This window comes from Gossypium raimondii, chromosome 2 (genome assembly GCF_025698545.1).
Source record: "Gossypium raimondii isolate GPD5lz chromosome 2, ASM2569854v1, whole genome shotgun sequence".
In the NCBI taxonomy this organism is placed as follows: domain Eukaryota; kingdom Viridiplantae; phylum Streptophyta; class Magnoliopsida; order Malvales; family Malvaceae; genus Gossypium; species Gossypium raimondii.
Genome location: NC_068566.1, coordinates 45,695,600 through 45,839,778, shown reverse-complemented (window position 1 = coordinate 45,839,778; position 144,179 = coordinate 45,695,600). Strand labels below are relative to the sequence as shown.

General features: G+C 29.6%; 10 protein-coding genes and 1 long non-coding RNA gene across 23 annotated transcripts in view; 7 read left to right on the top strand and 4 right to left on the bottom strand.

The window, feature by feature from the left end:
- LOC105789157 (uncharacterized) overlaps nt 1-2,074 on the top strand; it is a 3,308-nt gene extending 1,234 nt beyond the window's left edge. For 4 of the 7 annotated variants that reach the window (XM_052627645.1, XM_052627647.1, XM_012616415.2 and 1 more), the window contains exons 2-4: nt 1-147; nt 298-341; nt 1,751-2,074. The exon at nt 1-147 is cut by the window's left edge. In XM_052627645.1, the coding sequence (XP_052483605.1) occupies nt 1-147; nt 298-305 (155 nt within the window). In that variant the 3' untranslated portion in view covers nt 306-341; nt 1,751-2,074. Of the gene's footprint in view, nt 148-232; nt 342-1,750 lie in introns of all 7 variants that reach the window. The other 3 variants (XM_052627643.1, XM_052627648.1, XM_052627644.1) reach the window with 2 other exon arrangements.
- Nucleotides 2,075-7,017: 4,943 nt separating this feature from the next.
- Nucleotides 7,018-7,876, bottom strand: LOC105789156 (dehydration-responsive element-binding protein 1D). Its single transcript, XM_012616414.2, has one exon. The coding sequence runs from the start codon at nt 7,692-7,694 to the stop codon at nt 7,092-7,094; it is 603 nt and encodes a 200-aa protein (XP_012471868.1). The 5' UTR covers nt 7,695-7,876; the 3' UTR covers nt 7,018-7,091.
- Nucleotides 7,877-24,320: 16,444 nt separating this feature from the next.
- Nucleotides 24,321-25,411, bottom strand: LOC105789909 (ethylene-responsive transcription factor ERF027). Its single transcript, XM_012617215.2, has one exon. The coding sequence runs from the start codon at nt 25,247-25,249 to the stop codon at nt 24,719-24,721; it is 531 nt and encodes a 176-aa protein (XP_012472669.1). The 5' UTR covers nt 25,250-25,411; the 3' UTR covers nt 24,321-24,718.
- Nucleotides 25,412-39,512: 14,101 nt separating this feature from the next.
- Nucleotides 39,513-41,414, top strand: LOC105789155 (protein DETOXIFICATION 49). Its single transcript, XM_012616413.2, has one exon. It carries the CDS (start codon nt 39,661-39,663, stop codon nt 41,221-41,223), a length of 1,563 nt encoding a protein of 520 aa, XP_012471867.1. The 5' UTR covers nt 39,513-39,660; the 3' UTR covers nt 41,224-41,414.
- Nucleotides 41,415-50,220: 8,806 nt separating this feature from the next.
- On the bottom strand, nt 50,221-53,419 carry LOC105789154 (scarecrow-like protein 28). The gene is made up of 2 exons (XM_012616412.2): nt 53,279-53,419; nt 50,221-53,031 (listed from the first exon to the last, which is right to left on the bottom strand). The coding sequence occupies exon 2, from the start codon at nt 52,464-52,466 to the stop codon at nt 50,538-50,540; it is 1,929 nt and encodes a 642-aa protein (XP_012471866.1). The 5' UTR covers nt 52,467-53,031; nt 53,279-53,419; the 3' UTR covers nt 50,221-50,537.
- An 8,039-nt stretch (nt 53,420-61,458) lies between these two features.
- Nucleotides 61,459-64,435, top strand: LOC128031938 (putative disease resistance protein RGA3). The gene is made up of 2 exons (XM_052627641.1): nt 61,459-64,057; nt 64,298-64,435. Exon 1 carries the CDS (start codon nt 61,492-61,494, stop codon nt 64,051-64,053), a length of 2,562 nt encoding a protein of 853 aa, XP_052483601.1. The 5' UTR covers nt 61,459-61,491; the 3' UTR covers nt 64,054-64,057; nt 64,298-64,435.
- A 9,456-nt stretch (nt 64,436-73,891) lies between these two features.
- LOC105789153 (putative disease resistance protein RGA3) lies at nt 73,892-86,678 on the top strand. 2 transcript variants are annotated; one of them, XR_008193771.1, is made up of 3 exons: nt 73,892-74,040; nt 83,780-86,244; nt 86,641-86,678. XR_008193771.1 is itself a non-coding variant. In XM_052627642.1 (2 exons), exons 1-2 carry the CDS (start codon nt 73,939-73,941, stop codon nt 86,015-86,017), a joined length of 2,337 nt encoding a protein of 778 aa, XP_052483602.1. In that variant the 5' UTR covers nt 73,892-73,938; the 3' UTR covers nt 86,018-86,295. The 2 variants fall into 2 exon arrangements, 1 of the variants encoding a protein (XP_052483602.1); XM_052627642.1 differs by lacking the exon at nt 86,641-86,678 and having other exon boundaries at nt 73,892-75,538; nt 85,281-86,295.
- Nucleotides 86,679-103,577: 16,899 nt separating this feature from the next.
- LOC105789152 (uncharacterized) lies at nt 103,578-108,598 on the bottom strand. Of its 2 annotated transcripts, none has more exons than XR_008193770.1 (5): nt 107,907-108,598; nt 106,712-106,868; nt 105,609-106,410; nt 104,638-105,171; nt 103,578-103,841 (listed from the first exon to the last, which is right to left on the bottom strand). It is a non-coding gene; the product is annotated as an uncharacterized LOC105789152 (long non-coding RNA). The 2 variants fall into 2 exon arrangements; XR_008193769.1 differs by having other exon boundaries at nt 104,638-104,777.
- Nucleotides 103,762-108,818, top strand: LOC105789151 (cytochrome P450 87A3). Of its 2 annotated transcripts, none has more exons than XM_052627640.1 (9): nt 103,762-104,133; nt 104,243-104,564; nt 104,657-104,806; nt 104,898-105,149; nt 105,231-105,320; nt 105,409-105,487; nt 105,602-105,708; nt 105,802-105,929; nt 108,544-108,818. In XM_052627640.1, exons 1-9 carry the CDS (start codon nt 103,937-103,939, stop codon nt 108,632-108,634), a joined length of 1,416 nt encoding a protein of 471 aa, XP_052483600.1. In that variant the 5' UTR covers nt 103,762-103,936; the 3' UTR covers nt 108,635-108,818. The 2 variants fall into 2 exon arrangements, with proteins under 2 accessions (XP_052483600.1, XP_012471859.1); XM_012616405.2 differs by lacking the exon at nt 108,544-108,818 and adding an exon at nt 106,038-106,633 and having other exon boundaries at nt 103,766-104,133.
- A 4,619-nt stretch (nt 108,819-113,437) lies between these two features.
- Nucleotides 113,438-116,557, top strand: LOC105789149 (cytochrome P450 87A3). The gene is made up of 10 exons (XM_012616402.2): nt 113,438-113,763; nt 113,850-114,171; nt 114,270-114,419; nt 114,530-114,781; nt 114,864-114,953; nt 115,041-115,119; nt 115,226-115,332; nt 115,425-115,552; nt 115,649-115,835; nt 115,968-116,557. The coding sequence occupies exons 1-9, from the start codon at nt 113,567-113,569 to the stop codon at nt 115,746-115,748; spliced, it is 1,425 nt and encodes a 474-aa protein (XP_012471856.1). The 5' UTR covers nt 113,438-113,566; the 3' UTR covers nt 115,749-115,835; nt 115,968-116,557.
- A 4,621-nt stretch (nt 116,558-121,178) lies between these two features.
- LOC105789147 (serine/threonine-protein kinase EDR1) lies at nt 121,179-128,066 on the top strand. 4 transcript variants are annotated; one of them, XM_052627637.1, is made up of 15 exons: nt 121,179-121,556; nt 123,155-123,542; nt 123,633-123,779; nt 123,880-123,984; nt 124,335-124,884; nt 125,895-125,935; nt 126,030-126,098; nt 126,183-126,283; nt 126,538-126,616; nt 126,703-126,801; nt 126,886-126,954; nt 127,121-127,170; nt 127,267-127,348; nt 127,444-127,538; nt 127,634-128,066. In XM_052627637.1, exons 1-15 carry the CDS (start codon nt 121,261-121,263, stop codon nt 127,734-127,736), a joined length of 2,274 nt encoding a protein of 757 aa, XP_052483597.1. In that variant the 5' UTR covers nt 121,179-121,260; the 3' UTR covers nt 127,737-128,066. The 4 variants fall into 4 exon arrangements, with proteins under 4 accessions (XP_052483597.1, XP_012471852.1, XP_052483599.1 ...); XM_012616398.2 differs by having other exon boundaries at nt 121,180-121,556; nt 123,663-123,779; XM_052627639.1 differs by having other exon boundaries at nt 121,408-121,556; nt 123,125-123,542.
- Nucleotides 128,067-144,179: the final 16,113 nt, after the last annotated feature.

Here is a 144,179-nt window from a genome sequence, read left to right as displayed (position 1 = left end):
GCCGAGTTTGGTCTAGGAACATTGAGAAACAAAGGCCAGCTGAGGAATGGGAGATTGATTTGGCTAAGTTGGATTTAAGGAATGTTATAGCTCATGGCACCTATGGGACTGTTTATCGTGCCACTTATGATAATGAAGATGTTGCAGGTAAATTTTCAGATTCCATATAAATATATATACTTGTATTATCTATGTTAGTTCTTAAGCTTTGTAACTTGTTTGCTTGATGCAGCTTTAAAAATTATGCTTTGAGTTACAGTTAAAAATTATGACTCTCTTCTATGGCTTGGCTGCTAGGAACCTGAGCCAGATGAGGAAGTAGAAAATGAAGCAGATGAAAGGTTTAGCTTCTTTTACCTTTTTTGTATTGTATTTACATCTCCATTTCATTGCCCTTATTTTTATATTTAATCGCCCTTATCTTGAATATTGTCTTTTTATATATATATTTGATGGTTTGAAATTATTTATATCAAATGGTGTTAAGAAGTTTTTAATTACTTGGAAATTTGATGGGCATGATCTGCTTGAATAATTTTTCTTGAAGTACCCATGTCCAGCACTTGTGTCCGACATGTAGATATGGATTTATTACCTCTAAAGATCCTCCGAATACATGGGAAACCTTAGAAAGGCTTAACCATATCGGATACATACCTGTATCCAACACTCACACCCAAGTCCGAGTAACATAGGTATGAAACATGACAGTTGGATTAAGCGGATATATATTCATGTATGTGCTACATCAGCACCATACTGACTTTATAGCTCAATTCACATGTTTTCTGTTGCCTTAGACCTTGTCATGCTGCTTCTAGCAACAAAGTGCAACTTTATTATCTATGTTTAGATAATTATACATAGAATGTATAAGTTTAGATTATTATACATAGAATGTCCTAATAAAGATATCAAGAATTTCACACTACACTTTATGCACAAATATGAGTGTTGGTTATCTAATTGAGCATTGAAATGCATAGCTATTTATGGTCACTTGCACTTGTTTTCCCCTCCATTTGAGGTTTGCATTTTCTTTGAGACCATAATGTAGTTAGAAGCAATAAAAAAACAATCACTGTCTTTTACTGCAACTTCTGTAATCCTTTGGTTGAAACTCATGAACTATTCAGAGATGTGAAACTGTCAAGTTGTATACGGTTAGAATTTGATGCATGTCTGTGTGTGTATGTATTGTTTGATTGTATAATTTGGAAAGAGTGAAAATGTAGCTATGCCATGTTCTATATTCTTCTTATTTCAGGGGCTATAGATTTAAGCAATTAATTGAACTTAATTTTAAAGCACAAGTTGCAAACATAACTGGTAGGCATGTCGTGCAATCCTGGTAGCCAAAGCCTGGTGGGTTGTGTCTCAATTGATTTGTCTTTATTGAGAAAACAAATGAAAATTTATTTCATGAGAATATTAATATATGATTTGAGAGATGTACTGCTAGGTTTGATATATTAATCTGAAACTACAAATTTCGGGATAAGAAAATCCATAAATTTGAATGTGTTCTGTTTTGATGTTGTCAATATTTCTATCAGAAGCAAATGTTCTGTCATCCAGCTTTAATTCTAGTTTATTCTTGTGCTTTTCCTTTGCTACATGGAACTTAAGTAGGTTACAATAATTTTTAATAGGTACATTGTGAAGTAATAGCCACAAATTTAACTTGCTGGGACCTTTCCTATTTGATTTCTTATGAGCTACTAACTCATTCAACTTCTTTCTACATTAGGCTGTTGTTGAGTTCATGGCTGATCTCGTTGCCAAGAGGGATACCAAGGCAACACCACCAAAGAAGGAGAAAGGTTTTTGGTTCAGGATTTGCTCGATTTGTTGGCCGTTCCGGACCGCAAATACGGACGACAAGATGTGTGTGTGTGTGTTTTTTTATGCCAGTTCCATTACTTTGTAAATTATTTGTGAGATTGGTGAGCTTTTCTGCAAAGTTCAAAATCCTGCTTGCAAGTGTTTTCAGATTCAAGAGAAGTGAAAAACCTACAATTGTAAATCTTTTGGCATCTATTCTATAGCTTCCAAATTCTACTTTTAGTATAAATTTTACTTCTAAATGCATCTGTTCTATGTATTGCTGTTGTACAAAAGAACTGACCGAGGCATGAAAAAACATGTGAATAGTTGGAATAGAATTTAGCCACCAAGAACAGATATACATAAAAAAAAGGGGAATAAATTCTTTTTAAAGAATTTATATTTAATAATAATTATTTTAAATTATATAAGTTAAATTATTTATATGTTAATTTATCTTATATATCATTTACTATTATTTTATTTATAATATTTTAATTGTATACTATAAATTATTAGCATTTTAATCGTATACTATAAATTCTTCATTCCTATATTTATCTTTATGCTATTAATTAGTCACGAAATATTAATTATACACGAGAGTTCGTTAATTTTTGCTTGGTAAATACCCATTCAAACTTTAGATTAAATTATATATTTTATTAAATTATATTTAATAATAATTTTTCAAATTATATTTTATAGTATTATATATTATGATTTGAGTAAATTCATATAAGAATATTGATTATTAAGAATTTTATTAAATTATATATTTTAATTATAATATATTTAATAATAATTATGTTTAAATATGATTAAATTATTTATTATTGATATTAATAATCTTATTAAAATTTAAATAACAATAACAATAATCATTTACCAAAACAAATTTATGCTAAGGGTATTCTAGTCATTTTAGTTTTTTCCATTATGCTATTACACCTCTATTCCATTCAACCAAACACAAGAATACTATTACGCTTTTATTCCATTACATTCAACCAAACAATTGATTTACTATTACACCTCTATTTCATTACACCTCTATTCCATTACGTCTCTATTCCAATACAGCGAACCAAACGTGCTGTAAATGTTAGTATAATATGAAATTTAGTATATTTAAAATACGTAGATCAAATTTTAAATACATATATACTAATCGTATTAGACAATTAATTGTTAATTTTAAAATATAATCCAATGTGTGTGATTTAATTTGGGTTATAAGGTTGATTTAGTGAAAGTTAATTGTTAATATTATTAGCTAATTATGTATTTTATCAAATCAACTCTAAAACCGAATTAAACACAAAAAATTAACATTGTTACCTTTAAGTAGCAAAATATATATATAACTTTTGTCAACTATAAGTTCCAAATTGAACTAAAAATAACATAAGTATCACACTACGAAAAATTTTGTAAAACAAATTTGAAACGTGGAGTGTAATTAGTCTATTAATTAAGTCGGTTCAAGAGATTTAATAACATTAATTTTTTCTGTAACCATAATAACATTAAATTTAATGTCATCTTCACTTCCAATTTACTCCCTTCTTGCATTGTAAATTAGTAAGTTTGAATTATTCCATTATCATCAACATACCTTTTCACCATCATCACCATGAATAAAATTCCATAAACTCCATTTCCGTGCTTATTTTATTACTGTACGGGAACACCATGTGTGAATCAAAATGCAAGAAACCCGAAGAGCCACCATTGCATGAAATTACGTAACCAATTACATGTCCCATGAAGAAACGACTCGATGCTTTCGTTACGACCTAACCGACAATTACCTAGGAACCAGGTTGTTAAAACCTCGTCAAGAAACCAGGTTTTGTTTCAGGTGCAGTTTAACCCCCGACACTGGGTTTTTTACCTAATTAGGATAGAAAAAAAAAATTTACTGAAATAGTATGTCAGAAAAAAATTTATCAAAATAGGTTACTTTTTCATTGGAGCCTATTTGGTAGGCGCCAATGAATAAAATAATAATATTTTTTTTTTGATTAAAATATAATTTATATTTTTCTGGGTTAGTATATAACCCGTATAATACATAGTATTGGCGCCTATCTGGAAGGCGCCAATGGTGGTGCCTATTTGGGAGGCGCCAATGGTGGTGCCTATTTGGGAGGCGCCAATGGTGAACAAAATATTGTGAATTTTTCCCAAATTACTAACAAATTAATTATAAAATAATTACAATATTCATACAAAAAATTACAATATTACAATATATCCCCACATTATAATATTCATACAAAATTACAATATTACAATATTCATACAAAAAAATTGCAATATTCATACAAAATTATAATATTACAATATTCATACAACATTACAATATTCATAAAAAAATTATAATATTCATACAAAATTACAATATTACAATATTCATACAAAAAATTACAATATTCATACAAAATTATAATATTACAATATTCATTCAAAATAAAATATAATATTCATACAAAATTACAAAATTACAATATTCATACAAAAAATTGCAATATTCATACAAAAAATTGCAATATTCATACAAAACTATAATATTACAATATTCATACAAAAATTTATAATATTCATACAAAATTACAATATTCATACAAAAATTACTAATCCAAAACTATAAATACAAATTTAATTATAAAATAATTACAATATTCATACAACATTACAATATTCATAAAAAATTATAATATTCCTACAAAAATTTAAAATATTCATACAAAATTCTAATCTAAACTATAAACACTAAATATAGATAATTTATAATTAATAATTAATAAAAAAAATTCACAATATTTTCTAAAATATATCCTAAAAAATTCACAAACTATAAACCTTTTAAATTATAAACAAAATTATTTATTAAAAAAATACATTACCATTGGCGCCTCTCCATCAGGCTCCTTCATTGGCGCCTACTTGAGAGGCGCCACCCGACCCGACCCGTATTTTTTCAAAAAAATATTAAAAAAATATAAAATTATATTTTATTAAAATTTTTATTATTATTATTTTATTCATTGGCGCCTACCAAATAGGCTCCAATGAAAAAGTAACCTATTTTGGTAAATTTTTTTTTTGACATCCCATTTCAGTATTGTTTTTTTCTATCCTATTTAGGTAAAAAACCCCCCGACACTATATACTACTGTAGCACGACCAATGGTTCATTTGTTGCCTACAAAAACAGCTATGATTGTTTACAAAACAAGGTTAATCTTTGTGAATGGAGGATTTATGAATCGTATGCCGAGGTTTATTCATTGAATCAACAGAGATGGATTTGGTTCGATTATGAACAAGTTAAGGATTCAGGATGTTATAAGAATGTGTGTTTAAGGTTTCCGCGTGAATATTCTTAACATAAAGCTTCATGTGATAATGAAAGTTCTCAACCTAGTGCGTTTCATTAGTTTAATGTTGTCTTTGTATGATCTTTAATTTGTTCGAATTTTGAAATAATGGGTTGATTTTATAAGTATTCAATGTCTATATTTTTTTTTATAAATTTATATTTTGGTTATTCAACTTTAAAAAGTTATAAAATAGTCATCGAATACTATTCGGAAGTTTCCATTTAAGTCACTGGCTTGTTAAAATTGATGTTGTATGGCCTTCTTTGTTTACACCTCTTGCACCAATTGAAAGTTTTTCTTCTCTTCTACAATTCAATTTTTTTCTAAAACAACTTTTAGCATCATGAATTTACGAACCAAAACTCAAACAAATTTCTTCTTTGATCTCCAATATTGATCGCCAGATCGACTTGAATCTAAGGTTTGTTCTTTTACTCATTGATGGGTACTAGTCGTCAAATGTCACTTGGAGCTTGTTAACCAAACTTTAAAAAAAAAACAAAAACAAACTTAACAGCCTAAACTTTTGAATAATTCAATGACTTAAATGAAAAACTTTGAATAGTTTATTGACCAATTTTTATCTTTTTGAAATTGAGTGACCAAAACAAATGTGTAAAATTAGTTCTTCTAATTTATAAATGAGCAATTTAATCCTTATTCATTTAATTTTAAAACAAATATGTAAAATTATAAATAAGGCTCAATGCACACTTTAGTCCCTAAAGTATATCATTTTTCTCACTTTAGCCCTTAAAGATTTTTGGCCCACTCTAATCCCTAATGTTATCAAATGTTCGCGCTGTTTAACATCAAAGCTTACCACTATTTAAAGTTTTATTCCTTTCAATTTTTTTCCCCTTAAATTGGAAGAAAAATACACTTAAGCGTACTCGAACTCATGCCCTTCTTGTTGTTGCCATAGCAATAGTACCAACTAAGTTGAAGTTCAATCGACCCCTTTAATTCAAAATTAAATTTATAGGAATTTGTATAAAAAAAATTGTACATGACTTAAATTGCATACTTCTACAATAAAGAGACTAATTCACGCTTCAAATTATTGTACCCATCCGACAATTTAGCCATTAATAATTGAATACCAACAAAAGAATGTGTGGTTGTCATTGAAAAACAGAGAGCCTAAAACTTCTCGAAGTACATGCCCTTAACTAGTTGACTTAAATTTCAACATCCTATTACTAGTTGACAATACCCATAAAAATATAAGAATACACCATAAAAAGAAATGAAAAGAATTTTAGGGGTGCTAAGGGTCTGCGAGGCATGCCACTTTAATCTTTTAAAAAATTACTAGTTAAAGCCAGCACTCAGGTGAAAATTTTAATACAATGTCCATAAATTAATCCTTTTCTGTATCCCCTATAAAAATGAGATAAGAAAAGAAAAGAATCAAAGAGATAGAGAGATAAAACAAGGAATCAAAGGAACCATGGATGCTTTCTATCATCATTCAATGCTTTACCAAACTTACCACCTTCCTTTCTTCTTCAAATTTCCTCCTCTAGCTTCTACCACCCCTTTGCTATTATCCTCTTCCCTTAAGGTATTCAGTTTTTGTAAAGATATTGGCTTGTGGTGGGTTGTTTTTAGATTCTGAGTTTTATTTTTTTACGTGCTTGTTTTAGGAAATGGAATGCGTTGATGTAGCTTTGAAGACCAGTTTTAGGAAGGAGATATGCCTTTGAAATCAGATTACAATGACTTTAACCAGAAGAACCCAGCTGAGAGCTGGTTTTAACCAGTAATATTTTTTTAAATTAATAATTGTTAGAAACGATTTATGTTCGTAAATAATTTTTTAATTATTTTTTAATATTAATTTTGTAAAAGATTACATTACTGAATAAAAAATCAGTAACTCCACAAGGAAACATCGATATCACTATCATCATCATCATCCCGATTAGTACTCCTAGGTGGAGAAAGTAAAAGCCCTTCAGCCATGCTAGCAAGCAAGTTCGGCATGTCGAACATTGCTTCTTCATCCACAAAGTTAACCTCGACGCCACTCGAACAAGCCTCCACACTTCCCTGCCTTGTGCCACCGCCCCCCAAAGGTTCCTCCGATTCTTTAGGCCTAAACGCTTCGGCCGCCTCCACAGCTGCTCGTCTAATGTCGATAGCATCCATTGAAGCCGGCAAAGGCAACTTCCAAGCTGAATCAGCAAAATTAAGGCAAGCACTTTTACCTCTAAACGCTAATGCAGCAACATCATGTGCTCGTGCAGCCATTTCAGGTGTAGGATAAGTACCGAGCCAAATGCGAGTTTTTTTATTAGGCTCACGTAACTCACATACCCATTTGTTCACTTTCCTTTGTCGTACACCTCTGAAAATAGGATGACGAGTCTCTTTGAATATTCTCCTCCCTGCACGTTTCTTTGGCTGACTCGTTGCTAATGAATAAACTTCTTCGGATGACGATGACGGTGTCTCCGCCGTTTCTGCCGCCATAAAGTAAAAGACTTTTGTGTTGGGCTTTTTAAGCTGCAAAAAAAAACCTATGAGAGTTGGATTTGGAACTTAAAGAGGGAAGGATAGTGAAACTTTATTGTGTGGGTTTTTAAGGAATGGCTGACGCCTGGCGGCCTTGCGATTTTCACACGGACGCCCATACGAAGAAAGAGGGACAATTAATGTATGGTCCACGGTTTCCACATAGGGAGGATTAAGCCAAGAAATAGGTTGACAAAGAAAACTAGGAAAGTCCAAGCGCAACCCAAATCACTTTCAAATTACCTAAGTCCAGGTTCTAGACGTTGGGTTCTTTAACGAGTTTTTGACTTTCAGCATATTTTTCAAAGGGTAAACTATTAAAGTAGTCATTTTTATTTGTCTTATGTTACATCTTAGTCACTTATGTTTGAAATATTACATTTTAGCCACTTATATTATTATATTGTAACATTTTAGTCATTTAGCCGTTAATTTTAGTTAACAATGTAATGGCAAGGTGATGTGACACAATAAAATCATCATTTTAAATAAAAATTTTAGGTTAAATTCTACAATTGGCCCCTATACTTTTTCGTTTTAAACAATTTATTTTTTCTTTTCCTTTATTTTCATTTTCTTTTGCTTCTCTCTCTATTTTCTCTCTTCTCTATTTCTTTTAACATAGTTTTTCTATGTTTTCCATTTGTTAAAACTAATCCCTATACTTTTATTTTGGTATTGGGTATTTTCTATACGCTCGCTTAATCTTCCTTTTGATTAGTTTTAATATTTTTCAGCTTAGAGTAACAATTTTGTATTGATCTTCAATGAAAACCGAATAAATATTCTTTTATTTAAGTTTTTTGCTTCTTATAGACAATTGTGAAATAGGGTTTATGATATATTATAGTTATAGCTGAAACTATACAAAGGGTCCAAAATAGATTATTGTGGTGATTTTATAGAATTTCTTGGACATGATATTTCAATGAAGATAATTCTCATGAATTTGGTTAACCCTTCTAATCTCATTATGGTTAGCTTGGTTTCTAGTTCTTGGCATTAATTTGGTAAGCAGATTAATATTTTTGGTAGAATATTTTAGCTTGGTGTTCTACGATATACCAAAGAAGAACCGATATTGATTAATTCAATAGGATCAATTTTATTAACGGTCTCGGGTTTACACATAGAGTATGTAACCAAATATATTTGGTTTTAACAAATAAAGAAATAAAAAGAAAAAAATAAATTGTTCAAAAAAAGTATAGGGACTAGTTTTAACAAATGGAAAACATAGAAAACTACATTAAAATAAATGGAGAATGGAGGAAAAGCAGAGGAGAAGTAGAAAAGAATGGAAAAAAGTTAAAAGAATATAAAAAATAAGAATTAAATTGCTCAAAAAATATAGGGATCAATTGTATAATTTAACCTAAAATTTTCTTTTGAAATGATGATTTAACGTGTCACGTCAGCTTACCGTTACATTGTTAATGACAATTAATGGCTCAGTAACTAAAATATTATAACATGATAACATAAGTGACTAAAATGTAATATTTTAAACATAAATAAATAAAATATAATTTCAGTCGAACAAAAATAATTATTTTAATAGATTACCCATTTTTTTTAATTTTTGATCTCAGTGATGACTAAAGGTGTTTACAACAACGCGCTTGATTGGCGAAGGAAATTATGTGGACTAAGGAAACCACCTGTAAATGGTACGTACCATGCAAATTCTAGAATGGATTGGTTTGGTTTTATTTTAAAATTTTATTTATTTATTTTGAATTTAGGTTTAGGGATATTTGGAGTAAAATTATTGAAGGGATTTTGTATTATGAGTTAAATTATTTTTGTTTTTTATTGAAAAATGGGATAAATTAGTTCTTATATGTTAGATTAAGGAATAAATTTATCTCTTTTGTTAAAATATTCATTCTTTTATACGAGTAAAAATTAGCATGGTGGATAAAATAATCAGATAGTTATAGGTGACATATCACGTATACCTCAATTTTAAGGTATATGGACTAGATTTTAACAACAAAATGGACAAAAAATTTAAGTAATTGATTAGTTTGCTTTTTTATCTAACATATATGAATTAATTTGTCCATTTTTTAAGTAGAGGAGACAAGATGTAATCTGACCCCTAATACATCGACCTTCATAGTGCTTTTACCAGTTTAAGTCATTTTCAATTTAGATTATTTTTGGGTTTAGATTCAAGTCATTTGGGTTTGTCTATCCAGTTTTGCGAATTAGTTCTTCTTGAATTATTTGATTGAATCATTTTAAGTTCCGATCAATTTAAATTTAGGTCATTTTGGGTTTAATGTGCATATATCTAACTGATACTAAGGGTGAGTTTGGATGGGGGATTGGGTGTGGTGCGTTTAATTTGTTTTTTGTCTCACGCTACACTATCGGTACAGTATCTAATCTCACCGCCACTGCTATTTCTACACTAAACACATCGCCAATCCAAACCCACTCTAAATCACACTTTGAATCTTAATCATAATTATGGACTTTTATGTTTTCTTCTTAATCCTCGTGTATCAGGTGAGGTCTGATGATAGGCTTCAACTTACATAATCATGCATGCAATGTATTTAGCTTCTCTTTGTCTTTTCAAGACAAATTCTAAAACTGTACAGAAATCGACTTAAAAACACATGAGATTCCATATATATTTCATATTTTGATTATATATCCATAGAGAAATATATAGTTTGATTGGTATCAATATTATGATCAATGTAAGAGGATTTGGGTTTGAGTTAGATGGGCACTTTGGCCTGACGGCCCCTCAATTTAATAAAAATATATTTTTATATTTATTTTTTAATTTTAAAATACTTTAAAAATATTTTTAGTTTTTTATTTATTTTTAAAATAATTTTTAAATGTTTATTAAAAAACGGGTTAGGTCGGGCCGGGCTCGGGCTTATAATTTTTTTCCGGGCCGGGCCGGGCCCGAGAGTCGGGCCAAAATTTTTTCCGGGCCCAGCCCGACCCAGCCCATGGACAGGTCTAGTTTGAGTATACTGAAATACATTATCTTTCTATTTAAAGATTGACGAGAGGCTATGAATAATTTTAAATATAGTATAAAAAAATCAAATATGTTAAAAATTTATAATGAAATTTTATATTTTGATTTATTATTCGTCCACCACGTTTTCCTAATTTTTTTTGAAAAAAATTAATTTTCTATTTTGAATGAGGAAAATGAAAGTTCACAATAATTTGTTATTGACTTGATAAGGAAAAATTCGATGTTATTTCCATTTATATGATTACAGGCTGGAGTTTATCTTATAGGGTCAAATATTTTGACTTTACAAACCTCTTGAATCTCAAGCTGGGAATATCATTTTGTGTAAATATATGCAGAAGAGATTCAATTGCATAATGTAAAAATCAAAATAGTTTTCTATACTTATTTAATTAATATTTTAATGATTTAATTGTTGAATTTATCAATATAATTGTACTTGTCTTGCATGTAAAATTTTGAATCGATCCAATATCTCTATTATATCGATTTAAAATACTCTATTTATTAATATATATTCAACGGTTAATTTTTTTACATAAAACAAATAGTTAGAAGTTTTAAATTTACATCAAATTTGATGTGCATGATCTATATAAATAGACCATAAAATATAATGACCGATCGTTAAAATATTAATCATATAAATGATTATGGAAGCATGTAAAACTACTTTAATTTTTACACTGTGTAATTGGATCTATATATATATATATATATATATATATAAAAGCTTTCAGTTTATATTTTCTTTTTGTTTAAGTTTAATTATATGCGAGTTTTTTTCTTAAAAATGGTCTAAATCAAGTGATAGGGATGTCAAAATTTAAACCATTCGATAGATTTCAAACTGATATGTTTCAAATGGAGTGAATTTTTTCTTTTGAAAAGTGGATTTGGGGTAGGGTCAAGTGGATTTTTTTTTTAAACCATGGGTATAGAGGGATTATGATAATTGCTTGCCTCGTCCCACCTCGTTTTATCATATGATATTATCATTTTATCCTTATATATACATATATATTGAAAGGGTAATAATGTAATAATGTAATAATGTAATAATGTGTTATAGAAAAATTCGTATGTTTTAATGTTTAAGTATATTTATTAAAGAAATAAGTTTAAATATTTACTTGTATTTAAAAAATTCAAAATTTTAAAAATAAAGGCAGAATTGTAAAAGTTACCCTCAACATTTCGAGGTTTTTTCACATCAACCCTTAACGTTGTTTTTATGCAATGCCACCCACAACATTGCAAAAAATTTCAAATAATGCCAAAATTGATGGAAACCATTAGGGGTGAGCAAAATTCGATTCGACTCGAAAAAATCGAAAAAAATTCAAATTTCGAGTTAAACGAATCGAGTTATTCGAGTTAATCGAGTTATTCGAATCAACTCGAATTTTTTTTTTCGAATTTCGAGTTCGAATCGAGTTGAGTTTTCGAATTCGAATAACTCGAATAATTCGAATAATTCGAATATCAAACTATAATATTTTACAGTTTTACCCTAAACTCCCAAACTTTTTTACTTTTCCCTCAAAACTTTTACTCCTTCTCACTTTTTCCCCAAAACTTTTACTCCCCTCCCCTCCCAACCCCCCAATCTACCCAAAATCCATTTCCCACCAAAATTTTACTCTTCCATTCATTTTTTTTTTCAAAATTTTACTCTCAAAAACCCTCAAAACTTTTTATTTTCCCCCAAAATTTTTACTCCCTCCCACTTTTCCCCTAAAACTTTTATTCTCTTCCCATCCCACCTCCCATCTACCCCAAACCCTCCCCCCTCCAATTTTTTTTAATATTTTCCCTCCAAAATTTTACTCCCCCTATTTACTTTCCCTCAAACTTTTATTCCCCAAAACTTTTTATTTTCCCCCTAAACTTTTACTTCTCACCCTTTACTCTCAAATAAAAAATCAAAATTATCCAAAAAAAATCACTAAACATAAATAGTAATAATTTTATTTATATATACTATTTATATTATTAAATTAAATTTCACATTTTATATTATTTATATTATTGACTTGTTTAGTCATATTGAATATTTATATTAAAATTGAATTCTTAATTATGCCATAAAATATTCGTGTTAAAATTTTATATTGGTATCAATTTCAAATTTTATTTTTAAAATAAATTTTATTAAAAATCATATTTTTATACTTAATATATTTTAATTCCAAAATACATAGTGACAAGAATCCGAAGATAATTGAAACAACTAAGCAAACAAATAAGCTAACCAAGATATAAAAATTAATAAATAAATTATGAGGTGATGAAAGTTAATAAAAATTTGATTAAGGTGGACAAATTTTATTACGATGGGTGACAATGGTTACAAGGACCCAAATTTTTTTTTTAAAATTTAACTCGAACAAATATATTCGATTCGATTCGATTCGAATTCCATCTCACTCGACTCGATTCGAGAAAACTTCAAATAAAGTTAGGATGATAAAATGAGATTCGAAAACTCGATTAACTCGAAAATTTTCGATTCGATTCGATTCGATCGAATGCTCACCCCTAGAAACCATTAGTCAATTGACGATCAACATTTTCTCTGACGTGGCATGACACCTCAATTGTTGATTCATCCTGACATGGCATGACACCGTAAAAAAAAGCACTAGGAGATAAAAAAAAAATTAAAATGGTGTGAAATATTAAATGGTCCAATTAGTCGAATCTTAAAATAAAAGTACAAGAACTAAATTCTAAAATTACGAAAAGTACAGAGAAGTATAATATATTTTAACCATTATATTATAGTAAATAGTGATTGAGTTGAAATTTTCGACTTTCATGATTTATTTCATTCATGCTTAAAGAATATTTCTAAAGAAATTAGTATTACAAGTCAATTAAACATCAATTAGATCAAAGAAATTACTTAAAACATTTTTTATAAAATAATGAATATTAATTCATTTATTTATTTTAATTAGAGTGACTAAATTAATAAAAAAATTAGAGTAATCAAAATAAGACAAACTCTATTTTAAAGTGATTATGGGTGTAGTTTACCCTCTTTTAAATTCATCATTTTGAAAGAATTAAATGTAATTTCTTTCATTTTTGAGGATCAAAATATAATTTAACCATTTAATAGAGGGTCATATAATAATTTTGCTTTTGAGGGAGGGCAAAGTCCCAGTCTGCCCCTCTCAAGTTGGGCTTATTAAAGTCCAAAATGATTGCAATTGGGCTTATTAAAGTCCAAACTTTATACCCCATTTCAAGTTGGGAAATAAAACACAATAATATGTATATCACAATAATAATTATTTACTTCATCATATACCTAAAACATAATTATCTTATATATTATATGAATCATAATTGACTTATGTACATCATTGTAAAACTAAACTAATTTTATATATTTTCATAATCTTTTGTAAATAAATAGTTTAATAATTAAATTTTGAATTTATTAATATTAATTTAAATATTATTTATATTAATATATTTAGAATTAGTATTTGGTATCTTGATAGTGTATTTTTTATTTCACGAGCAGTTTTAAAAATTATCATGTCTCTTTTTTAAAATATTTATTTTTTAATATTATACTATACTTATATAGGACACTTGTCAATCTCTTGATCATGCTTGTGACGTCTAAAAACTCCATTGACAATATACTAGATATTTTCTCATATATTTAATGGTTAGAATTTTTTTTTACATAAGACATAGTTATAAATTTTTATTTTACTGCAAATGTGACATGCATGATATGTGTAAATGAAAATGGAATATTATGATTGAATTGTTAAAATATTAATTGTACAAAAGAAATTATGAAAGTGTGAAAAATCACTTTAGTTTTATGGCTAAATTCTATTATTAGTCCTTATACTTTGTGAAACATGTGGATTTAGTCCTACTTTTCAAATTTTAAAATTTCAGCCCTCACCAAAGGGTAACTGTTAAAATCATTCATGTAAGTTTTTCTATTCCTAGAATCTAAAGCGGCAAATGTGTTATTAATACATGTAATGCTATGTCAGCTTATCATTTCTACATATTACTCACTAAAAATTCAGTTAATGGATTAACGACGGTCATTTATGTCAAGACTAATATTATAAAATTCAAAAAGTATTGGGACTTAGAACGATCCAATTGGAGAACATGGACTAAATCTACAATTGTATGCATAGTACAAGAAATTGAATTTAGCTAAAGGAGTTTAACTACTATTATTTGGGTCAAGACTAAAATTTCAAAATTTTTAAAAAGTATAGGAATAAAATTGACTAATTTGAAAAATGCAAAGTCTAAAATTGATGAAGTTTAAGCATAGGGATTAAATCTATAACTTTTGCAAATTACAAGGACTAATAGCAGAATTTAACCATTATAAACTATGCTTAGATCTTGACGCTAGATACTAAAATTGTTCATGGGCCGGGCTCATACTTGAACATTCAAGGCGCGAGCTCGGCCTAACCTATTGTTAAGTTTATAATACTTTATATTATGTTATTTTTATATATTACGTAATTTAGAACACATTAAAAAAATAAACTTATACTAAATATATAATTACTCTAATATAAACATTAAAATAATGTTAAGATAACTATATAAAAAAATTAATAAAAAATATAAAATTATTAAATATTAAAATAAGATAAATATTTTTTAAAAAAAATTTAAAAGATAATACTAGCGGGTTTAGAATGGGCTTAAGTTAGTCTTTGACAAATATAAACAAAATAATAGACTCATATTTTAGGTCAAATTTCAAACAAAAATAAAACATGTTAATATCATGATTAGACTAACTCGATGCATAAACACTTATACTTAATAGTGTTCACTCACCATTGAAACTGGACAACCCTGCTACAAAATTTGAAGCTGCTTTCATTTTCCTTTAAAAATCATTTTAAAAGCAGTTGTCAACTAAAGTAAGATTTCAGACATGCATTCATGATGCATATATTTTAGTTCATGCAGTTCTTTTTATTGCAATGTTTGATATAGATATACATTCATATTTTAATATCCTTGTCCCACACAAACACACTTTAATTTATTTTCTTAATCAATCAGTTAATGTTAACAATCAATTAAAACAAAAGAGAGTAGAGAGGGGAATTTTTTTTTTTTTTTTTACTTTTGGGAAAACAACAATCAAATTTACTAAATAATTAGTAAGTCTATATTTTAATTGGTTAACTTCAAAAAGTTACAAAACGATCATTGAATTATTCAATTAGTTTTATTTAAGTTACTGGGCTGTTAAAATTATTATTGTATGGCTTTCTTTGTTCATACTGCCTACTCCAGTCAGAAGCTCTCATCCCCATTTTCTTCTATAGTTCATTTTTTTTATGAAACAACTTTGAACCTCACGAATCTACGAATTAAAATTCAAACAGTTTTTTCTCCGATCTCCGACATTGACCATCAAATCAACTTAGATTTAAGGTATGTTCTTCTACTTGTCAATGGGTATTAATTCACCACACCAATCGTCGAATCGTCCCTTGAAGCTCGCTAGCCAATTTTTTTTTTTTGAAAAAAACAACATAACAATTTAGTGACTAAAATAACTACTTTTGAATAGTTCAGTGATGTTTTATAACTTTTTGAAGTTAAGTGACCAAAATGTAAACTTACTAATAGTTTAGTGACTTTGGATATAATTTTACCCTTTATTTTTTTCATGAATATATAAAAGGAAATAATAAAATTAAAGAGGATTAAGAAAGTTTGTGAACGTACAGCCACATTGGATGGTTGTTCGTCTTCATAGGTCCATCTTTTGTGTATGTCGAACGTATATTTATTTTAAAATTGATTGTTGATTATTTTAAGTGAATTTAATTACATTGTTACTAATCTCTTTCTGGCATTAGAATTATATTGTCGATGAACTTTACATAAAGGTAATAATTTTATAAAATTGAAAATTAAGATCCATTCTGATCTTATTCTAATTGCTTAGTACTGAGAAGTGGGGTCACCATCTTGAAATTAACTTGCTTAAAATGGAATATATATATATATATATATATGTTATGATTACGAAGTTCAATTTTATTTAAATGTCAGGGTAATGAAAAGAAGTGAAGGACCACAACTTTCTAAACCTTAAAAATTATGCTAATTAAAAGTTCCAATGAAGTAATTTCCCAGAAATTAGTAACCCTTCTTAACTTGTAAAGTTGTACAAGTTAATTCACCAAACATGCTTCCCTCTGTCATGGTACTATTTAGTAAGAGCTTAGGGAATATTTAAACCAATCACCTTTTATAGGTAAATTGTTTCGATGGAATGATTATCACTTATTACTTATATATGTTATAACCTAGTAATGTTACGTCACTCATTTGATAAGGACTTTTGAAAAGACTGTTGGACAAAACACGTTAGCGAATAAAATATTTAATATTAATAAATAGTTATTTATATATATATAATAAAATATAAATAGAATAAATTTATATTTAATTTGTCAAATACGTAAACTCAATAAAAACCGTAACACAAGGTTGAAATCGAAAAGAAGAGAAGAGGCTCACTAAACGTTGAGGCCTGTTTAACACAGTTTCCTTAAGACAGATTCGACCGCTCTTACGGTACTTGGAGAAACGTTGGTCGAATGTCTCCTATGATACAACAACAACAACAACAATGATCAAAGAAGTAGCACCTCTGCAGCAATCAACGAACGAATGTTGCCTTTTTCTATCACCGGAACATTGGAAAATATGGAGAGGAAAAAAAGAGTTTTCAGAGCAAAATAAATTCAGTGTGAGAGAGTATGAGAGTCATACAAATTCTACATAATTCATAACATTTTATAGGAATTTAAAATGGTGGAGCCAACAAATCAATTTAATTAAAAAATTAAATCAAATTGATTGGAATCAAATAGATAAGATAAATGTCCTTATAAAAACAGATTATGTTTGCTAAAGAAAATAATTTCGTGCTAGGCTAAAATATTCATAGGCTCATTTTGGACTTGACTGGCCTAGACATTTCACATCGCCCACGTTGTGCGGGTGTGCCCCAACTTCGTCGGGTTTGGACCTGCACCCCTCTGCACATGAGGTAAAATTCCAAGCTTAATCATTCAATCATCTTTCAAGAGGGTTCTCATAAATATACACATTTCACACTTAGTATTTAACCAATGTGAGATCTAAGCCTTTACTTTTCCTCAACAAATATTTTCAAGTAGCTTACTTTGAGCATCAATTTCTCATTCATCACTCAACCATTTTGAGCATATGAAACCATAAATTTATGATTCAACTTTCCACCTTTACCTATTGAGAATATGACTCAAAATTCCCATAAAATGCAAATTTTCCAACAATGACTAGTTGGCTAATTAGAGATAGTCATGTGTCTCATTAGTTGGCTAAACTTTCTTTCACCCTTGAGAGAGGGGACAAATTCTCTATTAACTAACTCAAACAACTGTATCCTCTATCTTTTCCTTCAACCATCTTCCTCACTTACTTGCTTATCCCAACCTTAGTTTCACCATCACCATTGTACGACTCTCCACCCCTTTAGGGTGAATTGACTATGATCTCCACCATAGTCACCTCCACATCATCTCTTTGTATCAGCAATTGGTACGGTGAGCATAAACAACATGACTCATTCAACCATTGGCATTCTTGTCAATGCAGAAGAAGGAACTCAAAATCAACAATAAACCCAAACCCTACCACCTTAAACTCAACCTCAGAACAACACCAGATAGTATACCTGACAACAATATTAGTCAGATCGCCCCTAAGATCCTTATGCTATTTATGATTCTCATCATCTTTACTATGGAGGCTATCCTTAGTGCTACTAGTGCCTTCACCCATATACTATCCCCTATATTATCAAGGTAATACTAATGCTCCCAAAGGTGAGAAAACTTTTCAAAATCCTTATTCAAATTCCAACAATTCAAGGAGATGGAAGAAAAAATGAGAATGTTAGACAAATAGCTTTCTGCATAACAAATGTTATACTAAGAGTAGCAATAGCGCTAACAAGAGCTCAATCAGAGAAATGAAAGGAATGAAAAAATATTAGTAAGGAGTTTAGATCCTCAGTAATAAAACCCTATGCTAGTTGCCTATAAAGAGGAGACAACTCAACCTTTTCTCAATTGGAGATGAAAAATCCCGCGAACCTTTTGGATCAACCACAAGAGTAAAACCCAAAAGTGCAGGGAGATTTGTTTGAAGAAAAAATGCAAACACTAGGGAAAAAGGATGATTCAAACAAGCCTCTAACTCCGGAAGTGGTAGTGCATTACATGTCTTTGACATTTAAGCTTTCTAAAGAAATGGACAATGGTCATAGAGATCTACAATACCATCTAACTCCGGGCTGATTAATTGAAATATCTTTCTAACTAAAACCCCTATTATTGCATTAATTCACTTTATGGGCCCCCTATTAGATTTGACTCTAACTCGGTAGATTTATGTCGTCCTATTTCTAGAATTGCATGCAACTCCATTCAATTATGCAAGATTTAATCACAAGAAAGGTATATTCAACCTCAAACTTATGCACATCAAAACATTGATTAGTACTCTAGAATTATCAACCCAAGAACAATTAAGCATTCATAAAAGTAAACAAAGAAACTAAGATTTTATTGCATAAAACTAGAAATCAAACAATAAAATCCATCACAGGGTTCATCTCCCCTAGATTTTTAGAAAATTAGTTCATATTTGCAAGAACTAACACCAAAAATACAATATAACTACTAAAATAAAAGAAATCCATGATAACTCCCTTGGAAATCAACTTGGACTCTTGAATCTTGATGGAAAATCGCTTGGAAATCTGCTTCAATGGTGTTCTTTGAGTAATTTTCATGCCATTCTATGATGGCTCCCTTCTCCTCTCTTTATTTTATCATTTATACCTTCTTAAAGTTTCAAAAAATCTAAAAAATGAAACTTTTAGCTGTCAACACACATGGTTCCTGAAATCCACACACCCGTGTGGTCTGGCCGTGTGAAACTTTATTGCTCGTGTTTAGCTTTCAGACTACTCTATTGTTTTAATTTCAACCCGTTTTTCACTCTTATTGCTCCCCAAGTGCTCTATTAAGCATCAAAACATGGATATAAAGGATTGGGAGTATAACAAGCATAATTTTTTTTAAAAGAAACCCAATTTATTGTTTCGTCTAGGGCCTCAAAAATGTCAAGAATGGGTCTGATTTCATACACAATATATTAATCCAATGTGTAAATAGATGTATGTATATGTTTCTTTAAATGTATAAAATTGAATCAAAATTAAAGTTGTATGTATACATATAAACCACAATTCAAATTTCATGTATACAATAACATCAAATCAAAATTTACGTATAAAATCACACATTAAACTAAAATTAATGTATTTATCCCTAATTTTTAAATTATTGAAACCTAAGGAAATATAGATAAATGAGAATATAGATTGGAGGTCGGCAAATCTTCATGTTGCAATTGCATTCATGCGATGCTCATTAATTGAAACACCGAATACATTTTTTTTTTGTTCTTGTTAGGCTTTTTGTGTTTTATTTCAGACGTTAGTTTCACTATTGGGTGATTCTAATAAAAATTTTCTAAGAAAAAATTAATACATATATATATATATCTATTTATGCAAACTAAAAACCAAAATTCATGTTGAACACAGAGATACGAAATATATAGAGAGAGAAAGACATATTACCAACCAGGGGGGGGGGGGGAGAAAGTGATTGTGAAGGGTTAACAAAAAAGCAGACAAAGATGGCTATGTCGGCCAACTTTGGTCAAAAAAACTATTTTTTTCCTTCAATAAAAAGAATTTCGGCTACTACATTTTTTGGCCGTAGAGAATATATACACCCACAATCGTATCTATTGTTTTCATTAGATTATTATTATATTTAAAGGTACCAATAAAAACTAAGGACTTTTATTCTTTTTTGTTCAATATTGAGGGCAGCTCTATAAAGGGGTGTGGATTTTCTCGGCCGACTTCAAAATTTAACCACGTTTTTGGGCGTTTGCTCTTGCAAAATTATATCATATTGAAGACCCAGAAAAGACAATAAGAAATCATACTTGATAAGAGCAATGAATTCAAGATAGATTAGTTGATTAGACTGATTAAATTAAGAATTAGTTGATACATTAGTTTAGAGAATAAAATTCAATCAATTGATTAAGTAAACTAATAAGAACCCAATTAAGAAATTGATTGAACTAAATTTTTTAATAAAATTTTAATAATTTATTTAATTAAATTAATTATTTGATCGATCGATACAACCACTGATTCAATTAAAAACTTATTTTATTTTCATACAATGAGTTGAGTAATGATAATTCTCATGAATGGGGAAGTGGTAATTGGTAAGCACTAAAATGCATTTAAAAAGAAAAGATTGCTTAGTAATGAATTCTTTGAGTGCTAGCTTGAACATACCATTAAGGACCCACTAGATATTTCATGAGATGTTTGTCTCCTTAAAGTGGAGAAAAAGTCATGTAGCCCCTAATAGTTATATGTGGTTAGAGGTTAATGATCCATCATCATTATATCTTCTTTTCTTTCCATTTTTTCCCTTAATTTAACCTCTTTTTTTTTTTACATATACATGTATACTATCGTATATCAAATTTATTTTGCTACTATTCCAATAATAATTTTGTTATACACCAATGACCATCAACCCAAAATCCAAATGAGATTTGAGTTGCCTACTCATGACTTGGATAGACTCCACCAGGTGGACATGCGCGAGGGGTACAGTAAGAGGACATCAAAGGTAGCTCGCAGTATCAACTTGTACGAGCCAATGAGAGTTTGCGATCTCAGTTCGCCTTACCTAAGGAGCTCGTCTATAGGGAAAATCAAAGTCTGGCAGACGACCCAGAATAATACACATATCTGGCATGCTTGAAGTATGCTCAAAATGTCAGTCCTAAAATAGTGAGGTCGAATCCATGAACAGTAAAGTCAAATTATAAACAATAATGATATGTATAAATCTCGAATATTCCCTTAACGCGACACGAGATAAAAATTACTTAACAAATTTCCTATAATTGCATTGCTATTAATAGAAAAAACTTTCCTACATGATAATATATTTTATATTAAGATACCTAAATGCTCTGAACCGACCATCCCAATTGCGGTGGAGAGAAATTGCCATACTTGTACACATTAATTATGTTATGATAATGTGAGCTATCCTAGCTTCTATATATGTAATTATTTTTTAGGTATTAATTAAAAATATGTTACTTCATATATATATATATATAAAGTAACTAATACCATACACAACTAACACTACATCAATTCTTAATAATAATGTAATGCTAATTACCCTAAAATTTTGTATTAATTAATTAAATGAAATTAAACTATAATAATAGTAAGCAATATTTAAAATTTAGTGTTTAGGGTTAGCATTTAAATATTAGAGTTTTAAGATTTATTTGAGTTGAGGTTAGGATTTAGAGTTTACAACTTTATGACTTAAAATTGGGTAAGATTTAGTGTGTTTGAACCCCATAATGTAATTGTAAGAAATTATAATTTCTATGGCTGTAATTAGATCAACTTGTAACTATAGGAAATTTTGATTCTATAGACATATTTGCTTACATCTTAAAAATGAATAAAAAATTAAAATTAAAATTAAAAATTGAAAGTCATTTTAGCTAATTACCCGTACAATTCACTCAATTCTCAACCTCTCTAAGAATTTGATATTTTTATTAGATTACTTTAATTAAACTCAATTCGGTATTACTCATAAATTACATTTGTTATCTAAACATGTTGCTCACGTATAAATATACTTAATTACACTTAAATTCAATTATTAGAAGACTTTCTAAATAAGTATTTCAGGTTTAAAGATAGAGAAATGATTGTATGAAACTATGATTCAATGTCATTCTTATCCCTTTCCAATAAAAGAATGACAAATAAGATTTTTCCTCCTAAATTTTAGCATTTTTAGTTTAAAGGATTGTACGAAATAGGGGCGCCATGTCATCCTGTATCGCTTTCCAATTATTTAATTACATTTCAGTAATTTTTTTCATGTCATTGGTACGTAATTTTGAAAACTTTTTAACCTAAACCTTGAATCCTGAACCTCGAACCTCAAATTCAGAAGCTAAAACCCTAAACTCGAACATCGAACCTTGAACCTTGAACATTAAAGTTGGCCTTTTGGTTTGGAGTTTAAGGTTCAGGATTCGAGTTCAGGTTCAAGTTTAGGTTTAGGGTTCGGGATTTTGGGTTCGAAGTTCGGGGTTCAGGTTAAAAAAATCATCAATGACATGGAAAAATTTAACGAAATGTCAATCAAATGAGAAAAGATTATATGAAACTGTGATTTCACGTCATCCTTATCCCTTCCAACAGGAGAATGACAAATTAGATTTTTCTTCCTGATTTTTAGCTTTTTTCTCCAAAAAAAATTCAAATCCAACTAAGAAAGCTAAAAATTAAGAGGAAAAAATATGATTTGTCATTCTCCCATTAAAAAGGGATAAGGATGATGTGGAATTAAAGTTCCATACAATCCTTTCTCATCATCAAATAATTGAAAAAGGAATACAGGATGACATGACACTCTATTAAACTATTCATCAACATCTGAAACATATGAAATGACATATTATTATTATTATTGAATGGTTAAAGAAATTGACATAAAGTACTGGAATAAGTTGAAGTGATTAAAGTGACTCAAAGTTGTTACAAAAGCTTCTCATCAAAATCATAGGTAGGGGAAATAAATAAACTAATTGTAAAATTTGTAATTGGAATGTAACTTTGCAGTCAAATCCCATTTACCAGAAGGGTTAGAAGAACGAGTCAAACAACTCGGCAGACACAATCCATTGCTATGTTCAATCCTAATAATGGGTTATATATTTGGTTATGATGAAAAACAACATAAAATTCAAAATACAAGTATAGTTGAGACACCTGTAGACATTATTTATAATAAAGGGTCCCCCCGACAATTTAACAGTGCCACTGTTTAATCAAAAAGTCATCTATCTCATAACCTGTATTTTCATTTTTAAACTTTCAATCTTTCGTCAAATGGATATATATTGACATTATGTTCGCTGTGCACAATAGGTCCCCCCCTTCTTTCTCTATCTTAACGTTTTGACTCTTAATTTCTCTCGAATTCCAAAAAGTTTTAACAAAATTTATGCATCATTACTTGGTGACTAACATGATTAAAGAGGTACCCTTTTGTCTGTTGGCTCGAATTCGAAACATGACTTTTATATTAGGATTTAATTTGTATGAATTTCGAATTTAATCTGGACCCATGCAATTATACAATCAGGACAAAAATATGATTAAGTAAGCATCATCTGATTCTTGTCAATGTTGCTTAAAATGAGAGGAAAATGTTTAAAATACACATTAAAAGGGACAATATGAAGAGTTCGAAACTTTGATTTCATCTTCAACAAATCAAAATGGAAGAGAACTCGAAACAGTCACATGAAAGAGGGAAGAAGAAGACTAAAAAGAAGAAGATTAAATCATTTCATACATACATACATACATACATGTGTATAGATACCTACCTACAACAGCACTCTTAAGCAAAATATCGAAACCCTAACCAAAGGCACCTTAAATCCAAAAATAAATTTACGTGCTGCAAAACACTAGTGTGTGTTTTTTTTTTTGCTTGTTTTTTGTTTACCAAATTTGTCTTCATTATATATATTATTTCATAAGGAGACAAGTTAATAATGCTCAAAGCTGCAACTTAATACCACCAATGGGCGCTTTTTTTCTTTCTTCCTTTTTTCCAAAATCCTAACATGTCCTTGTTTCCGGCCCACATTTGATGAAAATGAAAAGACCAAAATTATGTAGCAGCTTACAGCAGCATTATTAGAAAAATGGATCAAATCAATAGCTCCATAAGCTTCCTCCATTACAATTATCCGGCGAGTCATCGTCGTCATCGGAAGGTATCAAGCTAATTCTCGGCGGTGAAACCAGCAATCCGTTCGCCATATCCACCAACAAATTAGGCATGTTCAAAAATACATCCTCATCCACATACTCTCCTGTAGTGAACCCTTCATCTTTGACCACATGATTTTGAACTGTCGCTACTAGGTTACTGCTCTCACTACTTTTGTTTTCACCTCTTTTCATCGCCGCCGCCGCCGCCGCCGCTTTTCGTATATCGGCTGATGACGTAGAACCCGGGATAGGATACGAACCAACGGAATCCGGGAAGTTCACAACAGCTTCACTACCTTTTAGGGCTAGTGCAGCTACATCATATGCAGCAGCAGCCATTTCCGGTGTCGGATACGTACCGAGCCATATACGTGTAGCTTTACGCGGTTCACGGATTTCAGACACCCATTTGCCGCTCCGGCATCGGATTCCACGATACATTGGGTGTTTGCCGGAGGAACTAGAGGCCATAACTAGTGAAAAAATAGCTCACACACGTGCTAGAAGTACTTGTTGTAAAGGGATCTATGTGGGACTTGGATGTTTGGCTTGGTCAGCCATACATACATATATATTGAACTGGTTTATAGTATAATAGAAAACCTGAGTTTACTCTAAAGAAGGAAAGGGGAAAACGTGGGGATTTCGTGGGACAAATCGTGGTATTTTTTTTCAATTAGGGTTTTTTCTTTAAAGTAGAAAATGATGGCCGAGAGTTGATACTGTTTTTTTCTATTTTGATAAAAAATAATTTGTGGTTTATGATTTCAGCAAGGACGCGTCTTATTGGATAGCTAAAGTACTTTCAAGGATATAATACTTAGCTGTTTTCTATTATACATTTTTATGCATATATTTGCTATTAGATGCATGCTTGCACACGCATAACACACGAGCATAAATGGCTTTGTAGATTTATAATTTACAAATTAGAGATTGAGAACAATCGTGGGTTGGCATTAGGTTCAAGCTCCAAATGTTGGGTTAGTTTGTAGAGTTTTGGAATCGGAGGATTGGTGTATATTTATTGGGTACATGCATTTGGTGCAAACCTAGCTAGCACTAAAAGTATATATATAGCCATATGTGGGAACTGGGAAAGCAAAAATTGTAAGAAAAGAAGAATAAATCGAATTTTCTTTTATTGTGATTTTAGTATGAAGGATGAACAATGGGGAGAAAGAAAGAAACTTCAAATAAAATTGTTAATTTAAATTAAAGTGGTGAATTGGGTTAATTATGGGTTCATTTTTTTTCAAATTTGGATTGTTTTAAGTTTGGATCTTTTTGCGTTTTGATTATTTAAATTCTGATAACTTTAGGTTTGGTTCATTTTGTGTTACTTCTTTAGATATTTTGAGTTGAAGTCATTTTGAATTCAGGATGTGTTTTGGTTCTTGAAATTTGTAAATAAAGTCAAATTTAAAATCAAATTACTAAAATCGAGTTTTTAAATTGGAGTTAGAATTGACAAATTGAATGTAAACATGAAAATTGTTTTCCCTCGCTTCTCTCTATACAATCAATCTCAATTACCCACAAATTTCTCAAGCCCAGATATCACGAGCTTAATCACACTTAAATCCATATTTTCTAAATTATTTTAGCAGCCACTTATTTCTCTTTCACCAAATAGCAAAGAACAAGAAAAATACAATAAAAGTTTGTGTACATTCTAATCAATTTTGGACCCAAAGAAAATTCCCATCCTTTGTCAACAAAAAACAATCATTGTGTGTTGCATATATTAATGTGGAGTAAGAAAATTATTTTGAAAATTTAATAGCTCTCACACATGTCCAATTAAGAGCATGCTTTTGATGAACAAATATTTGACCAATCACAACACCTGATCCAAATTTTACTTATCTTTATAGGACTATAGGGTCCTATGTTGAAATAATTCCCTAAAATATTGCTTCAAACCTGTTGTCAAAGACTTAATAGTTGGAAAAGATTTTGACAAAAGTTCTTGACTTATAGTCTTGTAGTTGCTTTTATTTTAAGGACAATGATTTAATTGATTTAGTACGGTGGATTTTTTTTTAAATTTTATATATGTATTGGAAAATTATTATACGTTTTAATTGTATTTAAAAATTAAAATAAAATAAAATATTTGGCTCATATAATAATTATTTTTGAAATATATAGTCCTTTATTTGACAAGATTGACAAAGTAGATTTTCTTGTTTCTATTTGATTGATCACTTTACCTAAGAGCGCCTATATGATGAAATTCCATTTCCATCTTAGAAAGTAGGTAGTTTTATATGAATATCAGAAAAGGGTTAATTTTACATTTCCAAAAAGAAAAATCTCCTATTCAACTTACAATCATTGTCTATTACTCCTAATTATACCAAAAATATATTTTCTTAAAAATAAATTAGTTTTTAATTTCAACCCTCTAGTAAAAGAAAACAAAATTACTTTCACTCCAATTAATGCATCAAGATTTTGCCACATTTTTGTGAATAAGGTGAAATGAATGCTCTCACTATGAGGTCCCATTTTCATCATGTTTCAATCTTGACCCAAAAAATATTTTTAATTAAAATTAAATTAATTTATATATACCAAATGGATCACTTATATCAATGTAAAATTAGAGATATCAGATTTATTAAAATAATTTACATACAAGTATAAATATCTTAATAAATTTAACGATTAAATTATTAAAACATTAATGATATAAATTTATTTTAATTTTATATCGTGAATTCCATTGGGTGATAAAATGTATATATTCCTTGGATGAAATAATGCCAACAAGGATTGGTGAAAGTGCCATGCATGCTTGTTTACATATACGAGAGAGAGTCTACAATGTGTCCTTGTCTTTATTTGTCTACCTACACATGGTTTTGCTGTTTAAATTCATAATTTGGGCATTGTTTTCATTGGTCCCTTCATTAGATCTTTATATCTATCTATCTATCTTTGTAAGTATCGAAAAATCCTATAAGAACTATCACTTTTCTTTCTTTTTCTTTGAAAGAAAAAAAATTGATTTGAAATATTTATGAGTTATTCAGATGAACCTATTTAAAGCCCCCCCTTTTTTTTGTTGATTGGTATCTCTGAAAATATGGTTCCTTTTTCAATATGAAATATGTTTGAGAGATTACAAATAAAGTATGTAGGTTTAATGATTTTTTAGTCCCTTTATTCTTTAGGTTTTTTGGAATTTTGTCCTTTTGCTTTGTAATCTAGGAATTTTGTCCTTTTACAGGTGCAATTAAGGATGATAATGAAGCGGGGGAAGAGCAGATGTTGCTAAATACATTATTGCTCTATAGTTGGCACACTCTGCTCCACAATCCATCTTGCCCCATTGTAGTTGTATAATCTTGAAAATTATTATCACCTTCAAAACTGTTAGATGCATCCATTTTTGCCCCACCTTACTCTATAATATTTAAACATAAAATATATGGATTTTTTTCTATAATATGTTGTTACATTTTTACTATTTTAATAATTAAATAGATACAAGGATAAAATGTTAATCCCACAAAATAAAGAAAGATTGAGGGAGACTATCAATTATCATAACCACTCCATACCAACTGTTAAAAACAAAAAGCCAACCTACTTTGTCCTCCATCCATTTTTCAAAAAGAAATCCACTCCATCTTGAGTGGAGCAGTCCGGTATCCATCAAACCGTTTATTAATAAACTTCGGGTAAATTTGAATATATAGTATTTAATATTCAAATACTTGATTTTAAAATTAAAACACATTCAAATTTTAACAGAAATCAATTAATTTTGTTTTTAAATCCGATAATTAAAAAAATAAATTATTAAAATTAAAATCCAATATACATATACATGTCTTCTATTTTATGATTAAAGTCAATTCAAAAGTAGGAAGAAAAAGTCTATCGCCAGCTTGCCACTACTTCTAAACGATTGTTGGTTATTTAAAAATATTTTAACAAAAAGTATATATACTGTATTTTCCCTTTGGAAATGCAGTAATTTCCCTGTAAAAAAGAACTCAAAAGTCAAACCTCAACTGACACAAACGTTGACAATACAGTAGATAGGATTAGAAGAGTCGCCCACAACTGTACAAAATTTAAAGCCCATCTCGTTTCCAATTAATTCACACGCTGTATGATTGTGTGAACCCTGAAGGCGAAGTATATGTACGTGTGAGGTGTAAATGTGCGAAGCCTTGTAGGCAAAGTATAGATGTGTGAGGTGTTTCTGAAAGGGCTATTTTCCCATGCTTGAAAAAGCTCGATTTTTATAAATTTTTTATACAAATGTGTTTGTAATAACTTAGGATGGATCGAAAACCATAAAATAGCTAGAGAATTTTGTTTAAGATAACATTTCGATGTTTGATGCCATAAAATGACTAAATCTTTGGGAATGCAAGGTATGCCTAAAAAGACTAGCTTGTTGCTTCCAAAGGCTAAAGGTATGCTTGGGGAGGTTTTGCACTTGAAATGACTTTGTTTTTAGAAAAACCAGATGTATGAAGAGGCGAGCTGTAGTTGAGACTGTATAAACTCAAAATTTAGTGAATTGTACTTAAAAAGGTATAAGTTCAAAATTTTACAAGTTATTATTGCAGTTGTGATTGTATTAGGATTAGGGATCAAAATATATATATTAAAATGAGGGCTATAAGTAAAAGTTGATTTGAATATATTCGCCTTAAACCGAATATTTGATAATTAAGAGACAGTACAAACGATATTATTCCATTAAAAGAAAACCCAAACCTCATTGATTGTATCTCTTAAAAAATAATAGGGTTTTTCTTTTTCTTTTTTTTGATGTTACACCCATTTCCATATAACTTTCCATTTCTGTTTCTGATGAGTGATCTCCTTAATTTGCAGTAAACACTGACTGGTGCAGCCGTGCTCCTGATTCAAGGAAAAATAATTTTCCTGGAAAATTTATGTCCAATGTACTTTTCACCCTCATTGTTGCCATTGTCGGTGATTGTATCTTCGGTTATAATGATTTGGGCATTTTGGGGGTAAAATGATTTTCTAATATTAAGTTGTTGGCTTAATTTGCAGGTAAAGTTACATGCATGAATCCTTGACGGTGGAATGGCGATGTTTTTTTGCGTCGTCGCTGTGACCGATTTATTTGAAATTTCAGAGAATTTAAATAAGTTTAGATTTAACTCGATTATAAATAAATATAAATAAATATTTAATATTCCCTAATGTTTGTGTTAAATTATCATAATAGTTTTTTTTCAGTTTTTTTTTGAATATTTGATATCTATTATTTTAAATAGTTTATTAAAAAAAATATTTTAAAACATTTTAATCAATAATGAATTTTTTGGGACTAAGAGAGTATTTCATTTTTATAAGGTTTCTCCGCCACAAGGTTTAAATTCTGGACCTAATGCTAATAGACGAGAAAACCATATAAAATCTTGTCATTCAATCAATAACTTATTGGTGGGAGTATTTTATTCTATACATAATAATTATAAATGTTATACCTTCCATCTAATAAGAACACATACTAAGTCAGAATAACATTCAAACAATAAATCAGCTAATAACAAAATCGAGATGTCATCCACAAACTCTCTTTTTCGAAGACAACCATTTAGACAGGTTCAAACCATCCATCACTTGGATTTCCAAATATCATTGAGAACATAAAATTGCTGGTCACCAAAAATCACTCAATGGTCATGTACCATAAAGTCAAAATAATGACAAAATCTATCTCATCACATACATCTTAGTCTTATCGAAGATATCCGCCTCACGTATTCCGTAATGATGATTATATGATAAGTCTAACACGCTGATGACATCATCTAACAAATGACCCTTTAAACTTAAATTTTAACTTTTTAAATACAGGAACTAAATGTTAAATTACGTTAAGGACTAACAACATATTTTAACTTTTATATTAAGGTGATATTGATAGTGATATCTAAACCTAAATCTTTTATTATATTACAATAATTATAAATAGTGTAAGTTTGATTGTTAACACCATTAAATGTTTTTTTGTTACATGACGCAAAATGAATATTTTTAATTTCAAAATGCTATATCGTAATTTAACAAAATTTTTTTTAAAAATATGTTAAGAATTAGACCTAAAATTTAAAATCTAAAAATTAAATAGACTAAATTGCTATAGTAAAAGCAAAGAAACTTAATTCTTAAATTAGAAAAAATATATATATATATACATATCTTTTAAATATAGTTTGGACATTTAATGAGCAAATTGGGGATTGTAGTGTGGGTTGGTTTTGTGTTCATAGTGCATTCTAAAACCCATTTATATTTGGGTTTCTACCTTTGAGGATTCCATGGATTTATGGTTCTAAATATGGGCTCAGCTTTTTGTGTAGGGATAGCATAAGGTTTCACATGTGCAATTTCTTTAAAATTTGAATCTGCAAATTTTCTTTAGATTTTTAATTTTTTATTATTCGTATTAATGCCAATTATTATTCAAATCCAAATTAATAACATTTGCTTGATATCCAAATCCGTTAAAAATTCGTATATGACAAGTTTGAAAAATAAATAAAAACTAAAGGAGATAATAGATATTTGAATTTGAATCTTGCAAAAGTAAAAATTAAAATTGTGGGGTGTGTCTTGTATTTTCAGCCGAACAGGTGATAATATCACGACGAGAAGTTTTCCGAAGTTGCGACGACGGACGACATCGTGACGATGTGAATGGAGACGTTGCGATGTGGCAATGTGTTTCCCACATAAATTGGGTTTATTCTCCCAGTTAAACTCTGCTATCATTTCTCGTTAAACTCTGATTATTTCAAGGATATTTTATTATGATTAGACCTCTAATCTTAACTTATTTTAAGGGACCTTATATCCCTGTTTTGAGAGACTACATGACTTTTCTTTTGGGGGTGACAAGATGTAGTCGCAAATGAGTTTTGGTGAGAGTTTTTGTGGCAACTATGAAGAAAATTTTGTTTTCAAGTCAGGGCTTTGTTTTCGGGCTTTGGGTATTGTACTCTCATTTGTTTGCTTATTTAGTGAAAAGCTGAAGCCTCCTTTACTCATGGTTTTTTTCATTTTATCTTCTCTACCTTTTCTATTTTGTTGTTTATATAGGTCAATCCCCAACAAAAACTCACATATGACAACAACACAAATTAAGTATCGGAATAATTTAAACTAAGATTGACTACAACCAAATTAAAAACATACACATGATAGAACTTGAAGATTGACACATAATTATACATAACAAATCTCGAACCTAAATACTTATGACCCAGACGTTACATATACATCAACTGTACCAAAACTTCAAATATTCACATGTGTAACAAGAAAATTTAAATTATTCAAACCCCATATTCAAATTTAAAAAAAAAACAAACATTAACAAAGATCTAAATCCACACAATTCGTTAATCTATGTGAACACCTATATACCTAAACTGGTCAACTTTCTTATCATATCAAGCTAATTAAGCCATAATTGACAAAATCAAAACTTAAAATCAATTGTAGCCAATAGATTTAATTCAATGAACTTTTGCCTCACTAAAAACAAACATAATCAAATTTGCCGGTCGTTGCACGTAAAATTGTAATGACTTAAATTCCCTCTATCATCGCAGCAAAAATTTGAAGTAATTTTCCACTCCTTGGCTATTTAATCTAACTTATTATCCTCTAATTTTGAATGAAACTAATCATGTTTGAATTATATGTCAAATCTTTGACATGTTCTTCATTGTACTCGTCAAGGAAATTGAAAACCTTTGTTTCTAAAATTACATTTTGCCTCTTGTCAACCCATGGGTCTTGCCTTTCACATATGATCATATGATAGGGTTATTAATAAATGGTTATTCGTTGACATTATAAATTTAATTTTGGTTTAATTATGCTTTTACTCATCCTATTTTTTGCATGTTTGAAAGTTAATTTATCTCTCTATTCTTTTAATTTAATAATTAAAGTCTAATTATAACACCATCAAATGAATTCAATTAAATTAGATCATGTGGATTTTTAAAATAAAAAATTTACTCACACAACCAATATTTCAGGAGTGAAGTGTATAAGCAAATAAAAATGTTAAAGCTGGGGTTGTAAGGTTTTTAATTTCGTATCCGGGTTGTAAGGAACACTATTTCAGAGATAAAGAGTGAAACTTTATATATGAGAAAATTCACTTATATCGGTGCAAAACTTATTTGATTTTATATCCTTCGTAATTTTTATACAATTAATATTGTAACAATCCAACCATTGAATTTATCAATATATTTGTACTTGTCGTGCATATAAATTTTTGAATTGATATGATATTTCTATCATATTGATATAAAATATTGTCTATATTAATATATTTTTAACAGTTGAATTTTTTAGATAAAATAAATAGTTAAAAATTTTAATTTATACCAAACTTGATATGCATGATCTATATGAATAAAACATGAAATATAATAGTTAAATTATTGAAATATTAATTATGTAAAAATAACATAATGATGTAAAATCACTTAAATTTTAAGTTAATATAAAACTACATAGCCTATTTTAATGGTGTTATTAATATACTTTAATTATTAAATAAAAGTACATAAATTTTTTTTTGGAAATAAAATGCAAATAGCTTTAATTTGTGAAGAATAAAACATAATTGATTCATCTTAACATGCTTATAGGTTTGTGAATGAGACATCTGTTCTTTGACAAATTAATATTTGAAAAATTATTTGATACATTTAGTGGAGTCTTTTACGTTCTACAAACAGGTTGAGAGCTTGATAAGTATATTTTAAGGTGTGGGGAAAAATAAAAATTAATTATATAAATAAATATGACACTTGTCACATCCTCAATCCGCTTGTATAGTCTAAAATTTTACTAAAATTATAGAACTAAATATGTCAACTAAATTAAAAAGTACTCATTTGGTAGCGATATAATAAAAAGTTGAATTTGTAATAAACTTGAGTTTAATCAAATTCTAACTATGTTAACAATTGGACTAGCTAAAGTTAATTAACTCAAGTTTATTACAACATTATTATTATTATTATTATTTTGTTACATGACTATCAAGTGAGTACTTTTGGTATTTAGTTGACATATTTTAACCAAAATTGTTCGGATTTTTCTCGGTGAACGATAAGGATTTTTAGCAGCCTATTCTTAAAAATATTCTTGCAAGAATCAAGTCGATTGAACAATACTTTCAATATACTTGATGTCCCATGTTTGATAATGAGATCTCTCAAGTTATATTCTTTATTAAAGACTCGAATGCTACTTTTGGGGACCTTGATTGTATTTCTACAAGCCTTGTGTACTTTCTATATAGTGATCTAGGTTACGAAGACAAGTGAATACTTTATTTGTTCAATTAGCAATGTTATTTGAATGCAAAGTTGTAAGTAAATTGATTTGTTTTCATCAATTTATATCTAATCTTTCATGGAGAAAGTATTTGCTGGTAAGTAGTGTAGTTCAGATTGCAACTTAGTTAAAATAGTTAATCTTTATATTTTAATTTCTACCATAATTTAGTCTCTATAGTTTTATAATATTATTAATTAGTTAAAATAGTTAATATCATTAACTTTTCAATTAAAATATTACGTGGTTATATATGATTTGGAAATAGGTTTTTAAATTTATAAAGTAGATAGATTGAATTCTTGAAGATAAAAGCATGAGCACTAAATTTCAAATGTACAAAATGTAGAGACTTAGAGTCATAGTTGTTTGGACTGGATTGAACTAATTGGCCGGAGTATCAGTCTGAATAGATGCGTCAAACCGATTGATCCATGAACCGGTACAGGTTAGTTGGACCAGGCTAAAAAATTTATCAAATTGGTTTTTATTTTTTAAAAAACATTTTTATGATTTTTTAATAATTTATTTAATCGAATTGTATGAACTTGTGACTTAGGGCTAGTTTAGCAGATTTAAATTTTTGGTGTTGCTATCGAAAATTGCTTTTAATAAATAAAATGCTCTTTTTAGATATGGTACAATAAACTAAAAAAAGCATTTAAATACTATTTAAATTTATTATATTATTTTAGTAAAATATAAAAATAATTTATTGTAACTCGTTATTAATATTTTGATATATGAAATACAAATTTTGAATATTTTAAATAATTAATATTAATTATTTGTAAATTTTAATTTGAAATAAATAAATTATCTTTTAAAGATTAAAATATAACCACTATAAATTTAAATATATAATTTAAATATCTGAAATAAATTTCAACAAAAAATAATTTTATATCCGATATATTAAATTATAAATAAGGATTAACTATATCATTTGACTTAAAAAGCACTCTTCTCAAATGCAAAACACACAAAAGCTAGAAAAAAAGTGCATTTATGTTTAGGTTCACAAGCGCTTTTAACTTCAAAAACTGTTTGTTTAGCGTTACTTATAACTTCAAAAAGGCACTTTTAAAGTCAAAATTTTCAAAAATTTAAAAGAACAAACATAATTTCTCAAAATTTTAGGAGGTCGGCCCTAATTAGAATTACAATTAAAGATTTAATTAAAACATTTTAAAATTTAGTTTGACTACATCTAATTCAATTAACACTTCAATTAAATGTATATATTTTCAATAGTTTAGCATTCTTATTTAAAATGCCAAATTGTTTAACCTGTCAGAGCTATTGAACTAATGAATCAATCTCCTTACCAATTTGACCTCCAATTTTGTTATGGTGTGATTAAACTAACCAATGTCTTTTTATTATATTAAAGTTCACAAATTGCATGCTAAGATAAGAATAAAAATTAGAATTAAGAAATTGAACCCTTAATTGACAAAGAAGTTCATCATCATCATGTGACACATAATTTAAACAACAAAGCTCATGTTGATCTTGGGGCCAATACAAAAGAAAAGACTAACATCAGAACAGGGAAAATTAGTTTAATTCGACACTTTTTAGGCCTCGATTTCAGGATTTGGAACTTCAAAGTGGGGGGGACCTTCAAAAGCATTAAACTTGTAAATATCTCGAGCCATGAGCTCACTTCCCTTTCTCACATACAACAAATAAATTTGATGTTGATGAGTTTGGTCTGCATTTATTTTACATAAAATTCTACCTCAACATTTCTACTTTGGTGGCAATTAAACTAATCATAATATGCTTATTTCAATACTGGTATAATAATTTTCTTAAAAAATTTCATTTTAATTCTTCATTTAATTTTTTTGTTTCCTTTTGTCAGTAGCAAAGTTAACAAAGGTCAACTTTTCCATTTATTTTGGGGTGATTTGACAAAAAAATACAAGTTTAAAGGCTAAAAGAGACAAATGATTGAGTAGAGAGTTAAAGTGACTTTTTCTGTAAAGTTGGAAGATCAAAAAAATCATTATGCCTTAAACATAAACTTGTTTTCGTTTTTGTATGAGAGTGAGAGTGAGAGTGAGAGTTTATTTTGTTCAAGTGAGGAACTTTTTTAAGTACAAATTCAAGGTAAGTAAACGACTTTATTGATCAATTTACAATTAAGTTTTTAGGAAGAAAGATTTAATGGGGTGGGTCTTCAATTTGACTTATATCACGTATTATGTTTGTTGATTTATAATAAATTATTGTTAAAGTCCTACTAATATAAGAAATTTTCGAATTGCGTAATCAAACTTCTTTATTCATCTCTCTTATAACAATTAATTTATCCAATTGTATATCAACAACAATTTAAAAAGTAAATTCAATAAATTCACAAATCACCCAACAATTTATATGATTAAAAGTAGGAAGAATTCACAAATAATTCACCAACTTATATGCTTAGAAATAATAAAATTAATAATTCAATAATTTAAATAATTTATATGCAAAAGGATAAAATTCATCAAAATCTTTTTGTTTTTACCATGTTTATAGGAATGGTGAAAGAATAAGACTTTATTACAGAATCAAAAGTAGAGTCAAGGGATTGACAGAATTTCAACCTCCGTAAATTGAAAAGTTTTAATTATTTATAATTTATAAAATTTTTAATTAATAATAAAACTACGTTTTAACTTCTGAAAATAATAAAATTTAATTTAATTTTTAAAATTATAAATATATAAATTAATAAAATGATAAAAATATATAACTTAATTTTAACGCTTTAAAAAAAAAATAGCTTCAACGCTACTTATAATAGTGGAACTGGATGCTAGCCAAAGAAGAGACGTGCAGGAGGGTTGGTAACGGCATGTAAGCGACCGCGTGCCACCGTCCATAGTCCGTAGGTGGTCAGTCACATAGACCTTTTTGTATTTAAACTCAAGTGCCCTTTGGACGCTGCCATCGTCGACATCCGGCCGACCCTTGCTTCAAGACAAAAATCTTACGGATAATGTGGCAAACCACCCCAGCCTCATATTTTTTATTAAATCCATTTATATTTTGTGTCTGAATTCATCCTTTTTTATATATTTTCTTTGAAGTCTTTATCATATAGAGATTGAATTAAATTGGTCCATTTATTATTGTATGGATCAATTTAATATCTATATTATTAAAAAAATTTAAATAAGTCTAAATTGTGACAAAGTTGGCATATAAAAAAAATATTTATGAAATCATAAAAATTTTCAAAATATTCATATAGTAAATGTTAACTCTATTCTAAATTGACCTTATAATAAAGAGGCCTCTTAGGTACATTCACCAATATCCAACCAACACAATGTATAATATATAAAGAATAAAAAAATAAAAGATAAAATCCACACAAGACATACGCACAAAATAGGAAGGAAGCTTGAACTCAACCAATTAAAGTTTGAAATCTTAACTTTTACCAATCGTGTCAAGACTTCATTGGTAATATCAAAACTGTTATTATGAAAATGCAATGTGTATTTTAGAGAAAATATATTTATGTCAAGGTTGTTAATTAAAGTTAATGCTCACACACTTATGATAAGAATTACCCAACTTATCACTTACCTTTTCAAGGATTCAAACTCTAATAAAACTTAAAAATGAATACTCTTAACTTTCGAACTAATCAAAAATCAACACAAGTATATAAAAGAAATAGGTGAAAACCCATCATAAAAAATCATTAAAGTAAAAATGATGTGACACCATTTTTAAAGGCATAGCCCATGCCATACATATAAGAATATTTATGTCCTTTTATTATCCAACATAAACCAAAATGGATTTAAACACTTCTATTAAAACAAAAGCAACCAAACCAATCCCATTAGTGGTGGAATAAAGTTAGAGAATTAATTAAGGTTGAACAACAAATAAGTCAAGCTCCATGTGTGTTGCAATTTGGGTCCACTTATAACCGTCCAAAACTTTTTATTTTTGTTCCCTCGAACCTTAGAAACATAAAAACAATACAGCATTAATGTGTTTTTGTTTTTGGTGAATTATAATAGGAGGGTAAAGCGCTGACAATAATATGACTAGCACGACTTAAATTCAGGCTACACTTAAGATAATAAACACCCTGACCAGCAGGCCAACACACAGATTCAAATTATAATGTGTTTTTAATTAATGGTTAAAAGAATAAAAATAAATAAATGGAATTCATGGTGGATTTAAATTCCACAATTTAAAAAACTTCATTGCCAATATGTCAAATATAGAACTATTCATAGGTAGGTGGGTTGCGGCTTGATTTTTCAAAAAGTTTTCCAGATCAAGCTTGTTTCGGGCTGGACTGACACAATCATAAACTCGTTTTACTATTAAAAAATTAATATTAATATTAATATATTTTATAATTTAATGTAATTTTTATTATTTAAATTAAATTATGGATCCTTATATTAATTACAAATTTTAATATATTCATGTATTCATATTATATATGTATTAATTAATATATCATGATATTTTTATATTAGGGTATTTTGACAAGTCAAGAAGAAGTTTATCAAGTGTCATTTGTTGAAGTCCAACAAACTTCCTCAACATGTCTGGTATTGAACCCGAGTAGATCTATTCATGTGTCGGTCAAGCCAAGCCATTACCCTATTCCAAAAACTTTTCAAGCTTAAGCTTGCCCAAAAAACCCACTTCACTATTCAATTTGTTTTTATATATTTTTTATAATTAAATTTAAATTTAAAAATATTTTTATTATTTGAAGGAGACAAATTAATATTCTCTAAGCTCGAGTCAAGCCTACCAAGTTTGGCAGGCTGTCTGGCCCAAAGTGTCTATGTTCGATTTTATTCCCAAAGTTGCCTCTCGCCTCCACCAAGAGCCTTAAAGGGTTCAGAAAGAGGATCGTCTTCACTCACCAAAGAAATCTCAACATTTCAGTGGGCAACTTAAGTACATTTTACGCTAACTATGACATTATCAAAGTAAATGATTAAATTATACTAAATTAAGATATAAATACTAAATCTTAAAGATAAGAATAGTAGAAGAGGCAAAAGTAGAAATTGACCATGTTTAGAACTTTATTAAACAAAGTGAAATAGTTTAAAAACAGGTCCTCGCATAAATACATGACACTTGTAAAGCATATTTGAGATTTGATGTAGAAATGTTTAGAGATAAATAGTTTCACACATTTGCAGGCCCCAAACCCAACAGTAAACATCTCACGGTCGGTCAGAAAAGGAAGGCTTGAATTGTGTTTCCCTTAAACCAATTTTCAATTAGAATTTGAAACCCCTAATTTGTTATAATCTCTTTTTCCATCCCCCTCTTTATTTTTCTTTTGTTTATAAAACTGCCGTCCTTGATTGTGGACTGTTTCCCCCTCTGTCTCTAAAAACACCATAAAAACCCACCAAAGCTCAGCAGCCAATCCCATCATCACTTACCCTTCTCTCTTTCTCTCTCTCTCATTCGTTCGTTAACCCCCAAAAAATCCTCTCTCAATCATGTGCTGCAAACAGGGTTTGGACCATGGAAAGGTTACTTCCATTGAAGTACAAGAAACAGACATGTTAGCAACACTTTTGAACCCCAAGAACCCAACACCACAAAAGACATGTCTTTCTCTTGTTATTGAAGAAGCAAAGTGTATATCCAATATAGCTTTGCCTATGGTATTAACAGGTCTTTTGCTTTACTCTCGTTCCATGATTTCCATGTTGTTCCTTGGTCGTTTAGGGGAACTAGCTTTAGCCGGCGGTTCGCTCGCTATCGGATTCGCCAACATCACCGGTTACTCGGTTCTTTCCGGTTTAGCCATGGGAATGGAACCCATTTGTGGCCAAGCTTTTGGTGCTAAAAGATACAAACTACTTGGCCTCACCATGCAAAGAATGATACTTGTGCTTTTGTTGACTTCAATTTTGATAGCTTCTTTATGGTCCAACATGAAAAAGATTCTGCTCTTTTGCGGACAAGATGAAAACATTGCCAATGAAGCTCATTCTTACATTCTTTATTGCTTGCCGGATCTTTTAGCACAATCTTTTTTACATCCTCTGCGAACATATTTGAGGGCTCAATCTATAACTCTGCCTCTCACATATTGTTCTACTTTGGCTATCCTCCTTCACATTCCGATCAACTACTTGCTCGTTTCGGTCTTGAATCTCGGGATCAAAGGCGTCGCTTTAGGATCGATTTGGACAAATTTCAACCTCGTGTTGTCGTTGATGGTTTACGTTAAAATCTCTGGTGTGTACAAGAAAACGTGGGGCGGGATCTCGTGTGAGTGCTTGAAAGGATGGAAAGATTTGTTGAATTTATCGATCCCGAGTTGCATTTCGGTTTGTCTCGAATGGTGGTGGTACGAGATCATGATTTTGCTTTGTGGTTTGTTGTTGAACCCGCAAGCAACCGTGGCTTCGATGGGGATTTTGATTCAAACCACTTCGTTGATATACATTTTCCCATCGTCGTTAAGCTTCGGTGTATCGACTAGAGTCGGGAACGAGCTCGGAGCTAACAATCCAAACAAGGCTAAACTGGCTGCGATCGTTGGTCTTTCCTCGAGCTCAATGATAGGACTTTCGGCATTGCTGTTCGCTATACTGGTTAGGAAAAAATGGGCTACAATGTTCACCCAAGACCCGGAGATCATTGCTTTGACATCAACGGTGTTGCCGATTCTCGGCCTTTGCGAGCTCGGAAACTGCCCGCAAACAACCGGGTGTGGTGTTTTAAGAGGCACCGCGAGACCAAAACTAGGAGCAAACATCAACCTAGGATGCTTTTACCTCATCGGGATGCCGATCGCGGTGTGGTTAAGTTTCTTCGTCGGGTTCGATTTCAAAGGTCTTTGGCTTGGGCTTTTAGCCGCACAAGCGTCGTGTATGGTGACCATGTTGCTGGTTGTGAGTCGAACCAACTGGGACATTCAAGCCAAGAGAGCTCAAGAACTGACCAGGGCCGTCCCTGTGGATGATAATGACAACAACAAAGCTGATTCGGATTCCAAAGATTCTTCACCCTTATTACACGACATAAACCACGACAATGAACTTGTCTGATTTGGATCAGACGTGAATGATTTTTCTAACCATTTTTTTCCTTTTTCTTGTGAATTTTGTCGAAACATTATTACCTAGAATGTTATTTAGCTCCGATTCATGTATAGAATTGAAATTCAGAGGATAAAACAAAATTTGGCACATGGTACTTTATTTTCTTAGTTTAAAATAGTACTTCACATGAGTCTAAATCTTTTTGAGATTCATAGCTACCCCTCCCTTATAGTCAATGAAAACAAAATATTTTCGGAGTTTAGAGTTATCCCTCTCTTACAGATCATGAAAATTAAAATATCTCGAGGTTCAAGATTATTCATAAAAAAAGTAATATTTTTTATAGTTTATGATTGCTTACATAAATTTTATTTGAGGAGGTCAAGTTAAAATTATAAAATTTTGAACAACCAAAATTAAATATTGTGCTAAAATGCTTAAATTACATCCAAAATATAAAATTTCCATTTATTCAAAAGCGAATTATTTATATTATAAGAGAGGGTAAAGGACTGTTTTCCCATTTGACCATGGGACCAAGGTCAGTTTTACTACCTTCTCTTATGATCCAGGAAAATTAATTCCCTCATTTATAATTTATAAAAATTAAATCAATTTCATCTTCTAAGTTTGAAATCCAAATTCTAGATTTAATGGCTGAAAATGCAACATAGACAGTGGTGGGGAAAAGTAGAAACTTCCTTTTTGGGGGCAAAAAATGATTAGTCAGAAAATCAACATCGTAGTTGGCGAGTTTATAGTGGAAAAGGGCACGTGTAGAGTTGGGATTTACTGTTTATTTTCTAATATGTTTCTAAAAGAACATTGATGTCGGTTACTTGGATTTGGAAACGTGCCACTTCGTCTGCCCCAAAGAGGTCACCATTTGCGACTGCCGACTCCGTGGATGACTATCTTTTTCCCTTCCATGGGTTATTTGAACCAGGTCACTTCATTTCCATCGATCCACTGAACAAAAGTAAATTTGAACTTTGATGACAACTCCAACCCCCCACCTATTCACAGTTTTATTCAAAATTTTAATTTTCTTAATCTATTAATTAAATTTTTAGTTAAAATATAACATTATGCATTTAATAATATATTTCCCAAATTAAGGTCATACAATACCTAAATATAATTGTCTGCTATCACATACAAAATTTCTTACATCTAAGAACATTCTTTCACACTGTCAACAAAAACACATGTGAAATAACAGGGTTTAATAATGTGAACGTAGTAGTCTTTCATCATAATTATGACGTAAGAAAATTGTTGGTTTTATTTTTAATGAGTCGACCAAATCCGCTGTTGTCTTTATCCGCTTTTTAAAGAGAAAATTCTTGAAGAAGTGTATAAGCAACTGAATTATGGGATGCTGCAACTGTTGTTGTACCGGCATTTGGCAGTTCTTTCATTTTCTAAAACTAAGTGTGCGTAATGCCATTATGCCTTGCCTCATCCTTTTAGATAAAATTTAAATGTTTTATTCTTATGTAAATTAATTTTATTATTTTTTTAGGGGTATAAATTATAATTTTAAATTTAATTATCAAATTATTAACATTTTAAAGAAACTAAAAATATAATTGTGTGGTCGAAATTAGAACCTGATTTTATCTTTGAATGCATTCAAATCTTATGAGATGAATAACGTTACGATTAGAAGAAATACCCCATTTCAATCAAACTTGAGTTGGGAATATTTTTAACTATTTCAATAAAAATCTAGGTTCTAGAGTTTGAGAAATTTATTAGAAAATTGATATATCAAAATCAATCATTATATTATTGTTGAAAGGGACAATTATGAATCGTAAAACAAACATGAACTTTGAATATGCAAAAAAAAAAAAAAATCTTTCCTTACATTCATAAAGCATCAAATAACCAAGGATTTTCAGAACTGGATCAATGGTTAAACTGGTTACGTCGATAGTTTGTCGATCTGACCGTTTCGTATAATTTAATTAAATAAATCATTAAAAACTTCATAAAAATAATTTTTTTAAATGTTCAACTAGCTTGTATTGGTTCGCAAGTCAACGGTCTTATGTCTCTCTCTGAATTGATATCTTGATCGATTTCTGATTCAACCGATTTGACTGACCGATGCAATTCAAACATTCATTTAAATAACTGAATAACTCACTAGAACAAATCATTTACTATTTAGAAAATGTCATTTATTGTCTAGTAGAATTAATATTTTTAAAATTTTTATGATTCTATAAATAAAATCTTTTGTTTTGGAATTAAACTGTAATTAAAAAATAATAAATTTCAAGACATATTTTATACAGTAAATATTAATTCTATTACAATTTGAATTTATTTAATTATTTTTAATAAGGTAAGGACCAAATTAATCTATTTAATTAAGGGATTAATTTAATCTAGTCCCTGTAATACAAGGACGTTAAAGATAGTTTTACCCATCGATTTTGTCATCCACCGCATGTCTTTAAAATGAATATCACACAGCTTTATTTATAAGCTTATATATATATATATATGTTTTTGTTGTAAGGAATCCAATTGACAACCACCCAAAATCCCTTAATTAAATTAATTATGTTTAAATTAATGAAAGTCAATTAAAGCTTTGATTCCTCTCCCAAAATAAAATGATAATTTTAATTAATGAGTCACCTTTTGACATTTGTAGAAACACCCATTAATTAATTAGGTTGACCCTATCTAGTTTTAAAATATTGAGCCAAATTTTAGGATTATTTATTTATTTAATTTATTCCAAGGTTGACAATTGATTGCATTTTCAACAACTATTTTTTTTATTACTATAACTAGCCGTCTAATAATGCTAAATTAAGCACTCACATAATCCTGTCGGCGCAATTTGCACAAAATTTATTTCTAAAACATTTTTTTTTAGTCCATTGTATTACAACATTTTGCAGCAGAAATGTGAAAACCTTACCAGCCAGCAGCCGTCGAAGCCTCTGATTAATAACATGTAATAAACAAGAGGGTGACGCCGGCTCAACAAACCTTCGATCTTTCTATTTTGTCCCAAATCCTGGTTAATTAAAGATTAATGGCTGTTTTAATTTAATATTACTCATTCATTATAAGCAAAGCTTCTATTAATGTCAATGTTAACGGTGATTTGGATGTTTGCTAAGGTTTCAACAGAAGCAAACAAAGTGGCTGATTTTAGGGCAAAGATTGAGTCTGTTCAAGATGGAGCTGTTGATTGTTTTCAGGAATTTTGTCTTTTTATTTTTCAGATTTTAAATTAGGTCAAATTGCTAGTATATATTGTTACATTTTTCTGTTAAATTTGTTGATGTGATATATTGAAATAAAAAAAATAGTGTTGTAATTAACCTAAATTTAGCAAACTAATTTTAACAGTGTAATTAACAGTTAGACTTAAATATTGAAATCTAAAAATAAAGGGACTAAATTCCTAAAAATAAAAGTACAGTGATTAAATTCTAAATTTGTGAAGAGTATAGGGACTTATGGTATATGTTAACTTTTTTTTTGTATTCTCCATGTTCATATTAAGGTTTATGTTCATTGTTTGTGATTGCTCCTTCCAACAATGTCATAAGTTACAATATTATTATTATTTTGCTTCTTATTCTAAATTTAGAGCTTAATGGTATTTAATATGGTTAAAATATGTTGTTAGTCCTTCTACTTTCATGAAATTTGAGATTTAATCCTTGTACTTAAAAAGTTCAAAAATAAGTTCTACTTTTTATTTGGAAATTCTAATCCAATTATTAAAATTGTTGGTATTTTCCATCAAAATTTGTCAACTTCATATGTTCATTAGGCTACCCTTATATGACGTGGCATATAATTGATAAAAATAAACATGTTAAGTTGACAATTTTGACAAAAACTATTATTGATGATAATAGTTGGACTAGGATTTTAAACTAAAAAAGTGCAGGATTATTTTTAACTTTTAAAGTATAGGGACTAAATCTCAAATTCTGTAAAATTTGGAGTAACAAAATATTTAGCCATTTAATATTTATTAACTTCATCTTTACCTATTACTTTTGGATGATATAACTATCGAGTCGTTAAAATATCAATCATATAAATAGTTACAAAATATGTAAAATTACTTTAATTTTATATTGTATAAGCATATCTCCCTCTATATGCATGTGTATATATATAAGCCCTGCAAACTACTATATACCATGTTTAAACAAGCCCTTATGCTTATTTTTATTGTTAAATAAACCCCTAATCTATATATGTTTACCCATTACAACCCTTAATTTTAACTAAAACATTTTGTTATTATTATCTTTAAATTTTTACAATAATTTTATCAGTTACAAACATTTAATCTAAATATCTTATTAAACACATCTGAAGCTTTTAAGCTGTATAATCGGGGTTGAGATTGAGATTTTGACATATGCCCTATTTATTTATTTTAAAATTTTTAAATACAACTTAAGAACACATGACAAAATTTCAAATCCACTTGTGAAATTAAAATTTCCACCGCTAGTGTACTAAATATATTATAATAATTTAGGAGCTTATAATTTATCTATAAAATAAATATAATGACTTGATTAAATATATTATAATAGTTCAAGGGCTTTTTTTCCTCTTAAAAACTTTTGAGAATAGATTCCAATCAAAATTTATTGCCATGAAGAATAAAATACATAATGATGTTTCACAAAAGATAATGCTAAACAAATTAATTAGGAATACTTAATTTCTTCACCACGTTTTAAAGCATCAAATAACAACTTCTGAAATTGTGTATAGAATTAGGTACCCAAAATAGATTTATATTTTTATTATAATTTTATTTAAATCTCATTAATATGAAATATTATTGGTATTTTACTAAATTTTATTTATTTTAATCACATCATATTTACATAAAAATAACACTTTAAATTAAAATAATGTTGAGCATATTAAAACGAGAAAGAAGAAAAAATTCAATACACACATATATTATATGCATGTAACGCACCTTTCTTAACACCAAATTAAATATCCAGTCGGCGGTGGATTAAGCATAATCATGCCACTAATTCTTACATTAACTTGACATGCTTGTCTTTTACAGAAATAATATAATAATTAATGCTTAAATCAATTACTACATTTGTATAATTAGGATCAGGGGTAATCAAGTCTGGTCATGTTCGAATGGTATCAAGTTTTAATTTAAAATTTGACTTGAAATCGATCAAATTTTTTTAATTCGAGTTTGCCTCAAGATATAATCGAGTTATTTGTCTTAAGATATATTAAGGGTGATAATGTAATTTAATAATATAAAAATGTGAAAAGTTCGATAAGGCTCATGAGTTGAATTCGAATTTTTTTTGAGTTAAACTCGAGTAGCTTGTGAGCACTAGTATCTCATTTACACTCCTAACTAGACCTAACCCACATATGGTAAGACTTAAATCAAAATAAAATTTAGATTGAAACTCCCACACGTGATAATTTATGCATGATGAAACTCGAATCTAAACATGCATATAAGCTCAACCTTTACCAATACAACGGGGTCGGAAATTAAATATAAATAAACATTGAAGATAAGAAGAAGCAAATTTTGTGATTGTTACATGCATGCATGGATTATGATGTCCACATATGAATCATGATCCATGTATTTGGCCGCCCCATGCACATTTTTTATACAAAGTATAATACTATAAACTATTATCTCCCCCAAAGTCAAACTAATTAATTAATAATCTAAATCGTATTAATTAATTAATTAACTATATTATCTTCTTTGTCCTCGACATATTTAAGTATTTTAATTTGAGAGAAAAAACAAAAATTAGAAAAATATGAAGAAAACAACAGAGAGCCAGATATGCTTGATTTCAGAAACATAAATAACTCCGATTTTCACCAATTAAATCATTTTCAAAATGAGCTCAAATATAATTAAATAGAAAGTCAAATGAGCCCTATAAATATTTTTATAGATATTTTACCCTCTTAGTTTTATTGAAGTCACAACAAATAATAAGAGTTTAGTTTTTAAGCACAAATAAAATTAAATCATGTTATTAATTTTAAAGCGATAGAAATATGAATATACACGCATCCATAAGTAATCTCTTCTCTAACTCATTGTAACGAGAAATTATTTTATGGTTCATTCCCATCACATTATCCATGATCTATTTTCAATTATAAAATATTATTTTAATAATTTTTTTCATATTATTCATCCATAAATTTGATAATTTTTTTTTACTTTGAAATTGGAACCCTGAATCTCAAACCTCGAACCTCAAACCCCAATCAAGTTTGGGTTCGGATAGTTTAGGGTTTAGAGTTTGGTTTTAGGGTTCAAGGCACAAAAAAATACCAAAATTATATATCAGTGACATAGGAAAATTGCTGAAATATCATTAAATACATAGAAATGGATCATAGATGATGTGGTGGGAAGGATGTATAAAATAATTTCTCCAATTTAACTTTAATTAAATTATTTAAAAAATAAATAATATTATATAATACAATAATTTTCTCATGTTAGATTTTGCTTTAAGCTTAAATTAGTGAATAAAGTGAAGACTATTTTTTCTTTTTATTATATGTAGTTGCTTCAGCTTCAAAATATCTGCTACGAACTTTGTTGAAGTTTCATGAAGAAAGGAATATTGGAACACGAAAAACGGAAGTTGCAAATTTTTACAAGAATTGATTGGTTCAACACCCTTCAACTGCATAAGGAGTACAATTATGAATGCATTAACAGCGTAAGTCATAAAAACATGAATTCGTTGCTTCAATGGTATTTTGTGGATCAAAATGCCAAAACAGTAACTATTATTTTCAAGAATTCAAAGAACCATGAGAGGGTTGCATGAGGAAAGGAATCATCTCTATTTTGGAATTGAATTCTTAGGGTGGGTTTGGATGAGTGGTGTGTTTACTTGTGATTAGTGTAAAAACAGTAGTGACAGTGAGATTAGATACTGTAGTGTGAGATAAAAAGAAAGCTAAACGCACCGCACCCCACCGCCCATCCAAACCCACCATTAATTAAGTTTGATTTTTTTTATTTTTTAAATAATTTAATCTTCTTGCACATTAAAGAAAAAGAGAAATCAATATAATATTTACCTAATTGTACAGAAAATTCCAAAGCGTAGCATTTAAAAAGAAAAAAGAAAGCAACATCAAATCTTTTAACGAAACCAACGACAAATGTTGAAAATACAAATTTCGATAAATAAAGGGATTAGAAAAAGTTGAAATTAAGCAGAGAGACTAAATCTAAAAAATGCATAGTACAAGGACCTCTTATAAAATTTTCCTTTTGATTTATAATTAGTTAATTTTTGTTCTAATAATGTCAATTTGACTTAAAATCAATGTAATTAAAATTGTGATCGTACAATTTAAGGATTAAAGTTAGAGAATCTAGTATGACTCTAATTAAAATAGACAAATATGTGATTTACACTAACTCTTTTTTTGTTGTATAATAATAAAAGTTGTACGAAATATAATTATATGGGGCCAAATTAATTATATTTAAGTGTAGATTTAGTGCAAATAAAATTAATTACACCATAAACAAGAATAAATTCGACTTTCACCAACAATTTAAAAAATTGGAATCTAATGCCCTACAATTTTCTACCTTACAATATCAAATTCCTTAAATTGAATCTAATCACCTCATGGATTAAACTACAAAAGGGTGCCATGGAAATTTGGTTAATTAATATTATGTTTCCTTAATGGATGATTATTTAGATTGTCATGTACTGGACATGATCTTTCAAGGGTTATGGATTCAATAACATTTAAACCTTTTCTCATAAATTAAATAGATATATAAGAGATTGAAGTTAATGATATTAGATGAGTGAAACCAGAAAAAATTGTAGGGCTGGAATTAAATTGTAATTTTACAATAGTAAAATGTAATTTTACCATTTTAATAGTCCATATCTTTATAGTTTTTAAAGGATTAAATCAAAAATTTTTTTATCATTTTAAGAGGCTAAAGTGCAATTTTACCTTTATTAATTTACAATTTTATAAAGCTTAAATGAAAAATTTTCTATTTTAGAGGTATCGGGCCCTGCCAGCCCCATTAGTTATGCCCATAATATTAGAATATGTTCTTGCTTAGCTTCGGAAAATCGAATATTATTATTTTTTATAAAAATAATATCATATTTTTATTAATGTGTGATAGTTTAATTTCTGAATAAATTAACTAAAGCTAAAATTAACATGAATATGGCATATAGATATAGAATGTTGATATATGAATATTCATGCTTTGAAGTTTAGAAATCATCAAAATTAAACCAATGTGTATGTGGTAATGGGATATACGGGCTGGGCCTATTTGAGCCCTATAGCAAAATGAAGAGTATGAAATGAGAGTAAAAACTTCTAATCATGGTTTTAGTTCATATTTACTATTTAACCTCTCTCTTTTTCTTTTAGAATGTTGGTGACGGATAATCATATTGAGTTTCGATTTAAATTCCGAATAAAACTATGCCAGACCTCTAAATGATAGGTTAAGCTCTAATCACAATATTCAAACTTAAAAACCTTAGTTAATGGACATCAAGCTTCTTACTATTCGATCCAATGAGTGCTAGTAATCTCTCTATTGTAATTTGATATAATTTGATCTTTTAACTTTATAATATTATTAATTGCTGCCCTTAAAACTATTGTTAGTTGCTGTCGTTAAAGTGATAACATGAATCTTCCTTTTATTCAGTCACATAGTTAAGGTTACATGGAAATCTAATTAATCATATTCAACCAAAAGATATATTACTATCCGGGTTATCAATTTAGACTTCCTAATAATATTCGGAGGCATAACTAAAGGAGGCAAGCAGCAGCCTTGCCCCCTAATAAAATTTGACCCTCTGATAATACTAAAAAAAAAAAATTAAATTATGTCAAACTAGACCAAAATAAGAATTAAATATCATATAAGCTCTGCCAAGATAGAATGAAGGGTGAACACAAAACAATGAAATCCTTTTTTATTCATAATTTGATGATGAAATTTCCAACTACATTGTTCACAATTCTGATAAAATCTTTCAACAAAATGAAAATGAACATATCTGTATAATGAAATTTCCATGGTTACATAAAAGAATCAAAGAATAATTAAAAAGCATCAAACTAATTGACTGACTCAGTATGAAAAAATAAACTAGACTGTATGACCCAATTCTCTTATCTGCAACAAAAGAATGAAAGAATAATGACAAACATTTCTCTACCAGCTGCAAAGAATTTCTATGTATGAAAATGTAAGAAAAAAAATATTAACTTGGCTGAGAAAATGAGGATGAACTGCCTGCAACATCAATGGGGGTCCATGCTGAGACTGTGTAAAGTGGTTCATCTAGCCAACTTAGAGTAAGTGCCCCATCATCACCATCTGGTCCTTGTTTCTTCACACTGTAGTTCTCACTAGTGTACATCTTTAACAGCATTTGGCTTTGGACCAGTTCCCTGTCAGTAATCCCCATGCATTTGAACCCTCCTTGCTCCATCAACTTCCTCCATTTCTCAAAACTCGTGTGCCTTTCAAACCGGTCGCTTCCTTCACAAGCAATTAAGTTCCTGATTTCCCTTGCAAACATCTCTTCTATTTTGATCCTAACTGGACTCTCTAAGGGAAGGGTGGAATCAATTGAGTCAAATATGGCTGAGTAGTATCTTAATGAATTGGCAACTCTTGCTTCTAAGTTGAGGATGTTGTTCTCTGTTTCTTGCTCTGCGATGATGACTGCTATGGGGTTTATGCTACGAATGAGTCCTAAAAAGTCCCGAAGTACTCCTCCGTTTCCATCGTAAAGTGTCTTGTGAAGTTGAAACACACAATTCACGGCTATGCTTTCGTTTTCCTTTGCATGAAGCATCCACAACCTTACGTCTTCTAACCTGTCTACGACTGGATGGAACTCGAACGGTAAATTCAATGCCTCCGCAAATCCTGCTAGCCTGTCTCCTGTTTCGTTCAGTTCTTGCTTTGATTCACCGATTCCGGTAACTCTAACGTGGCTCGGTGGATTAGTCCTAGAAGCTAAACTTTGGAACAAACTAGGCCATTGAAGCCCTTGCTTGATGTCAAAGTCTACAATGTGAACCCTGTCCTTCCCCTCAAAGGCCCTCAACAATATCTCATTCGATGTGAAATGAACAAATTTCAGAATCGGGGTTACCTGATTCAATAGTCTCAATGCAGTACCATTGTCATCATCCAACCGGTCGAGCTCTCGAGGAGTTGTGATATGAAAAATATGAGGCCAAACCCTTGTGACTCTAAGAGCCAAAGCTTCGGTATAGTAAGCAGTTAGACGGCTTATAACAGTTCCTTTTGGAGAAGCAAGTTCCCCCAACTTTGATATGAAATGATTGATGGCAGCAATGTTCTTTGAGCCAATGGCTTCAACACAAGCTGCAAGTAGGCGGATGAGCTCGAATCCCTCGTGCTCCCTATGGTTGATCTCTTCCTCATTAGCCCCCAAACGAGCACCTTCATGCGGGTAGGGATTTCCAGAACCATTACCCCTCTCATGTTCCTGGGCTTGCACATTCAGTGGAGGTCCCAAACTATGACTCTCCTCCGAAGTACTCGTTGATCCCGAACCTGAAGCTTCCTTTCCCGGCCTGTGGATCGTCTCAACATCCTTTTCTCCAACACCAGTGAGTTCAGTTATTACTGAATCGATCCAAGGATTGTTAGACAATGGCAAAGGGGGTGTCCCCCTTTCTTCATCCCCTGATAAACTTGGTTGAAACCAAAAATTCCCAGCACCTAGTTGGCCTAAACTCAAACCTCCATGATCATCACCTGGTTTCTCATCATCACTGCTACCCTTTTTCCTCTTTGCCCTATTAATGACCGTCTCATCATCAACTAGACCCTGTTCAGCAAACCTCTTCAAACTTTTACCTTTGATCTCTATCCTCCCTTCGAATGGATTTTGCGCGCTAGTCGTCGTCAATGGTGGCAGCCTGATGTTCTGCTTGATAGAACAACTGCTGGTCTTGGCCTTGGATTCAACTGCTGGTCTGATGGTCTGTGATTTCGATGTTTCCTTGCGAGAAAAATTACATGGCAAGTCCAATCTTTGTGTGCTCATTGAAGTCTGGAAATGACAAGCTTGGAACTGTACTGCTGATGTTTCACTCCTCAATCTATGCCTTGGTGACAACAATGTAGAACTAGAACACCCTGCCAACATGTCTTTACACCCTTCCTATATATGTTCTTTCTTTTGTCTTTCACTAATTCAATTTCAATTCACTAATTCACCCACCCCCAAGCCCTTTCTCTGCCTATTTTCTTTCGCTATCTCTTTGTAAACTATGCAATGTATGAAATTTCTATAAATTCTCTATGTGTTCATGTGAAACTTTGCATGTAAATCTATAAGTTTCTAAGTGAGTGTGTGAATTTTCAAGAAACCAAAAGAAACAAAACGAAAAGGAATCCGATGAAAAATTACAAAAAGAAACTGAAAGAATATTGTTCCTAATATGAACAAATGTGTGTGTATGCAATGAAAGAAATAATAAAAATAAAATAGAATCCCACCCCCAGAAAGAATCAAAGAATTTCTAAGAAAACTAAAATCAAACACCTAACAGACAACAATCATCGGATTCCCAAACATTCACAAACAACTCATTTCAAATATCAAACAAAAACATTGGAGACAAAAAAAGAAGAAGCATACTTTGACAGCCCTCAATAGGCAATAACTCCATGGAAGCAGAAACTGAACCCCAAACACATCGAAATCCAACCTAAACAAACAGAAAAATGATCAACCAACAAAAGAAAAACATGTTTCTCTAAAGCTCATTACCCCCCAAAAAACCATAAACCAGAAAAAGTTTGTGTTTTTATATACTCCAAAAAACTAAAAGCTTAAAGCTTTTTTTACACTAATACACTATTTTTTTTTTCTATGGTTTTCATGTTACTCTTTTTAACTCTGTTTTGTACAATTGCAAGTACTGGAAGTATAACATACACATTACACACTCTCACCTGAATACTACCCACTTTCGCCTTCACGTCTCTATCATTGCTTTTTTCTTTTAATTTTTTTTTTCATTTAATTTTGGTACTTGGAATTTATTCAAAGGGAAAAAAAAGAGCATACGATGGGAAGAGGTGAGATATTAGCCGTTGGATATTGAGATCTGACGATGGAGAATAATAGTCTTACTGACCGTTGGAGTCTTGTCGGGAAAATATGGCCGTTATAGAAGGGAAAGAGAGTTGCTGTACTGAACACTGAATTTTCGCGACAAATTTTTTTTTAAATTTATATATTTTTATTTTTAAAATGCAAAAAAAAAAAAATTAATGGGGGAGAGAGTGTTGAAGTTCACGTGGAGAGCACGTGGTTGTCTCCTTATGTCCGTTTACTTTACCGTTGGGTCACAGCCCAATTTATTTTTTTTCTCCACCCCTTTTTACCATCCTATTAGTATTTATTTATTAAATATTCTTTTTTATTTAAAAATGATAATATACATTTTTACTCATTCATATTTATATTATTTTATTAATGATTTCATTTATTATAATTATTTTATCTACTTTCAATATTGATTTTCTTAAAAAATATTTATATAAACAATGCAATCGCAATTTATTAGTGTTTCAATTTGATGGGTTCTAAAAATTGAATTTTAAAAATCTTTAAAATTTTAAAATTGCACTCTTATATTTAATATATTTATTTTATTAAATTAAAAATCATTTTTTTTGTTATGAAACGAATAATTGACGTTTGTTTGGTAAAGACCCACAAATACCTGAAGGATCTGGAAAAGTAGAGACAGATAAACATGTTAGAAGAACACTAAAGAAAAAACTGGAAAAGTAAAAAAAAAATTAAATTAAATTTTGATTAAATTCAAAATCCAACATAAAAATAAAATTCAAATTTAAAACCTTTTCTTAATTAGCTTTAAACTCGTATCTATTCAATTCAAGGTATGATGAAAATCATGCTATATTTCAACAATTTCTAATATAATTATATGTTAAACATAATATATTGTTGAATTACTATATGTAAGTTTATTTTAAGTATAAGTATAAAGAATATATCCAAATATTTATAACAAGAATTAATCATTATAAAGTATAATAAGATCTATAATTAGAATATTTTCGGACTTAAAACCATAATAAAATGGTAAATTATTAAAATAGTCATTTTGTTTACCTCATGTTATATTTTAGTCATTTATATTTAAATTATTACGTTTTAGTTACTTATGTTAATGTGTTGTAACATTTTAGTTACTGGGTCATTAATTGTCATTAACGGTGTAACGGTAAACTGACGTGACACGTTAAATCATAATTTCAAACAAAAAATTTAGGTTAAATTATACAACTGGTCTCCCATATTTTTTCGTTTTGAGCAATTTAATATTTTTTTTATGTTCTTTTAACTTTTTTCCCCTTTTTTTCCCTTTCTCTTTTGCTTCTCCCTCTATTTTTCTCCATTCTCCGTCTCTTTTAATGTAGTTTTTCTATGTTTTCCATTTGTTAAAATTTTTTTATATTTATGAAAAAAGAAAAGACGAAAGTTAAAACTAAAATAAAACTTGCTTCGTATATTCTCACCCCACAATTATAAACTCTCATTGTCCATCATCGCTTTAATGAATCAATTTGGATCTTTCAATGACCTAGTCCACAAGCACGCCTCACTCGAAGACCTCGTCAGTTGTGATTTATGGTAGTCCACCCTCAACAAAGTTTCTTGAGCCCGTTCCCTTAACCTCCTAACCAACCCTCACGACCACTTTATCTATCTTACCTACAACATTCTCGCCCTCTCGAAACTACGTTATTTCATGAATTTTTCAAATGAGCTCTACACTCTAAATGACTAAAACGACCACTATACAAAACTTACCCTCAACTTTACCCAAACCAGTTTGGTTCCATGCTCCCTTTCTCTCTTTAGTTCATCCATGCTCGGTTTTCAATCAAGCTTGCTTGGGAATATTCAAGAAGGTTTAGATCAATTTTATCATTTGTTTAATTTTATTCATCAGAAAATAAAAGAAAAGGAAATGAATAATCTACATGATTTTGTAAAAGTTTGGAAACAGAAAAAAAAATGTTTTAAATATAAAGTATTCAATTTATGTTTAGATTTGATTAAGGATATATCTAATTTTTGTAACAGCCTGATTTTCAGTGGTGTTCGAAATAGTGGTTCGAGGCCACCAAATCCGACGAGTAAGCTCATAAATTTTATTATTTAATAATTACGAGTCAAATGTGGTTTTAAAAAGATTTTTGAATTAATAATTTATGTCTTATAATGAATTATTAGATTCCAGTGATAAAACTCTAGTTCAAGTGGTTTTAAAAAATGAGGTATCGAGACCTCGTTTTTATAAATTGAGCTGTAAATATTTTTATAAGTATTTACGGAGTGTCATTAAGGTAATATTAAAGTTTCGTTGAAATATTTTAATGTTTCGATAGTTAATTAATTAAAAAACTAAATTGAAAAAGCTGCAAAATTTACTAATTATAATAATTAAGTGACTAAATGGTTTAATTAATAAATGAGGAGGGCTTAATAAAGAATTATACCCAAATTAAATGGATGAGGCGGCATATGAAGGAAAATAATAAAATAAAAGGATTCAATGGCATAATTGTAAATTTGTTGAAATTAAAATAAGATAAAGAAAAGGTGAAAAGACATCTTCTCTGGATATTTCTATATTTTTATTGACGAAAACCAGGGAGTTTAACTTGGAGGTTCTGCCATTTTATATTCTTGCGTGTAAGTTTAAGTTAGTCTATTTTTCTTGTAATTTTTATGTTTTGAGATTATTACAATTAAGTTCAACTAAACCTTACCTTTATTTTTGATTTTATTAAAGATTTTGGATGTTGCCATTGATGAATATATATGATTCTTGATGTTAAATGATGAATTTGAGATGTTGGTTGATATTTAAAAGTATTTTATTAAGTAATTTTGATGAATTTTTCGATTACAGACTAATTTGTTGAAATAGTAAAAAAGTACAAGGGTTGTTGTGAAATTATTGTAAAATTGGGCTGTATTGAATGCCATGAATATTCTTCTAGCATGAGTTTGCATTAAAAATGGTTAGTTTGCATGATTTGGGCTCCGGGACTAAATTGAATAAAAGTAAAATTTTAGGAGAAATTTTATAAAATTTCAAAAATGACCAAATTACAGGAAATGAATTATTTTATTTTCTAAATTAATAAATTTAATAAAATATTAATTTAGATCAAGATTGGGTGGAAAATCGAGGGAAATAGAAAATTATGAAAATGTCCCTATATCTTGGTATTTCTGCAATTTAGCTTGGTAAGTTCGTATAAACTATATTTTGTATAATTTTGATTAAAGTGAATGTTATTCGGTGATGGATATTATATATGTGTTCTATTGTTGGAATTGAATTATTAGTGGAAATATATTATCGAATTTAATACTTAGTTTGGATTGAACGTGGGATTGAGTACAATCATTCTGTGGAAAAGGTTGAATTGACGGATAAGACCATAACTGGGTTATGGAACTATGAACGTAGGACCATGGTTGGACCACGACAGTGTTTATATGTAATACCATAGTTGGGCTATGACATTCTGATGATAAGACTATAACTGAGTTATATCACTATGAACGTAAGACCATGGTTGGACCATGGTCTTACGTTCATATGTAAGACCTTAGCTGAGCTATGGCATTCTGATGATAAGACCATAACTGGGTTATGACACTACAAATGTAAAATCATAGCAGGGCCATGGCAATGCATGTGTAAGACCATAGTTGGACTATGGCACAAAAATAACGATGTACTTATATCCTTAAGCCGTTCTTCGATTCAGTAATAAATGGTAAGAGACTTATGTGATTGAATTGAAAGATTTATAGATTATTATTGATATTGATATGAAGGAAGTGTGTTTATTGATTATATTGTATTTGACAAAAAAATTATGCATGTTGAGACGAGTAATAAATTCAAGTGTGAAATGTCGAGAAAATAAGTTTATCAATGTTGAATTTATATGTAATATGTGCAAGTACGCTAACCAGTGTTGTTGCTCGATGCTTAGGCAAGTGCCAAGCTATTGGTTGAATGATAATATGATTATTCATATGAAGCATTGAATTGGTAAGTATTTAAGTGAAAATATGCTAGTGCTCATGAAAAAGTGGTAAGGTTTAAATTATACAATTTCTTATGAAATGACTTATCATGTGATCAATTCGAAAAAGGCTTTAGTTAAATGCACTAGCTTGTGACTATAGTTGAATGATATGTCTGTGACTTGTGTGTCATGCATATGGAATAAGTGTGGAAAGTAAAGAAATGAAAATGAAAATAAAGAAATTTGGAAGAGTTAAAGTTATATAAAATCCTACTAAGCTTGGGATAATATGTATAAGTGATGCTGTGGATTTATTCACCTTGTGAGTTGATGAATATAGCTTCATGAGTATAGTGGTATCAATATTGGATTATTCTTGATATGTATAGATTTAATATTTGAAATGAACTAATATGATTAAAGTTTATACGAGCTTACTAAGCATTCATTGCTTACGTAGTTCTTTTCCTTTACTTTCCAGATTATCGGAAGCTCGATCGGGTTGGAAGCTTGTCGGAAATTTATCACACTATCCATTGGTTCTATTGGTAATTTTGGATGATTTGGTTCTAGTTATAATGACATGTATAAGTTAATTTGGCCAATGTTGGCTCATTAATGTTTTGATTTTGATTGGTTTCAAATATGAATGCTAGATGAAATAAAATATCTAATAAATAATTTATAAACTCCGGTAATACTCCGTAACCATGTTCCGACGATGGATTCGAGTTAAGGGCGTTACAATTTTATTTTCAAAATCAGGTTATATTCAAATCGAGATTTGATTAAGAATGATTGATATTTGATTTTGAGTGAAATTCAATTTAGGAATCATGTGAAAGAAACCAAGACTTGGCTTATTTGGTGGGCAAAGATTTTGTTTCTGTAATAAAGAATATGAGAAGAGAGAAAAATAAAGGGAAGAAGAAAAAGGAAATAAAGAAATAGAAAGAAAAAATTTAAATTGTCCAAAAAAGAGTATAGTGACTAGTTTTAACAAATGAAAAAAGAAAGAAAGAAAAACTACGTTAAAAGAAATGATGAATGGAGAAAAATAAAGGGAGAAGGAGAAGATAATGAAAAATAAAGAAAAAAGAGAAGAAAGTTCAAAACTCAAAACGAAGAAAATTTGAAGACAAATTATATAATTTAACCTAAATTTTTTGTTTGAAATGATGAATTCATGTGCCACGTCAGCCTACCGTTAACGACAATTAATGTTCAGTGACTAAAATGTTACAATATGATAACGTAAATAACTAAAATGTAACATGAGACCAATAAAAATGACCATTTTGATAGTTTACCTTAATAAAAATATGTAAGACCTGTGCATGATGGCACATAAATAAGAATAAATACGACTAAAAAAATCCACACATGATTTAAATAATGAGATTCTAACACGACATTTTAAAATTCCTAAGGTATTAATGTTATTTTTATAACTTTAAGATGAATTCATTTTTTACTTCTTCTTTTATTTCTTTTTACATTTATATTTTAATTAATTTATTTTTCATTAAAACCTTTTGAATAATGATAACAAACTAATTTTACACAAATATAATCTAACAAAATTATCTAAATATTAGTATATAACTAAATTAAATATAAATTTAAAATACTTCATTATAATCGAAGTCTAAATATATATATATATATATATATATATATATATATATAAAAGAAGTCAAATATATATTAAATGTAAAATTAAAGTATTAAAGATTATGGTGAAGTTCAAATCTAATCATATGCATTTATTTTAGATATTTCATAAAATATAAAAGGTTTAATGTAGACTTTTAGGCGTTGAAGTATATCGTTTTTTTCACTTTAGTCCTTAAAGTTCTTTTTAGCCCACTTCAGTCCTTAATGTTATCAAACGCTCCCAATTCGATCCCTAATGTTATCAAACATTCCCAGTTCAGTCTTTTGAACGTTGGATGTCTATCAAATTATAAATTGCCACATGGCACACATTGACATCATGATAACGTCATCATCTCGAAAAACACCTAAAAATCATTAGATATAAATATGTTAGAATTTTTTTAAAATTGTAAAAAATTTATTTAGAAACTATCAAAATTTAGAATCATTACTAGAAATTGTAAAATGAAAAAGAAAGAAGAAAATTTATTAGAAAACATAAAAGATTGTAAAACTTTTTAATTAAAAATAGTAAAAAGTACACATTCACTAATCGTATTTAAAATATTAAAATTTGATATAAAATTATATATAGTAATGCAATCAAATTTTATAAAATTTTATTTCAAAATATTTTAATAAAAATTGAATACATTTTATATCAATTTTAATATTTTAAAATACATTAATTTTAGTACTTTACTAGGGTCATCATCTACAATAAGTTTATTTGACTCGACTCCTATTTAATGTTTATAGTAAGATTTTTCATCCATCATCGTGCACATGCTTTTTTTTGTACCAAAATTCTTTAGAATGGTCAAACACTAGACAATTGTTCTTAAGTTATTGGTCTAAAGATAAATAATTTGTCTTGAAATAATAAAAAGTATTTGGAATAATCTAAAATATTATTTAATTGAAAGAAAATTATTTTCATTAGCTAAAAATTTTAAAAACTTATCCAAATTTATTACGTAAAATAACTACTAATTATAAATTCCTATTGATTTACTTATAAAACAAGCATATTAAGCGGTATCCTTCCAAGATATAATTATTAATGTTCAAACTCTAGTAGATGGTGATTTAGAAATTTTTAAAATGTTAAAATTTCTAATATTTTAAAAATTTTAGTAAAATTTAGTTATTTTTATATTGTTTTTGTAATTATATATATTTTAGTTTTGATGATTTTAATAAATTTGTAATTTTAAGGATTTTAAGGTTTTTTGAATAATGATGTCATTGTGACATCATTGTATGACACTTAAGAACATATGATTGGCGGATATCTCACCTATTAGTTTTAACATCCGAAGGACTAAATTAGTAGCATTTGATAACATTAGATATTGAAGTGAATAAAAAACTTTAAGGATCAAAGTGGGAAAAACAATATACTTTAGAGACTAAAATGTGTATTAAGCCAATATAAAATTATAAAAAAACCTTTATAGCAATGATTGTTAGTTTATAAAAAAATTGAATTTTCGGTGATTTCTTAATCGAGTTGAGACCCAATTGATAGATAACAACAGACTTAGCCAATTCTTTAAAATTTAAATAATAGTATAGATAATTTTATGGTTATTCAATATGTAACTAAATTTTTCTTATTTTGCAATTTAAAATAGAGAAATGAATAAAAAATTGATAAAAAATCCTATATCCTAAACCCTATATAATTCTAATGTTTATAAGATTTCTTCAAAATTGATGAGGGTAAGTAGATATTGCTCAAACTTAAGTGTACGTGTACTAAATTTGACAGGACAAGTGTTTTTTTACCTTATATAATTCTTGATGTAATATTATGTGGCAATCACGTATTTGTCATATCAATAAAGTTAACACACATTAATTTTCCATTTATTTTAGGATAATTTACACAAAAATATAAATTTAAAGATTAAAAGAGATGAAAATTTAAAATAAGAGATTAATTGATTTTATTTTAAAATTGGAGGATCAAATAAATAATTATGCCAAAATTTCAATTCGAGGAATTTTAGGTAAGAATTTCTCGAATAAATTTTTATATTTATAGTTACATTTACTCAATTAAAATCTTAAAGTGTGTTCAAGCAGGAAAGGTTGATGAATAAAATCTTATAATTTAATGAATTCAGGGTTTTGTAATTTTAGGATGCCCCATCCTCACCAATGAATAAATCCCTTACCCAACCATCACTTCAAACCTTATTTTGCACCAAAAGGAAACATCAAGAACATATACTTCACTTCACAAACTTGCAATCTATGCTGCAACACACGCAACCCAAATCATTCCTTTTTATCTTCCTATATATACCTTCAACAATGGCCCCATGTCCGCTTTTATTACCTTTTAATCCCAAATTTCATACAAAAAACAATAATCCCCAACATTAAGAACATATACCAAAAACAAAATGGCTGAATCCTTTGCATTCGGGATTGCCGGACTAGTATTGGTGAAACTAGGCAATGTTGCCTACGAAGGAATTTGCTCCGCATGGGGTGTTCGAAAGGAGTTCGAAAAGCTTAAAGACACGCTAGCTGCTATCAGAGCTGTGGTCCTGGATGCTGAACAACAACAGGCTCGTACCCAGGAGCTTAGTCTTTGGCTACAAAGGTTCAAAGATGCTTGCTACGACGTGGAAGATTTGATAGACGAGTTCGAGATCCAAGCATTGAGGAGGCAAGTCCTGAAACTGGAAAGCACTGGAAGGAAGGTACGCCATTTCTTTTCTGGCTCAAACCCTTTGGCATTTCGCTTTAGGATGGGCTATAAGATCAAAAAGGCAAACGAGATGTTGAATGAGATTGCAGCTAACAGGGCCAAGTTTCATCTCACTGAAAAACATGAGACTAATGTCATACATCGTGAGAGGGAAACCTACTCCTTTGTTAAGACATCTAGTGTCATCGGTCGAGATGAAGCTAAACAACACCTACAAAACTTCTTAATGAATCCAACTGATGGGGAAGATATCCCTGTCCTTCCCATAGTTGGGATCGGAGGTATCGGGAAAACTACCCTTGCCCAGTTGGTGTTTAATGAGGAGAGTGTGAAGTCGCATTTTGAATTGACAACTTGGGTGTGTGTTACAGAGGATTTTGACATCAAACAACTAATGATAAAAATCATTAAATCTGCCAATGGTATGAAATGCAAGGACAAGAATATGGAGGAATTACATAAAGTGTTACAAGATTGTTTGAATGGTAAAAGATTTTTTATGGTACTAGATGATGTCTGGAACGAGGACCAGAAGAAATGGACTGAGCTGAAAGATTTGTTGTGTGGGGGAGCCCAAGGGAGTAGAATCATTGTCACAACTCGTAGCCGCAAAGTGGCTACAATCACAGGCACAATCTCTCAGTATGATTTAGAGCATCTTTCTGATGAGAATTGTCTATCATTGTTTCTTAAACTTGCCTTTAAAGAAGGTGAAGAGAAACAACATGACAATCTTGTAAGAATCGGGAAAGGAATTGTTCAAAAATGCAAAGGGGTTGCTTTGGCCGTGAAGACTTTAGGCAGTCTACTCTGTTCAACTAGGGTACAACATGATTGGGAACTTGTGAGAGAGAGTGAGCTATGGAAGTTGGAACAGAAGGAAAATGACATCTTGCCTGCTCTAAAACTAAGTTATGATCATTTGCCCTGGTATTTAAAGCAATGTTTTGCTTTTTGTTCAGTTTTTCCGAAAGATTTTGAATTCAATGCTCTCTTTTTGATCCCGTTGTGGATGGCAAATGGCTTTTTGCAATCACCATACGAAAATGAAGAGCCAGAAGATATTGGGAATCGGTATATACAAGAGTTACTATCAAGATCTTTCTTCCAACAAGTTGACGAAGAGCATATTATTTTTCCCACCTTGAAAATGCATGATTTAGTACATGATCTTGCATTATCAGTGGCGCAAAATGAGGTGAATTCATGTAACCGTTATTCGACTGGGAATGTTCGACATTTATGGTTTGATCTATCGAAGCAGGATGCTTCCCAGTTGCCCAAAAACTTGGGTTGTCTGCAATCACTTTTCTTATTAGATGAAGAAGGCAAGGGTGATAGCGCATCTCTTATTGCAGAAGTCATCTCAAGGTCTAAACATTTGAGGGTGTTACATTTGCCTGAGTGTAGTTTTGAGCAATTGCCAAACAAAATAAGTTATTTAAAGCAGTTGAGATATTTGAACCTAGCCTACAATGGAAATATTAAAAGACTTCCAAATTCCATTTGCAATTTGCAGAGTTTGCAAACACTTGACTTTGATGAATGCAGGGGAATTGAAGAGTTACCAAAAGACATAAGGTACCTGATTAGCCTTAGAGAATTAAGGGTAACAACAAAACAGACGCGTTTGCAAGAGAATGGAATATCGTGCCTCACTTATCTTCGAAGGTTGATCTTTTCTGAATGTGAAAATTTAGAAAAATTGTTTGAAGACATTCAAAACCTAACAGCTCTCCGAGAATTGTACATAGGTGGATGCCACAACTTGGTTTCATTGCCACAAGGTTTAAAATACCTACGTACATTAGAAAGTTTGGAAATTTCTGGTTGTGGAAAGCTTGATCTCACTATGGAGGAGTTGGAACTTGAGAGGGAAGAAGGTGGTAGCCTTAGATACTTGTGGATCGGAGGAGTGCCAAAGCTGGAGTCACTACCCCAATGGATTTTTCTAGGATCCATCAAAACTTTGCAGGAGTTGTACATCCACAACTTGAAGAATCTCTCGACGTTACCAACATGGTTCCAACAGCTCACATCGCTTCAAATTCTTGGAATTTCAAATTGCCCAAGGTTGTCGTCTCTACCAGAAGGGATGCAACACCTCACTGCACTCAAAAGATTAGAGATTAGAGGGTGTCCAAAATTAAACAAAAGATGCATTAAAGAAGCCGGTGAAGACTGGCCTAAGATTGCTCATGTCCCTTTCATTGTGATGACTTGGAGACAACAACAAATGACGAATAGATAATAAGGTGGGTCACCAAACACTGCTCTATTTGGTAGCTTTTAAATTTTAATATTTCTAAATCAAATTAGGCACTAAATATGACTCAATTTCTCACTAACATAATTGAATTTTATCTACTCTGAAGCAAATAAAACTTCACTTGAAAAACAACTAGTGGAATAAAAATACTTCAAAAGCGAATCTAATAGGATGCTAAATGTCTTTTTAATGCAGAGATTTTTAACACAACTTATTTATTGATTAGAGTGGCAGGTCAAATTTAAAGAGGTTGAAATTATCTGTGGTGCTTTCCATATATATATATATGGTTTCAATGTATGTATGTTTATAATTTGATTTGTATCAAAGACAATAATGTAATAATTTGATTTCTTTGGTTTGTAAATGTAATCATCACTGCTTTGCTTCTTATTTTCTTTATTATAATTAAATAAATAAAATAAACCTTTTCTACTAACAAGTGGTTATATGTTTGAGGAACAACACTATTTTTCTTTTATTTTTGGTATTTGTATCTTTTAACTTTTGCAAAATAAAAGAAGAGGATTATAAATATTCGAAACGAAAATTATGCATGTAGAACACAAATTTTGAGTCATAAATTTAAGGTTTTGTCAATTTAATTGATATGGGTTCAAATTTTATTTTATGCATATTTTATTATTATTTTTCTCAAATAATATCAATTATTTTAAATACAAAGAGACATTAAAGTAATTTCCTTAATTGTGTTGGGATCCACAACAACTCAATAATGAGTTTTATAAATCAAATGGTAAATTTAAGGCTTTTTTTTTTTGTTTTCAATATAATTTGATATGGGTTTAAATCAATGTAGCCGGTTCCGCATCAATTCCGTTGCACAGTCGATGACACTATTCCAATAATAAACTGAAATGATCACTTATTTTTTTTGCACAAGTGTAAATTTCGATTTATATCAGTTATATTACCTCATTTCGACCAATTTCAGTTGTACCTGTTAGAACATTGCACACCAACCGATACAAGAATAATGTTAAAAATAGATAAAATTATTATTTTTACCAACTTTAATTTTTAATAACCAAATTTAAATTTTAAACTTTAGTAAATGAACAACTTTCAAAATTATAGTAGAAAATTAATAATAAAAAGTACAAAAATTATACTGAAAGGGAAAAAAAAGAAGACAAATTCTAAAAGTTTCACCAGCACAACATTATGCGCATGTTTTATTAAACTTTTATTTTATGTATTTAGCATGAGATTTTTAAAATAATGTTGTGGATAATTTTGTTCGTTAATGTGTCAAATGATTTTCTTCTTGTTTACTTTAAATTTGTTAAATAATAAAATTTTATTTGTGAAGTTTATTGATGAGTGTTTTATATAATCAATTAATATTTTATATTTGAAATTATTTAATTTAATTCATTTGATATATTTAAATATTTTATGCATTAAATATTTTCAAAAACATTGATAAATCGAAATGATACATCAAAATAGATGAATATCAGCACTTACTAGATTCAATAGAAAATGATACGTCCACCGGTGTGATACTAACTACTACCTTGGTTCAAATTCCATCATATGCAAATTTTTTAAAATTTAAAATATTAAAGTGTCATTGAATAATATAACTTATTTTAAATAAGAAAGGACATTTTCATCATTTTCCTAATCAAGTTGGTACTCGACTCACTCGTGACACCAAATCGCTTAGGGATTTTATTAATAATACGTATAGGTATACATTTTAAAGAGGTAAGAAAATATGCATAATAAAATTAAAATGTATAAATAAATTAAAATAAATTTTTGGTTAAAGTGATAAAATTAAAAAAATTCAATGTAATTTGGTATGAGTTCAAATCCCACAATATGCATTTTTCTATTTTAAAAAAATAAAAAGACTAAAGTACCCTTAAATAATATATGTTATTTTAAATTTAAAGGATATTTTATTATTTTCTCCTAACGAGTTGGTGCCCGATTGACTTGTGACATTAACTTAATTAGGGATTTTATTAATAGTATAGATACACAAATTTGGTTGGAGAAAATAATTTATATCAAGTTATTCTTTCTAAAGTTTACTTAGGAATCATTATTGGTGCCGTAATAATTTCCTTGACATGTTAATTCTAATTCTTTTATTTTAAAACTATATAAAAGTATGAAAAGACAAAAAAAGGACCATTAAAATAGTAATAATAGACATTTAATAAAAAGTATATTAATCATTTCCTAATCGAGTCAGTATTTGATTAACCAATAAACCGATTCAATCAGAAATTTTATTAATAATATAGATTATTCTAAATATATAAAAAAAAGTTTCTATGTGGCCCAAAGCATATCATATAAAAATGTAATACAATGGCCCAACACTTTATTTTTCTTGGGATCATGTTATCAATTATGAACATTATTGATGTCAACTGTTTGGTAATGGTTAGGCTGATATGGAACAAAAAAAAAAAACACACACACACACACAAAGTCTACTAATTTACCCAACAAATTTTAAAAATATTTTATATTGCAATTTTTCAAGCTTGGTGCTAATCTATTAAATTAAAATGATCAAAACTGTGATGGAATGATACATCTATTTATCTACTTCTTCAACCACACCCATAATTATTTAACATGGAAAATAATTAAAAAAATCAACATAAAATATGAATTGTTATTATATATATATAGATACATAACTTGTCAAAGTACACTAAAACTCAATAGGTATGTTGTTTATAAATGGCAATTGGGTAAGTTTTTTAATACCCAAAAGAGAAGAAGGGTCAAATAGAATGTGTTGAGAATATGTTGAGGGTGTATTTGGATTGTGATGAAGATATTATATTGTGTTTCAATAATAATTAAGATTCTCATATCCACAAAATATCAAACATGTCATAATCTATGCACACAAGTTGATTTAACAACATTAATTCATTGTTAATATCAAACATGTCATAATCTATGCACACAAGTTGATTTAACAAAGTTTATTGAGCCCGTTCCCTTAACCTCATAACTAACCCTCACGACCACTTTATCTATCTTACCTACAACATTCTCGCCCTCTCGAAACTACGTTATTTCAAGAATTTTTCAAACTAGCTCTACACTCTAAATGACTAAAATGACCACCATACGAAACTTACCCTCAACTTTACCCAAACCAGTTTGGTTCCATGCTCCCTTTCTCTCTTTAGTTCATCCATGCTCGACTTTCAATCAAGCTTGCTTGGGAATATTCAAGAAGGTTTAGATCAATTTTATCATTTGTTTAATTTTATTCGTCAGAAAATAAAAGAAAAGGAAATGAATAATCTACATGATTTTGTAAAAGTTTGGAAATAGAAAAAAATTGTTTTAAATATAAAGTATTCAATTTATGTTTAGATTTGATTAAGGATAAATCCAATTTTTTCACCAGCCTGATTTTCAGTGGGGTTGGAAATAGTGGTTCGAGGCCATTAAATCCGGCGAGTAAGCTCATAAATTTTATTATTTAATATTTACGAGTCAAATATAGTTTTAAAAAGATTTTTGAATTAATAATTTATATCTTATAATGAATTATTAGATTCTAGTGATAAAATTCTAGTTCAAGTGGTTTTAGAAAATGAGGTATCGGGATTTCGTTTGATAAATCGAGCCATAAATATTTTTATAAATATTTACGAGTGTCATTAAGGTAGTATTAAATTTAGTTGAAAAATTTTAATGTTTAGATAGTTAATTAATTAAAAGAACTAAATTGAAAAAGCTACAAAACTTGCTAATTATAATAATTAAGTGGCTAAATGGTTTAATTAATAAATGAGGGAGGACTTAAGGAACAATTATACCCAAATTAAATGGATGAGGCGGCATATGAAGGAAAAATAATAAAATAAAAGGATTCAATGGCATAATTGTAAATTTGTTGAAATTAAAATAAGATAAGAAAAGGTGAAAAAGACATCTTCTTTGGATATTTCTATTTTTTTCATTGACGAAAGCCAGGGGAGTTTAACTTGGAGGTTTTGCCATTTTATATCCTTGTGTGTGTGTAAGTTCAAGTTAGTACCTTTTTCTTATAATTTTTATATTTTTGAGATTGTTACAATTAAGTTCAACTAAACCTTATCTTTGTTTTTGATTTTGTTAAAGATTTTGGATGTTGCCATTGATGAATATATATGATTCTTGATGTTAAATGATGAATTTGAGATGTTGGTTGATATTTAAAAGTATTTTATTAAGTAATTTTGATGAATTTTTATATTGCGGACTAATTTGTTGAAATAGTAAAAAAAATGCAAGGGTTTGTTGTGAAATTATTGTAAAATTGGGCTTTATTGAATGCCATGAATACTCTGCTAGCATGGGTTTGCATTAAAAATGGTTAATTTGCATGATTTGGGCTCGGGGACTAAATTGAATAAAAGTAAAATTTTAGGGGTAATTTTATAAAAATATCAAAAAGACAAAATTACAGTAAATAAATTGTTTTGTTGTCTAAATTAATAATTTTAATGAAATATTAATTTAGATCAAGATCGGGTGGAAAATTGAGGGAAATAAAAAATTACCAAAATGCCCCTGTATCTTTGTATTTCTACAATTTAGCCTGGTAAGGTCGTATGAACTATATTCTGTATAATTTTGATTAAAGTGAATGTTATTTGGTGATGGATATTATATATATGTGTGTTCTATTGTTGGAATTGAATTATTATTATTGGAAATATATTATCGAATTTAATACTCAGTTTGAATTGAACGCGAGATTGAGTACAATCGTTCCGTGGCAAAGGATGAATTGAAGGATAAGACCATAACTGAGTTATGGCACTATGAATATATGTAAGACCATAGCTGGGCTATGATATTCTGATAATAAGACCATAATTGGGTTATGACACTATGAACGTAAGACCATGGTTGGACCATGGCAGTGTTTATATGTAAGACCATAGCTGGGCTATGACATTTTGATGATAAGATCATAACTAGGTTATGACACTACAAATGTAAGACCATGGCAGGGCCATGGCAATACATGTGTAAGACCATAGTTGGACTATGGCACAAAAAGAACGATGTACTCATATCCATAAGTCGTTCTTCGATTTAGTAAGAAATGATAAGAGACTTATGTGATTGAATTGAAAGATTTATAGATTATTATTGATATTTCTTTGAAGGAAATGTGTTTATTGATTATATTGTATTTGACAAAGAAATTATGTATGTTGAGACGAGAAATAAACTTAAGTGTGACATATCGAGAAAATAAGTTTATCAATGTTGAATTTATATGTAATATGTGCAAGTACGCTAACCAGTGTTGTTGCTTGATGCTTAGGCAAATGCCAAGCTATTGGTTGAATGGTAATATGATTATTTATATGATGCATTAAATTGGTAAGTATTTAAGTGAAAATATGCTAGTGCTCATGAAAAAGTGGTAAGGTTTAAATTATGCAATTTCTTATGAAATGACTAATCGCGTGATCAATTCGAAAAAGGCTTTGGTTAAATGAACTAGCTTGTGACTATGGTTGAATGATATGTTTGTGACTTGTGTGTCATGCATATGAAATAAGTGTGGAAAGTAAAGAAATGGAAACGAAAATAAAGAAATTTGGAAGAGTTAAAGTTATATAAAATACTACTAAGCTTGGGATAATATGTATAAGTGATGCTGTGGATTTATTCACTTTGTGAGTTGATGAATATAGCTTCATGAGTATCGTGGTATCAATATTGGATTATTCTTGATATGTATAGATTTCATATTTGAAATGAACTAATATGATTAAAGTTTATACGAGCTTACTAAGCATTCATTGCTTACGTAGTTGTTTTCCTTTACTTTCCAGATTATCGGAAGCTCGACCGGGTTAGAAGCTTGTCGGAGTTTTATCACACTATCCATTGGTTCTATCGGTAATTTTGGATAATTTGATTCTGGTTATAATGGCATGTATAAGTTAATTTGGCCAATGTTGGCTCATTAATGTTTTGATTTTGATTGGTTTCAAATATGAATGCTAGATGAAATGAAATGTCTGATAAATAATTTGTAAACTCCGGTAATGCTCCGTAACCATGTACCAGCGACGGATTCAGGTTAAGGGCGTTAGAGTTTTATTTTCAAAATTAGGTTATATTCAAATCGAGATTTGATTAACAATGATTGATATTTGGTTTTGAGTGAAATTCAATTTAGGAATCATGTGAAAGAAACCAAGACTTGGCTTATTTGGTGGGCAAAGATGTTTTTGTAATGAATAATATGAGAAGAGAGAAAAATAAGGGAAGAAGTAAAAGGAAATAAAGAAATAAAAGAAAAAAATTAAATTGTTCAAAAAAGAGTATAGTGACTAGTTTCAACAAATGAAAAAAATGAAAAACTACATTAAAAGAAATGAGAAATGGAGGAAAATAAAGGGAGAATGAAAAGATAATGAAAAATAAAGAAAAAAGAGAAGAAAGTTCGAAACTCAAAACGAAGAAAATTTGAAGACCAATTATATAATTTAACCTAAATTTTTTGTTTGAAATGATGAATTAATGTGCCACGTCAGTCTACCCTTAACGCCAATTAATATTCAGTGACTAAAATGTTACAACATGATAACATAAATAACTAATATGTAACCTGAAACCAATAAAAATGACCTGTGCATGATGGCACATAAATAAGAATAAATACGACTAAAAAAATCCACACATGATTTAAATAATGAGATTCTAAAACAACATTTTAAAATTCCTAAGGTATTAACGTTATTGTTATAACTTTAAGATGAATTCTTTTTTTATTTCTTTTACATTTATATTTTAATTAATTAATTTATTTTTCATTAAAACCTTTTGAATAATGATAACAAACTAATTTTACACAAATATAATCTAACAAAATTATCTAAATATTAGTATATAACTAAATTAAATATAAATTTAAAATACTTCATTATAATCGAAGTCTAAATATATATATATATAAGAAGTCAAATATATATTAAATCAAGGGACACTTGTGATTAGAGGTGCTCATGGGCCGGGCCAGACTCAGAAAAAATTTTGGTTCAGGCCCGACCCGACCCGAAATATGGTCCTACAATTTAGTCCAGGCCCGGTCCGAAAAAAATTCATAAGCCCGAGCTCAGCCCGAGCCCAGCTCGGCCCATTTTTTAAATAAACACCAAAAAATTTTTAAAAAATAAAAAAAGTATTTTAAAAATATTTTAAAAATAAAAAAAATAAAAAATAAAAATATTTATTATATTCGGTCGGGCCCGGGCCAAAAAAGTGCTACCTGAGGCCCGGCCCGTTTTCTAAACGGACCTCTTTTTTTGCCCAAACCCATATTTCGGGCTTATATTTTTACCCAAACCCTCCCATATTTCGGGCGGGTCGTCGGGCCGGGCCAAGCCGCCCGACCTATGAGCACCTCTACTTGTGATGGGAGTAAAACAATTTAGATAACAAACATATTACACAACGATAATGTAAAAACCAAATAAGATTTTGATTTAAATGATAAAATTGAAGTATTAAAGATTACGGTGAAGTTCAAATCTAATGTTATGCATTTATTTTAGATATTTCATAAAATATAAAAGGTTTAATGTAGACTTTTAGGCATTGAAGTATATCGTTTTTTTCACTTTAGTCCTTAAAGTTCTTTTTAGCCCACTTCAGTCTTTAATGTTATCAAACGCTCCCAATTTATCCCTAATGTTATCAAACGTTCCTAGTTCAGTCTTTTGAATGTTGGATATCTATCAAATTATAAATTGCCACATGGCACACATTGACATCATGATAACGTCATCATCTCGAAAAACACCTAAAATCATTAGATATAAATATGTTAAAATTTTTAAAAATTGTAAAAAATTATTTAGAAACTATCAAAATTTAGAATCATTACTAGAAATTTTAAAAAAGAAAAAGAAGAAGAAAATTTATTAGAAATAATAAAAGATTGTAAAACTTTTTAATTAAAATAGTAAAAAGTACACATTCACTAATCGTATTTAAAATATTTAAAATTGATATAAAATTGTATATAGTAATGCAATCAAATTTTATAAAATTTTATTTTAAAAATTTAATAAAATTGAATAAATTTTATATCAATTTTAATATTTTAAAATACATTAATTTTAGTACTTTACCGGGGTCATCATCTACAATAAGTTTATTTGACTCGACTCCTATTTAATGTTTATAGTAAGATTTTTTATCCATCATCGTGCACATGCTTCTTTTTTGTACCAAAATTCTTTAGAATGGTCAAACACTCGACAATTGTTCTTAAGATATTGGTCTAAAGATAAATAATTTGTCTTGAAATAGTAAAAAGTATTTGGAATAATCTAAAATATTATTTAATTAAAAGAAAATTATTTTCATTAGTTAAATAATTTTAAAAACTTATCCAAATTTATTTTGTAAAAATATCTACTAATTATAAATTCCTATTGATTGACTTATAAGAAAAACATATTAAGTGGTATCCTTCCAAGAGATAATTATTAATGTTCAAACTCTAGTAGATGGTGATTTAGAAATTTTAAAATGTTAAAATTTCTAATATTTTAAAATTGTTAGTAAAATTTAGTTATTTTTATATTGTTTTTGTAATTATATATATTTTAGTTTTTGACGATTTTAATAAATTTGTAATTTTTAAATATTTAAGGTTTTTTAATAATGATGTCATTGTGCCATCATTGTATGACACTTAAAAACATATGATTGGCGGATATCTCACTCATTAGTTTTTAACATCCGAAGGACTAAATTAGGAACATTTGATAACATTAGAGATTGAAGTGGATAAAAAAAACTTTAAGGATCAAAATGGGAAAAACAATATACTTTAGAGACTAAAATGTGTATTAAGCCAAAATAAAATAAAATAAAATAAACCTTTATAGCAATGATTGTTGTTTTATAAAAAATTGAGTTTTCGGTGATTTCTTAATCGAGTTGAGACCCGATTGATGGATAACAACAACTTAGCCAATTCTTTAAAATTTAAATAATAGTTATAGATAATTTTATAGTTATTCAAGATGTAGCTAAATTTTTCTTATTTTGCAATTTAAAATAGAGAAATGAATAAAATAAATTGATAAAAAATCCTATACCCTAAACCCTATATAATTCTAATGTTTATAAGATTTCTTCAAAATTGATGAGGGTAAGTAGATATTGTTCAAACTTAAGTGTACGCAGCACTAAATTTGAGAGGATAAGTGTTTTTTACCCTATATAATTATCGATGTGATATTATGTGTCAATCACAAGAAAGTTGACACACATTAATTTTTTATTTATTTTAAGATAATTTACACAAAAATATACATTTAAAGATTAAAAGAGATGAAAATTTAAAATAAGAGATTAATTGACTTTATTTTAAAATTAGGGATCAAATAAATAATTATGCTAATTTTAATTTGAGGAATTTTAGGTAAGAATTTCTCGAATAAATTTTTAAATTTTTATATTTATAGTTACATTTACTCAACTAAAATCTTAAAGTGTCTTCAAGCAGGAAAGCTTGATGAATAAAATCTTATAATTTCATGAATTAAGGGTTTTGTAATTTTAGGATGCCCCATCCTCGCCAATGAATAAATCCGTTGCCCAACCATCACTTCAAACCTTATTTTGCACCAAAAGGAAACATTAAGAACATATACTTCACTTCACAAACTTGCAATCTATGCTGCAACACACGCAACCCAAATCATTCCTTTTTATCTTCCTATATATACCTTCAACAATGGCCCCATGTCCGCTTTTATTACCTTTTAATCCCAAATTTCATACCAAAAACAATAACCCATATTACTTCTTTTCCTCCACCTAAACAAAATGGCTCAATCCTTTGCATTCGGGATTGCTGGGAAAATATTGGAGAAACTAGGCAATGTTGCCTACGAAGGAATTTGCTCCGCATGGGGTGTTCGAAAGGAGGTCGAAAAGCTTAAAGACACGCTAGCTGCTATCAGAGCTGTGGTCCTGGATGCTGAACAACAACAGGCTCGTACCCAGGAGCTCAGTCTTTGGCTACAAAGGTTCAAAGATGCTTGTTACGACGTGGAAGATTTGATAGACGAGTTCGAGATCCAAGCATTGAGGAGGCAAGTCCTGGAACGGGGAAGCACTGGAAGGAAGGTACGCCATTTCTTTTCTGGCTCAAACCCTTTGGCATTTCGCTTTAGGATGGGCTATAAGATCAAAAAGGCAAACGAGATGTTGAATGAGATTGCAGCTAACAAGGCCAAGTTTCATCTCACTGAAAAACATGAGACTAATGTCATACATCGTGAGAGGGAAACCTACTCCTTTGTTAAGACATCTAGTGTCATCGGTCGAGATAAAGCTAAACAACACCTACAAAACTTCTTAATGAATCCAACTGATGGGGAAGATATCCCTGTCCTTCCCATAGTTGGGATCGGAGGGATCGGGAAAACTACCCTTGCCCAATTGGTGTTTAATGAGGAGAGTGTGAAGTCGCATTTTGAATTGAGAATTTGGGTGTGTGTTACAGAGGATTTTGACATCAAACAACTGATGATAAAAATCATTAAATCTGCCACTGGCAGAGAGTGCAAGGACATGAATAAGGAGGAATTACATAAAGTTTTACAAGATGTTTTGAATGCTAAAAGAATTTTTATGGTCCTGGATGATGTCTGGAACGAGAACAAGAAGAAATGGAATGATCTGAAAGATTTGTTGTGTGGGGGAGCCCAAGGGAGTAGAATCATTGTCACAACTCGTATCCGCAATGTGGCTACAATCACAGGCACAACACCTCTGTATGATTTAGAGAAGCTTTCTTATGAGAATTGTCTATCATTGTTTCTTAAACTTGCCTTTAAAGAAGGTGAAGAGAAACAACATGACAATCTTGTAAGAATCGGGAAAAGAATTGTTCAAAAATGCAAAGGGGTTGCTTTGGCCGTGGAGACTTTAGGCAGCCTACTCTGTTCAACTAGGGTACAACATGATTGGGAACTTGTGAGAGATAGTGAGCTATGGAAGTTGAAACAGGAGGAAAATGACATCTTGCCTGCTCTAAAACTAAGTTATGATCATTTGCCCTGGTATTTAAAGCAATGTTTTGCTTTTTGTTCAGTTTTTCGAAAAGGTATTGAAGTCAGTGATTCCTATTTGATCTCCCTTTGGAATGCAAATGGCTTTTTGCAATCACCATACGAAAATGAAGAGCCAGAAGATATTGGGAAACGGTATATACAAGAGTTACTATCAAGATCTTTCTTCCAACAAGTTGAAGATGAGATTTTTTCTGTCACCTTGAAAATGCATGATTTAGTACATGATCTTGCATTATCAGTGGCGCAAAATGAGGTGAATTCATGTAACCGTTATTCGACTGGGAATGTTCGACATTTATGGTTTGATCTATCGAAGCAGGATGCTTCCCAGTTGCCAAAAAACTTGGGTTGTCTGCAATCACTTTTCTTATTAGATAAAGAAGGCAAGGCTGATAACGAATCTCTTATTGCAGAAGTCATCTCAAGGTCTAAACATTTGAGGATGTTAGATTTGACTGAGTGTAGTTTCGAGCAATTGCCAAACAACATTGGTTATTTAAAGCAGTTGAGATATTTGAACCTAGCCTGCAATGGAAATATTAAAAGACTTCCAAATTCCATTTGCAATTTGCAGAGTTTGCGAACACTTGACTTTTTTGGATGCAGGGGAATTGAAGAGTTACCAAAAGACATAAGGTACCTGATTAGCCTTAGAGAATTATCGGTAACAACAAAACAGACGCGTTTGCAAGAGAATGGAATATCGTGCCTCACTTCTCTTCGATGGTTGATCTTTTCTGAATGTGAAAATTTAGGAAAATTGTTTGAAGACATTCAAAACCTAACAGCTCTCCGACAATTGTACATAAATCGATGCCACAACTTGGTTTCGTTGCCACAAGGTTTAAAATACCTACCTAAATTAGAATTTTTGTTAATTGGAAATTGTAAAAAGCTTGATCTCACTATGGAGGAGTTGGAACTTGAAAGGGAAGAAGGTGGTAGCCTTAGAAATTTGTGGATCGAAGGACTGCCAAAGCTGGAGTCACTACCCCAATGGATTTTTCTAGGATCCATCAGAACTTTGCAGCTGTTGCGCATCAACAACTTGAAGAATCTCTCGACGTTACCAACATGGTTCCAACATCTCACATCGCTTCAAATTCTTGAAATTTCAAATTGCCCAAGGTTGTCGTCTCTACCAGATGGGATGCAACACCTCACTGCACTCAAAAGATTATAGATTAGAGGGTGTCCAAAATTAAACAAAAAGATGCATAAAAGAAACCGGTGAAGACTGGCCTAAGATTGCTCATGTCCGTGACTTTTATTGTGATGACTCGGAGACAACAACAGATGAGGAATAGATAAGGTAAGTCACCAAACACTGCTCTATTTGGTATATATCTTATTAGCTTTTAAATTTTAATATTTCTAAATCAAATTAGGCACTAAATATGACTCTATTTCTCCCTAACATAATTGAATTTTATCTATTCTGAAGCAAATAAAACTTCACTTGAAAAACAACTAGTGCAATAAAAATACTTCAAAAGCGAATCTAATAAGATGCTAAATGTCTTTTTTAATTATTTAATGGATTAGTATTTAGTATATTGTCAAGATTTTTTATTCTATAAGCAATATTAAAAATTGTCATAAGAGAAAGATGAAAAAAATGTAAAATGCCTCAATTTAATGTTATGCAGAGATTTTCTAACACAACTTATTTATTGATTAAAGTGGCAGGTCAAATTTAAAGAGGTTGAAATTATCTTTGGTCCTTTCCCATATGTATATGTATAAAAGTGTGAATTTATTGGTTTCAATGTATGCATGTTTATAATTTGATTTGTATCAAAGACAATAATGTAATAATTTGATTTCTTTGGTTTGTAAATGTAATCATCACTTGTTTGCTTCTTATTTTCTAGATTATAATTAAATAAATAAAATAATTTTTGAGTGAAAATTTAAAATTTTGTCAATTCAATTGACATGGGTTTAAATTTTATTTTATGCATATTTTATTATTATCTTTCTTCAAATAATATAAATTATTTTAAATACGAAGAGACATTAAAGTAATTTTCTTAATTGAGTTGGGATCCACACCAACTCAATAAAGAGCTTTATAAATCAAAACAAAATAAAGTCTAGGTTAAGTAGTAAATTTAAGGCTTTTTTTCTTTCAATATAATTTGACATGAGTTTAAATCAATGTAGTTGGTTTCGCATCAATTCTGTTGCACGATCAGTGCACACTATTCCAATAATAAATTGAAATGATCACTTTTTTTTTTCGCACTGGTGTAAATTTCGATCTATATAGTTATACCAGCTCATTCCGACCAATTTCAATTGTAGCAGCTGAAACATTGCACATCAACCGATATAAGAATAATGTTAAAAATAGATAAAATTATTATTTTTTACCAACTTTAATTTTTTAATAACCAAATTTAAATTTTAAACTTTAGTAAATGAACAACTTTCAAAATTATAGTAGAAAATAATAATAAAAAGTAAAAAAATTATACTAAAAGGAAAAAAAAGGCAAATTCTAAAAGTTTCACCAACACAACATTATGTGCATGTTTTTATTAAACTTTTATTTTATGTATTTAGCATGAGATTTTTAAGATAATGTTGTGGATAATTTTGTTGTTTAGTGTGTGAAATAATTTTCTTTTGTTTACTTTAAATTTGTTAAATAATAAAATTTTATTTGTGAAGTTTATTGATGAGTGTTTTATATAATCAATTAATATTTTTATATTTGAAACTATTTAATTTAATTCATTTGATATATTTAAATATTTTATGCATTAAATATTTTTAAAAACATTGATAAATCCGAAATGATACATCAAAATAGATGAATATCAGCACTTACTAGATTCAATAGAAAATGATATGTCCACCGTGTGATACTAACTACCTTGGTTCAAATTCCATCATATGCAATTTAAAAAATTAAAAATATTAAAGTGTCATCGAATAATATAACTTATTTTAAATAAGAAATGACATTTTCATAATTTTCCTAATCAAGTCGGTGCTCGACTCACTCGTGACACCAAATCAGTTAGGGATTTTATTAATAATACGTATAGGTATACATTTTAAAGAGGTAAGAAAGTATGCATAATAAAATTAAAATGTATAAATAAAGTAAAATAAATTTTTGGTTAAGTGATAAAATTTAAAAAATATATCAATGTAATTTGGTATGAGATCAAATCCCACAATATGCATTTTTCTATTTTTAAAAAAATAAAAGACTAAAGTACCCTTAAATAATATATCTTATTTTAAATTTAAAATGATATTTTTGTTATTTTTCCCTAACTAAGTCGGTGCCCAATTGACTCGTGACACCAACTTAATCAAAGGATTTTATTAATAGTATAGATACACAAATTTAGTGGGAGAAAACAATTTATATCAAAAGTTATTCTTTGTAAAGTTTACTTAGGAATTATTGGTGTCGTGGTAATTTTCTTGACATGTTAATTTTAATTCTTTTATTTTAAAACTATATAAAAATATGAAAAATAAAAAATCATTAAAATAATAATAATAGACATTTAATAAAAACATATTAATTATTTCCTAATCGAGTCAGTATTTGATTAATCAATAAACCAATTCAATCAGAAATTTTATTAATAATATAGATTATTCTAAATATATATAAAAAAAGTTCCTATGTGGCCCAAAGCATATCATACAAAAATGTAATACAATGGCCCAACACTATTTTTCTTGGGATCACGTTATCAACGATGAACATTATTGATGTCAACTGTTTGATAATGGTTAGGCTGATAAGGAACAAAAAAAAAGCACACAAAGTCTACTAATTTACCCAACAAATTTTAAAAACATTTTATATTGCAATTTTTCAAGCTTGGTGCTAATCTATTAAATTAAAATGATCAAATCTGTGATAGAATGATACATCTACTTCTTCAACCACACCCATAATTATTTAACATGGAAAATAATTTAAAAAATCAACATAAAATATGAATTGTTATTATATATAAATAGATTCATAACTTGTCAAAGTACACTAAAACTCAATAGCTATGTTGTTTATAAATGGCAATTGGGTAAGGTTTTAATACCCAAAAGAGAGGAAGGGTCAAATAGAATGTGTTGAGAATATGTTGAGGGTGTATTTGGATTGTGATGAAGATATTATATTGTGTTTCAATAATAATTAAGCTTCTCATATCCACAAAATATCAAACATGTCATTATCTCTGCACACAAGTTGATTTAACAACATTAATTCATAGTTAATTTTTAGAAATTTTACGATACACATATGCATGTAAAATCACAAATTTCAAATATAAATGTACGTTTAAAAATAACATATAATAAACAACGAAACGTATGGTTTGAAACCGATCAATTATAATAACACATAAAATGTGTAAGATGAAATTTTAAACATATAAATACATCGATAAATAATACTAAACGCTCTATAATTATTTATCATGATTTTGTCATCAATCTTGAGTTAGCGTTGAGTTAACTTGTGATACCAACTCAATTAACAACATTATTAATATATATATTTATATAAGTAATGGAGACAATAAATTGTGTACATTAAAATAGAAATGTATAAAATATATCAAAATAAAGCTCTAGTTGTGGTAAATTTAAGGTTTTACTAATTTGATTGGTGTGGGGTTAATATGTATAAGTGATGCTGTGGATTTATTCACCTTGTGAGTTGATGAATACGGCTTCATGAGTATCGTGGTATCAATATTGGATCATTCTTGATATATAAAGATTTCACATTTGAAATTAACAAATATGATTAAAGTTTATACGAGCTTACTAAGCATTCATTGCTTACGAAGTTGTTTTCCTTTACTTTCCAGATTATCGGAAGCTCGATCGGGTTGGAAGCTTGTCGGAGTTTTATCACACTATCCATTGGTTCTATCGATAATTTTGGATGATTTGGTTCTGGTTATGATGGCATGTATAAGTTAATTTGGCCAACGTTGGGTCATTAATGTTTTGATTTTGATTGGTTTCAAATATGAATGCTAGATGATATAAAATGTCTGATAAATAATTTGTAAACTCCGGTAATGCTCCATAACCATGTTCCGGCGACGGATTCGGGTTAGAGGCGCATTTTATTTTCAAAATTAGGTTATATTCAAATCGAAATTTGATTAAGAATGATTGATATTTGGTTTTGAGTGAAATTTTAATTTAGGAATCATGTGAAAAAAACCAAGACTTGGCTTATTTGGCGGGCAAAGATTTTGTTTCTGTAATGAAGAATATAAGAAGAGAGAAAAATAAAGGGAAGAAGAAAAAGGAAATAAAGAAATAAAAAGAAAAAAATTTAAACTGTTCAAAAAAAGAGTATAGGGAAAAATAGAAAAACTTCGTTAAAAGAAATAGGGAATGGAGGAAAATAAAGGGGGAAGGAGAAGAGAATGAAAAATAAAGAAAAAAGTGAAGAAAGTTCAAAGCTCAAAACGAAGAAAATTTAAAGACCAATTATATAATTTAACCTAAATTTTTTGTTTGAAATGATGAATTAATGTGCCACGTCAGCCTACCGTTAACGACAATTAACGTTCAGTGACTAAAATGTTACAACATGATAACGTAAATAACTAAAATGTAACCTGAGACCAATAAAAAAGATCATTTTAATAGTTTACCTTAATAAAAATATGTAAGACCTGTGCATGATGGCACATAAACAAGAATAAATACGACTAAAAAAATCCACACATGATTTAAATAATGAGATTCTAACACCATATTTTAAAATTCCTAAGGTATTAACGTTATTGTTATAACTTTAAGATGAATTCTTTTTTATTTCTTTTACATTTATATTTTAATTAATTAATTTATTTTCATTAAAACCTTTTGAATAATGATAACAAACTAATTTTACACAAATATAATCTAACAAAATTATCTAAATATTAGTATATAACTAAATTAAATATAAGTTTAAAATACTTCGCTATAATTGAAGTCTAAATATATATTTATTTATTTATTTATAAAAGAAGTCAAATATATATTAAATTACGGCACACTTGTGATTGGAGTAAAACAATTTAGATAACAAACATATTATACAAGGATAATGAAAAACTAAATAAGATTTTGATTTAAATGATAAAATTAAAGTATTAAAATTATGGTGAAGTTCAAATCTAATCATATGCATTTATTTTAGATTTTACATAAAATATAAAAGGATTAATGCAGACTTTTAGGCATTGAAGTATATTGCTTTTTTCACTTTGGTCCTTAAAGTCTTTTTAGCCCACTTCAGTCCCTAATGTTATCAAACGTTTTCAATTCGATCCCTAATGTTATCAAACGTTCCCAGTTCAGTCTTTTGAACGTTAGATATCTATCAAATTATAAATTACCACATGGCACACATTGACATCATGATAACGTCATCATCTCGAAAAACACCTAAAAATCATTAGATATAAATATGTTAGAATATGTTAGAATTTTTTAAAATTGTAAAAAAATTATTTAGAAACTATCAAAATTATAATCATTACTAGAAATTGTAAAAAAAAAGAAGAAGAAAATTTATTAGAAATCATAAAAGATTGTAAAACTTTTTAATTAAAAATAGTAAAAAGTACACATTCACTAATCGTATTTAAAATATTAAAAATTGATATAAAAATGTTTATAGTAATGCAATCAAATTTTATAAAAATTTTATTTCAAAATATTTTAATAAAATTGAATAAATTTTATATCAATTTTAATATTTTAAAATACATTAATTTTAGTACTTTATCGCGTCATCTACAATAAAGTTATTTGACTCGACTCCTATTTAATGTTTATAGTAAGATTTTTTCATCCATCATCATGCACATGCTTCTTCCTTTTTGTACCAAAATTCTTTAGAATGGTCAAACACTCGACAATTGTTGTTAAGATATTGGTCTAAAGATAAATAATTTGTCTTGAAATAATAAAAAGTATTTGGAAAAATCTAAAATATTATTTAATTGAAAGAAAATTATTTTCATTAGTTAAATAATTTTAAAAACTTATCCAAATTTATTACGTAAAATATCTACTAATTATAAATTCCTATTGATTGACTTATAAAACAAGCATATTAAGCGGTATCCTTCCAAGATATAATTATTAATGTTCAAACTCTAGTAGATGGTGATTTAGAAATTTTAAAATGTTAAAATTTCTAATATTTTAAAATTGTTAGTAAAATTTAGTTATTTTATATTGTTTTGTAATTATATATATTTTAGTTTTTGATGATTTTAATAAATTTGTAATTTTAAATATTTAAGGTTTTTAATAATGATGTCATTGTGACATCATTGTATGACACTTAGGAACATATGATTGGCGGATATCTCACCCATTAGTTTTTAACATCCGAAGGGCTAAATTAAGAACATTTGATAACATTAGAGATTGAATTGGATTAAAAAAACTTTAAGGATCAAAGTGGGAAAAATAATATACTTTAGAAGCTAAAATGTGTATTAAGCCAATATAAAATGATAAAAAAAACCTTTATAGCAATGATTGTTATTTTATAAAAAATTGAGTTTCGGTGATTTCTTAATCAAGTTGAGACCCAATTGATGGATAACAACTTAGCCAATTCTTTAAAATTTAAATAATTGTATACATAATTTTATAGTTATTCAATATGTAGCTAAATTTTCTTATTTTGCAATTTAAAATAGAGAAATGAATAAAATAAATTGATAAAAAAATCCTATACCCTAAACCCTATATAATTCTAATGTTTATAAGATTTATTCAAAATTGATGAGGTAAGTAGATATTGTTCAAACTTAAGTGTACTTGTACTAAATTTGAGAGGATAAGTGTTTTTTTTACCTTATATAATTCTTGATATGATATTATGTGGCAATCACGTATTTGTCATATCAGTAAAGTTAAGACACGTTAGTTTTTCCATTCATTTTAGGATAATTTGCACAAAAATATACATTTAAAGATTAAAAGAGATGAAAATTTAAAATAGGCGATTAATTGATTTTATTTTAAAATTGGACGATCAAATAAATAATTATACCAAGATTTTAATTGAGGAATTTTAGGTAAGAATTTCTCGAATAAATTTTTATATTTATAGTTACATTTACTCAATTAAAATCTTAAAGTGTGTTCAAGCAGGAAAGCTTGATGAATAAAATGTTATAATTTCATGAATTCAGGATTTTGTAATTTTAGGATGCCCCATCCTCACCAATGAATAAATCCGTTAACCCACCATCACTTCAAACCTTATTTTGCACCTAAAGGAAACATTAAGAACATATACTTCACTTCACAAACTTGCAATCTATGCTGCAACACACGCAACCCAAATCATTCCTTTTTATCTTCCTATATATACCTTCAACAATGGCCCCATGTCCTCTTTTACTACCTTTTAATCCCAGATTTCATACCAAAAACAGTAACCCATATTACTTCTTTTCCTCCACCTAAACAAAATGACTCAATCCGTTGCATTCGAGATTGCCGGAAAAGTATTGGAGAAACTAGGCAATGTTGCCTACGATGGAATTTGCTCCGCATGGGGTGTTCGAAAGGAGTTCGAAAAGCTTAAAGACACGCTAGCTGCTATCAGAGCTGTGGTCCTGGATGCTGAACAACAACAGGCTCGTACCCAGGAGCTCAGTCTTTGGCTACAAAAGTTCAAAGATGCTTGCTACGACGTGGAAGATTTGATAGACGAGTTCGAGATCCAAGCATTGAGGAGGCAAGTCCTGGAACGGGGAAGCACTGGAAGGAAGGTACGCCATTTCTTTTCTGGCTCAAACCCTTTGGCATTTCGCTTTAGGATGGGCTATAAGATGAAAAAGGCAAACGAGATGTTGAATGAGATTGCAGCTAACAAGGCCAAGTTTCATCTCACTGAAAAACATGAGACTAATGTCATACATCGTGAGAGGGAAACCTGCTCCTTTGTTAGGACATCTAGTGTCATCGGTCGAGATGAAGATAAACAACACCTACAAAACTTCTTAATGAATCCAACTGATGGGAAAGATATCCCTGTCCTTCCCATAGTTGGGATCGGAGGTATCGGGAAAACTACCCTTGCCCAGTTGGTGTTTAATGAGGAGAGTGTGAAGTCGCATTTTGAATTGAGAACTTGGGTGTGTGTTACAGAGGATTTTGACATCAAACAACTGATGATAAAAATCATTAAATCTGCCACTGGTATGAAATGCATGGACATGAATATGGAGGAATTACATAAAAAGTTACAAGATTGTTTGAATGGTAAAAGATTTTTTATGGTACTAGATGATGTCTGGAATGAGGACAAGAAGAAATGGAGTGAGCTGAAAGATTTGTTGTGTGGGGGAGCCCAAGGGAGTAGAATCATTGTCACAACTCGTAGCCGCAAAGTGGCTACAATCACAGGCACAATCTCTCAGTATGATTTAGAGCATCTTTCTGATGAGAATTGTCTGTCATTGTTTCTTAAACTTGCCTTTAAAGAAGGTGAAGAGAAACAACATGACAATCTTGTAAGAATCGGGAAAGGAATTGTTCAAAAATGCAAAGGGGTTGCTTTGGCCGTGAAGACTTTAGGCAGCCTACTCTGTTCAACTAGGGTACAACATGATTGGGAACTTGTGAGAGAGAGTGAGCTATGGAAGTTGGAACAGAAGGAAAATGACATCTTGCCTGCTCTAAAACTAAGTTATGATCATTTGCCCTGGTATTTAAAGCAATGTTTTACTTTTTGTTCAGTTTTTCCGAAAGATTTTGAATTCAATGCTCTCTTTTTGATCCCGTTGTGGATGGCAAATGGCTTTTTGCAATCACCATACGAAAATGAAGAGCCAGAAGATATTGGGAATCGGTATATACAAGAGTTACTATCAAGATCTTTCTTCCAACAAGTTGACGAAGAGCATATTCTTTTTCCCACCTTGAAAATGCATGATTTAGTACATGATCTTGCATTATCAGTGGTGCAAAATGAGGTGAATTCATGTAACCATTATTCGACTGGGAATGTTCGACATTTATGGTTTGATCTATCGAAGCAGGATGCTTCCCAGTTGCCAAAAAACTTAGGTTGTCTGCAATCACTTTTCTTATTAGATGAAGAAGGCAATGCTGATAAAGAATCTCTTATTGCAGAAGTCATCTCAAGGTCTAAACATTTGAGGGTGTTACATTTGTCTCAGTGGAGTTTAGAGCAATTGCCAAACAACATAAGTTATTTAAAGCAGTTGAGATATTTGAGCCTAGGCTACAATGGAAATATTAAAAGACTTCCAAATTCCATTTGCAATTTGCAGAGTTTGCGAACACTTGCACTTGAGGAATGCGGGGGAATTGAAGAGTTACCAAAAGACATAAGGTACCTGATTAGCCTTAGAGAATTAAGGGTAACAACAAAACAGACTCGTTTGCAAGAGAATGGAATATCGTGCCTCACTTGTCTTCGAAGGTTGGTCTTTGCTGATTGTGAAAATTTAGAAAAATTGTTTGAAGACATTCAAAACCTAACAGCTCTCCGAGAATTGTACATAGGTGGATGCCACAACTTGGTTTCATTGCCACAAGGTTTAAAATACCTACGTACATTAAAATTTTTGTTCATTGCACAATGTGAAAAGCTTGATCTCTCTATGGAGGAGTTGGAACTTGAGAGGGAAGAAGGTGGTAGCCTTAGAAACTTGTGTATCGAAGGAGTGCCAAAGCTGGAGTCACTACCCCAATGGATTCTTCTAGGATCCATCAAAACTTTGCATGTGTTGGAGATCTGCAACTTGAAGAATCTCTCGACGTTACCAACATGGTTCTAACATCTCACATCGCTTCAAGGTCTTGGAATTTCATATTGCCCAAGGTTGTCGTCTCTACCAGAAGGGATGCAACACCTCACTGCACTCAGAAGATTAGAGATTAGAGGGTGTCCAAAATTAAAGAAAAGATGCATTAAAGAAACCGGTGAAGACTGGCCTAAGATTGCTCATGTCCCTGACTTTTATTGTGGTGACTTGGAGACAACAACAGATGAGGAATAGATAAGGTGAGTCACCAAACACTGCTCTATTTGGTATATATCTTATTAGCTTTTAAATTTTAATATTACTCTATTTCTCACGAACATAATTGAATTTTATCTACTCTGAAGCAAATAAAACTTCACTTGACAAACAACTAGTGGAATAAAAATACTTCAAAAGCGAATCTAATAGGATGCTAAATATCTTTTTAATTATTTAATGAATTAATATTTAATATATTGTCAATACTTTTTTATTCTATAAACAGTATTAAAAATTGTCATGTGTATAAGATATTATCCAAAACGTTAATAGATATATATTTCCAATTTACATTTCGAAAGATGAAAAAAATTGTAAAATGCCTCAATTTAATGTTATGCAGAGATTTTCTAACACAACTTATTTATTAATTAAAGTGGCAGGTCAAATTTAAAGAGGTTGAAATTATCTGTGGTGCTTTCCATATATATATATATATATATATATATATATATATATTGGTTTCAATGTATGTATGTTTATAATTTGATTTGTATCGAAGACAATAATGTAATAATTTGATTCCTTTGGTTTGTAAATGTAATCATCACTTGTTTGCTTCTTATTTTCTTTATTATAATTAAATAAATAAAATATTTTTTATACTAAAAAGCGGTTATATGTTTGAGGAACAACACTAATTTTTTTTTTCGGTATTTATATCTTTTAACTTTTGCAAAATAAAAAATAGGATTATAAATGTTAGAAACTCTATTGCATGTGAAAATTATGCATGTAGAGTATAAATCTTTGAGTGGTAAATTTAAGGTTTTATCAATTCAATTGACATGGGTTTAAATTTTATTTTATGCATATTTTATTATTATTTTTCAAATAATATAAATTATTTTAAATGAGAAGATACATTAAAGTAATCCACACCAACTCAATAAAGAGCTTTATAAATCAAATAAAATAAAGTCTTGGTTAAGTGATAAATTTAAGGTTTTTTTTTTCAATATAATTTAACATGGGTTTAAATCAATGTAGCCAGCTCCGCATCAATTCCGTTGCATGGCCGGTGCACACTATTCCAATAATAAACTGAAATGATCACTTCTTTTTTTTCGCATTGGTGTAAATTTTGATCTATATAAGTTATACCAACTTATTCCAACTAATTTCAGTTGTACCAGTTGGAACATTGCACACCAACCTATACAAAAATAATATTAAAAAATAGATAAATTTATTATTTTTACCTACTTTAATTTTTTTAATAACCAAATTTAAATTTTAAACTTTAGTAAATCAACAACTTTCAAAATTATAGTAGAAAATTAATAATAAAAAGTAAAAAATTATACTAAAAGGAAAAGAAAAGACAAATTCTAAAAGTTTCACCAACACAACATTATGCTCATGTTTTTATTAGACTTATTTTATGTATTTAGCATGAGATTTTTAAAATAATGTTGTGGATTATTTTGTTGTTTAATGTGTGAAATAATTTTTTTGTTTATTTTAAATTTGCTAAATAATAAAATTTTATTTGTGAAGTTTATTGACGAGTGTTTTATATAATCAATTAATATTTTATATTTGAAATTATTTAATTTAATTCATTTGATATATTTAAATATTTTATGCATTAAATATTTTAAAAATATTGATAAATCCAAAACAATACATCAAAATAGATGAATATCAACACTTACTAGATTCAATAGAAAATGACACGTCCACGGGTGTGATACTAACTACCTTGGTTCAAATTCTATCATATGCAATTTTTTTAATTTAAAAATATTAAAGTGTCATCGAATAATATAACTTATTTTAAATAAGAAATGACATTTTCATAATTTTCCTAATCAAGTTGGTGCTCGACTCACTCATGACACCAAATCGGTTAGGGATTTTATTAATAATACGTATAGGTATACATTTTAAAAGGTAAAGAAAATATGCATAATAAAAATAAAATGTATAAATAAATTAAAATAAATTTTTGGTTAAGTGATAAAATTTAAAAAATTCAATGTAATTTGGTATGAGTTCAAATCCCACAATATGTATTTTTCTATTTTTAAAAAATAAAAGACTAAAGTACCTTCAAATATATATCTTATTTTAAATTTGAAAGGATATTTTTGTTATTTTCTCCTAATTGAGTTGGTGTTCGATTCACTCGAGGCACCAACTTAATCGAGATTTTATTAATAGTATAGATACACAAATTTGGTGGGAGGAAACAATTTATATGAAAAGTTATTCTTTCTAAAGTTTACTTAGGAATCATTATTGGTGCCATGGTAATTTCCTTGAAATGTTAATTTTAATTCTTTTATTTAAAACTATATAAAAGTATGAAAAGATAAAAAAAGACTATTAAAATAATAATAATAGACATTTAATAAAAGAATATATTAATCATTTCCTAATTGAGTCGGCATTTAATTAATCAATAAACCGATTCAATCAAAAATTTTATTAATAATGTAGATTATTTTAAATATATAAAAAAGTCCCTATGTGGCCCAAAGCATATCATACAAAAATGTAATACAATGGCCCAACACTATTTTTCTGGGGATCATGTTATCAATGATGAACATTATTTTGATAATGGTTAGGCTGATAAGGAACAAAAATAGGCACACAAAGTCTACTAATTTACCCAACAAAATTTAAAAATATTTGATATTGCAATCTTTCAAGCTTGATGCTAATCTATTAAATTAAAATGATCAAATCTGTGATGGAATGATACATCTATTTATCTACTTCTTCAACCACACCCATAATTATTTAACATGGAAAATAATTAAAAAAATCAACATAAAATATGAATTGTTATTATATATATATAGATACATAACTTGTCAAAGTACACTAAAACTCAATAGGTATGTTGTTTATAAATGGCAATTGGGTAAGTTTTTAATACCCAAAAGAGAGGAAGGTCAAATAGAATGTGTTGAGAATATGTTGAGGGTGTATTTGGACTGTGATGAAGATATTATATTGTGCTTCAATAATAATTAAGATTCTCATATCCACAAAATATCAAACATGTCATTATCTATGCATACAAGTTGATTTAACAACATTAATTCATTGTTAATTTTTAGAAATTCTACGATACACGTATATATGTGAAATTACAAATTTGAATATAAGGGTTCATTTGATTGCCAGTAAAATGTTTTCCGTAAAATGATTTCGGAAAATGTTTTACTTTTTCGTAAAATGATTTCTTGGAAAATATTTTACGGTGTTTGATTGAATCATGTAAAATATTTTTCATTGTTTTATGATTTTCGAAAATATTTTTCGGAAAAGTTATTTTTACATATATTAATATATATTAATAAATTTTATATTTAAATTATTTTTACATATATTGCAATGATTTATTTATAATAATTCTCAATTATTAAGCTACAATATTAATCGTTATAAATTGAAAAAAACTAATATCAAATAAATTATTTGTAATTGTGTTAAAAAAAACAAGTATTGAATAATTAAAAAAACAAGTTACTGGAAAATCGATAAACATAAGCAGTTTTCTACCGGAAATGAAGGAAGGAATGAAGGAGGCGATAGAGAGGAAAGCACGGAAAATGTCTTACGGAAATTGAAAGGGTAAGACATTTTTCCTAAAATGTAACACATTTTCCCTTGTTTTGGAGTTCATTTTCCAAATGGAAAATGTTTTCCGCCAATCAAACGCTGGAAAAGTTGGAAATGATTTTCCGGAAAATCAATTCCGTCAATCAAACAGACCCTAAATGTACGTTTAAAAATAACATATAATAAACAACAAAACGTATGGTTTGAAATTGATCAATTATAATAACCCATAAAATATGTGTAATACGAAGTTTTAACCACATAAATACATCGATAAATAATACTAAACGCACTATAACTATTTATCATGGTTTTGTCATCAATTTTGAGTTAGCATTGAGTTAACTTGTGATACTAACTCAATTAACAACATTATTAATATATATATATATATAAATATAAGTAATGGAGATAATAAATTGTGTATATTAAAATAGAAATGTATAAAATATATCAAAATAAAGCTCTAGTCGTGGTAAATTTAAGGTTTTACTAATTTGATTGGTGTGGGGTTAAATCCTACCGTATGTATGTTTTTATTAGTTTTTGTTAAAATAAAAGATTAAAATATCCTCAAATAGTTTAACTTATTTTAATTATGAAAAGATATTTTCGTAATTTTACCAATTGAGTTGGTGACTCAGTTGAGGTAACACCAATTCAAGAAAGCACTTAATAAACAATATGGATATATTTGACGGTTAAATTTTTAAAATAAAACAAATAGTTAGAAAACTTTTTAATTGGCTTAAAATATATCTACATGAATAAAATATAAAATATAATAATTGGATTGTTAAAATATTAACAATACAAAAAGTCATAAAAGTGACCCTAGTAAAAGTGTATATATAATATTACACGATGGAAGAATTGAGTTTTAAACAATGTTGTTGAAATTAAAGAGAAATGGGTGGTCTAACTCAATGGCGAAGCCAGAAAAGTTTTTTTGGGGCTAAAATTAAATTGTAATTTTACGATAGTAAAAATATAATTTTATTATTTTAATAGCTTATATTTTTATAATTTTTAAAGGATTAAATCAAAATTTTATCATTTTTGGGAGGCTAAGTGCAATTTTACTTTTACTAATTTAAAATTTTAAAAAACCTAACGAAAAATTTTTCATTTTAAGTAGAGCTATGCCGTTGGACGAAGGAAAATGGGCTACACAATGGCCTTGGCCTCCCCTCTCAAATGATAAGATTTGTCATTTAACGCTTCAATCTTCATTTTTTTTCCTCCTCTCAAAAAAATTATGATTTATTTTTGATTCCTTTAAAATAATATTCTAGCTTTACCACTAATTTAATTAAAAATTAATGATCTGACCAGTTTAACCGATAATGTATAATAAAAAATAAAGCAAACAATCGTGAACTAGTAAAAGAAATTAAAAAATCAACATAAAAATTAGATTGTTCAACAGATTCAACCAATCATGAATTTTTATTAAACTATTATTGAACTAAAAATTTAATCAATTGAATTAAAAATCGATAATTTAACCATTCGAATTCTTACAACATCAGTTTTAATTAGTAAGTAAAAGCAAAGAAGCCCAAAAGACTGTAATAATAAAGACTTAAACAGTGAATAGGCCCAAACTAAGGGTGGGTTTGGATGGGTGATTGGGTGCGGTGCGGTGCGTTTAGCTTACTTTTTGTCTCACGTTACAGTATCGCTACAGTATCTAATCTCACCGCCACCGCTATTTTTACACTAACCGCAAGTAAACGCACCGCCCATCCAAACTCACTCTAAGTATAGTCCAATGAATAAAAATGGTTAAAGGCAATAAGATGACTTTTAGGTCCTTGGGAATGGTCACGTCTTTACAATTTAATCCAAGCGAAGAAATGAAGATTGAAGAATATCATTTAACATCACATGAATATATATATATATATATATATATATATATATGAACATGGAAATTGATTGTTCTTCAAGGCTCCATAACTTAAGGATATATAAATAAAAACAAAACCAAAAGCAACTACGGTCATGTTTCCTAGGCCATGAATTTTGGGTTTCTCGCACGTCACCAATGACTATATCACACCACCATACCTTGCTTTGCTCAATGGTTTCATTTGTTTATTCAATTTGTAAATAATTGTATCAATTTTTTATTTAATTAATAAAAAATAATATTTCCATTTTAATGATTGGTGCATGATTGTCGGTTTTATATCGATATTGGTTATATCAAACGTATTGATCGGTACATATCATTCTAGTCATAAACTATTTTTATTTTGGTGAATGTTTGAGTTATTTCTATTGTTTCAATATGTTCCAGTTCATTTCAATCAATACTAGTTTGCACGGGCATAATGTTAACTTGTACTTATTGATACAAAATTTTGATATTTTTAATCAATTTTAAATATATATTTTGTGTATTAATTATTTTTATTTTAAAAATTACATTAAAAATATAATTATTGAATTTATTATTGAACCTAATTATTAATATTATATTTTATATTTAGATATAAATATATTTGTAGGTGTGTAGTTAAGATATATTTATATATAATATTTTATTTAAAAATAAAAATAAATATTTAAAAATAAAATAAACTTTAAACTATACACTAAAATACCTACAACCAATACTATTAATATCAAAATAATAATAAATTTATTATATTATAAATCTTATAAAATGTTATAAAATAATTTATGAAGTTGGAACCTAAAATTATATTATTTAAATCCTAAAATCTTTCTAAAGTTAAGGTCAGGAAGTTTATTATAAAAATAATTTACATTTTATAAAAGTGTTATAATATATTTACTTATAAAAATTATGGTTAAAAAGTATGGACATAACTTATTTATGTGTTCATGTTATATATTATAAAATAGTATACTTATTCAAAAAAATATTATAATTTTTTATCTTAAGTTATTTATAAAACTATCATGTTTTTATATTATTATTTTGAAGTAAAAATATATAAATCACTAAAATTTACATTCAAAATTATCCTAGACAAAAAAAAAATCTAAGTTGATCTAAATCTAGACAATCAATATATGGTATATATTTTTATAACTTTATTTATTTAATTTTAAGTATTTTTATTTTATTTTAATATTAGTGCTTGCCGTGTGTAATAATATGAGATTGTCACGTGTTGTATTATTGGCAACTAGCGCCACGTTATCATATTCTAACGCGTAACACATTCCAAGTTTATGATATTAAGTCCAAAAAAATTTAAATAAACTAAGTATAAATGGTTAAGTTTAAGGGATATGGTTTTATTATATTACAACACACTACATAGGTATTTTTTTTTTTGTTATTTTTAAATTATGAATATTGAAAAATCTTATTAAAACTATTTTTATATTTCACATCCATGTTAAATTACAATTTTATTATGATTTAAATTATGAATATAGAAAAAAAACTTAGTAAAACTAACATTATATTTCATGAACTAAACAATATAGGTCAAGGGGTTCGAATCTTACCAAGGGCGAAACACTCACATCGCTTCTTGGTGGGTGGTCGTACATTCATGTATGGTGAATGTGCCTTCGTTCATGAATCGTACACGGCTCTTTGTGGATGAGTGAGAAAACTCTTTCCGATGAACAATACCTTTCGTTATTGAGGGGCTAGATCAACGTCCCCGAAGACAACACTTCAAAGACTTCTCTTAGAAAAATCAATCCTCTCAACATAAACTTTTTTTTATTACTATATCACTAATTTTGTTATTTTAAATATTATTATTATTATTTATCACATTTAGTAAGAGTAAATCACTCACACACCACATTGCTTTTGTTATTTAAATTCATTGGACTTAGAGCTGAGATTCGAGAAAAATAAAAATCCACGAGCGATGAGAATTATTTTAATTACAATATATCAAATTTTAGTATTATATGAACACTTTAACATAATTAGTAATTTATTGTTATAATATTTAAATTATTAAAACAATTGATATACTTTAATTATGCTTATTAATTATTATTATAAATAATATTACTTCATATTAATTATATTTAAATAATTTACATAATATTTCTCTAAAGTATGTGATATTAAAATTAAAAATTAATATCAAAACTATATATAAATTTTGAGTCAATGTACAATGTTATACATGAACTTTGATTTTATGAAATTTTATATATAAAATTTTGATTCGATTCAATTTTACAAATCACTAATATCGAATTAACATCATTTTACATTTATATATTGCATACACAAACAATTATATTAATTCGATATGAAAATAAATGTATGTATTCATTTCTTTAAATGTGTAGGATTGAATCAAAATTAAAGTTTTGTGTATACATATCAACCATAATTCAATTTTCATGTATATAATTACACCAACTCAAAGTTCATGCATCAAATTACATTTGGAACTAAAATTAATGTATAAATTAAATATTTATCTCAAAATATTAATAAAATAAATATATTCTTTGTATGTAACGTGTAATTAAATCTTGATTGTCGAACTGTAAAAAAAAAGAAAAAGTTTGTCGTATAACTTATACGTACATAGACGTGGCAGCCTTTAATCTTCTCATTAACTATTTATTTATACATAAATTATGGTTGTAAGGAAAGATCAGTGGTAGATTAGTTGAAGGTCAAAGTCAAACCTTGTAACCCAAGGCATGAAATTCTTATATATAAATGATTAAAATTTCGAGAAAGTTACATATACGATGAAATGTAGGGTCAAAGAGCAAAGCTTGAGTCATTGGTGGTAGCCTTTTGACCAAAAGAAAAGGCTAGTTAGAATAAAACATGAGAATTATGAAGTGTAAATTGGTCATAAGATAGGGCAAACCAGGTGCTTAAACAATGATTAATTAGACTAATTCAAAGTTCCGTTAGAAGGGAAGAGGGGTCTCTTAATTTTATTATTATTACTTATCCATAACTTCGTGAGGTAGATGTTTTTTTACTATAAAAGCAATCAATTTAGTCTTTACGCATTATTTTTAAGGAATTATATAATATTATAGTTTGTGGTGTAATTGAAAGTCAAAATTGTTGACTTATCGTGTTTTGAAGTAAAGTGAAGGAACGTGGGTAATTTAATCCCTGTTGTCTCTCTAAAATATTGAATTTTGATTCTTTTCGTATTAGTTTAAAATAACATATCATTCAAGGAACTATTTTTCATGGTAATCTAAATGGCTAATAATTTATAAAATTAGATTGAACAAATTATTCATTTAAAGAACCGTTATGTCTTCTATAAGTCTAATGAGTGAGATAATTTGTCTTTGCAATCAAAGCTAGTTCAACTCCTAGAGATAGAAATATAGATGTGATTATTTAGATTTACAATGCATTAGACATGACCCAAGTTAAATTTATCCTAGATTAGTTTATGAATTTATTCACTTCTGAAGTTTATGGTGTGACTTAACTTAATCTTGAGTACGCGAATGACAATGCGTTTATAAGTCATATACTTTGATATAATGGAACTTGTGCTCTCACTGTGGTAAAATGAGAGTTGATTTGTTAGGTACATAATTTATGCATGACATGGTTTCACTCACAATAATGGAATTATAGCTTGATTGGAAGATTAAATAGTATCTTATCATAGGCATTGTATGAATTATGAAAATGGAACATGGACATGAGTCGTTCGTCTAAGATGAATGACTAATCATTATTGTTTGTAAGTAATGATCATTTTCGTCTAAGATGAATGACTAATCATTAGAGTTTTTATTGATGAATGGAATTTCAACACTACACCTAAGTCAATTGTGAAAATATCTAGGTTGATACAATGCTGAGAACTATTCATACATCCCAACCCTTAAGTAGGAGTATAAATGTGCTTCTGCACGCTCGAACCCACATTATTCTGCACTGGCAATAATGTCAATGCCAACCGAACTAAGACTCAATCGACTAATTATGTGCATATATAAATGTATAAATTGTGATCGAATGATATAGAAAAACCATTTAAGCTAAAAAAATTATAAGTAGTCCCATTTGGGAATAAAAAAATTTCAATGTACCCCATTTTGGAAAAGAAAAAAACACTCCATACATGCATGCATGTCATCTAAGCTAATGCTATAGTTAAATATTAAAGTCATTATCCTTTTAAGTAGTGGGTCTGTTTCCTAATCCAAAACCAATGTTATTTGGAATTTAGTAACATATAATTTGGAGAAAGTAAATGAGACAAATTAAGACATTGATTTTGATTTATAATGAAACATACATTGAACCATAAAGTCGGAATACAAACTTGGGTCATCTTTTTCCAACTGTCTTCACTATTTAAAGCTTTGCCTTCATTGTTTCATTCAAAAATAACAATTTTGCATAAGAGCGACGGTGGGAGGGGTACAAATCATCATCACCTATTCCTTTAATGGTTAGCATCCTTGTTTCATTGTCTTAATTAAGGGAGACTTGTGGTCAAACCCTAACTCTTCAATAAAACAACTTTTAGGGACCCCCCTACAAAATTAATAATAATCCCTCAATCATCTATTCACTATTCACACGTATTCAATTTATATTAAAATTACCAAATATATATATTTTCCTATGGTAAAGAGATATCATTCAACTACAAAAGTCCTAGTTTGATTAGACTTATAGTCGATTGGGTCTTAGGTCAATTGACATTGATATTATTGTCTGTGTAGGAGGATATGAATTCGAATGCGCTGAAGACCATTATCCTCCTATTTAAGAATAGTTCTAGGCATTGTATCAAAAAAAATTATCTATCACTTATTAAATCAATTTAATGGACGAATTCAGTTCGATTCAAAAAGTTTATAATTGAAATTAAAAATCCAGTTTTCCCCTTAATTTAAGACAAAAAGGTTTTCTCAATATTTGAAAATAGAATAATAATGATAAGACTAAAACAGTTGATGTTCCTTCATAAACATTTCCCTGTGTGTAAAGGCACAGACAATAACAACTTTCTCCCCTCCTTGGATAACTCAAAACCTCCTCTTTATATTTATTTATATACACACTATTTCAACTTTGAATTTCTCTTTAGTCCATTACCCATCCCTCTTCATTTCTTTACTATTTCTCTATTCATTACTCTATTTTATTTTATCAATACTTTTCATCACTACTTGGATTTTTTTAAAAATCCTATTTGAATCTAAATTTCCTTTTTTTCTTTCCCAATCATTTTAAAGATATATTCAATGGGAATAAAATATATTTCATGTTAATCGTTTACCTCTTAAAAAATATTCACAGCAAGAAAATTAATCCTCGCTACTAACGGTGAATACTTTGATTTCGATAAAAATGTATTTCATCATTCAAAATTATATAATTCTCAAAATATAAGTATAATAAATAATAGGGATTATTTAGAAACTGGATTCGAAATTAATATCGATTGAAGACTTGTACATGAGTTATTTGCTAATATAGTATCACGGTGATCTTTGTACTAAGAGTCGGATTGCATTTTTTACTTTCTACTAAAAAAAAAGCAAGTTAATCCTTCTATGTCATATCAAATAGCAAACTGGTCATTTTGTTAAAATTCTATTCATTTCTACTATTAAAAGTTGGTCCTCGTGCCACGTGTAATTTGTTGGATATGTCGTCAATCATGTCAATTTTTAACAACAGAAATGGATGAAATTTTTAACAGAATAATCGGTTTGTTATTTAATTTAACGTACAATTATTAATTTACCTATTTTTAGTGAAGGGGGCGAAATTCAATCAAGTATTGATAAAGAGGCCTCCATGATACTTTTATCGCCATTTATGATTTAGTCGATATTTTTTTTAATTCGATAGAATAATATAATAACTGAAAAAATAAAAATAAATGAGAAGGAAATTTATAAAGAGAAAACCCAGCTGTATTTAGAGGCATCATATCATACCATACATCACCGTCCTTATGGACTAAATGTAGAAAGAAGAATAAACAACTAATCAAAGATATCTTTGAAGTCAACTTGATCGATAATCATAACCGTCCAATTATAAGACCTAAAACATTATAATAAAATGAGTAGCTAAGCTACTGTTATTTTAATTCTATATATCTTATGGAATTTTCAAAATACACCCAAGAAGAAGATCCTCTTTATTTCTTTATTTATTAAATTTATTTGTGTAAAACCCTAATTTGCATGCAGGTTTCTACCAAGAAGATTTTGTATCACTTTGAATAATCTCATTATAAGTTTTAATAATATTCGAATCTACATTTTCCTGTATTAATAACAATAACCATGTCAATCGAACTAATACTCAATTAGCGGATGGAGTACAAATTCTAAATCATTGGCTAATTAATATATGGGACAATTCTTTTAAATATATCATTAAAAAATTACATTTTAAGAGAATATTAGATAAGGATCCTATATGGACCTTAAGATCAACATGAGGACTAATTCCTTTAAATATTTTTAAAACAAAATTAAAATTAATAATTATTTTTTGAACAATCTCGGTTCGATTATTTTGTTCTTTTGATAAATTACTTAGAACTATCCATAGTCCTTCCTTAACTCATAAATAAAAAGATAAAAGGATCGCTATGGATAATAATGCAATTAATAAAATAATGTTTTAATTTCTTTTACTTACAGATTTAATACATATGTCAATCGAGTTATGAGTATCAAACCTTCAAACTTATCATTTAAAAAACTAAAATTGAAAATAATTAATAGAATAATTTTTTTCTTAATTTTTTTATATTGGGACAGGGATAAAAGTCACATGATTTGAACATGTGTCTATTATATAAATAATTAAAATAATATTTTTAAATTTATTTCTATTTGAATTAAGTATTGATCATAATGATATTGCGAATTGCTATGTAAACCAATCTAGTAATAAATATTATATAAAAAGTAAAAAAAGAAAACTAAAACTAAAAATCTAACATAAAATAGAAAAGCACTAGAACTAAAAACTTAATAATTTAGAAAAAAAAACTCATCATGTATACGTCTTAAAAATAAAATAAAAATTAAAATTAAAAATCTAAAATAAAAAAAAAACTAAAATTAGTAATTTAGGAAGAAAAACTTTGTATAGGTCTAGCAAAGAGTTGGACATATGTTATAATTTTGTGAAATTAGGACATTTTTGGTTCATATTTAAGAAAGATAAGAAAATGTGAAAATGTATATGCTATATCACATGTCTAAAAATAATTTAATAAAATTATCCGATAGATTAATTCAGTTAGCATGCTCTAAGTTTGAGGACACATTTAAATATATTTTTCTTTCGATTTAAGGATTATAAAGCGATTATAAAATCAAAATATTTGAACGATGTTTTGGCAAATAACTTCTTTTTTTAATAATCTAATATAGCATATGTTGAAAAAGAAAATAAAATAAAACCCATATCCGAAGACAAAATATAATAAGGCACCAATTTGTTGAAAAGACAATCTCGTAAGGAATGAAAAATCCGACATGAGGAGGATAGTCACAGCAAGTAATAGCAAAGCACACACATCAATGGGTTTTTTTTCTTTTTGGCAGCAATATCTTTTTAATATAATTAGAGAATCAAGTGTTTGGGTGTTCATAATTTTATAATTAAAGCAAGGAGCTGTCATTTTGTGCACCTCCATGGCCTTTTGTTGCCATCTTACTGTACAAATTTTGTGATAGTAGAGACCCTTTCCAAGCTCATTCTCAGCAGTTACGCAATCTCTGTCATCCCCATTCAACAAGTTTTGAACTTTTCTGCATCAGAAACCACACTACACTTTACAAATGGAAAAAATAATCACCGCAAAAAATAGCTTTAGAGGTGTCTATGGTGCAAGTACAGAGAATTTGAGGAGGATGTATAGATAGAGATATCCATGAGTATCATCCATCTATTTCTTTGCCGATATGGGTTGTAAATCAAAGCTACTCCACGTCCCTTTACATCTATTAAAATAATAAATAAGGGGTGAAGTGATAAGTCGTGCTGCGCTATCAAAAATAGAATATGAGTTTAAATCTTAAAAATATAAAATTTACTTTGATTTCTAAATTTGGCAACTAGATTTATTTTAGTATTTGTATATTATTTGGCTGGTAATTAAATCTATTCTGATCCCTAAATTTGGATTCTATCAAGATTAATGATGTGATCAATGTCACTAGAACAGGACCAAACCGGACAAATCGAGACTTGATCGATACAAAGGGATTGAATCAATTTACTCGAAAACTACTTGAAATTGGTAAAAATAAAAAATCGAGACAGTTTGATAGTCGAATAGTTTGAATCGGTTTAATAAAAAATTATTATTTATTATTTTATAGATTTTTATGAATTTTTAATTAATTAATTATTATAGGTCCAACGGTCTGATAGTCCACTAGTCCGACTATTAAAACATTGAATGTGACACTCTAAAATTGTACTACATCATCATATAAAATTTATAAATATTTTAATTTTCAAGTGATGATGTGATATAATCTCATAGTGTTACATCACTAAATTTTATAGTTTTCAAGTTCAGGGACCAAAATAAACCTAATTATCAAATTTAATTATTAAAATTGATTAAAAAATATAAATACTAAACTGAACTTAGTAAGAAAAAAATATTATCCCTTAAAATAAATAAATGTAAAATTTAAAGATTTTTATAATAGTTGAGTCTATACAATTTCTATATGATTATCAATTCATAAATAAATTATTAATTTAATTGGATAATAATATATAAATTTATTTTTAATAAAAATTAATAGCATAAATAAATAAAAAAGATTAATAGCGGAGGAACTAAAAAGGGAATAAAAAATGCATATACGGAGGAGAAGGGAAAAACCGCGTGTGCACGTGCAAGTTTAGAACTGGCATTGGACTTTACAGCTTTAAAACTGTTTCTGTTTTTCAATTAATGTCCACAATAAAATACAAAATCTATTTACCATTAAATATTTGTTTAAATCAAGATGACTATCTATTTTGTGTTTCTAGATGGGTTGGAATTGGGTAATGGTTAGGATTTATATATAATAACTCTGAATCGGGTTTGATTTAATTTTGATTTTGATTCGGTTTATAAATTTTTATTTGAAATTGGATTACATTTTATTCCATTTATTTTAAAAAAATAATTAATTATCCTTATCGTTAATGGTAAAGAGTAAATTGGTCATTCTACCAAAATTTCTTTTATTTATACGGTTAAAATCGTTCCTAGTACTTCAAAGATGAAGTATATGTGGCATGCCACGTGTAACTATCTAGTTATTTCATCAACTATGTTTATTTTTAATAGTACAAATGAGTAAAATTTTAACAAAAAAAAGAGAGAGATCAAATTACTCTTTGATTTAGTATATAGGGCTAATTTGCTTATTTTTCTTTAGAAGAAAAAATATAATCGACTCTAATATAGGGACATTGATGATACTTTTACCATCATAGTTATAATCGGATACGCCTGTTTAAAAAAAATAGTTTTATTGATTATGTAAGAGTTATAATAATCGATAAGAAAACATAAAGGTCAAGTACAGAGGGAAAGCCGGTAGCAATGCATGTGACAAAAAATGGTAAAAGTATCATAGATGTTTCTGTACTAGGAGTCAGATTGCATTTTGCCCATTCTACTTCCATATATATTAGATCAAAGAGCAATTGATCCTTTTAGTTAAAAAATCCATTCATTTGTATTGTTAAATACTAACGTGATTGATGAAATAATCAAACAACGTCACATATACCTCATGTTGATGTACAATGATCAGTTTTTAATAGCAAAAATGGATGACATTTTAAAAAGAAGAACCAGTTTGCTCTTTGATCTAACGTACATGGACCATTTTGTCCTATTTTTAGTAGATGAGGCAAAATGCAATCCGACTCCTAATATAAGAACCTCCATGGTACTTTTACTAGTGTTAATAATTAGACCTAAAATTTAAAATCTAAATTTAGAGAGACTAAATTACTAAAAGTAAAAGTAAAATGACTAAATTCTAAATCACGATAAGTACAATGACTTGGAGCATATCTTAACCTATATAAAATAAAAGAAAAATAATATATTATATAAACTTAAAAATACATTAGGCCAAGCTTGGGCTTTGAGTTTCAAAATTCGAGCATGGCTCGTTTTAAATGGGTATTCTTTTTGCCCCAACTCGTTTTTTAAACCAAACATTTTTATCTAAACCATCTTAAATATTGAATCAATTTTTAAACTTTAACAAGTAACTAGACCCTCGGGCAAGTCTTTCTGAAGCTAAACTATATGAAATGAAAGAATCATGGGTCCTATTTCATCTCAAACCAGGCAAAACAAGCTTTATTTAGTAATGAAAAGAGCAAAAGTTATCTAGAGATTAAACACGAGATAAGTATCAATTAAAAATTTAAACATAAATTTTTTACCATTCCACTTCTGAATCATTCCACAACAAAACTACGTATAAGGAAATATCATACCCATATTTATATAAGAAAAATTAATAATATTTTAATAGGTAAAGCTAATAATCAAACACCATGTTTATGAATTCCCATCCTCTAAGGCTTATACACGGAGTTTTGTCCAATATCATTATGACAAAACGTTGTAATAAATACATAATCTACCCCCCCCCCCTCTAAAATGGCATAATAATGGAGGATACTATCAAAGAAACTCAACAACACAGTGAACCTAACCTACCTACAAATTGTAGTTGGTTCTCACATCCGTGACTCAATGGCCAGGTGGGCCGGTGCTCTATGTATTCATAATTGGTTTAAAATCTCAACAGCAATATAATCTTTTAGCCTTTAACCAATGAAATCAATTATGAGAAAGTTTATGCATATGAACACAGTAGTTGCATGCATATCCAAAGGCATTCCCATTGGGAAAAAAAATCTTAGTGATGTATGCAAATAAGATTAGGGGTTTGACATTGGGATTTTACACAGCTACAGAAGATCTAAAAGGGGAGATATGATTCCATAACAGAAGGAAAAAATATATGGAAAACTCTGTTGGCACAAAATTAAGCACATAGATATATGGGAAAATTTAGCATAGATTTGTTTTTTTTTTTTTTTAGACAAATCTGAAGATGTTTTGGTTAAGAAGTCTATATTAGATTTGTTTTGAGTATTCAATGATGTAAGATTGGTTTAAAAGATATATGTACATATATTTTTGGTCAGACATGATCCCCTTTGAACTTCCATCGATCCTCTCAAACCTACTGTTTTGCTCTTTGTGTTCCTCCATTATCTCCTTAAAAAAGGCTAAAATTCAGCCTCGTGCTTCTTCACTTTTCATGTTTTAAGCTCCTTTTACCCCACCCTTGGTAGTAAAAAAAATTTATATACCTGCACCATTTAATATCTAATTATGAGTTGTAATAATTGTTTATCTCATTCTTTAATGATGTTGTCAGGGAATTAATTCTCGATCATATAAATGGAGCACATTTTATGATCAATCACTGCTACTAACGATAAATACCTTAATTTAAAAGAAATCTTATTATCTAAAATATAAAAAAAATTAAATATTCAACTGTAAATCAAACAGTAAACAATATTTTCCCTTGAAAAGAAAAACAAATATCCATCCAATGGTGAAGAAGAAAGAAGAGAGAGAAAGGAAATAAAGGGAAGGATCGTGTGATGCTTCGAGTCATGCTAGGCTTTTTTTTTTCCTTTGGTATCAACTGGTGAGGCGTTGACAAAATGAACAGTTGCTAGACAGAGTGAATTCTAAATTATTCATTCTAGTTGTATACTTGGAGTACAAAAATAATAATAAAGTGAAAAAGGAAAAATAATATATAATTAATTACATTGAACAGTTGTATGCATTAGCTTGCTATTTAAGTAGAGCTTCTTATGGTTTGATGAGAATCATAAGATACATGCCAGCCCTTTCTTCTCCTACCTGTCTATTCTTCCCACGTTTCTTTTACTTCCATTTCTGCAAATTATCATTCATCATCTTCTTCATCAATCCTAAACCATAAACATATATCAGCATTCATCTTCTTCTTCCTTCAATCCAAGATATACATATAGCTTCAGTGTATAAATAGTTTTTGAGTGAGAGAATGTTGGTGTTGTGGATTGGAGCTTTGGTTCTTATTGCATACATTACACATTGGGTTTATTACTGGAGGAATCCTAGATGTAATGGCAAACTCCCACCAGGTTCTATGGGTTTCCCACTTCTTGGGGAAACTCTTCAGTTCTTCAGCCCCAATACTACTAATGACATTCCTCCCTTTGTAAAAGAGAGAATGAAAAGGTCAATTTGCTTTTTCCTCAATGATAATCTTTTGTTTCTTTTTTCTGTTTTTTGGTTTTTTTTTTTTTTTTTTTCATTACATAACATGTTGGTTACTACTTGGTTGCAGGTATGGGCCGGTATTCAAAACGAGCATAGTGGGGCGACCGGTGATTGTATCGGCTGACCCGGATCTCAATCACTTTGTGTTTCTACAAGAAGGGCAATTGTTTCAGAGTTGGTACCCGGATACGTTCACCGAGATCTTTGGACGCCAAAATGTGGGTTCTTTACATGGTTTTATGTACAAGTACCTAAAGAATATGGTGCTTAATCTATTTGGTCCTGAAAACCTTAAAAAGATGCTGCCTGAAGTTGAGAGAACAGCTTGTAGAAGATTACAACGATGGTCAAACGAAGAAACAGTTGAATTAAAAGAAGCAACTGCTAGTGTAATTACACATATACACCGTCCCCCCACATTCATGTTTTTAAGTTTCAGAATGCAGTCTAATGATGATATACCTTATGTCTTTATTTGCAGATGATATTTGATCTGACGGCCAAAAAGCTGATAAGTTATGACCAAGACAATGCCACCCAGAATCTGAGGGAGAATTTTGTTGCTTTCATACAAGGATTAATCTCCTTTCCCCTGGATATTCCTGGAACAGCATATCACAAATGTTTACAGGTAGTTAACCTTGTCATTCCAGTTCAAAATAACAAGGTTAAAAAAAATCCATTCTTTTGTGTATTGATTCTTGAATGTTTTACTTTTTCAGGGAAGGAAAAATGCAATGAAAATGCTAAAGAATCTGCTAAATGAAAGACGGGCAATGCAAGGGAATAGCCGAAATGACTTTTTTTATTTTGTCCTTGAAGAACTTCAGAAAGAGGGAACAATTCTGACAGAGGCAATTGCTCTGGATTTGATGTTCGTTCTACTATTTGCTAGCTTTGAAACAACTTCCCTGGCTCTAACTTTAGCAATTAAATTCCTTTCTGACGACCCTTCAGTGCTGAAAAAACTAAGGGTATGTGAAATGATTCCTGAATCTGCAAAATCCGAATCCTTTTCTAAACAAACATGGAACTTATGTATTTCCACTTTATAGGAAGAGCATGAGGCAATTCTACGAAACAGGGAAGACACAGACTCTGGACTTACATGGAAAGAATATAAATCAATGACATACACATTCCAGGTGAGAAAATTTGTGATTTAAACTTACAAGGACATATTATCAGTTGTGAAAGGTTGTTTGTTTCCATACTGACAAGTGCAACTTACAGTTCATCAATGAAACAGTTAGACTAGCAAATATAGTGCCGGGAATCTTCAGGAAAGCACTAAGAGAAATCCAATTCAAAGGTATTATGCATCAAAAATATTTTGAGACCCACCTTCAAATTGTTATATTAAAAAAAAAATTATCCTTGCAATAAATATGAAAGCTAACACACATCAAATTTGATGATAATGCAGGATATACCATTCCAGCTGGTTGGGCAGTAATGGTGTGTCCCCCAGCTGTGCACCTGAATCCAGCAAAATACCAAGATCCCTTGACCTTTAATCCATCAAGATGGGAGGTGGGTTAATTCACAATTCCATCAACTTTTACCTGCAAGATTGCTACTAAATCAAAATCACATAAAATGATTCTTATACTTCTTTAACTGCAGGGAGTGGAAATAAATGGAGCGACAAAGAGTTTCATGGCATTCGGTGGTGGCCTCAGATTTTGCGTTGGAACAGACTTCACTAAAGTGCAAATGGCTGTGTTTCTCCATTGTTTGGTGACAAAGTACAGGTAAGAACAAATTACAAGATGTTCCATATCTGTCCAACACACTTTGTGTCAGGGAGAGCAAGAGACAAAAGAAAAAAAAAAACTCATCTAAATCTATGAATCTTTCAGGTGGGAACCAATCAAAGGTGGAAATGTACTTCGATCTCCAGGTTTACAGTTTCCAGATGGCTTTCACATACGGCTCATGGAGAAAACTAGAATGGAGTAACTTTTACAGAAACAGCAAACAATGTCAATCCAAGTCAGGCTATATGGCTAAGAAGCAAAACACAAAAATGTTCCAACTTTGCATCTTACCAATCAGCGTTGCTACTATTCTTTTTTTTTCTTGGACTGCAGAAGAGGATAACAACTTGTTAGTAAATCTTCATATTGTAGACAAATTTAGAAAATAGAGAATGTATTCGGTCACTGCTCCAACCAAGATTAAATCATAGTTTCACCAATGGTCGTATATAAATTTTGTAATCTCATCATATACCTGAGAAAAATGGAAAAAGAAAATAAGAAAAGAAATATGATATAACGGGTCATATTTTTTCACAGCTTTTCCTGTTTTTTTTTCTTCTTTCTGAATATTAGGCTTTATTCTTAGAATTTTACATATCCATTTTCTCGGATTAAAGAGGAAAAAGGAACTTCTTAGCAATGCAACTCCAAACGTGAGTAATCTAACAGTTCAATCAGAAGTCAAATTTCCTCCATTCCAAGTGTACTGTATGATTCTACAACTTTTGACACATCTACCTTTTGAACAATATGCAGACAATAATAAGACTAACCAGTGTGCCCTTTCTGAATGGTTGTGCCTGTACTCATGGTGACGATGCTTCTTTTATATCAACAATCACGTTTGTGGTGCTTGGATTTCATATGGTTTCTGGCATGAATGTGAGACTACCAATACCAATATTCTGACTAGAGATATATACTGAATCTCTGCATCAAACCCAAACTTGTCCTCATAAGAAAGAAGGTATTATCTATTCAAATATAGCCAAAAGGAAACCAAATGGCACTATCAAACTCATCAAGATGCTGTTTATGATAACTGAAGTAAACAAAAACCCCAGCATTCCCTTCTGGAAAACAAATGGTAACAGGTGTATCATTAACACAACATCGTCACAAGTATTTCCAAATAAACAGAACAAACAAAAACATGAAATGCAATTGTCAAAATAACAGGCAGGTTTCTCCAACGTTCTCACAGGGGTAATCTAAAATGAATTCGCAGTTTACAAGATTTACTAATCAATAGCCATACACATCAATAGCAATTTGTTACAATACTTCTAAAGCTACTGCAATAAGACTTCATATAAGTAATCCAACAAAGTTCAGTAATAGTAAAATAAAGTTTTCCAGATAGAATTTAAAAGATGGAGTTGAAGCTTCTTTGCCTTGATCATAAAGACATAAAACTGAAGTTCACTAAAAGAATAATTCAAATCACAGCATTAACCTAGCAACAGAATAATTCAAATAATATAAAATCCTATTCAAATAGAAAATGACTTCAACAAGTTGTGTGATAATTTGAATACAAACTGAGTGTTCTCCATGCCTCATTCTGCAATTTACAAAACAGATGCTAGAAAACAATCAGCAGAATCATTTATTATGTCCATAAATAGATTAACAAACCTTAACACCATTTAAAATTTAAATTGGAAATAGTTTTACTAGCCTCTCTCATATCTTTACCAAAGAAAGACAGGCCAAGCATCTGGCTAGCATTTGCGTGTCTTAACGTAGAATTCTTGAGGTTTAAAACGAACATCATGGAAAAGAAAATCGTAGGAAAAAAATAAACAGAGATTCTTTCTCAAAGATCTCCGCCCCCATTTTTTTTTTAAAGTTTTGATTTCCCTCCAAATTTCAAAATTTAAAAATGCGCAAAACTGTTTCATTCTTTTCTCAATTAAAGAACATAGCGAATACATGTCAAATTCATACAGCGGGTAGGAAACGTACTTAATTTACTGTTAATCATCGCCGGAATCCGTAACGTCTGTAACTCGTCCGTCGAATTCCTATCCGCCTCCACTAATTCCGCCATAAAAAACGCCGTCTCGCGCCACTTTAAAAATAGAATTAAACGTCAACTTTTCGAGCTTTGTTGGAGAGGATATATCAACTGAAGCAAAAACCCCTTTAGGTGAGAAATGGTTTGCCGATAATCACATCCTCTTCAAACTGTTTTTTTATTTTTATTTTTTCTCTACCGTTGAACAAAGTGGACATGGAGGGATTTTAGAAAGCACTTTATAATTGTCACTAACCGACTTTCACATAAAATTCCATCCGCGCTAGATTGCTTCTAAAACAATAATCACATAAAATTCTACTTTGGAACTCAACAATTCTTCTACTTCTATAACTGCAGGGCGTAGAAATAAATGGAGCCACAAAGAATTTCATGGCATTTAATGGTGGCATGAGATTTTGCGTCGAAGCAGACTTCAGTAAATTGCAGATGGCTGTGTTTCTCCATTGCTTGGTTACAAAGTACAAGTAAGACCAAATCACAAGATGCTTTATATTTGCCCAACACACTGTGTTTGGGAGAGAAAGAGACAAAAAGAAATCAAAATCTTGAACCTTCTTTCAGGTGGGAACCAGTCAAAGGAGGAAATATACTCCGAACTCCAGGTTTACAGTTTCCAGATGGCTTTCACATAAGGCTCATGGAGATAAACTAGAATGGATAAACTTTAATAGAAACAAGGCAGATAATAATATAGAGCTGGGAACCAACCAAAGGTGGAAATATACCCCATAATCATCTCCCCACTATACTGAGATCAGATAATACTTTATGATGTAAAAGCCTAGCAGCAGAAGCACTACACTTCTGAATGCAATAATAAGCAAATTTTTACCTTCTCCCTAACTTGTCCTCATAAGAAATAATATGTAACTGTAACTGTAACTGTAACTGTAAATTTAATTTTTATAGGTTATAAATAACATAATATATATAGATGAACTGAAATTTGGTTAAGTAATTTAGCTGAAATTGTGGTTAATTAAAGCTCGGAGGTTAAATTGTAAAAGTTTAATAGTTATAGATTTTAATTAGGAAAAAGCTTGGAGACTTAAATAGCAATTATTTAAAGGATTAAAATGGTAAATAAACTAAATTTAAATTATATGATAGTGGGATTTGATGGTGGATACCATTAACTTAAACTAATTAAATATTTTTGTAAATTAATTAGATTAAAACATGTTAATTTAAGTATAAATAATAAACATAATGGAAAGAAAGAGAAGATACTATCATCTTCATCTTCAACCCGTGGAAACCAAAGAAAAAAAGGAAAGGAAGAAAAGCTTGAAAATCCTTGGACATTCGGCTATCAGATTGAAGTAAATTCCTAGTCATTTTTCTTTGATTTTTATGGAAATTAAATTATAGGAGCTTGATTTAGCTAGTTCATGTATCCTTTTGTAAAACTGTTAAAATCTTTTAAGGATATCACTTTTGAGAAATGAATGAATTTGGTGTGAAAATAGAAATTAAGCTTAGATTATGAAAAAAAACTAAATTGTAAAGCTTAATTGTTAGTTTCATACATTAAGGACCAAATTGAGTAAAATGCAAAACTATTATGCAATTTTGTAGGAATAGACAGTAGGAGGTCCCTAATGAATATATGTGAAATTAGATTTTAATCTGAAGCTTTATACCGAAAGTTATGCTTGTCCTGAGTTTAGGGATTAAATTAAATAAATTGTAAAATATGTCTGATATTATACTTGATTGTGGATTGAATGAAAATTGATGGTGTTATATATTTTGTGATTATATGTAGCTAACATCGACCCAAAATAGTCGAGAGGGAAAGGAAAAGTGAGAGCCGACAACAAGTGATACGAGCTTTCGATTTGTATTTCTAGTATTCGCGATCAATCTAATTATTGCAGATTCATATTGAATTGCATGATTTAGTAATGAGGTGAGTATATAGTGGTTGTATGAATTAAATTGTGGTGATTGTTATGGTATATCAATATAGAGAACTAAATTGAATAAAACAGGAAGCAATATGATTTAATTGATATGTGATAATTGTTATGAAATTGAGTTGAAACATGTTATATGATGTGTTAGAATGGTGAATTGATGATGGATTGGGAATGATGGATGTGAATTGAACTATGTGATGAAATTGGAAAATTGATTACCCTGTTAACTGTTCGAACAGAGTCAGATATAAATGCCATGCCATAAAATTAGATTGTGTATGGGTTTATACTTCAGTTTATCTGATGATGCACTTATGTGCTAATATATTTGCTTTGGTTCATCGAATGATACACTTATGTGTTAGTATATTTACTTCGATTTATCCAATGATGCATTATGTGTGCTAGTGTATTTACTTCGCTTTATCTGATGATACACTGCAGTGTCAGACTGGGATGCAGGTTGATTAATTTGTGTACCCGTCTTAAATCCGAGTCAAGTTAATAGAATTATAAAATGTTGATTAGGTTAAATGATATATGAATTGGATTGATATCATGGTTTGATGATTCAAATGTAAATTGCGATATATGAATATCAATAGCATGTGAAAGATCATGCAAACCGATTATACAAGCCTAGAGGGCCGAAATGGAATTTGTCAAATCAATCATTTTGATTTGAAAATGATATATATAATGTTGTGATCAAATATCATTAATTGGATATGATTGTAAACATTATTGACAATAGTATGTTAATATGATATGATCATTAGATTGATTAATTGAATTATGTATGGGTTCATTCATAAGAGATAAATGGTACTCTTAATGACATGTATTGACTGATGTGTTGATTAAGAATTGACATTAATGACATATAAATTAGTTGATAATAAGATTAGTATTGGATGAATGCAATTGATATAAACTTATATTACATTTACTTGAATTATGAAAATTATCACTGACAATTATCGTTCAGCATACAATTTTTTTTCTCGTGCACAAGTTTAGGTACATTTCAAAGTCACAATAAATAATTCCAGCATTTAAAAAGTGATCCCTAACTCAACAATGTTTATATGATCCCTTTTTATTCGTTATATGGCATGTACCTACGTTAATTAGTATTGAACAAATGTCAAAGCGAAGTTGCGATGAGGAACCCTTAAAGTTGCGACGTCAACTCGTTATTTTGAAAACATTACAATTTAGTCCTAATTTGACATCGGGTTAGCAATAGAGCTTTCATAAGCTCATATAAGATCCAAAAGTTATTACAAATTATTTTATACACATGTTTTACTTATACTTGAATGTTAATGATTTTAAATCGAATGTTATTTGATTGTAGTTACTCCGGGAACGAATGTGACACCTTGTAACTCGAACCCAACAATCAGGTCGGAGAATAGGGTGTTACAAAAGATGTAGTCAACAAAACCCCAAGAGAGATGAGGCTCAAACCCATTAATTAGAGTCTCCCTTGATTGAAACTTGACTTGACGCTTGATGTAACATCAAGTCTCGAGTTCTATGAGACAAAATACATCATCAGTATCTGACTGCTAGCACTATAAATAATTTCATCTTAAAATTAAAGTGTTAGGTACCTATAATGATAAAGTAAGGATGTGTAATGTAATCTTAGTGGACTCATAGCATTAATATGTGAGAGTTACGATAACACTCTCAATGGGATCTACTTATGTGAGTGGGAAGTGTCGCCGCTTCTAGGAGCTTAAGGGCTTGGCTCTAACAACACTCATGAAAAGAGAACAAACAAATGGTCATAATAGTGTCCCCAGATACTACGCATTGATCGATGTTGAAATCATTGTGTGAGATGTGTTCAGTTAACCAAATTGAATAATTGGTTCAAAGCTTAATCTACCATGCAATTTCAATTAACTTTAACATGTTTTCACTAAGTGAAGGTTTAATTGTAAGATACTTTCATTTATGCAAATTGATTTACAAGATTATCAAAATCTAAAATATCTTAAAAATGAGAGGAGATTGCTGGAATGCTTTTAAATATTTATAGTATTTCAATAACTATAAATGAAATGGTGCAAGTAATCAAAAGATATTTTTTTTGTTAAAAATAGAATGTTGATAATGACAAGAAAAGAGTGAGAAATAGAACACGCAAATGATTTTACTTGGAAACACATTCGGGAAAAAAACCACGGGCAGAGGAGAATAAAATTTACTATGTCAAATTTGAATAAGTTACAAGGAGTATAGACTGCGTCTATTTATAGGTTTAAAAAACCTTATTCTAATCAACCTCTAATAGAAGTAATGCAGTAAGGTTGAAACACCTTATTCAAATTAATATCAAACAGAGGAAGTATACCTCTATATTGATTCTTCTTGTACAGCCAGTACCGTACCGCGGGGGCCATATCTTGCTTATTGGAGATCCATAATAGGTTGCGGCCCTCAGTCTTCGCCCTTGTGGATCCCCCTATCTTGCCACTTATATTTTATTTTAATAAGCATTTGGGTCACAACTCTAACATTTTTGGTTATTAATAAAGAGTTATAATTATTTATAGTAATGAGTGATGTCTCTTAAAAATGAAAAATTATATCACTTGATTTTTAATAAATAATTACAATATTCAAGTAATATTACTTGGAGTTATATTTATTTATGAAATGTTATTTGAATAGTTATATCTATTTAAGATATATTACTTGAATAATTATGTTTATTTAAAATGTATGATTATTCGAAAAACACCTATTGAACAATTACGTCTCTACAAAGAGAAATAGAGTTCTTAGAAATAGGAGTGAGATTTCATTTAGATGGTATACCGAAAGTTCTCAAAAAGTTCTTTCTTTTATTCCTCCATCTCTATTAGTCTTAGATTGTTTTATAAAGAATTATTGTACAAAAAATTATAGAAATTGATTTTCCTTTTATACTCTACCCAATACTTAATGGACTCTTTTTCATCAATGCAAAACGAAAATAGTCATCCTACTTCATTATATCTCGAGATTCATTTGCTTGAAACTTATTTGCACAACAAATATAGCTTAATGCAAATAGAACCTTAAGATTTTCCTTACCAAAATTTCACACTAAGAGATGACCTTCGATCAATGGGGTTCGGATATGCTCATCCATATCCATGATGAGGGGGTCCAATCCATTTATGGTCACTAGAGTAAAAAATCTATGATATTAGCTCAAGGCTAATTATTTACTCTATTTACATGCAAGAAAATGCATGACTCATTACTAAGTTCTTTTGCTGAAGCTAAAAATCGGCTTGTTCACTTAAAGAGTCTATATATTAGCTCCACAATTGTTGTGTGAATATAGTTAAACCTCTTTTACTATTATTTGATGTTAATACTTTTATTATTTAATATTTACTTAATACTCACCCAATTGTTGTGTGAACAGTAAAATATAATCAATTTCATCGAAGAGTTGAATGTATCGGCTTACCTATTTAAGGAGAACTTCCCATGGCTGATAAGAATCATAATATGCATGCCAATTGCCAACACTTTCTTCTCCATGTTTCTTTATTCCTACAACTCTTCCATTTCAGCTAATATCATCATCAACCGTTGCCATTTCCTTCATCCTTCATAAACCATAATTATATATATCAGCATTTCAGTAAAAGATGTTGGTGTTGTGGATTGGAGCGTTGGTTCCCCTTATATGCATCACATATTGGGTTTACCACTGGAGGAATCCTAGATGTAATGGCAAACTCCCACCAGGTTCTATGGGTTTCCCACTTCTTGGTGAGACTCTTCAGTTCTTCAGCCGCAACACTACTAATGATATTGCCCCCTTTCTCAAAGAGAGAATGAAAAGGTCAATTCAATCTCCATGGCCTTTTCCTCGTGATAATCTTCTTAATTATTCCACTCCATAACATGTTCATTGCTACTTGGTTGCAGGTATGGGCCAGTATTCAAGACGAGCATAGTGGGACAACCGGTAATCGTATTGACCGACCCGGATCTCAATCACTTTGTGTTTCTTCAAGAAGGGCAGCTGTTTCAGAGCTGGTATCCGGATACGTTCACAAAGATCTTAGGACGTCAAAATGTAGGATCCTTACATGGCTTCATGTTCAAGTACCTAAAGAGTATGGTGCTTAGTCTCTTTGGCCCTGAAAATATAAAAAAGATGCTCCCTGAAGTTGAGCGAACAGCTTGTAGAAGGTTACAACGATGGTCAATCCAAGAAACAGTTGAATTAAAAGAAGCAACCGCTGCTGTACTTACACAAATACTCCCTCCCCCATATTTATGAAGAAATCTCAATTTTTAAGTTTCAGAATACAGTGTAATGATACCTTTGTCTTTTAATTGCAGATGATATTTGATCTGACGGCCAAAAAGCTGATAAGTTACGACCAAGACAATGCCTCCCAGAATCTGAGGGAGAACTTCGTTGCCTTCATAAAAGGATTACTCTCCTTTCCCTTGGATATTCCTGGAACAGCATATCACAAATGTTTACAGGTAGTTAACCAGTTATATTTTTTGCCATTCTAGAGCATAATAACAAATGTTTACATGTAGTTAACCATTTTTCTATTGTAGATTAGTTCTTGAAATTTTTATATTTTCAGGGAAGGAAAAATGCAATGAAAATGCTAAAGAACCTGCTAAACGAAAGGCGGGCAATGCCAGGGAAGAGCCGAAGTGACTTTTTCGATTTTGTCCTTGAAGAACTTCAGAAAGAGGGAACAATTCTAACAGAGGAAATAGCTTTGGACTTGATGTTCCTTCTACTATTTGCCAGTTTTGAAACAACTTCCATGGCTCTAACTTTAGCAGTAAAATTCCTTTCTGATGACCCTTCAGTGCTGAAAAAACTAAGGGTATGTGAATTTATATTCCTGGATTTGCAAAATCGGAATCGTTTTTTCGAACAAAAATGAACTTAGTATTTCCACCTTACAGGAAGAGCATGAGACAATTCTACGAAACAGGGAAAATACAGGCTCTGGGCTTACATGGAAAGAATATAAATCAATGACATACACATTCCAGGTGAGAAATTTGTGATCTAAGCTTATAAGGACATGGTATCAGTTGTGAAAGGTTGTTTGTTTCCATACTGACAAGTACAACTTACAGTTCATCAATGAAACGGTTAGACTAGCAAATATAGCGCCAGTAATATTCAGAAAAGCACTAAGAGAAATCCATTTTAAAGGTAGGCATGAAAATTGTTCCAAGACCCACTTTCCAATTGTTATATTAAAAAAATTTGGCCATGAATTTATAAGAAAGCTAACACACCAAATTTGGTGATAATGTAGGATATACCATTCCAGCTGGTTGGGCAATAATGGTCTGTCCCTCAGCTGTGCACTTGAATCCAGCAAAATATAAATATCCCCTGACCTTTAATCCATCAAGATGGGAGGTTGGTCAATACTCAAATTTTCATCCGCTTTACCTGCGAGTTGCTTCTAAACTTTGAAACTCAAAACAATTCTTCCACTTCTATAACTGCAGGGCGTAGAAATAAATGGAGCCACAAAGAATTTCATGGCATTTGGTGGTGGCATGAGATTTTGCGTCGGAGCAGATTTCGCTAAAGTGCAGATGGCTGTGTTTCTCCATTGCCTGGTTACAAAGTACAGGTAAGAACAAATTACAAGATGTTTTATATATGCCCAGCACATTATGTGTGAAAGAGCAAAAGACAAAAAACTCATAAATCTTGAACCTTGTTTCAGGTGGGAACCAATCAAAGGAGGAAATATACTCCGAACTCCAGGTTTACAGCTTCCAGATGGCTTCCACATACGGCTCATGGAGAAAACTAGAATGGAGTAAGTTGTTCGTGCAGAGTGATTGCTCGTGACTCAAAAGGCATGGAAAAAAAAACCCAAGTATATCACTCTGCACAACAAAAGGCAACAGGTATATCATTAACACAACATCATCATAAGTAATTAAGGTTCAATTCAAATAAATGGAACTAAACATGAAATGTTATTGTCACAATAACCTCTATGTTTCTCTGACAATGAAGTGCACCAAACATTTTTGCAGGTATTACCAAATATTTTTGAGAGGCTCAAAGAATTTATAATGAAATCATAAAGGGGTAATCTGAAATAAATTCATAGTTTACAAGATTTACTAATCAATAATCATACACATCAATCGCAATTTGTTATCCTACTTCTAAAGCTACTGCAATAAGATTTCATATTCCAGGGTAGATAGCACAAAGTTGACACATATAAGTAATCCAACAAAGAAAGTGGACTACCTCAAGGCAGATCCATTTGTTGGCATAGACTTCTACCTCAAGGCAGTAAAAACATAGAAGCATATTATAAACTCTAATTGTCCTACCTTGATCCATTGTCAAGAAGTGTAACCGAGTACTACATTGGCACTCTTCTCCCTCAACTTCACTCAATTCAGAGTCCTTCAATATAGCTGCATCGAAATTTCAAGCAAAAGCATGTTCAGCATAATGCATCTATCCCAGTACCTTACATTTTGGGAAGGTAAAAAGCTTAAAGACAAAAGTAACATACTCTGAAAGCCACTTGTTTCTTACCAGATGCCGCCTGATCAGTTTTTGTATTGAATTTAAAAGATGGAGCTGAAACTTCTTTTGACTTAATTGTTCCCGCAGCAATCTCAATATCAATGACGTTATTTCTCAACATGATGTTCATTTCATCAATTTCTCAACTATCCACAGACATAAAGTTGAAAGTAATCAGATTCTACATTACGTTCATTCCATATAATTTTTTACAGTGCTGATAAAACTGAGCGTTAACAGATATTTCCACAAGATGAAGGTACATGCCTTTGCAGAGGACAGCAAATAAGCTAAACACGAGAACAGAAAATAAAAAAAAGACATAGGACTAAAGTTCATTAAAAGAATAATTCAAAGCACAACATAAATGTTAGAGTTGTGACCTAAATTCATGTTAAACAAATAATACACTGGTAAAACTAGAAAATCTGTGGTGGGCTTAAGGTTGAGGGCCGAAGAACAAGTGTCAATAGTTTATCCCTCTTTAGAAAATGATTGTGGCTAACTAGCTTTTCAATGTATCAAAAGCCTGATCAATCAAAGCTAACAATATTGCACATTTTTATATTATTTATTTTTATTATCATTATTCTTCTTTTATACTTTGTTTTTTAACTCATGAAATTTCAATAATTTAATTTTTCTAAAAAAAATTTATCCAAATAAAATAATCGCTAAAATAATGCATTTTGAAACGCTAGCATTTTAAATATCTCTAAAATTTTAAAATTCTTTACCGAAACACATTCTAAATTATTTAATTTAAAAAAATATTAATATTTAAAATATTTTTATTTAAAGAAAATGGAGCAAGGGGAGGGCAGCACTCTACTATTAGTATGCTTTGCCCCGACCCCATCTTGTCATGTGATGAATGTTAAAACTTGAATACCATTATCACATCTGTGAATGTCGAATACAACTATAATCATCTCAGTCTCCACAATTGATATGTATTAGTTATTTCTAATTTATTCGATATACATATAACATATAGACATAAAAGAACAAGTTTTAAATATCTCACCTAAACATCTTTATAGTTATTATTGTTACATAAACACTCTACCACCCAATGACCTTTACGCTGATACCATATAACCACTTGGATTTCACTTGCCTAACTTCGCCAACCATATCTGCTCTACCGTGAGCATTGTTCTACCAAGACTTATAGAACACACAAACCAAACACTTCTAACAATCAAGTTATTTCGACAAAACAATCATCACTTGTCACTCACATACTCTGCAAATTAAGTAATGTCACATTAATTACTTAATAAAAGACCACCAAAAACACTAGCAAACCTTTCAAGGATGACATGTATCTTAAGAAAATCGAACTCTTATAAATACCTCTCTCACCTTCAGGAATAAGATATATTCTCTTATCCTTTACTCCAAACTTCATCCTCAAGATCAGCTCCCTTCACCTCTAATCACCACCTGAATTGTTGACTTGAACTAGTAAGTAAAATGTAAAAAAAAGTACAATAAGTGACCGTAGAAGTAGGCACTTTTGATCAAACTACGATAACCACAATGAAAACAGGAGACAACAAAATTGTTTATGCAGTTCGGTTTCCCTACATCTGCAGAGCGTAGCCTAATAAAATGGATTCAATATCTTTGAACTTAATACTATCAGTGATACTAGTTCTAGCACACCCTAGTAAAAAATCCTCACTTTTGTACTTCAAATACTAAATTACTTACCACTAAATTCTCCCCCCCCAAGAACTTAGCTTGTAAAACCAATCACAAAAAAGGTTTTACTATCAAAATACACTCTCACAAATAACGTTTCTTATTGAACAAATAAGAGTTCAAAAAATTAGTACAACAACCTATACAAATCTCTCAAAATATTCAGGGATTCTCAAGACTTGCTAACAAACTAAAAAGATCAATCACAATCCCTTCTAAATGACAACTAAAATAGCTTAATACAATATAGTATTAATGACCAAAGTAAAAAGGGTTGCTAACTTAAGTCTTCAAGTTTTGGTTTGATCCAACTTCTTTAATTCAAGAGATTTTATATAATCGATCCGATCCTCAATATATGTGTCTCCAAGTGAATTGATATTCATTGGTAAGCTAGAATCATTTCAAGATATCAACATAGCCCAAAGGGTTGTTTCAATAATTTGTCAATCTTTCAAATAAGATAACTTGTTGATTAGTCACAATGGTGATGAAAGTGGACGCCGCCATTGACACATTGCAGCAAGACAAACAACACACCTCGCAATAGTTATATAATATATTACATTTTTATCTTTTTAAAATTTAAATATACAATAATAAAATAATAATTTCAAATATCAAAATAGAAACAATCAAATATTATTAAAAACCCACAAAACTTTTCACTAAAAAAAAGGAACTTTTTGAGATTTTTATGATCTACCTATACCAATTCTAGCAAGACAGAAAATTGTTGACCAAAAAAAAAGTCCTTCCTTTTAAAATCCAAATATAAATATTACTTTTTTTGTTTATAAAAATATAAATATTACTTTTAGGAGTAAGTTTAATAAATATCTTTTTAAAATTTGTGGTGCAAACGAATTTTGTTAATTATTCAATTATTATTATATAGGGCTAGTGTTGGCCAAACCTGAAACCCCACCCCTACGCCCTTAACTCATAAAAAATAAGTACTATGGTGCCACAGTGAATTTCCAAAAAAAGAGTGTTGAAAATTTTATTGTGTATTTCCAAGTATTTAATTTTAAACCATAAAAAATATAGTGCAAGTACAGTTGGCACAATTATGAAACCTTTATAAAATGGAAACATCAAATGGCTTTCACACATTTTCTTTTCAACTCCATCATCTCCAATGCCATCATGTAATTCTGACCTTTGGATTTCTCTTCCATTTGTCAACCCAGTTAACGATCGACGGCTCACAACTGATTTCATCAGCCTTTGGTATAGTCAAATTTTATTTTTGGTCCCTCTATTATGTTCACATTTGTAATTCATTCATTTTTATTTTAATTTAACAATGATTTGATCTTTTGTTTTTATAATATTTTTAGATAGTCCGAATAATTAATGCTATTAATTATTTCGATTAAAATACTAACATGAATCGTTTCTTTTGAGAAAAAGAGGTAATATTCGTTAAAGAAGGAAACGTTGGCAATGGCAAAGCTAAAATTATTTCTGCAATAGTAAACATATAATTTCATCATTTTAATAACATATATCTTATAATTTTTAAAGGGTTAAATCAATTTTTTATCATTTTAAGGGGTCAAAGTATAATTTTACCACTACTAAATTAAAATTTTACCATTTTAAGGGGGCCATGACCCCCTTAGGTCTCTACTACACTTTGCCTGTGAACGTTGATGGACTAGAAAGAGGGAACAATGAGAGCACCTAAAACCCGAGCCAATAAGCTCACCCAATATACTATAAGCTAGCTCCCCTCATACTCACCCAATTTAACCAACCTATTAATAGTGATAATGTCAACCGTAGAAGAGGTACAAATAGCACAATCAAAGTAGTTCACTTGAGACTGATCGTGTCAAAACATGAGCCCTTTAGAAGCAAACTTATTTAAATCAATTAAATGGGTTGGGCAGGGTGATTTTCAATTAAAATTTTTGAGTTTTGGTTGAGGACGAATTTTGATGAAACCTGTATTGCTTCGCCTCGAAAATTACCAAAATACTCTTATAATAATTTTATAATAAATTATTTAATTTAATTAAAATATTTGAACATTTATATACTTTTATAAGATTTTAACTATTTTTATTACATATTAGTTAAATATTTTTATTTTTATAAATTTATTTCATTAAAATTTGTAAAAATTAATATTACAAGATAGGTCAAGTAAGATCCAAAGTTTTTTTGTGTGTGTGTGTGTGTTGGGATATGATATCAAAATTTTAATTAAAATTGAGTTTATGGCGAAGTTGAGGTAGGAGGTATAAAAATCGGGTTGGGCTCGTGGTGAGCAAAAATTCACTCCATAACATTGTTAATTATTTAGACTAATTAATGTCATTTATAAAAATATAGGAGCTAAATTATGTTAAAACAAAGCATATTGACTAAATCTCAAATTTAAGAATAGTAGAGGGACCAAAACTAGAATTTGAACCCTTGAAATTGGTTTGGCTTTAAAGAAGAACAGGAATCTAATGTAATGCCAGCCGTACGTGATTTTTTTCTCTGTGATTAGACTAACTCCACGTCAGCAAATTATTAAAATAAATGGAAAATGGTTTGAGTACAAGCAACCTAACCCCACCCCACCCCTACGCCCCGACTTGCTTCATTTCTAACTTATTGCGGCAGGGGTAAGAGAAGTAATTTTCCCGTCAAATCCAAGGATATTTTCGTCATAAAAATTGCTGAATTTGCTGCCCGCTTCCTTAACCAATGGCAAACTCGCTTTCTAAAAATATCAAATTCCCGTCGTCATTTGCCTTTTGTGTTTCCCGACGTTGCACCTGTCCGCACCTGATGGCTTCACCTAGCCGGCCAAGACACGTGGCGTCCACCCTTTGACCCCACGATTCGTAAAAAATAATAATAAATAAAAATAATTATTTTAAAAGTAAATATTAATTACTGAAAAACAAATACGATAAAACGACCACCTCGATATTAAACTATATTATATTTTTTTATTTTTTTATTTTTTATTTATTACCAAAAGCTAATATACAAACTGGCTATCAGCATTTTTTTAAAAAACTTGTTGCTTCCATCTCCGAGGAGTCACCACCGGTGAAGTGATTTTCAATGGCTGGGGATGACTCAGTAGCGAGTCTCTATCGAGTTTTAGTGGATCGGTGTTTGAGTTTGGAAGCGAGTCATGTTAAGTTAAGAGAAGAGTTTGATGAGCTTGTGCAGCAAGATAAAAGAAATGATGAAGAAGAAGTTATGGTAGCGTCAGATTCAGGCGATTCCACGTCATATCCCGTCGTCGTAACTTTTCCCGGTTACTTCTCGACGGGAACACCTTTTAAGAACGTGTTGGATTCCATTGGACATGCTATCCATGTCTCCTCGACTACTTCGGGAAGGATTACATTTTGGTACCTTTTTTTTTCCCTTTAATTTCTTAAAAAGAATTTTGAAGTTTTTTATTGATCCTTTGTGTAGTTACTATGTTGGTTCTTTTGAAATGATTGATTCTCGTTTCTGGGTGTTTTGTTGTTTTCATGATGAAACAGTTGTTTGTATGATAATTGTTATAGATTTTAAAAACTGTTTTTGTTGTATATTTTGGTTTTAAAGTAATAAACATTAGTCCTGTTAATTGAAAATTGGAAGTTGGGTAAGGTAGAATTCTAGATCATGTTTAAAATGGATGCATTCTCTTAGGATAAGCAGTAATGTTGACTTTTAATGAAATTTAAAGCATATAAGAATGTTAATGTAAAGAATAAGGAAGCATTAGATTGGGTTTCTTTTGTATTCTTTTTGTTGTTTTCTTCTTGTAGTGTATAGTTCTAAAATATAGTTAAGATGTTCGATAAAAGATCGCATCCAATTCGAAACCCTCTTTTTTTGTTTTCTTCTAACCTTTTAGAGTTGGTCGGTCTTCAATACGGATGGCTCTGCTTTATTTTCATATGGCAGGAAATTTATTGGCATCAGTTACTTTCAAGATTAAATTTCTACAACTGCTGGTCAAAAGATACCCAAACCACATAAATATCTAGTTTGCATTCAAGTTTTCTAAGAATTTCTATAATTAGTAGTCCAAAGAGTACTAGAGTAATAAGCTTACTTTTTCAAGAAACATGATAGTCTACATGTCCTTTCCTCTTTTAGCCCAGTTTTTTTTTAAGTGGTTGGTTGGCTAAATGTGTATCATTCGAATGAGTTATGGTGTCAAAGGCATCTACCTTTATCTAGTAAAGTTCAAATTAGCTAATAATGTTAATGGAGAATGGGGATTCCCATGCCTATGAGATTGAGTATGGAATTGTGTTTACTCACTTTAAATTGAATATCTGTTTCGCTCCTTTCATGCTAGGTTTGGAGATTCTACGTATTCATATGACTGAGTCCTTGAGCTTTTAAAATAGTGTAAAAATAAGTGTCTCAAATCATTGCTATTTGACCTGGACCTCTTCTAAAAGAGTCGAGGCATTTTGAATTGTTGTCATGGACAAAATCAGGGAAATTGATATCATAATTTTTTTTTTTTATAAGATGTGTTTTGATGCAATTCGTTTGTATTCTTCTCTTCTTGATTGATATGTATATTCAACTAAAAATTCGTTAGGTAGTTTTGATTCCTAAGGAATATTGAGAAGTGTCTTCTATTTTATATTACATGTAATGAGGACCATGGTAAAATATTTCACCTTTGACTATGGTAACTTGTTACTTATATTTGTTGCTTGTCTCTCAAGCTATATTCTACAGAAGCTATAGGATAAAAAATCAAGGGCCAGCTCTTCAACTGATTTGAGATTATTTATGCGTGCTTTCTTTCAGAGAAAATGCATCTTCGAGCTTGCTGTTAATATTGTTATCTTTTAGGCATTGCTGAAATGGTCTGCCATTAAAGTTGAAGAATTTTATTTTTATTTTTTATTGAATCCTTTTGTCACATGTTCATTAAATCATGCATCACTTTCAAGTTGTGCAGCTGATAAAGAAAAGGGTTCTCTTACCACAGGAATCGCTCAGCTGAAAATCTTTTCGGATGGAAGTCCAATGAAGTCTTGGGACAAAGAGAGAGAGCACTTCTAATAGCTGAAGAATACCATTCTCCCCTTAAGAAAATTATGGAGAAGTTGATCTCTGGGCAATCATGGTCAGGTCAGTTCCCTTTCAAGAGGAGATCAGGTGAAATATTTATGGCCTTGGTGAGTAAAAGTCCATTGTATGAAGATGGTCAGCTTACTGGTGTGGTAACAGTTTCAAGTGATGCGGCCATTTATAATGGTTTAAATTCAGAGAATACCGGACCATATCAGGATCATAGTAGACCAAGGAGGTCAAAGATGAAAGGCATGCAGTGGCATCCACCACGGCCACAGATTGCATCATCTGTTTCTAATCTGGTGCTTATTTATAGCATTACTAACGTTTTTTCCCCATTTTTCTTTCGTTATTTTCCATTTCTTGTTCTAATTTCATTTTTTTCTAAAAAGCTTGACATTGTGCACTGTCAAAACACCCAGGCTTCAAAATTTCTACTCAAGAAACAAGATGGTGTAAGCAACTCATGTACTAAGTCAATGGAAGAACAGGATGCTGCAACAAGTACAGTAGACAAGTTAGAGACTCCTAATATAGCAGTAAGGCTTTGTTCTGAGATTGCATTTCATCTGGTTCTATATATCTCTAAATTAGATACCTAACTTATTCTTTTTTCCTTTCTCTTTTGTATTATTCAAGGAAGGTGAACTTAACTCCAGTTTCCTTGACTGGAGGAACACAGCTGTAGGAATTAGCTCTCAAAAGGATGAAACTGCATTCGATCTTGCTCAACCTAAGAAAATTGTATTGACATACTTTCAGCTTAGTTTATTATAAGCTTATCTCAACCAAATGTTTGAATGATAGTTTTGGGATGTCATAGTTCATAGTAGATAAATAGCATTGCATAATAACTAATTGATGAGAAGTTCCGAATTCAGAATTCTTTAGGGAATTTAAACTGTCTCCAATTGCTTATGCTTGTTCATATCTTACTTCGATTTGTTTCTGAAATCATTAAAACCTGCAGAGTAGACATTATCATGTTATCACCCTACTGAAGATTGCATTCGTTGAAGCAATTCTACCTCTCTGTCATATCTTGTTCATATTGTTGAACACTTTTTGCTAAATATTTGATGGAATGACTGCAGGCTGCAAAAGTCTTGGCGAAACTGCACATCGGGGGACCTAGCAACCACAGCAACGAAGATGATGAATGTCCTCAGAGAAAGGATGCGACTAGTAGATCGGCAACTAATGATGTGAAAAATGAACATAATGTTTCTAGGGGTTTAAAAACATCAATTCAGAACCACCTCAATTCTTCCTCTATGGCTGAAAATGCAATTTTAAGTGTAGAAAAGCGCACTAGTCCAACACTTGTTGAAGAGAGATCTGTTGTAGACTCTTCGAGAGAGTACAATGGAAAATTTTCAGTAACCCGAATAACAGAATCCACCGCAGGATTAGCGTGCCAAGTAAATGAAAATGAATCGGACCTAGAGTTTCTAAATATGGATGCATCAGTGATGGAAGATGAATTACAAAAGCAAACAGATGGTAAAGGCTTCTCAAGCTTAGGGAACAGCACAGGCAGCCAAGAAAGTCAATCAAGCAAAGGGGACAACAATGAGTCAAACTCTATGGTTGACTGTGAGATTCGCTGGGAAGACCTACATTTAGGGGAGGAGGTTGGACAAGGTAAACTTCTTTTTTTTGAGTTTTGACATGCTTATATATGCCTGCATGCTGGTGCACCTGAGTAAAATAGAAAAAGAAAAAAAATAAAGTTTGACCGGTAAGAAGTGGATCCTGGCCAGTTCTTCATTGCTTAAAAAAAACACTTCTGAATCCAAAAGCACTTTTGAAAGAAAAGCTATGAAGAACAAGCTGCTTTTGGCTAAAATTTTTAGCTTTCCAGAAGTGCTTTTGAAAAGCACCTTTGAAAAGGAGAAGCTAAAAGCACTTTTGGAGCTTAATTACTTTTTTACCCCTCCAATAACATGGTATTTTTATTTTTTTTTCTTGGTGCTTAATTACAATTGTGTTAAAATCATTAATTAAAAATAAAAAATTATTTTTTAAAATACTAATTACAAATATTTAATGGTTATATTTAAATATTTAAAATATAGTTTATATATTCTAATTAAATTTTATAAATAATTAATATTTATTGCTTAAAATATTTAAAATTTATATTTCATATATTAAAATATTAACAAGTTATAATAATTTTTTTATATTCTTACTAAAATATAATAATATTAACTAATTTAAATATTATTTAAATGCATATTTGTTACTTGATAATAACATGTCTAAAATGGATTTTATTTCTCAAAAGGACCTTTTGACAGTAATACTAAACACTCAAATTTTAAACCAAATTTTTCAAAAGCACTTCTGAAAAGCACTTTTCCACAGCACTTTTCAAAAGCACTTTTCAAAAGCAATGAAGAACTAACTGGCTCATGTTTCAAGCGAAGTTTAAGATGCGTGTCTGGTAAATGTTACCTGAAATTAAACCATTTTAAAGGTTGTTAATATTACTTTTGTTAGACCTTCATTTTAAAGTGATTTTTCCGAGAAGTACGTTGGTCATTACATATGACTCCATTGTTGTTTATTGGTTGCACTCTATTATTTCCTTCAATGATAGTGTTATACTTTTTATAATATCCAATCAATTTGTTTGCTTTGCCCCTCAGGCTCTTATGCGGTTGTTTATCGTGGGATTTGGAATGGATCAGTAAGTTCTTTCATGCATTTGTTTCAATTTCTTGTACCAAATATTCATGTAAAAACATTTACTAACTTGGACAAAAACCGTTTGCTGCATGAAGGATGTTGCGGTTAAGGTCTATTTTGCTGGTGAATATAAAGAACCAACATTACTAGATTACAAAAAAGAGGTACCCTGAACTCTTCGTTTTTGATGAGGCAATATCATGTGGAAAATGATCTGATACATAAGAGTTTTGTTTCTTACTCTTCAGATAGATATAATGAGAAAACTGAGACATCCAAATGTACTGCTGTTCATGGGAGCGGTGTACTCACAAGAACGACTTGCAATTGTCACCGAGTTCTTGCCTAGGTAATGAAGTTGCTATTTTGTCCAAGGGGTACTCTATCAATGACCCTCTGTTGATAATTCATTCTACAGAGGGTGTTTCGGTGTCCTACTTTATTCTTTTCGACCTTTGCTTGTGCTAGGAATGATGTAGAACACTCTTTCCCATTTTGTGATAGTACCCGTTTACATCTAGAAGATCAACTCAAAAAAGTTTTATGTATACTGATCCTTTATTGGTGGTATGTAGCACTCATTTATTGTTGTTTGATAACCAGGGGAAGCCTATTCAAAGCACTCCACAAGAATAATCAGGCATTGGACGTTAAAAGGCGCATGAGGATGGCCCTTGATGTTGTGAGTTTTCCATCCCTTTTCCTTCATCCCAAGTTCCCAGCTGGTTAGCTTTCAAAAAAAACCTCACACTACATTTTTCTCCACAGGCTAGAGGCATGAATTATTTGCATCATAGGAATCCACCAATAGTGCATAGAGACCTAAAGTCTTCTAATCTCCTTGTTGATAGGAATTGGAATGTCAAGGTAACATATATCGGTTGATATCTTCAAATGGTTCGAGCTGGTTTAATCATTTTCAGATTGCTTACGGTTCAATTAATGTCTTAGGTTGGAGACTTTGGCCTCTCTAGGTGGAAAAATGGAACTTTCTTAACCACAAAGTCTGGAAGAGGAACGGTAATGACCCCTTCTTATTCTTTTCTGTTCCTTTAATAGATCATGTAGCAGAAATTATGCGAAGAAGAATCAATATGTTTTTTCGTACTTGTTGCATCAATCTTGTTCATAAAAATCACTTGCACAACAAGTTGCTGAACTTCATTCAATGTTTCTCTAATTGCAGCCCCAATGGATGGCCCCGGAAGTCCTCAGGAATGAGCCTTCAAATGAAAAGTAATCTTTAGTTTCTAGTTTTTTCCAGTTAAGACATTAAGAATCAAGTTGATCTTTCTTTAACCTTCCCTGGTTCCTGACATCAATCCTAAACAGGTCTGATGTATTCAGTTTTGGAGTTATCTTGTGGGAATTAATGACCGTCTCCATTCCATGGAACAACCTCAACTCTTTACAGGTCTTCCTCTTTAACACACCTCAAAACTTTATTTCCTTTCTTACAAAACTAACATAAATCTTTGATCTTAATACTATATTGAAACCACAATGCAGGTAGTTGGAGTTGTAGGCTTCATGGATAGACGATTAGAGCTACCAGAAGGCCTTGATCCTCAGATAGAATCTATCATCCGTGACTGTTGGCAAAGGTATATGTTGATCTTGCTCTATTTCCTATCTTTACTTTTTCAAATGGAAGCAAATGGACAAAAACTAACCATTTCTTTGTGTTCCAAACAAGCAGTAATCCAGAAAATCGACCATCGTTTGAAGACATTATCAATAGAATGACAGGCATTGTCCAAAAATCTGCCATTGGATTAGGTCGAAGACACTCGGAGCCTTGAAGTTGCAATGGGGCATTAGAAACAATGTCACTTTTTTCATTCATTGGGTTGGCTATATTTTAGAGCTTAGGCTAACAGAAGAAAAACATCAAACAAATGCATTGTACAAATACCTTAGTTTGTAGCTTACCTTTAGTTACCATTCCTCCCCATTTTGGAAAACACGAAATAAGAAGAGGGGAGGCCAAGAGTGTTGCAATGTAAGATTTTGGGGTTTTTTATAGAAGAAGAAAAGCAAAGCTACAATAATTAATTTAATTATTATTTGGATTTAATGTATCTTTTTAATGGATTGAAATGAAGTTATTCCAATGTAGTTGCTATTCAGTAGATAGTATAGATTTATATAGATATTAGTTTTAATGTTACATGTTTTGCACATTTGTTATTGCAAAGGCCAGTTCCTGAAGTACCACCATCGGTGATGAGAGTAGGAAAGATGCGATTCGGGGTTAAAATAATGTTTATCGTATTATGTTAATATTTAAATTTGTTGATACAAGGGGAATGTAGTGATGGTTTGTAAGGTTCAGTCTTGTAGCAAAGAGTAGTAAGAAGTTGGAATGATCAGAATGTGGGTGTCTGAAGAGGAGTCAATAAGAAGAAGAGACAAGGAAAGATGAGAATGAATTCAGAGGAGAGATAGTATCCTTGCTTTTTATCCTAATATTCATAGGCTTTTAAGGGGTTACCAATTATCATTTTCAAGGTGTCATATGTCGGTGTATTAATCTTAGAGTTAGTGGGATTTAATCAACTTATTGATGTTTTGTCATCGTAAGTATAAGTAGTTATGTCAGGACAATAGACATATATGTTGATATATGTGACATATAAATGGTAGAAGCTCTATCCATGTTAGGGGTGTGATCTCGATGATATTGAGTGGCGAGGTCTTGGGCTTGCAGGTGTCTTTAGCTTAGTGGGTGATCTTTCTTAGTGAAGGATGGTGGCCCTCAATGTTAGAGGGATATGAGGTGAGTTTGTGAGATATAAGTATGACAATTGTCCCCTTAAATGAATGGGAGGTTATAAAGTGATATCATTTGAGATATTGAGTTCTGTAATTTATCCTTTAAGTTGGTAAGGATCACTTTAACTATAGCGAGGTACCTGTTACAAGGTGTGATTTTTTTAAGCAATGTAAGTGTTCTAACTTTAAAATTTTTTATGTCCTTTAAGTGTTATAAACTTCGAAAGTAATAAAAAATTTGAAATGAATGTTGATTTGATAAGAGCATGATTCAAAGCTAGACGTGCTACAATTGGCATAATGGGTGTGAGAGGAGACTATTGCTGTGTACTGAGCTACATATCACCTTCTCACTAATTTGAAGGGTAGTTTATTGGGGAATGTACTACCACGTGCCTTGGGCGTTATCATATGCTCACTAAACTTTGAGAGCGTGCTTTGCTCCTTAGGCCTTTATAAAAAAGAGACCAATAGCATTGAATTTTTTATATTTCTATCGCATTTCTTTGAAATTCTCCTACTTTTTTATTTTCTCTTTTATTAGTTTCAAGCACATGGTTCTTCTTTTCACTTTCTTTCAACAAGTTTCGAATTTTTCTTCTTTCATTTTTATTTACTACTTTCAACAATTGTTAGCTGCAATGGCAAGTCAGGGCCCAGGCAGTGCAAGTTCATTGGCGACAACTTCGCAAGGTTCTAAGTGGAAAAGATTAGAGGACGAAGTAGGGACTAGAGTGACGCTATAGTCTACCATCGAGGAATGGAGTTAGAAAGTTTGCTACGATGTTGAAGTCTACATATCAATAACTACGAGTTTGATTTCATCCGTCCCCGAGGCCCCTATTGTTTGAGTGATCTACTTAACAAACCTAATGGAAACCTTAATTCTTTTTTGTTATTACGTGTTCGAAGTAAAATCCCATTTGCCTTTGCATCTTTTCTTTTGCGAGGTGCTCTAGATGTATCACATAGCTCCTAAATAACTTGTAAATCTTTCAATGTGGAATCTAACAACCTTTTCCTTGACCAAGGTGGTGTGAACTTTTCAATGCTAAATAATATTGTCGATAGAGTTGATATAGGGCCAATGTCCAATCTACTTTGCTTGTTGAAGGTTCTCGTACACAACCTAATACTTTTATTGCCAATGACGCAAAAGCACATGTCGAAGAACACCAGGTTGTCAATCTCTTAGGTGAGGTTTTATGGCGAGCTCTTCTTTTAATAGCGTAAGAGAAGTTAGCTCCGATGATGTGAAGGTCCCTCTTAATGTGACTCCTTTGAAGTGAGTCATGAACCTTGACGACTATGCGAGCTTAAGCCTTGGAGCTAGGCGAAAGTTATATGAATAAACCATGATGGAACCTAGATATGGGTTTCGAAAACCATGGTACAGGTATGTGCCCTTGTATCGTTTTCCTTATTGGTGCTAGATTAATAAATCATTTGTTCTGTGTTTGAAGATCCTGCGTCAAGTGAGATAACAATCAACAAACCTACCCCAAATTATCTCATGGTTGACTTGGATCCAAAAATGCATAGGATGGCCCTTGGCACCTTGGCTGGTATGTACCTTTGATCTAAAAAGGGTAATTGCTTAATCAGATTGAATGTTTTATATAATCACACTTCAGTTCGATATCTCCACTGTATCAGACGGCACCATTAAAAAATTATTCTTTTAAGGTAACAATTAAAGCATGATTGAGGGGAAAGTAGCTTAGTGTCGCCTAACATAATAGTGATACTGTTGAATACAATTAAAAACAATCCATTTTCATAAATAATTTTTTTCCTAACCCATTTTCATGTTTAATTATTCTTTTGAATTATTTATATAAGAAAGCGGAGTCCTTATCTACTAAGTCAATTAGGGTGCAGCTGCAACCAAAACAAAAATGTCACAGAACTTACACAGCAGGTGCCACTTCAGGGTTACCTCTTCAAATCCCTGCTCTTATGGCCACCACGGGGAAAGTTTGTTTGAGTTTTGTTGCTGGGACCACTATAGGAGATGTGGCCCATATGCATATTTGTGGGTTGTTATATTTGTGAATTTCCCACTTATATTTCCCCTATATATAAGATGCCCGAATCAATCTACCATAACTAATGTATTTATATGTGACCCTAAAATCCACCGACATATTGATGTTGTAGTCATTGATTCGTCTTTGCAAAACATTTTTAATAGAAGTATTGGTTGAGTAAAGGGTAATCCAAATCTAACAATTCATAGGCATATTTTGTTTATGTGCATCAACACTCAGCATCTGATCACAGTTTAGGGGCTCTTATGTATAATTATTTCGGCTTATTTTGACAAAAGCTATTGATTCATCTTGTGACTCGATATCACTATGCCAATGACTTCAACATATGTTTTTTCTCAAGCTTAGCTTAGATGAAATCACCAAAATTATCATCATAACATTTTAGTTATAGGAACAGTGTAAAAAAGGTAAGTTAGGGTTCGCCTAGACTATATTTATTAGAGATTCTCCCCTACTATAACTTATAAACATATCTGGATAATATGATTTGATCACTGGAGATTATCTGAACAATGACATAACTAATCCTTTATCATACAACTCATGAATTTCTAACATTGAGGACTCTGGAGTTTAGTACTCAAAATATTTAACATAAGAGATTCTTGTACATTATAGACCCTTTGACTATCCAACATTAATGGATTTCCCGATATATAAGCAATGGGATACTTGATAAACTTGCATAATTAAAAAGCTCATAGCCAATGTTGGCTATATATTTAACCTTTAACAACTCCACAACAACATCTCATCTTTTACCAGTGCCGTCACAATATTTTCATTATTGTTGAGATCCATCGTAATGTATTTACACATTGTAACAACCTGATTTTTAGTGGTATCGGAAATAGTGGTTCGAGGCCACTAAATCAGACAAATAAGTTCGTAAATATTATTATTTAACATTTACGAGTCAAATGTGATTTTTTTTTAAAAATGCATTCCCGAGACTCCGTCCCGGTAAATCAGATTCGTAAATATTTTTAATAAATATTTACAAAGCTATTTGTGTAGTTAGTTAGGTTTTGATTAGGTGAGTTTGACTTAATTAAGGTTAATTAGATAAAAGGACTAAATTAGATTGATTGTGAAAGTTTAATTATGAAATAGAAAAAATTAAAGGGGCCAAAGAAAAATTATGCCATTACTTAAAGTTGAGGCGGTAGATATTTATTTAAAATCTAAAGTTAAAATAAATTATAATATAATAATATTACTTAAAAGTTAAGTATATTATATTATATTATATTATAAAACAAACAAAAAAAGAAGGAAAAACAAAATTGAAAAACGAAACAGAGAAGGAGAGGAGGAAAGAAAGAAAAGGAAAATTGGGGTTTTGAAATTCTAAGCTTAATTTGGTAAGTTAAATTAGTCCCTTTTCTTATAATTTTGATGTTTTTGAATCCTAGAACAAAATTCTACTTGATTTAAGTTAAAATTTTGAAAGTTAGTAAATTTTAGATGTTGTTCATGTTGAATTAATTGATGAATTAGGGTTAAATTGATTGAATTTCAAGTTAGGAGTTAGTAAAGGGTTGATTTGTAAAATAAAACATAAGTTTTGAATAGTATGGACTAAATTGAGAGAATTTCAAAATTAGAGATTTATGGTGAAATTAGAGAGTTAAATTAGTTTAAAGTGGGAATGAAATGAAAATATGAAATTAGTTTTGACAATAAAAGTTAGTCTCGGTTTAGGGACTAAATTAGAATTTAGGCAAATATTGAGTAAAAATTGAAATATTTAATGTGAGATTGAATGGTGTTGTATTGATGATTTTTAATTGTTTTAATTCCGTAGCTAGCGTTGTACCGGAATTCTCGACTAAAAAGGAGAAAAATATGGTTGATGAGGATTAGCTCGGAATTCCTGGTTTATATTTCTATAATCTGAATCTAATTATTAATTGTTGTATTTTGATTAAATGTTATAGTAAGTGATTGAGGTGAGAATTATTGTGTTTTACAATTGAAATGGATTGTCTTGATATGTGATGAAATAATATTGGTTGAATTGAATTGGAATATATATTATGAATATATATGTGTAAATGTGAAATTGTGCAAATATGATAATTGGATTGGTTTTTATATGTATAAAATTCAATTTTAATGCCCAAGTAGACGGAATATAGAACTACTGGGATATTAGTGGCATGCCATTAATGAACTTTAGCGCGCTCTCTGATTATTAGCACATTGGTGCTCTCTGATTACTAGCACGACAGTGCTCTCCGTTTAACACATCTGTACTCTCTGTTTATTAATGCATAATAATGCACCTCTGTATTTGTTCCGTATATCCTGTGTGTTCTATAAAATCTACTTTGAGCTAAGAATATAAGATAGTAAACTGAAAATAGAATGTGAAATATATTGTAAATACATGGAATACACGAGTTATATATATTCATAAATTGATTGTGGAATGGATAGTGTCATTGTTTAAATAATACGTAAATAAATTATGGAAATGTATTATATATAGCAAGTGATGACAATTGAGTATTGTGTGATTTTAAATGTTCGATTGTGCTTAACATTTTATTATACATATTTTATTATTTTATTTTAAAAAATTCAGATTATAGAAATACCACTAAGTTTTTACTTAGCGTACGGTTTTGTTTTCCGTGCGCAGGTTAAGTACTTAAGTTTGATCGCTGATTTAGCATCTAACAACGATCCCGAACTCAAATATGGTGATGTTTATTTCTTTGTGTAAAGTATCAAAATATTAGTTATTGTGTGGTTTGATTGTAAATGAAGTCATAAGATCTATTTTGGAGAGTTTATAATTTGGATTAAAATGATGCTTTGATGACTTGTTTTGATGATATAAAATGTTTGAGATTTCTGTCTGTTTGATCTGTAATCTCCGGTAATGCTCCGTAATCCGGTTCCGGTGAGGAATACGGATTGAGGGTGTTACACACCCACTTTATACTACGTCTTAAAAAACTATTTATATTAGACATGCACTTTATACTTTCAACCAGTGTTAATGAATCTGGACCGAATGGTCCGATTCAACCAGTTCAAAATTGGTAAGTCCAACAATTCAACTACAATAATTAAAAATGCCAAAAAGAAAAAGCACACGATCATGAAAAAGAGAAACAGAGGCGAAAATTTGGAAAAATAAAAATAAAGAGAAACGAAGAGACTTCAATAAAAAGAAAAACAGAGAAGAGTTCAAAGAAAGGGAAATTTAATACAAAATAATATTTTAACATTAATCTTATAGGTTTTTCTGATATTTGTTCTTTTTTTTAACATAATATCAATAATTAATCATAGTCGCTCCCTAATTTTTAAAATGGAACTTCAACGCACTCGAACTCACATTCTCCTACAATGACAACAGTGTTAATACCAATTGAGTTAAAAATCATTTCATAAGGTGATAAAAAAAATAGTAATGAGATAGGTGGATAATCATGGGCTAAGACAAAGCTTTACAAAAAAATAGGTTTTGGGCCTTATAATTTGTTTATATTTGAAGCCCTAAAAGGCAAAAACTTAATTGTTGGATGAATAAAAATATACTTATTTTTTTCTATAATTGAATTGGTTGAATATAGAATCGATGGTTGGACCCGGTTTCTAGAACATTACTTTCAACTTAGGTTTTTGTCGGGTTTTTTGTCTTTAATGTTGTCCAAAGAATCATCCTTTTTAAAGGTCATATCAAATTGGAATGCATACTCCATTCAATTTGATTAGTGCCAAAAATTAATCTAGCATCTCGAGGTTGTTAAATATTAAATTTGAACCTTACAAATAATTCTAATGATTTTTATAATTCTTATTAACAAAATTAACACTTATTTACTTTCATGAAAAGCTAAAACAATAACAAATTTTTTTATACCACATGTAAAACATATTTAACAAATGTAACAATAATAATAATATAGAAATTCTAAAGATTCCAATTATTCTAAAAAATAAATAATCTAACAAAATTAACATTAACTTGCTACAATGACAACTATACACAATAACACAACTTCCTTATACTTTACATAGAACATATATAATATTAGCTCCAAAAACACGGACATGAACTAGGCCAAGCAGTGATAGCAACGTGTGTGTTGGCCCTTTATCTCTAGTTATTCAATAAGAGTAAGAGGCAAGATTATATTTAATCCCTCTTAAAAACCTTTTCTCAACCGAAATTATTATTGATTTGGGGAGGCTGTTTGGCCTTGTTTTTTTGGCCTGCTTGCTTGGCGAATTTGGAAAAATCAAAATATTCATACCTTTTAAGGAGTGTCATGGAGTATAGTGGAGATTATCAAATGTGCTTACAATTGGGCGAAACATTACAGTTCTATTTGTAAGAGAGAGAGAGAGAGAGAGAGTTGGTAGACATACTTCAAGGGAGGACTTTGTGGGAACAGAAAAGTGGATTTGCATTAGGTCTGATGGAGTTGTTAAAGTTAATATAGGATCCACTTCGGCAGGTGGAGTTATGAGAGACCAAAATAGTGATTGGATCCTTGGTTATAATCGCAGAGTGGAAAACTGTTCTATTTATGAAACTGAATTGTGGAGCATTCTTGATGGTGTGACATTGACACAAAGAAATTTTCATGACAGATTATCAAATAAAATCAGTAATTTGGAATTCATTAGGGACATTAAGGAAGCTTTTTTGAATGGGTCAAATTCTACTTTAATAAGTCACTTTACTTATCTCTTACGAAAAGAGGCATTCTAGTCCATTGATTATGTCCTTAGAGAATATAATATAGAAACTGATCAAATTACTAAATTGACATTCGATAGAGAAGAATGCTTAACTCTACTCTTGTTACTTTCTAATTTTTTGTAATTCTTCTTTATTCACCCCAACATTTCCTTAACCAATATAAAATTACTCCCTTTACATTACCAACAGTTCTATTATCAGCAAATAAACACACTGTTCAACAGGTAGAACCAAACTTGACACCCTGTCGAGATAATTTCATATACTCAAGTACAAAAAAATCAATTTCTTATATATATACACACATATCAAATTACAAATTGATTTGTTGGTATCGTAAACAGCATAGAACAAGTCCAATATGTCGACGCATGTTGTCTTGTCTCCAAAACACCACCCAACCCCACCTCTCCGTTTCTGACCATGTCTTTCTCTCATCTATATTCTTCGTCTACTCACTTCTTTTCTCTCCATTTCCAACCCTAGAGCTTCTTAGTTTTGACCCCCAACCATCACATTAAATACCAATACAAACACATAATATAAACCCCAAATTACATCACCATCAATATTCATATAACAAGTTAAACAACTAAATCAATATAGATTGAGTTTTAGTTCGATTAGCATTGAGATTATTGTCAGTACAAAAAGACATGGGTTTGAGTATGTTGAAACGCATTATCTTCTTATTTAAGGGTTGAGGAGAGTCTATGAGTAATTCTAGGCGTTGTATCAAAAAAAACAAATATGATAAAAACTTATAATAATGAGATCAATGTTTTAAAAACTACATTAATAGTAAACTAATTATCAGTATTTTTTAGTGATTCAACTATAAAAATTACAAAATAACCATCAAACTATTACTATTTTTGATCACCTAATTATAAAAAGTTATAAAACGATACAAAATTATTTAATTTTATTTTTTGGCCATCACTGACTAAAAGTGACACTTTGAAATTGACATAATAATAATTTTAACCTCTATATTTATAAATCATGTCAATTCAATATTAATTTTTTAAAAAACTTCTTGTTAATTTGAATATTTTTTATTATTTTTGACATTAAGGGTTAATTTTAAAAGAATGTGAAAAGATAAAATTACTATTTTTAATTTTTAATGTTTTCATTTTTATATATTTTCAATCAAATTTAAATGATAAATTAAAATTATTGTTATATCACTTTTTAAAGCTGACATAGTGTAGTTAATTAAAAGAGATAAAATGAATGGGAAAAGAAATGGAAATGTGTAAAGGCTATATAGTTACTACAGTAGTAGGAATGTAGGGAATGGCATTAAGCATTAAGCATTAAGCATTAAGTAGTAGGGTAGGGGTAGTAGTAGGCTATAATCTCTTTTAGCTCTCAGTGTTGTGTTTCAGTATGAAGAAATGACCCTTACTGCCACACTTATCTCAGATTATGTTTCCAAGGAATCTATTTTAGCCCGTGAACCTTTTCTCTCTCTCACTCTCAACAACATCCATTCCTTTACTAATCCTAATTATTGTGGAGTTGAATCAAAGGAATGTCTAAATCTTTAATATTTTTATTAATTGTTGGTATAATTTAGGCCAAATATGTAATATAAATTAACTTTTTAATTGACCAAATAAGTCGTTTTTAAGATTTAAAAATAAATTAATTTTGAAAAGAGTGTGAAAACGTATTTTCTCTAATTGGAAGAATTTTCCTACTAACTGTGTAGAAAACACGCTTATATTCTCATTTATTTTCTTAAATCTTACATGCTACTTATTTAGTCAAATTTTAAATATAAAAGAGATTTGAGTCAAAATTTGAGTAGTATTTAACAGTTAAGTGTATTTTATTTTCCATTGATAAGACGAGACAACATCAATCAGAAAAGCGAAAAAAGGGGAATGAGAATAACAAAAATAGATATTGCCTTAACTTTTGAAACCAAACAATTCTGTTTCTAGTCATTTCTTCAGCACATTGGCTTTGAACTTTAAGAGAATTTACCTACTTTATACTCCCAATATATATATATTTATATATATTTTAATTATGATGTTGATACGATATATTTTAAATGTATAGATAGATGTCGGTTGATTCCTAACTTGATTGACATACTCAATCGGCATGGTTATTGTTGTCAATGCAGAAGGATATGAGTTTGGGTGTGCTGAAGTGTATTATCTTCATATATATAAGTTGAGGATGGATTATGAGTAGTTCTAAGTATTGTGTCAAAAAAGAATAGATATGACCAGAACTTATAATAAAATTGTTCGAAAACAAAATATTACTTTATTTATAATGAAATTCTTTTAAATACGCGAGTTTACCCTAATTAGTTCAAACAATTTCAGGAGAAATTGATTTCAAGATAAAAATAACAGTCTACTCGTTTCTATCTTTTAACTATAGTCATTGATTTAATAAATGATCTCATGAGATCCAACTATAATAATGTCTCACCTTATTTTAGGCATTAAATGTCAGATTGAATTTGACAACAATAAAATTAAGATAGTTATTGGTTCAAGCAATGAATATGCATCTCAGCTTTGAGTTACCATTTAACGAAAGGACCTACTTAATATGATATTGATATTTTAAAGACTCAATTAGAATATATGAGAATATAAGGATCAAATTATAAAAATTAAAATATATTTTGAAGGAGCCAGATGCAATTAACCCTTATTTTCATCGTCATAATGGGAAGAGTTTACCTGCTCTGCTCTGATTTGAGAACTCACCCGAAGAAGGCGAAGCCCCCACATGATTGCACAAAATCTAATCGTATCCATTTGATTAAACACCGTCGGGTGGGATCACGAGCCGTCTTAATTTACCGTCGGGTGGGAAGCCCCCACTTCATTTTTTTAAAATAAATACATATTCTAAAATTAATTTATATATATTTAATTTATTTTTACTATTTAAAAATCAGTTTTCCATTTCTTTCTCCAACCCTACAATTTGACATGATCTGTGGTCCAAATTTTGGGGGTATATATTTTTATTCTAGAACGCAGGGATACTTAGGGAGGGGTGGGAGTGTCGTAGACCGAGTCATCGCAGACTATTTCAACGCCGTGGGACATGAGTGTTCATACGTATCAAAAAGTATGAAAGTACAAATCTTTGGTCAAAAAATAAAAAAGTAATTACAAAATTACGTAACGGAGGTCCTCTCTTTTGTATTTTAGCTAAATTAATCTCGAGCAATAAATAAATAAATTTTTTCATTAAAATTTTTTAATAATGAGTAAATTAATCATTTAAAAAATCATTATTAATTTTGGAAGCTTATGGTTTTAATGTTTTTCGTTATTTTCCATAAATTTAATTATATGAATTCCAAAAGTGTGCACTAATTTTTGAAAGCAATGTAATACGGAAATTCTAATTTAATGTAATTGTTTATATTTAATAATGACATCACTTTCTGGCATTATTTTAGTTTATTTTGGTATATACAAGCAATAATTTATTACACGATGTAGACAATTGCTTTTTGGTTTTCAGGTAGGTAAAATCACCTCTATCATCCCTTTTAATTTTAATATTGAGCAAATTTATCTTTAAAAAAATTTAGTAATTAAAAATAATTAGTCTGTAACATTATATATTCTATCAATCTGGCTACGATTTAACAAATTTAACTCGCGATATTTACATAGAATATATAAATATTAAGGGCTAAACTTATTATAATACTAATCATATTTATGTATAATTGATGAAAACGTTAACGTTGTGATTAATTATAGTTGCCCATTTTCAAAATTGATAAGGATTAAATTGCTTCATTTTTTTAAAGGGATCAATTTACTTGAAAAAAAATATAAAAATTTAATGATATGGCACTTTAAAATTATGTCACATGACGCCAGAAAATATCCTTTTTATATTAAAACTTTTGACTGTTCCATGTCTTGTTGGCATATTTGACAAAACAGTTTTGTGGGCTACATTTGCCAGATATTTGGGTAAATGAATATTAGTTCTTTTGCTATTTGCTTGGTTGAACGAACGATGATTCACCATGAGCTGAGTTATTGGATAAGGATTGTGACTTGATCCTTATTTTCTTATGAATTTGAAGGATTGTTTTGAATGAATTATCAATATATTATTCCTTGTTGATTGCTTCTATTTCCTATTGGTGAATTATTGTGGTGAAGCATGCATTTGCTGGAAGATTAGATCATTTTCTTGAATGTATTTTTGGTTTCCAACTCTTCTTCTTCTTCTTTTGTAATATAAGTTGAGTGAAGAATGTACATGTGCTGAGTAAAGGGTATTATTGGTTGAGTGTAGGTTTGGGAGTGTGATAGATGGTATATCCTATTTGAGAAGGAGTGTTTGGGCTTTAGTTGATGAGGATTTTTGGTTGGATTATCAAATAATATTACACTTTGAGCAAAACTCTGTAAATGTATGATCGCTGTGTTCGAACTTTGTTAACAAAGCTTGGTTTTGCATTATTGACTTCGCTGCTTATTGTTGTTGTTCACATCTTCGTTTGTTTTATTCTTAGTTGCAACATCTTTTAGAATGATCTATTGTTCCGAATCATTGCTTACTAATTCTTTTCCATTTCCCATTTTCCAAGCTCAAATATCAAAATAAATTTAGTTGTTAAGTTCAAATACCAAAATAAACTAAAAAAATTTTCATGTACTAAGGTGGATTTAATTGACAAGTTCAGAGTCCATAACTTGCTTTAATCCTTTCTATAACATAATCTTCATTCATACTAATTTAAAATTTTTAATGAATTAATGTCGTATAAATAAAATTTATTACGAAAATATTTACACATTTTAATAAATTTATAATTTCATTTTAAATTAAATTATTTAAACTCAAATTTAAAACGAGTTTTAAAATGTCAATGTTTTTAAATTAGACCGGTGGTCGAATCGATCAAGTCACCGGTTCGTCAATTCAACATGTTCCACCGGTTCGATTAAAAAAAATCTAATTCAACTACCCAGATCAATTAATTTAAAGCTTCTCTTCAGAATGATACTCTGATCAATTCCCGATATAATCGGTCTGACTAACACTACGAATAGAGTATAGTAGTAGGGGGTAGCCAAATACGTTTTCAAGTCTCGAAAAAGTAGTGGTATAGTATACATAATTATTCTTTTTACAAAAGTTCATTTCTCCTTTATCAATTATTTTTTTACAAAAGTTGATATATAATTACTTTTATTATAAAAATAAAATAAAAGTTGTATACTTTTAGAAGGAAAAATATTCAGGACCTCTTTATATTATAGGGTTAACAGAAAATAATTTTTTAAAAATCAACGGAATAATTTAATTAACATATTATTAAAAGTGAGAAAAAACATAATTTATAACAAAATTAATTATTTCGTTAATAATTCATTAACTCATGAGCAATTTAATTCTTATATTATTAAAGTGAGCAAATAAATAATAATTAAATATGATGTTGATAATTACATCTGTCTATTTATGATTAGATAATTTTTAAAAGTTAAAAAATTCAAAAACATTAAAACTAAATAAACAAAATTTTCAATATTTTTAATTCAAAATTTTGGAATTAATTAATAAATTTTTAAAATTTAAAACATTTTATTAATTTAATTATGCATCTATACACAGCCATGTTCTCTACAAATGTATTTATCCTTTTTGGCTACATTGTTTTATTAATAAAAATAGCATCTCTTTATTTGTCCTTTTTACTCAATTTTAAATATTATAAAATTAATTTGAATATTTTTTATATTTATTAGTGTTTTCTTTTTCAAAATTTAAATTATTTGTCTAAATACGCATGTTTAATTACTTTTAAAATTAAATTTAAATTTATAAAACATAAAAAATCATCATTTTGTTTTGTTAATTTTTTTTTCATTTTCTTTTTATGCATCCCTACTACGATAAAGTAGTTAGGGGTTGGCAGGAGCCTCAGCCCCCCTAAAATGAAAAATATTTTTAATTTAGGTACCTTTAAAATTTATAAAAATTTAAATTAGTGAAGGTAAAATTATACTTTGACCCCTAAAATGATAAAAATTTAATTTAATCCTTTAAAAATTATAAAGATGTAGATATTAAAATGGTAAAATTACATTTTACTATTTTAAAATATACAATTTAATTTCGACCCCTAAAAATAAATTCGACTTTGCCCCGATTATGTTGGTGTTTATTCAAATCTCAAGTTAAATAGAAAATTGCCAAAAAATGTTTTTTTTATAAATTTAGTTATATTATAAAGGTACTTTTATCTTTTCATATTTTTATAAATAATAAAAATTACGATAGAATTTGAAACAAAAATATTATGAATTTTAAATCTTTAACTTTATCACTTCAACAAAAATATCATTTAATTTCTATATATATTTTAATAAATATATGTATTATAGTTTTTTATTTGTATTGTGACAAAACTATATACCCACAATGTGGGTGGTGCTAGATTCACATATACTAACTTAATGAGAAAAATAATGTAAAAAAAAACATATACATAAAATTGTAATAATAATTAGAAAATTGTATTAGTTTTGTTTCTATATAGTTATTATATAAAGGAAATATTGAATTTGATTTTGTTGGGGATAAATCCGTATAAGCAACGAACAAGTAAAATAACGAATAAATCGAAAAGATTGAACACACAAATTTTGCGTGAAAAAATTCCTCCGAAATGGATAAAAAAAACCACGAACAAAAGGATATTTCACTAATAAGAGAAAAATTCAAGATGGAGATAATTAAAATAAAGGTCTAACTCACACACTAATCCCGGTGACTCTAAGGTGACTTATATACGTTACATGTTACTTAGTGCTCACTTACCCTAGATACACTTTAGATACTAATTGATGCAATATACCATTAAATGTTTGGGATCTAATTAAGAAATAATCTCAATATTATCGTCTAATAAATCATCTACATATTACCATATCTCATTGCGTCTTTGTCCTGATTGCTCGTTGTGACGTCATGTCTTCCCTCGTTATGACATTACTCTCTGTTTTAGCCTGAAATACGAAACATACTTCACAAATGTGATACTCAAATCATACTATTTTACTAATCAAATTAAGCTAAACTATTTCAGAAAGTATGCAAATTGTCCTTTAATTTAAATAAACCCTCGCACATTTTGTAACCTTTTGACTTTTTAGCTATTAATTTATATCCAAATAAACCTTTCAACATTTACTTTATATTTAAATAAACCCTTAATTCTATTAAAGTAACCTAAGATTAAGGGATTATTTAAATGAAAAAATTACAAGGCTTATCTAAATAAAACAATTGGGTTTTTTAAATGTTATCCGTAAAAGTATATAAAAAACTAAACTAAATTTTTATTTTTAAAATATTAACTATAAATAGTTCTCGGTTCTCATTTTAGACATTCAAAATTAAACACCCACATTACATAGTTTATTCATTTTGATCACTCATGTTAAAAATTTTAACCGAAATATGACATGATATTTTTGACACTGACCAATCATGGATGCTACATGGCACAATTTACCATGTTATAAAAGTTGCATACTACTTTAAAAGACTAAAATATAATTTTCTCAATACTAATTATTAACCAAAACAAAATATTTTATTATTTTTTGGGTTTGGGTTACCCTAATCGTTCTATAGTACATTGTGCCATGTGTCATCTAATGATTGATCCATGTGTAAAAAAAATGTCATGTTAGATTTCTGTTAGGATTTTTAACGGGAGTGACCAAAATTAACAAACTATATAACGTGGGTGCCTAAATTGCAAACATTTTATTCTGAATTTTATAGTTGAGTGACTATATATGCAATTTAGCCTTTATAAAATTGCCTATAAATTTTTTATAAAATAAAAAATTGAGTAAAAAATAAATGAAAACAAAAAATAAAATCATGCATTACATATATATATATATTTTACAATTTTAGTAATGTTAATAAAAATAACTAATAATTAATTAACATGGACTATCAATCCGTGGAAGTAAGGCTTTAAGTTCGAGTCTCGTACAAAGAAAAATATGATTAAGAGAATTTTATTTTTCATTTAAGTGTTCTAACGCCACTCTAGTTAAAACCACTTAGAATATAGAAAGAAGACTGATAATAATAAGGCTAAATGTTCAAATAAGGGTTAATCTTTTTAACGGATGTTTGCGTAACGGTTAAATTTTTTAAATTAGTTTTCTACACATTCCACCTCGGTTTATAATAAGAATTAGGTGAATGTTGACGTATTTAAAATAAGACACACAATAATTGCGTCAATATTACTTGAAAAGTAAATAAAAATTATAATTTAAAACTTTGAAATACAACTTTGAAATGTTCAAATGTTTTCACTCAAGTCACATAACTATTCGAAAGTTTTTGTTTAAGTCACTAGACAATGAGGTTTTTTAAAGTCTGGTTATCGAGCCCTCAGCGAAGATTCGGCAATCGGTACGGTAGATTAGTGCACATCGACGAGTAGAATAACATATTTTAGCTCCAAGATAATTGGTGCTGGTGGTGCAAACGGAGAAGGCTATACAATAATGATTTTAATAACTTAATGACTTAAATGAAAATTTTCTAATAATTTAGTGACTATTTTGTCACTTTTTGAAGTTGAGTGATCAAAACGAAAAGTTACCAATAGTTTAGTGACTTAGGCGAAATTT

What these genes read in the sequence shown, in the direction of transcription:
- LOC105789156 (XM_012616414.2), bottom strand. Translation starts at nt 7,694, where the DNA reads ATGGCGGCAGAAACGGCGGAGACACCGTCATCGTCATCCGAAGAAGTT.
- LOC105789909 (XM_012617215.2), bottom strand. Translation starts at nt 25,249, where the DNA reads ATGGCCTCTAGTTCCTCCGGCAAACACCCAATGTATCGTGGAATCCGA.
- LOC105789155 (XM_012616413.2), top strand. Translation starts at nt 39,661, where the DNA reads ATGTGCTGCAAACAGGGTTTGGACCATGGAAAGGTTACTTCCATTGAA.
- LOC105789154 (XM_012616412.2), bottom strand. Translation starts at nt 52,466, where the DNA reads ATGTTGGCAGGGTGTTCTAGTTCTACATTGTTGTCACCAAGGCATAGA.
- LOC128031938 (XM_052627641.1), top strand. Translation starts at nt 61,492, where the DNA reads ATGGCTGAATCCTTTGCATTCGGGATTGCCGGACTAGTATTGGTGAAA.
- LOC105789153 (XM_052627642.1), top strand. Translation starts at nt 73,939, where the DNA reads ATGGCTCAATCCTTTGCATTCGGGATTGCTGGGAAAATATTGGAGAAA. An exon ending in CCAGTTGCCAAAAAACTTGG is followed by an intron (nt 75,539 to 85,280) that starts GTTGTCTGCAAT and finishes CAAAAAACTTAG; the next exon opens with GTTGTCTGCAATCACTTTTC.
- LOC105789151 (XM_012616405.2), top strand. Translation starts at nt 103,937, where the DNA reads ATGTTGGTGTTGTGGATTGGAGCTTTGGTTCTTATTGCATACATTACA. An exon ending in CATATCACAAATGTTTACAG is followed by an intron (nt 104,807 to 104,897) that starts GTAGTTAACCTT and finishes TTACTTTTTCAG; the next exon opens with GGAAGGAAAAATGCAATGAA. An exon ending in AAGAGAAATCCAATTCAAAG is followed by an intron (nt 105,488 to 105,601) that starts GTATTATGCATC and finishes ATGATAATGCAG; the next exon opens with GATATACCATTCCAGCTGGT.
- LOC105789149 (XM_012616402.2), top strand. Translation starts at nt 113,567, where the DNA reads ATGTTGGTGTTGTGGATTGGAGCGTTGGTTCCCCTTATATGCATCACA. An exon ending in TAAAAGAAGCAACCGCTGCT is followed by an intron (nt 114,172 to 114,269) that starts GTACTTACACAA and finishes TTTTAATTGCAG; the next exon opens with ATGATATTTGATCTGACGGC. An exon ending in TTAATCCATCAAGATGGGAG is followed by an intron (nt 115,333 to 115,424) that starts GTTGGTCAATAC and finishes CTATAACTGCAG; the next exon opens with GGCGTAGAAATAAATGGAGC.
- LOC105789147 (XM_052627637.1), top strand. Translation starts at nt 121,261, where the DNA reads ATGGCTGGGGATGACTCAGTAGCGAGTCTCTATCGAGTTTTAGTGGAT. An exon ending in TTGCTCAACCTAAGAAAATT is followed by an intron (nt 123,985 to 124,334) that starts GTATTGACATAC and finishes GAATGACTGCAG; the next exon opens with GCTGCAAAAGTCTTGGCGAA. An exon ending in ATAGGAATTGGAATGTCAAG is followed by an intron (nt 126,802 to 126,885) that starts GTAACATATATC and finishes TTAATGTCTTAG; the next exon opens with GTTGGAGACTTTGGCCTCTC.